Source organism: Dermochelys coriacea, chromosome 6, assembly GCF_009764565.3.
Source record: "Dermochelys coriacea isolate rDerCor1 chromosome 6, rDerCor1.pri.v4, whole genome shotgun sequence".
NCBI lineage: Eukaryota > Metazoa > Chordata > Testudines > Dermochelyidae > Dermochelys > Dermochelys coriacea.
Window position 1 is genome coordinate 112,466,492 of NC_050073.1, and position 144,179 is coordinate 112,610,670.

The window sequence follows — 144,179 nt, forward strand, 5'->3', positions numbered from 1 at the left end:
CTGCTTCCTGCTCATTCTGTTGTAATAAATGAGCAATCATAATAGATATACCTACCTAATAAATGCAACCTGGAAGAGATCCCTGCAACCTTGCAGAGTCTTGTGCAACCCGGATGGGAATGTTCAGCACCAGATGGAATGGTGGCAATGTCTCACTAAAAGAGAGCCAGCCTAGCTCGGTTTCAAAACACTATAAGGTGCACTCACAGGAATTCTCCGCAAGGGGTATAGCCAAATTCTCATTGAAAACCATTCTTGAGCCACAATGTCAGAGACCCCTATAGGGCAGACTCAAGACCCGCTCAGAATTTGCATGTTTCTCACACAGCACCATCTCAACTTGAAGGACACTGCAGAGACTTGAATTTCAGAGGGGCTTGAGTGCCCATGGCTCCCATTCACTTTAATAAGAGGTGTATGTGTTCAGTACCTCTACAGGAAGAGAGGAAATTATATTGGGCCAGTAGGTCTCAAGTATAACCAGCAGTACCTGGGAAAGCATCACCTTATGCCAGTATTTTCTTCTTCAAAAAGTCTCAAAAAAATAATCAACCAGCTGAAAGAAGCAGGATATCACAGATCCCAGTAATAATCAATAAGGTGGGTATTTTATACATGAAGACCTTTAGCCCTTACTGAGATCTGAACATTACCATACTTCAGATCTGAATTTGAAAGTCCTGAACTTATGAACCACTATTTATAATGCAGTAGAACCTACAATCAAAAATTTCAACCCCATCCCCCTCCAAAGTGGCTCCTGAGTATATTCAAAACCTGTCTCATCCAGTTCCAGATACCAAAATCTGACAAGCCATCGTAGAGGCGCTTGGAAGCAACCATCCAACCAAAAACCTTTTGACCTTACTTCTGTGTGATATTTTAAAATTGTTTGAGTAATTGCTGCTGTAGCACCTTACAGCAGCTATCACACCATTTTGTATCAATGAACAGGCTGGCCTTCATCCGGGTCAGTCATACTGGACAGCTTCTGAACTTGACAACTTATCAGAGACGGATATGAAAGGGAATTGATTATGGGAGCTGGGTTTGTTGATCTCTCAACTGCCTAACAGTACAGTCAACCATTGTGGACTCCCTGCCAAGATATTAATGTTAATGAAGAAGCACCACTTCACAAAGCTAATACGGGCCATACTGGAGAACAAAAGATTCTTCGTGAACTTTTGTGGAAAATGAAGCAGAAGACAAAGACAGAAGAATTGCATACCATGAGGAAGTGTCTTAGCACCTACATTATTTAATATTTATACAATGAGCAGCCAAGCTACCCCAGCACAAGGACCTTTATCTGCATAGATGACCTGTCCTTGCACCGGCTGGTGACCCAGTTTGGTATACTACAGAGTACTCTGGTGAATGCACTTAACAGCCTAAACAAGTACTATGCAGCCAACTAACTGCATACTCACCCAGCAAAGATGCAAGTCAGTGCATTCCATCTCAAAAAACAAGAAGCCAAATGCTAACTCAACATCAGCTAGCTTGGGATGAAGTTTACTCACTCCATAAATTTCATATACCTTGATGTTAGTCTCTGCTGGACACTCTTTTCGAGTTCACATAGAAAAAACTAAAGCCAAGGTTAGCATGCAAAGCATTCTCAGCAAGCTGGTTACATCAAAGTGGATAGCAGACCCATTCACTCTGATCAGCAGGACTGGAATGTTGCTACTTCTCTGCTGAATATGTTTGTGCAGTGTGGGCATAATCCCCTCGCACAAAGAATCTGGACCCTGTATTTTACATAGTCTGCTGCTATATTACATGATACCTTAAGCCTAACCATGTCAACAGCCTCTATATCCTTGCAGGTATTACTCCTCCTGATATGCGCCTGGAAGTTGAGTGCATAAGACAATGTGCAGATCCAAGACTTCTTACTCTATGTGAGTCAACAGAAGACACAATAAAGTTTTCTGGCCACTGCTAGTCCCCTCATGTTGAGCCCTTGTCCGTTTGGGTGACAGTTACAGCAAACAAGAGCAGGGAATGATCCTATAGCCGTGTGCTCCAGCTCCCACCAGCCCAGCTCATACCACCCAGTGCAGATCAGCTCTACACTATATGGTATTACCTTAAAATCGATGCCACACTGGAGTTGCCCAGTCTACAGCTGCGATGATCAAGTGGGACGACATCACTGGCCCCACTACCTTTTTCTGTAACAAAGATCTTCAAAATAGGAAACATCTCCCACTACGATAGTTGCTTGAGCACGAATGCAATTCTAGTGGCCTGGCGGCGTGCAATGATCAGGCAATCACAAGTGCACATATGTGGCAGGAAGCAGTATGAGGACATGACAAGAAGCAGCAGCACCTAGAGAGAGCTTGACCAAGTCGGGACTCCATTGTGCTAAGCACTCTACAAACCTGGAGTAAGCAACGGTCCCTGTCCCAACCAGTGTATGATAATGATGGTAAGACATAGCAGGTGGATAATGTAAACGAGCAGGCAAGGGATTGGAGGGAAGTAGGAGAGGGTAACAGAAATAACAGGGCATTTTAGCATAGACCTGATGTGTGCTCTATTTGGAGTCATTCAGTAAACAACAGTCATTTGAACTGGATTCACAAATTCTGGATTAACAAAGAAGTTGAGCTACAGACCCAAACATTTGGGGTTGGGCCGAACTCTCTTATATAAACACATATATACACCACGCATCGGAGATTAATCTGTGGAGGTTAAGTTCATGCAATAAACTAATTTAACATGCATCTTTGAATGCCTCACCTGTTCTGTCCCCTACTGCCTTACCCCAGGATTCATTCCAACATTCCAACTACCAAGCAGCTTCAAACAGCTGCCTATTTTAAAGCTACACAGAGTACATACAATTTGCTCCACATTACAGCTGTCTGAGGCCTGTAAGAGGCAAAATTGAGTCCTAGCTCAGGAATGGCTTTATGTATTGCACCTGTGCTAACTCACAGCCCTGCACAGGCTGTGAAGTAGAGATCATCAACTCCTACATATATGGTATATAAAGAACACCTGATGGTGTGGTGTGATATGAAAGTAAATTTTACTGGCACTTGTAGGAGGGGATCTGCATAACTCCCTTTTGGCTTTAGAATATATGAATAATGTAACCATCCAAAATTCATGCTGACAAAAAGTCCTGCATATCTAAAGCTGTGTGTCCATACCCTCAATTATATCCATTTCCAGACCTGCTAACTAAACCTGACCTAAAACTCCTTTAAAATTGAGTTACGATTGAGAGTGCATATCAATAATTTAGGATAATACATGGAACAGGAATGTTGTAATTATCCCAAAATCAAGCATTACAAACCCATGAAATTCAGAGTTAAGGTTGAAATATAACATGCCTAGATTTCTTTCAGGTATGGAAATCCATAGTTCAGACACTCCAACAATCTTAATTATTTCCTATGGTGACACCAAACAACTAGAAGATCATGCTTGAGGTAGTAGTATTGCACTTATGGTCCCATATTAGAATAAATGGGATTTTAAAAAAATCAAATGTTTTTTCTTTTTTCTCTCTGTAGGGCTTTCAGCTATGAAGAGTCATAGGAAAATTGCCACTAATCCAAAAAACACAAAAACCTTTCTAAACATAGCCTATACAGAAATTTTCAGTGAGTTTTAACTGTAAGGGACGTTTGAAGAGGCTTTGTTATTCTGTTGCTAAAATCATTTGGGAGGAAAACTGTCCAATACTCAGTAGTAAATTTCTTAAAATGACCCAATCTACTTTTACTCAAGCTAACTAAATTGCCTGAAAATTCTGTAAAAACACACAAAAAAACCCCAAAACAAACAAAGTGTTCTTTACTCAAAGTAAGTACTCAAATTTTGTGGAGGATACACTATATTCTTCCTACATAAAGTACTTGAATCCCTGCTTTAGGTGTAAAACTTAACCTTAACTATGGAATGTATCATACAGTTATAGCAGGACTCTTCAGATGTCACTGTTAAATAACTTGCAAAATTATGTAAGTTGAAAAAATGCTGGTTAGTTTTGTAATAGATTGTTTTGGGGGGAGCTGTTGCAAGGGGAGAGTTCTCTGTTTTAATCTGCCTAACTAAAGTCCATTTTTAGAGCAGAGAGTTGATCCTTTAGAGCCAGGCAGTGGTGATTGCTTGCATGTCATTTGTGACTAGCTCTGTTCCAGGACTGGTCTATATATCATTTTATATACAAAGTTACACAAGAAAAGATCCTGAGTCTGTAACACAGATGTCTTTTCCAACAGGAAGCTGAGGTGTAAGGCCTTGATATTTGTTACCATTTAGGAAGACCATACATTGTACTAAATGCCTGTTAGAGTACCCAAGGGAAAGACAAAAGCAGAAGAGCAGATTTAAAAAAGAATTGATAATGACTTATTACATTGAAAGATTTTTTTTTAAATAAAGTTAGGTACTGTATGTGTGGGTGGGTAAGTGAGATAGTTGTAAAAAGTTATGTCAAATTTGTTATAGCCCTTCATACTATGTCTTGGTTTACCCCCTATTAACTATTTTACTATCTGCTACTTTATTCTGAGCCCTACAACAGTAAATAATAATAAAGTTTAACAAGATCCTATGGATGTTTAGAAAGGTCTCTTGTATTTATTCTTAATGCTACTAAGTGATATCCAAAAATAATTCAAATTACACCTCACTTCTGCCAGTTCGCCTTTGAGAAGGGAGGGAAAGTAGAGTACAAGACTCCCTTTCTCCCAAAAAAAAACAAAAACACAAAAAAACCCTCAGAACAAAACAAAAAGGTACATCACAGCCAGCATCTATTTTACTATGAGTTTTAACTGTCTGGGTAGTTTGAAGCAGCTTTGTTACTCTACAGCAGCCACAGGAAAGAGACACACTCTCTCCGTGGTCACCCACTATTTATTAGGATCATTCTATAGACCCTTACTTTGGGCAATTAGCAGTCAAGGTTGTAAATGAGAAAGCTCCCGCTGTTTGCAGAGGTTCTATGCTGCCCCTCCAAGAAGTACATAAATATATAAATAAGTCTGCCTTGGGGCCCAATGCCATGAACTATGCAGTTTAGTTACTGGGAAATACCCTTCCATAAATTCCGTGTAGTTTGTTAATGTAATAAAGGCAACATTAAGTTATTTTTCTACAATCAACTTTTCACTCAAGCACAATTTGAACTCAAGGGGATTAATTAACTGGCCCGTTGAAGAACAAAACAAAAACAGCAGACTGCAAACGGCCAAAAGAACCACAAGCAACAAAACTCAGTAAAAAGAAGAGTACTTGTGGCACCTTAGTGACTAACAAATTAGTGCATAAGCTTTCGTGAGCTACAGCTCACTTCATCGGATGCATCCGATGAAGTGAGCTGTAGCTCACAAAAGCTTATGCACTAATAAATTTGTTAGTCTCTAAGGTGCCACAAGTACTTTTTTTTTTGGCGAATACAGACTAACACAGCTGCTACTCTAAAAAAAAAAAAAAAAAAACAACTCAGTAAGTGTTCCAGGTCAGTAGCACACTGGAGCATAAAAATGAAATTACTTTCAGAAAACCCCAAAAGGGGATGTGTACAAGGTTTCTTTGTGAATATACTTGAAAGGCTACATATTAAAAGTCAAGTAGTACAAAATTCCTTATTACACAGATAGGTCACTGACTAGACTAAAACATGATCACTGAGCGATTTTACCAAACATAATGTGATGTTGGTATAATGTTCAAAAAATATCTATAGTAGCTAGCACACTGGTGGCACATGGCAGAAATTTATGGGAAAGATTAAAATGCAAGGAAACAGTACAGATGACAGACAGGGGTTTAGAAGAAGGGGGGGGGGGGAGATGCAATTAAAAACAAACCTTAAAAGTGACTGAGCCTTTATATTTCTTAAAAATTTTAGTTTATATTTAAAATTTTTGTTTTAGGGTTAATAAAGATTAAAAGCTATCCCTCTCTCCTCTTTAAAGGCAATTCTCAAAAATACCTCCTCTTCCTTCCTTTCTGTCCAGGTGCCTCATTCCAAGTAATTTGTCTTGTCACCACATGCAAGTATCATGGAACAATGCCATTTATGCAGCAGGGAATCCATCCAGTAAAGCATGGAAATCAAGATCACGCAATCTTGTTTTGCTGCATGGATTTCAGAAGTATACCCAAGTGGGAGTGCTCCTTGAACGAGATGGATAGCAACACCAATAGTCTACATCCAACATTTTACTGTGACACCCTAGATATATTGGGGTGGGTGTGTATTGGGTCACATTGGCCCTTTGAAGAAAATACACAGAGAGTGAAGCTTTTTCTGAGTATAGGAAAGGTCAGATACTTCAATTAATATTAAATTGCTATCACCCTTTACAGTCTCATCTATAAACATAACATACAAGATACTAGGTTAATACTTGTTTTGTGGAATATGGGAAGCGATCTTGTAATTCTCCCGCCTCATTGTTTCATTCTTTATAATCATTTGCTTATGCACATAAAATGCACTAGTTTTTTGGCACAGATACGTTTTCACTTTGGAATGTGTAAGGGTAACCCTACCCTTATGAAGCTGTTCAAAAACACTAGCAACTTTTACCTCTGGTAAGCACAATAGCTGTTTGAAGATTTGTATTTCAAATGCACTGTTTTATATTGCTTAGTGATCTCAAACATTGTTTAATTACTTGGTATGTTACATCAATTATTTAAATAAGCAAAATTAGCTTTACAAATACCATTTGTTAAGACTCAACTCCAAGCTCTTTGGTGGATAACAGCCATATAAACTACAACCTGTAATTTCTCATTCTGCTGAAGTCTTTGCAATGGTTTGTGTTTAGACATCAGTCATCCAAAACAGCCAGTAGAAACATCCCATCAATATCAGCACTAACTTCTAATACCAAAGTCTTTCCCCTGCCCTCTGCAGCAGGTAGCCACAAACATCAGTAGGAGTTCCCAAAGGCAATAGGCTGAGTTTCTGCATCTTGAAAAGATATTTTCTTCTGACAGTCATAAGCAGCTAGTGCTGATCCCCTACTGATGTGGAGTGGGGATATCTTTTAGCAGATAGGAAATCCTGGAAAAACCAGGATTGGCTTTAGGAAGTCATAAGGAGAGTGATCTCTTTACTATAGCTTTGGATGATTTTTGTGGAACCAAAATTTGTTGTATGGTTCATGCACTCCCCTGCAGAAATCAGGCTTATCAGCCTAAAGTAAAAGGAGATACTTCAAGAATTCTCAGTCAATGCGGCTTTCCATTTATTTTTTTAGTAGTTTACATTTAACAGTACTGTACTTTTTTTTTTAATTTTGTCTTTGCTGCTGCCAGATTGTGCACTTCCAATTCCAAATGAGGTGTGCAGTTGACTGGTCAGTTCATAACTGAGGTTCTACTGTAGTATGTTTAATGCAAACCTATGATGCCTCTATCAAATAAGTCCTACTATATTTAAGCCATGCAAGTTACTACTATTGGCAAGGATACAGTTGTACCTAAAGCAGACCATATACTAATATGGTGTCATCTAGTACAAGGACTGGACAGCTGCAGACATGGAGGTCTTTTAGGAGAGTAGCTTTTTTCTTCCTTTAAAAAACAGTTTTACATTCACTGCAAGTACTTAAATCACGCTGTAGAATGTTTTAGAGTCTCCCATCTTCAACTGATGAAGCAGGGGAATATAGCAGTAAAAAGGGCTACTGTTTACATTAGCCAACAGTTGAGGTTGGAGTCCCTCCATATGGTGCTCAGTTCTGATAGGTAACATATCAGCTGAAAGCACCCTTAGTGCTCCTGAAATAGAGATGGTGAAGGACAAAGTCTGGAATTTGATCTAAAAGATCAAGGTGGATACAATAGTGCCACCAGGCTCAATTTCTAGAGCTAGCTGTCATGTTGAACAGTAAAGTATTCCATTTTGATGGAGCATCAAGGCAGCCAATCAGATAGCACAAGATACTTCTACCATTTTTCCTTAAGTGTGCGGATGTTCAGAGGAAGCCAGTTACACACAGTGAGAGGAACAACCCACAGCTAAAGCAGCACTTTGGTTCCTTGTTAATCTCACCTCCTGATTGACTCAAATTTGAAAGTGCTGCTGCAAAAGCAAAGTAAAAGACTTCTTGAAATAGCAACTGAACCCACTACTCTGCCCTTCAAAGTATGATGATGTTGTTCAGTAGAATAATAAGTATATAGAATGCATTTTGAAAGCAAACACAGTTTAAAATGCATTACACACAATGAGGGAATCATTTTATTAGATTATGGAAGACAGCAGCATTTACAGTACAAAAAAAAGTTACAAGGGTAGCAGAAAGTATTTTTGGTTTAAATACTTAGGATTATAGTGGGGAACATGTGAAGGATAGTACCCTTTCTAAAGCTACCTCCTAAACCAGGTTATCAAAATAAGTTTTGAATATTTAGCACAAAGTAAAAAAAGTTACAACAAACATTGTTATAAAATGCTTTAATAAATAGTTTTCTTCTGAAAGTTATTTAAGAACATGTCAAACAAAATGTACTAAACAGAAGATCTTGCAAAACAATTCCTGCATTCATGTATAAAATAATTGGTTTCAAAACATTTATGTTTACATTGTTCATTGGCCAGGGTTTATACTTTTAGATAAACATCCGCTCCTCACTGGTAAGATAACTAAGCGTATGCAGGGTTATGTTTTTCCAGTAATTAAAATAAACGTATAGTTTGCCCAGTTATAGCAATAATAAAGCTTTTAAAAAGTCAAACAAAATGCACAAGCCTTCCATTACGAACAACCATTTCTCTTGAGGTACTCCATCTTCTGACTTTGCCAACCTTTTTCTTAGAGCAATAGATGAATAAGCACAACAGAAACAAGAATGAGGAAAATATTGTTCCCTTCATTAGGCCTGTATTTAAATGCAAAAAATATGTAATACCACATGTAATTAACATTCACAAAAGAAAAATGCCTTGCTATGTTATACTGTACAGTATATGCACCCTCTAGTGTTCTTGAGATGGGAAGAACTTGGGTAAAATAAACGTTTCTGGACCTATTTACACGTAAAATGGTTGTGTTCCAACGTAAATACAAATGACCAACAGATTCCTAACATTGATTGTATTAACTAACATCTTATCTGGACATAATACAAAAAAAGTTTTATAAACTGCCATAAAACCTCCCTTTTGGCAACATAAATTAAAAGGAATGACGTAAAAAAAGACCAAAATATTTTAAGTTATTAAATCAAATATACAGAGTGATTCATTTAATATATACATATTTACAAAAAAAGCATTTTCACAATTACAAAATAAACCATGTCAGTTCTCGCAATTTAACTATATCGGTATGGCAGTCTTTGACAGTTGCTATAGAAAAAGTTTAATCTCAAGGCACTTGTCACATGCTTCAATACTGCAATTCTAAAGTAATTAAAACAAAAATAAAAAGGCCACTTTTAAACCACAGTTGAAAGATCTCTATAATTTTTGTTCGTTACAAAGTGTGTAAGGCAAATTTGAAAAAAAAAAAACTTACAGAAGCTACTAACGTAACAAGTGCAGTGAGCTGCCATTAATAGAGATTTGAAGTCAAGAAACAGTTTAAGTTCACACAATTTCCTCAACCAGGAGGTTTTAAAGCCACCATTAAATTAGAGCAAGTAATAAAAAGAAATACATTCTGTAAACAGTGTACAGTCTCTTGTAATAAACTTTACACATATATTGAAAATACAACCTCTCTCCTCTGCCATACAGCGAGTGTATTACAAGTAAACTTTACAAAAATAGCAACTATCAAAGATTACTTCTTTTTTCATCTGACAGTCATTGAATAATTTATACAAGACTAAAGAAACAAAATAAATTTTTTTAAATTTTATTGTTTTTTATTTATTATTATTTTTTTATGCAAAATAAAGAAACTATGAACATTTGACTCCAGATATTTTAGTCCTTGATGCAAAGTGGAGATGTCAATTTCCCCCTCCCCATTAAAGTGTAGGCACAGTACGCCTATGTTCTGAATACAGGTTAGCCTCTACCACCTTCAAAGTTTGATGCATTCACATTTTTTACAGATCTGTTGTCCATTTTGTTTATATGATGGGATTTCTTTACTGGACTGCTCTCCGACGTGTCAGATGCCTTTGCTGACAAAGGCATTGAGAGTTTGTTTGTGAGAAATTTGTCCATTTCTACGACTTCTCTTTCCTCCTCCTCCTCCTCCTCTTCCTCATATTCTACATACTCCTCCACTGCATCACAAGTTCTTTTTCGAGGAGATATAAAATTTTTGCATTCGTAACGAATGTCTTTGTTACTGTAAGGTTTGTCTATAGGATTTCTTATGGGATTTAAAGGTGCCCATTGGTTATTGGTACTCTCCTCTCTAGGTGGACGATTTCTCTCTCGCTCTTTTCTTCTCTTTCGAGTCCACCACACACAGATGATTATACAAGTCAGCCACACAATACTAAAAACTACACAAAGTATTGGAACCAGATAATCTAGGGGACAAACCAAAACAGAAAGCCTGGTTATTGAAACTAGTTAGACAATGCTGAGCATCTGCAATAAGAACTATCCATACATATGCTGTAGGTACATCCTCTCAGAATCGTTTTGGAAAGGATGGAATTGCCACAAAATATTAAATTAATTTTCTGCTTGAAACTCTAGTCCTTTTGACTGGCAAAAATGGTTCCTGAGAAATATGATGGCAGAAAATCAGATTTCTGTTCTACTGGACATTGCTACATGAGTATATACCAGTGGTATGAAACTATTAGAACTACATTGATTAGTTGATATCTGGATTGACTTTCTTCCAGTTACCTTTCAGGAAGTAAAGTTGCATATGAACTATGTATTCATGGTTTCTCTTTATTGCATGGTCTTTATGTGATCTTATGTACTACTGATGATACAACTATTTTCTAGTAAGTGTAGCTATCCAAATACTTCTGCATATAGATAAAGCACTCTCTGTATACCCTCATTTGAGTTAATGGAAACTCTATTCCTTTCAAATGTGTCATATGTTTGTTTTTTTTTAAACTTACTTCGTTTAATACCCTGAACCCTGATCATGTAAATTTAAAAATATTACATCAAGCACTCTTAGAAGTAAAACAAGCAGAAAAAAAGTACAAGTTAGTTATTGACATTTGCTGTGACTGCATTCTGTCAGTGCAAACATATTACTCTTTTTGCATATCACACTACAAGGTAACAGTCAATCAAAGTAGCAGTTTTTCCTCATTCCCTTTCTCCTCTCCCTTCCCAGCAAGTCCCAGTGAGTGCTTCCACAGCTACACGAATACAGAAATATGGCCGATAACAGGCTATTTTCCCTGCAAATTATGTTTTTAAAATCAACCTCAGAGATCATTTGCTTTGGAAATGAATTTTTGCTAGCTACTTTTACATCCAGTGTTTTCTGTTTATTTTTCCAAAGTCAGGAAGGGAAGCAGTATTAGAGGCAAATATAGAAGAGGAAGTTTCAAGAGAATTCAAAAGATGGGATACTTTGTGCTTTTCTTTGAGACCTGGGGTATTGCTAGGGAATGATCAAGAAAGATTCTAGTCATATCCTATGGCCAGCCAACACTGTGCAGTCAGACTGCGTAGCAGGAATACCATGCAGTTGCCTTAGATAAATTTAAGATCAGGAAGAATTAAGTCAACGGCCTATGGGTGAGCATTCTCCAGGATAACTTATATTGCCATGGTACCTAGCTACACCAAGATCTGGAGCACACTTCCTTCTCAAACAAATGCCAAAGAGATAGATTTGCATATTTGTCCTGACTTTTCCAAGAAAGAAAAAAATTTGTTCATAAGTTTTTTTGGACAAGCTATTTTCTTATATAGAAGCCTCAGTTTCAGTTTATTGTGAATGAGGTAGACGATGAGGAGGGTTTGCGAATCTGCCCTGCATATCAGATCAAATGCAGCTTAGCCATCAAGACCAGAGGGTTGAGTCAACTTGGAATGCAGAGGGTCCAAATTATATTTCATCCATTTGGAGAACGACAGACTTCTACAGAGTTTTACTTCTTTTCCCTCTGTGCCAGAGGAACTAAGTCATCACTGCTGTGCTGTCAAATTCAGTTAGATGGTGGCTGAAGGCAGAATACTTCAAGGAGAGAAGGGCCATTCCCACCAACTTCACTGCCAAGAGGATATTAAGCTTGCATTCTCATGGTAACCAGACTTTCTCCCTCCACCAGACCAATGTGGAGTCACCACTTAAGTAGGTTTGTGCCAATGGTCAAAACAAGAGTTCTTGGAAGGAGTCCCCATTCAGGTAGGTGACTCTGTCCCATCACCAACCATGGGATGGTCTGTGCTTAGATCTCAAAGTATGAGAGGTAGATGAAGTGTTTAGCTCAGAATCTCCTATCTCAAAAAGATGTTCCTTATCCTGTATACACCTTACGATTCAGATAGCCATGGGACAGAGATATTGGCCTTCAGAGGCAGTTGAGAGTGAAGAATGGGATACTGTTGCCAAGTTACTTTAAAAGTAGGCCAGCCAAAGACCATGAACAGAAATATTTAATCTGTAGATTCCATGTGTGTTCTTAGGAAGAGATGGAGCAATCAGGAGCCAAGCACACTGCACCAACCATTTTAAGGATGGGAGGGAGTATTTGATGAGCCTCCTATAGTAAGACTGGCTTCATCCTCTAGAGAAGTGGGAGACTAAGTAATCCCATTCCTTAATAATGGCTCTCCTGGTGGCAGGAGATTTGACAGCCTGGGCTGAGAGTCTGGATCCAATTCTATCTCCTCTAGAGAATTCCTGTCCAAGAAAGATGAAGATTTTTTTTTTGCCTCAGAGGACTTGGGGAATGTGAGGAAAAATGTGTCAAATTTCTTGAAGGATGAAACATATCCCCTTCCCCACCCCAACAGTAAAAGCAAGGAGGCCTTTGCTTTTATGACTGACCAAGACTGTTGGTAGGAGGACTCCTTGGATGAGATCTTGGAGAAGTTAGGAAGAGACTGGGTAAATCTCCTGTCACCATAAGGCTCCCATTCTGGGATTCCTGGTTAGAGAAAAAAAGAATCCACTAGGGATTTTCCACAACTGCTTTCTGTATGTCTTTTGTGCTGGGAGGGACTGCTGGTGTGCGACACCTAGCGTATAGATGTTCTGCACCTGCTCTGGCCTCACATACGCTTAGGGCTGTATTGTCAAGTGAAGGCTCCATTCAGGTGTGCCATATCCCTAGAGGCAGAGAACCATGATACAAACCAAATGGATATGGAGAGCAATGAATGATTATATCAGGCCAGATGTTAGGAAGCAATGAGTATCTAACTCCTATGGAAGTGACTAGGCATTGAGGATGCTCAGCACCCTGCAAGGCTGCTCATACCAGGACCTTTTCTGATCCTGGAATAGAGACATAGAAAGTTATACTACATGTTCCACTGGTGTCCTTTTCCCTGTTTTGTTATCTAGAACAAGCTGGGGAGAGGGGGGTGGGAATTCACTATGCCATTAAAATGACATTTGTTATGAGGCAGGAAACTGGGATCCTACTATTAAAAAAAAAGCAGAGAGGATGTCAAAACAGCTTCATGATTGACTGCTACTGCCCTCCTGGCAGGACAGGGGAAGATTTAAGTAGCATCAGAGCACTGAGTATAACACTAATGTATCTTCAACTTACCGGATGATGAATGCCCAACAACTATGGTCTCTACTTTGACTTCAGTAACTGCCAGCATAACAGTGCTATTTTGCCGTTTGGTGATTGCATTTACTATTGTATTAGCAGCGTTCTGTATTAGACTGTTATCTTGCTCATCTTGGTGTGGGATAAAAGACTAAGAGGGAAAAAATGGCAAAAATCATTTTTATAATTCTAGATCTGTACTTCTTTATATCAATGATTAATCTTAATTTAAAATTAGTCGTACAAATTGATAGTTACACTGAAAGCAGTTTAGAACATCCTAATTTACTATTTCCACAGGGTGGCTGGTTCAGTTTGAAGTAGTATGCAAATATTAAGACAATATTATTCTCTAAATCTGTCACATGGCAGAAAAACACTGTCCCTTGCTATATGTCAAGTAGAGGCAGCAGACCTCTACATTGCTTATACCACGGAGCCAAACTTAGTCCTAGTGTAAAGGGTTTCAAGATATTATCTTGGTATGAGCTTGCACTAGTGACCTAATCCATTATATTTAAACTGTGCAGGTCCCCCTGCTTGGATCATAGCTCAGCATGCTCTTTACTGGAGCTGGTAAGCAAAGATAGTCTGAGCTAGGCTGTCTGTCTGATACCACACCGTCCGGCTGGATGTACTGTCCTACTACCTAAAAGCAATTTACAAAAAAGATCCTGCCCAAAACTCCCTTACAAGGAGCCAAATAGTTCAGCAGGATTTGAGTCAACCACTTAGCTGACTCATATCCCTGACAGATCTCTCCCATCCCCATCTCCCTCCACTAATGTTTTCAGTGTTTCCTCTGAGCATCCTGGAAGCTGAAGTTCTCTTTACCCATAGTAAATGTACAGCAGTCATGAAAATTTCTTTACTCAGCAGATGTCCCACCAATAACCTTTTTCCCCTCAAGGTCAGCTCAGTGTCTCTGCTGAAATTGTTAATAATCATACCAGATGATTGTTTTTGTGATTTGGGCCACTGTACACTAGTAATTGTATTGAACTTATTTCAAATAGACAACTTCAAACAATGTGATGGCAATTTTCTGCCACCGTGAGAACAAAAATTTTTCAATACAGATCCAACAGGTAATAAACAATTCTAGTCAAAATTATAGTCAAACTTAATACAGATACTGGTACCTGTGTTGGATGTAAGTGTGTTTCATTTACTCTTCCCAGGTTCAATCTAACTAGACAAACAATTTTCATGTTTAGTTCGGGAGAACAGTCTAGTACTTACAATAGCAACTTCCACGGCATTCTCTGTGGAGTATGCTAGATCACACAATACTATCAAAGTCCTGTCCCTAGAAACAGTCCGAGTGGCTGGTAAATATCGAATTTCAGAGCAAATGTTTTCAATTGTAGTGCCCTATTAGAAGTAAGATAAATCATATTTTAGTGCAAGTTAAAAATTGTATTTAAAAAGACCACTGGTGCATACAGCTTTAACAATTTATTTTACGTAGTTATATGAATTCTGGCAAAAACAAGCGTGAGACAAATTCTCTGGTCTGCTCTAGAAATATCTGGACCAAACCAGAGCAGTTTGAACAGCATATACTGGTAAATACTTACCCAGTTTTGTATATATGTTAAAGGAGAAATATTAAAATAAGCCTTATGTAGCCCTGTAAATTACAGTGGGTTTTTTTATTTTTGCACTGTGGCTGAATGACAACATATTGGAGCAAAGTTCTCATAGTACAGCTACAGACATATGATAAAAAGAAGTTTTGTAAACAGAGGAAAGTAAAAGACATTGATAAAAAGCATGTTTTATATGCACCTACAGAGGGTATACACGAGAATCCAGTGTTTTTATGCTATTGGGCAAGTGTAACAATTTTGTTCTTACCTGAGGTACCTTGTCTCTGTTAAAAATTAAAGTAATTCTGGCACAATTATTGTCTAAATATCCAGAACTAGGCAGACACTTGATATTGACAGGTAGAGGCTCCGATGTGCTGCATTCTCCCCAGTTGGTGCAAGGAGGTTGAAAACATTTGATATACATTATTTCTTGGCATTCTTGACCAATGGGACACCAATTGTTTGCATGATCCTGATGTTTTTGTAATAAACATGGTTTACTCCCACACCACACCTAGAAATTAAAAGGAGATGAAAAATTCAGTTAATTCTCATTGATTCGCTATAATAGTGCATTATAACTAGAATTTACAGTAATTACCAGTAATCCACAGAAAATGGTAATGATCAAACTCGACTTTTATTCTTACTGAAAACAGACACTTATTTCTACATGTCATATGCTGTAGTTTTAACTACTGTAGCTCTCTTTAATAGTGCATTTCAGATTTAGGTACTCATGATAAAAGCTTGGCCACATTTTCCTAGTGTGACAATGATGATCAGCCCATCACCACCACAGTCTTACAAGACTTTTCATACAAAGCACTTAAAGATGCTAAGTATCATTATCCACATTTTAGGGAAAATTAGGCAGGGAGGCCCAAGGTCATCCAGCACACTAGTGGCAGAGCTGCAATTATTTGTATTATCATATTTCCTAGGACAAGAACCCCATTGTGCTCGGCACTGTACAAACACAGAACAAGGGAGAGAGAGTCCAGAGAGCTTACAAACGAACAGATGGAAACAGAACATAAAGAGACGGAAGTGGAAGGAAACAGTGAGACATTTTTGGTCAGCGTGCTGAGCCTACTGCCCAGCACACCAGCAGCCTTTGTGGTGTCGCATCTTTTCTGTGATGGCTACAAAGAGCTTGAAGGAGGAATTTGAAGGATGATAATAGTTAGTCCTGCAGATATTTTGCGGGTCTCCTAATAAGCTTAGGATCACAGGATCATAGAATATTAGGGTTGGAAGAGACCTCAGGAGGTCATCTAGTCCTACCCCCTGCTTGAGCTTGAGGAGTGCTCTATCCACTAGGCCAGGGGTTCTCAACCTTTGTCCTTTTAAACCTCCCCTCCTGCAACATGCTATAAAAATTCCATGGACCACCCATGCCACAACAACTGTTTTCCAGTAGATTAAAAGCCAGGGCTGGCATTAGGGGGTTAACAAGCAGAGCAATTGCCCAGAGCCCTGCGAAGCAAAGTTGCTCAGGCTCCAGCTTCGGATGAAGGGTTCAGGCTCGGCCTTGAACAGTGGGGCTCAGGATTCTGCTTTCAGCCCAGGGGCCCCAGAGTGTCTAATGCTGGCCCTGCTCTCCGATTTATTTTGGAAGACCTCCTGAAACCTGTCCATGGCCCCTCCAGACCCCTCACTGAGAGCCACTGCATTGGGGCATGTTACCTCTTCCTGATAACATCTCAGTCAGTCTTAACTTTGGGGTGGGAAGAGACACTCAGGTGAATAAGCACCATGCTACCTCACTAACACACTTCATTCCTCCTTCCTAGGAATGTGTATTATAGGCACACTGTTACTGGGTGGTATAGATCACCTCAAGTACAGCTACATTTTAACCGTATACACCTGTCAATGGTGAAGCCTAATGTTATACAGATTCTTCTCCTAGGAGCACATATGGTGCCCTTGGAAGTCTAGACTGGATAATAAGGACATAGACAGTGTTGTAGCTATGTCAGTCCCAAGACAGAGGTAATATCTTTCACTGGACCAACTTCTACTAAGAGAGACATGCTTTTGAGCTTACACAGAGCTCTTCTTCGGGTAAAAAAGATATTACCTCACCCGCCTTGTGTCTCTGGATATTAATGGAATAAAATATACTTCCTTATGTATGAAAGAGCCACAAAAACAAGCTGTTTATTTACGGTGATAAATTCCATTTATAGTGCACCTTTGATCATCTCACTCGCCCTATACCCACTAGTCTTCACTAGGACTACTAGCTTCTTGGTGGCTCATTTTGATAATCATCATGTTTTAAAAACAGATCAGATCTCAAATTCACATTATAGCTATCTGAAAATGATCTAGAAAATCATAGTTATAATTGCTTTGCCCTTGAGGCACGTGTAGCTGGACAAAGAATATAAAGGCAGCTAGCTTTACTACTGGACCAATCTGCAAAGTGGTTAGAAATCTAAAAAAAATCTAAAAACAAAAGCTTGGTATTTTTTCCTACAAATTTTGTAGGAGTCTATTCTGTGGTGTAGTATTACAGATATTATTGGCGCTCATCTGAAATTATCTGTATAACTCACAAGCAGCAAACATTGGTACTATTTTTCATAAGCTCTCCAGCTGAAAAGCCAGTGTGTGTTAGCACTATGAGTCCAACTGTGCAGTCCTGAACACAAGCACTGTATTCTAGTGATAGTTTGAAAGCAGCTCAGAAGTTTGGAATGTTCGATATAGCAAAGAAGAGATGAATTAGTGGGCAGATGCACTCAAATTGAATTTATCATGCATCTTTACCACTATTACCTTGCCCAATAGGATACATATATTATAGCATATAATAGGGGTGATGTACATGGGGAAAGAATACAGAAGAAAGGGGACTGAAGACTAATAACTTGCACATGAAGAAATCCAGGTACAGATATGCAGCTAAAAAGAGTATTTCAGAAGAATATTTATAGGTCTCATCACTACCTTGGTGCAGTCAAAATGTCCATCCAAACAGTGGCAGTTGTTGCATTCTTCATCCCATCTGCTACCATGAGGAAATGACATTCCTTTAAGCCAGCAAGATTTTCCAAAACCAATCACTTAAAAAAAATTAAAGTACAATTAGTCTTTTAAAGCACTGAATTGAAAACTAATTAATTTGATCCATCTACAAGAGAAAATAGCATACACAATAAAAAACTTAGTTTTGAAATATTCAGTTGGTTCCTGAGTTAATTTTCTCATAGTTTTAAATTATAAAAAAGAGGAAAGTTACCCTCTTGGCATCTCGGGCCAACTCTTCCAGGAGGACAGGTGCACCTGTATCCATTTATTTCATCTATGCAAGTGGCACCATATGCACAAGGTGAGGACTGGCATTCATCAATGTCTAAACAAAATCAACAAGTAAAATAGTCAGTGGCAAAGATTCAGCATGTTTCATTATATGCCTAATTACAAGCAATCAAAAAGGATAAGATCTGCCATCCATAGCAAAACAGTCCTTACAAGTGAGGGTCTGTGCAAGAGATAGTTTGACTTTTGTGCTACATGCAACAGCTGCTTAGCCTCAGCAGTTTGAACCTTCTTAAAATGTATGCCCATTAATGTAGGCATCTGAATTCAAGCACTAAGTAGTAAATTGGCTTGGCTGTGTTTAAAACAAATAGACTTTGTTAGTATAATCTGGCCCATCAAATGATGAAATGTAACATTTATGAGTCTAGTCTCTTCCCCGTACACCCATGTAACTTCCGTTAATGTCAACAGGAGGGGAAAACAGATCGAGTTAATAGTTTAACAAAAAATGAAGCTAATTATCTTACTTTAAAAAGATTAAGAATCTCTCTCGCAATCGGAGCAAGAATTTTTGAAAAGAAACTCATACGCTTGGCCATAAAAATCCACCCCCTTTTTTTTTTTTTTTTTTTTTTAAAAGGGCAAGGAATCAAATGCATATGTAGATGCACAGGGAAGTGCATTTTTTGTAACACTAAGGAAATTAAACAGATGTCATTTACACAACACATCCTTTAACATCAGAGTATACACAGATACTTAAAGTTGCAAATCCATGAAAACTGAGGGCAGGTCTACACTATAGGTTAAGTCAATCTAATTTAGATCAGTCAGGGGTTTGAACCCCCTCCCTCCCCAAGCGATGGAAGTTGTGTGCTGTTCATACCGGCGCTTTGTCGGTGGGAGAGCATCTCCCACCGACATAGCTGATGTTTCTCACAGAGGTGGAGTAATCATGCCGATAGGAGAGTGCTCTCCCGTCAGCAGAGCGCGTCTGCATCAGATGCGCTACAACAGCGCAGCTGCATCGGTGTAGCTGTGCTGCTGTAGCATAGACTTGCCCTGCGTGTTTTCCTTTCCAATAGCCGTCTTCTCAGCATTTCTCCCTTTCCCAAATCAAACATTTTAAACTCATAAATCAAATTTCTTCCCAAGATTCACCATCATTATATAAGTGAGTGTGGTTTTTAAGTTGTGGTTTGTAACTGGAAGTGAAAGTGGTATGGAACAGCAACATGACAGTTATCAGCAGAGCTAATGGAAAATGACAAGTGATAGTGGAAGTACATGTAGTTCTCCTGGTCTCTGATGCCCTCCTGGAGGGTTAAGGGAGTGGTTTACCATTCTGTGCTAGATTCTTAGCAAAATCCTAGAGTTGGCTGGGGTTTTAGGAGAATACAATAGTACCTACACCAAGCAAGTAGAGCATGTTACCACTCCTTGTTCCTTTCAGAAGGAAGTCTATCATTTCACCATATACATGTTGATCAGCATTCACTTATCAGTACCACCACTGTCAACCTAAAGATTGATTTATGGTTCAATTCTCTCATTTACTACATAGTAAATAAGGAAGACTTCAAATCAGGAATCCTGTAACAGATACAGCTGTAACAATGCTTATAGCTTTATCCCCCACCCCATAACTAGGCCACAAGAGTCTGCTTCAGCCTGTGAGCTAATGGACCTGCTCATGCATTTAGGTACACGTCTCAGGTTCAATATCTGCAGAAAAATCCAACCAAGCATCGTTATAAGTGGGTGACAGTTGCCAAGGTAACACCAGGCTCATCACTTGACACCCCCTGTTGGGTCATCTAGGAGAGATCAAACCCAGGAACTCTGGGCCTAAAAGGCATGAATCTCTATTGCTTGAGCTGAAGGATCAGGTGCACAGGCACAGAGGCAGTCTATATGTGGTCTTGCCACGAAGGGGGAGAAAGAGCCACACTATTAGTGTGGGCTACACAGTATTAAAGATTTCGGGTTTTTATTTAAAATAAACTACGAAGTTAATGTTTCAATGCAAGGCTCACGTTCATTCGATCTTCTATTTCTCCACCTCACAAAACGCAGTTAGTTTTTACCGTTCTCGTGGTCATTATTGAAAGATAGCACTAAACAGTCCTTAAGATAAGCTTGCAAATGTGGTGCTACATGTTCCATGTGTTACTCTTTATGTGACTATACTCTGCCCTGATCTTTCTGTTTCAGATAGATATGAAATTTCCAGCCCATTATGTCAGCACTAAGAATCCAGAGTGAGAAACAATAAGTTATCACTGCGAAGAAGGCATTCGTTATGGTTTAAGCATAAAAATATGTAAAGTGTTCTCTCTCACTACAAAGCTAATGGCAGGAAAGAAAATGCCAAAAAACAAAACACCTACATAAAATCCAGCAATAGATCTTTTGAGTACAATTTAAGCCAAGTATTTTAGTTGCATTTATCAAATGAATAAAGGGATTCTGTCCCAGACAAACAGAGCCCATTATTTACAAGGCGAGGATCAGTGTCCATGAATAATTCAGTTAGCTTCTGCTTCATTATTTGGGGTATAGCTGACCTAAGCTTAATGCATGAAATGTCAAAGGGTCAAGATAACAAAGATTTTGGGTCTTGAAGGCATGACCTCTCAGTCCTTCAGCCATACAGGTACTTACTAATTCTGCAGTCAGGACCAGCAAACCCGGGAGCACATTCACATCGAAACCAATTCACACCATCTACACAGATGCCTCCATTGTAACTGTAAAAATAATAAACCTATCATTACAGTGAATGCTCTCAGGGTAGATTCACAAGCCTAAAGATAAGCAAAAACCCTAGTTCTTTCACATAACAGTCTGTTCAAATGCAAATTTCTAATGCCCCTATTCATGGTATTTTCTCACTGTTCAACAATATGGAATTAAAAAATCCTTCCGAATTCATAATACGAGTCTATTTAATAAGCCATATGCATTGTTTTGTTGGTCTCTGATTAAATCTATGTTAATTAAGTCTTCTGCTGCTGTTTAAAGGGATGATCTGTTCCTAGTAAGAGAAAGGATATCTGGGATATTGTTAGATGAGTTATTAAGCAATATAATTTATCTAATAAAACAACATTATACAAACTGTGGGAAAAAAGTATAATTAGGAACATTTATAAAGATATGAACACAGCTCAGGAAAAAAATGCAATGGCTGTGCACAAGATGTAAAATAGAAATTGAAGGTTTTTCCCCCAGATTGTTTGGAAGTGTACAAAATGCAGAGGTTGGATCAGAAAATGAAAACTTGCAAGATCTACTGGATGTTTGCTTAACCCAGAAGTCTGCATTTTAAAAAATTAGATTTTATATAAAAACAGAAAATTATGGGAGTAGCATTGTTAGTAGCAAAATGTGTTAAGACAATGGACAAAGGAATCTGTATTTGCAGTGTCAGAAGAGAGACTGTATGAATATCCCGCTACTTATCAAATTTCACTAAGACATTTTAGAAGATTCAGAACCAATATTTGATCTTAAATGGGATACAATTTCTTGTATATATTATAGTAAGAGCTAAGCAAATAACTGTCAATGAATAATATGGGTGAACTAAAATGTGTTATGGTTACATTCTTCTTTCAGGGAGTATCTTCACATTTTTCTTTCAAACTTGATAGCAAATATTTTAATTTTGATCTTAGTTGTGATTCACTACATAAAATGCTATTCTATTTTTTGACTGGATGAGCTTTCAAAAGTACTTCTGGCATGAATACTAACACAAAAGACTTTGAAATTAATTCTTATAAATATTTTCACCCAGTGAACTCTAAATTGCTCCATTGTTGCAGAAAGCAAAAACAAAAGAGGGAGCACAAATAAAGCATATTTTGTTAAAAGTGAGCAAGAATGTTTAGAATGTTCTCTTTATAAGCCCAGGTATACTTACGTTTAGAGTGCAATTTTGATTCAGTGAAGGAGTAACATAACAATATGTTCAAGTGCTATGAAAGTAAAAGAATGAACAGAAGGTTTGTAGTACTTACCATGGATGGGGGTTGCAGTCATTGGTATCTATAATAGAAGAGTAAATGAACTATATGAATTTTAATGTATGTAGCATGCCAATCATCATCATCTGTAAAACTAAATCTATACTAAAAACTAAAAACCTAAAGAAACAAGTATAGTAAACCAAAAGAATTTTCATCTGCAATCAAGAAATTGTAATCTGGTAACAATATACTAACTACAAAAAGGGTTGTTTTCAGGTGAAACTCCATAAGGTAACAGTAAAATGGTTTAATATTAGCTTTTACATACAATACAAGTGACAACCGCTAAAGATTGTATCTAGCCATTTAATTCAGTGACCTTTGAACTCGTCTCAGTTGGATAGATCACAACTTCAGAGATTAAAGTGCTGTGGGATAGCAGCTAAACTCAGGAACAGACAGCAAGACTATATTGACAATTACAATGATATTGGCTATTGCTAATTAAACCAGCCTCTACAGTTTCTTAAAGGAGCACTACTCCTTTGACCTTTCATATGCATGTATGCAATTTACGCCGTTATTTTTTAAACTTTATTGTATTTATTTTACAAAACCTTGCAATTATAAACAAATTCAGAGTTTTTAGGGTTAACACCACCAATATAGTCAACTTTGAATAATCTAATAAAGGCATAATTTCAGAGTTGATTTAAGGTGAAAATGTAGTTCAGATGCAATGGTTTCTTCATATGTCTTGAGGCAGCAGAAACATAAGTTTTGCCCCACCTAAACAAATCATCCTGTTGGTATGTCACTAAAATAGTGAAATGTTATACTAAAGGAAAATAAAAGCCAGCCATTTTAGCATTCTTAACAGGATATATAGTTCAGTCTGCTTTTCCACCTGCTACTAGTTTTAGAGACATACTCAGAGAAAAAAAAATCTTTGTAAAATTTTGGGAATAAACTTTCAACTTTTCATTTCTCCATAGGAAATTAAACGTTTATGTTGGCAAAAATTAGGGGCAAAACAAACAAGCTCTCAGTTCATTAGACAAGCTTTGTCCCCTCTAGCTACCTCCCACCCTGAATGATTCATATATGTTGGAACCTGAACATTAAACAGCTTTGTACCAGACACTCCTAGTATCTTAGTGGAAAAAAAAAAGTGAAGTCTTACTCTGTGTGCATGTACGTCCTTCCCATCCTTCTTTACAGATGCAAGAAAAAGAATCGCCACTGCCAACACAGGTTCCCCCATTCATGCAAGGGTTAGGAATACAGCTGCTGTTTTTAGCTTTGATTTAAACAAACAAAACAATTATGTAAAAAACAGTATCAAAATCTAGATTTCAAACTTCAATCCCCATTTCAGTTGGTTCATAGGAATTGCCATACTGGATCAGACTCAAGGTCCTATCTGGCCAGTACCAGACAATACAGGGGAAGGTTTGGGAACCTAGAAGTAGGTAGATATTATAGAATATTATATCTCCTGTCTTTGTCTGATCCTGATCCTTATTAGTCAGAGATTGCCTTAAGCATGAGGTTTAATAGACCTTTCAAATTTGTTATAAACTATAACTCTGGGTATTCTTGTTATCCACATAAGTGTCCAATCCAAAAGTCTTGCTAGTTTCTTGGCTTCATATTCTTCCTGTGTCAACATCTCAGGACACAGTGTGGTAAATATGAATGCGAAGCTATGATTTAAAATTCTATAACCTAGTTAAACATGAGTATTGTATATATGAAATAGAACCAGAGCCAAGTGGAATGACAAACTGTGCTGTCATCTAATTTTTCATCTCACATTTCTAGTGGAAGTTTAGTATTCATGAAAAAAAACAAACAGTTCTTTAGAAATGGAGAGGGACGTCTTCCATTTGTTCACATAACAGGTACCAAAAAAGACAAAAACCCAGCCCCAGCCAACACAGCAATGCAAGCTTCCCCACATTGCTCCCAATGAACTTCTACCATGCTTCTCCATGCCCACTCCTTTTCTTGGAAGCCTTATTAGATAGGAGTCATGGTGCTAATTGTAATGCATATATTTTATTATATGAACATTCTACTGAATACTGGATAGAAGTGACAAAATTCCTGTTCAGGGTCTACATGAAATGAAAGGTATCAAAAATTTATGGTCATTGGCCACTAGGTTGGACTTGAACTAGCCTCTCCCAATTACCACATATTTGAGAGCTATCTAGAATCCTCTCTGCCTCAACCCATTTTGGGCTGTACCACACATCAATGAGTAAAGTTAAAAGCTTACCAATGTTGCAAGTGCTCCCTTTCCACTCTGAAGGACATGAACATCTAAAAGTGTTTCCATCATCATAACATGTTCCTCCATTGCTACAAGTATTGGCATCACACTGATATTCACCTAGGAGCCACAACAAAACAAGAACTAAGCAGCACATCAAGAGTGAATGGAAGTTAACCAAGATATTAACATTTTCTGTGACAGACATTGCAGAGTATGTTTGGATGTAGTTTGATTTCTAATTTTTAGAACAAACTTAATATTTCAATGTAATGCCATTAAGAAAGTGCACCGTTCCATTTGCTCTGCTATTATAATGAAATCAAGCAAATGGCAGTTATTGTCTTTCCTTCACTGTTAATTCAACAGCCTAATATGTTGACAGGAGTTTTTGCTTCTTTGAGCCTTTTAAAACAAACCACCACCACTGTTTTGGACTGGGAAGGAGATGAATATGGACTTGATTCCTCCACAGGTGCTGTCTCAAATCCATTTGAGAAAACTGGTAGTTTCCCCTCCACCCCCTATGGGAGAAAGAATACAAGTATGTGCACAAAAGATGAATATGAACAAAGTAAACACTTACGTGAATGGCAAGTTTTGCCTTTCCAACCATTTTTACATTCACAATAGAAGTCATTCACCAAATCAATACATCGGCCTCCATTGTGACATGGATTAGGGGAACAGTCGTTAAAATCTATTAAAAAAATTCAAAATGCTCAATAAAATGCAGTAGACTAGGATAGAGGAGTTTCTTTTAAAAAAATTAGATATATTGTCTTTTGTAAAGAAATAAAATGTCTCCAGACAGAGACAAGAACTGGTCAGAAGTGCAAAGAAAGCTTCAGACCTTGGCACAAAAACAATGGCAAAAAGACGACATGAGAATCCAGAGTTTAATACTGAAAACCATGAATTAAAAGAAGCCTTAGATGTTTACATTTTCTTTTAAGAATATTTCAGATTCAAAACTATTTTTGGGAAAGGTACTATACTGACCAATCTGGAGACCGAGCTTTTACTATCCATAGAACAGGTACTGCACTGGCACCATTAGAGCAAGCTTCCTCACACAAGGCTTGATCCAAAGCCCATTGGAATCAATGGGAAGATTCCCACAGACTTCATGGGGCTCTGGATCAGGCCCATACTGCCCCACCAATGGGCCTCAACCCAGACCTAGAGGGACCGCCTCTAAGTGGTGTTCAGTATTTGTTAAATTTAAATAATTGGCCCCTCTGATAAATTTTTTGGATGAGATATAAAATCATCAACTGACACCATCAATACTACCTGGGAGTTTTAGGACAGGAAGAGAATAATGCTTTTTTCTGTTGAACTGGGGCAAATTTTTGTAGGCAGAGCAATTATCTAAGATGGAATTTAGCCAAAACACCACATTAAACATCTCTTGCAAAAGGACCAAAGGGTTAAAGGCCCTTGTTTCACATCTCATCTGAAAAATGGCACCTGAAATAGCCATGTAAAACCCTAAAACCAAGATTTAGAAATGCTTTTCTAATTCAGAGGGAAGAGAGATCTCCTTTGCAGTAATCCATCCAAATACTGATAAAATATTACCTTCTTTGCATTCATCAGTCCAAGTTGATAGGAACATAGGCCCTACTCATTCAAGAGGGGAAGTTTTTCCCCACATGGAAAAAGATCCAGATAGTACATTCTAAAGTCTAGTTTATATTTAAGTTAGTTCTTTCATTCCAAACTCAAATTACATCGTTATGGTTATGCTTTAAAATATGAGAACTCCTGCTCCAAGAAATATTTAATCTACAGTAATAGATGACTCAGTGGGTTCTCATTAGTGGGGTGGATGGCATACCTCTGAAGCAGAAGTCCTTGGAAAAAAAAGCTACTCTGGGGCAGTTACCCAGGATACTCCAGTACATCAATTACACATAACTAGCCTAGACAGCCTCTGGCTGGCATATTTTCGTTTTTACTCTAATAGTACTTCTGGAGGTATCACTAGAAGTATTTATAATCCTATCTTAGAGTTTAATTGAAGACAACACGAACATCTCTGCGATGCAGACTGTTTGAGCTATTCCATTCTTCCAACCTCTAGCACTTAAGATTTAGTTGTGGTCCAAATCTGGGCATTAATCTAGATTTCCATCAATACCAACATAAAAGACTGATTCATATCACACGTTTGTTGGGTTTTTAGTACATCTGGACTATCAGATTGCTTTTGGTATGGTGACAACTGTGTAGCAAGAATTTCTAAGGACCAGCATATGATTTCCTCTAACTATTTTGAAAACATATCAGAGGGGTAGCCATGTTAGTCTGGATCTTTAAAAGTGTCTAAGAGTCCCATGGCACCTTATAGACTAACAGACATGTTGGAGCATAAGCTTTCGTGGGTGAATACCCACTTTGTCGGATGCATGTAGTGGAAATTTCCGGAGGCAGAAATCTACAAGTCTCTGCTGCCTTACTTTGAAAACGTTAGTTAACAGGATGAAAAGTAATAATTACTGAAAGCTTTTATCAAAAAGCACACTATTGCAAAATCAGGTTACATTCACATTTAAAGAACTAATCCCCTTAGAAGCTGCATTCTTAAAGCTTCTTAAACAGTCATTTGGCAAGTGGAATAGGAAATGCCATGGTTCTATAGAATGGTCCAAGAAACTCAATTCCACCATTCTTAACTGCAGACTAAATGCCTCAAAAATGTTATCAAAGCTAGAAATTTTTAGTTGTACCCACTTGTGTCACACAATTCTCCTTCCCAGCCACTTAAGCAGAAACACCTAAATGAATCTACTTCATCAATGCAAGTCCCGCCATTCTTGCAAGGTTTTCCAAGACAGTCATTGATATCTAAAGAGAAAGTCAACACAGGGTTATAATTGGGACTATTTTAATCAGTGAATTAAATGCAGAAGACAGTTTCAGATTCGTGTTAAACATTTTTAGAGAGCTAGGTCCTGCAGAGGGTGTGCCAGATTGACAGCTCTGGAACTTATGTGCTCCATTCGTCCATGTACAATGGGTGCACACGCATACACACTTGTTTTCAAAAACTAATCATATTCTAACCATATTCTCACCATTGATACTGGGAATTTCCTTCCATCTGGCATTCTCTAAGTCACTGTACCAAAAGTGTGTGTGCATGGCAGGCTCTCTTACACTGCCTCACCAATATGCCTCAAAACCTGCTCCAAGAAAGTTCAAACTCTACATCTAATGAATCCATAGCTTCCTGTGAAGGGATTGCCCATGAGGGTGCCAGTTGTAATGAAGACACCCATTCCCTAAAATCTGTATTAAAACCACAACTTGTTTTTACAGAGAAAACTGAAATAGTATCATAATGACTAAGTCATTACCAAGATGACCCGGCTTTGAACAAGTGACCTAGAAGCGAAGCACTAACATTAATTGTCCATTTTTAAAAGAAAATTTCAAAGCAACGTTCCTTTAATGATTGAAAAAAATCTCTAAGCCTTCAAGCTCTTTAAAAAGATAGACAGACTTCCACTTACTTTCATGGCAGTACGTTCCAGTAAAACCCCTCTCACAGGCACAAGTAAAATTCCCTCCTGGCTGACTAATGCACCGTCCATGAGGCCCGCAAACATTAGATGAAATGAAACGGATACCTTCCTGTGTAGCATTTGTGAATACTTCTATAGTACAGCTGTCTATTACTAAGAATAAAAAGGTAAATCAGTTACTCTTAACACCATTAGCTATATATAGAAAAGATTGTGCCAACCAAGAACTGTGGCTTTTTTAATCTTAATCTTAGAGTAGTAAACACATTGTTCATATCTTATTGGAAGACATTTTATGCACATTCTAAGATTATAACGTTAAGTGAAAGTTATCTTGCATTACCCTGCAAGTAATACACAAGATTACAAGCATATTTCCCATTCCCCCAGCCATCATGTACTTGACATGGTCTAACTTCTGCTGGTGACAGAAACTTCTGAGCCACACACAACTCTTCTACAGCTCTGTGTGGCTTGAAAGCTTGTCTCTTTCACCAACAGAAGCTGGCCCAATAAAAGATATTATCTCACCAACCTCGTTCTCTCTAATAACCTGGGACTGACATGGCTACAGCTACACTGCAGACGTAGTTTAACTACAGCACTTCGATAAAAGACCCTACTCCCTGCCACCCTATAATCCTCTGCATTTTTCTCCCATTGTGTTCTACATGACTGCCCAAGTAATGAATTCCTGGGGGACAGCACGTACCTTTGCAAGAACTGTTCTTGCAGTGGTCCTTGAGGTGAGAACAATTCTTTCCATCGTAGTCATCAGAGCAAGCACAATAATAATCTCCTCCTAGATCATAGCATTTAGCCCCATTCTGGCAAGGGTTAGGTTCACAGAAATCAACATCCATCTGTAATGTAGAGCATCAGCTATCAGGAACTATTTCCCAGAGCAGTAAGCAGCATTATCAATGTTGCTAGAGACACTGATGAAGTTACTTTTATCAGGAAATTAATATTAAACACAATGTTTATAAATTGTCTCTATTGCATGCCATTCTAGAGCTTGGATACAGGCTGCAAGTCCACTGCAAAATAGTTCTGTTACTACTATAAAGGATCACTTTGAAGATTCAACAAGGCCTTTGTAATAGTTTAGTTTTGTCAGCAAGCTGGGTGTGGGGAAAAAAAGAGGGTAAGAAATGATGCATAAATAAAATACAAAATTTAAACTCAAGAAATGTCATATTGTGATCTCTACCCTTTACTATTTCTCTGTGTATGCCCTCTAATACTATAACTGAATTGGACACTGGTGCATCTGTATAGTTTTCATACAATCCACTCATGCTTGCAATTATTTGGCACAATACTTCCAGAGCATTAAAAATTCCCATAGAGCTACTTAATTCTCCTGCCACCTCCATTGATAGCAAACAGGCTTTTCATTACTAACTCCATGAATGTGCATATGTAAGAAAGGTGGTTTAAAAGATCTCTTAAATCCTGTGTTACTACTATTAGGATGAAAATGCCAAAACTTAGACAAAAAACCTCACAGCATGTAAACCTTTACACAGACACATCCTTTTAAGGAAGTGACTCATCTTAATATACAGTCTTCTTGTGTCTGCTACATTTGCTTAAAACAGTACCTCATACCATGGCACCTTTCCTACCAACTGCTATTCTTAAGAGCCTGTTTTACTTTAGGAAAAGCTTTAAGTACTATCCTGTTTTAGTGATCTCCTGAGAAAAAAAAGGGAGGAGATTTTATTAGCTTCACTGCAGAATTTTCATTATTTGCCTTTAATTCTGACAACTTTATGGACAGTCTTAAATTGTAGCCAAAAAAAAAGTAAACCAAAAAATATAAATATATAGTAAACCAAAAATATAGATGTGCTTCAATTCAATGCAGCATGTGCAACTGAAATATTGGCGTTTTCAGCAAGCTATTTCGCTCTTTTAGAGTTTCATGCAGACTACAAAAAGCATTTAGATTCTGAGAACAAGATCTGAGAATATCTTTCTATCAGAAGTTTCCATTTGTTTCCTTCCATTAGAGTAAATTTCCCTTTCTCAATTCAAGTTCAGTAGCTCTACTTTAGCATCTGGAATCAGCAGCAGAGATTTCCTGCAACACTCATGGCAGCCAGCCAACTCCCTCTATTATTCATCAGGTTTGATAAACTTATACACTGTACTAGAAACCACCCAAAAAGGAAGAGCATTCAAATGATCAGACCCATGTAGAAATAGCATCTAAGCTGTGAGTTAATGGATCAGTTTAAGAACTGGTCCATGGCTATTACTGGCAACTCATTTTTTAAATTTTAAATAAAAAACAGGGTATTGGTATTGTAAAGTAGTTGCATTTCAAACAGAGGAATTAGTTTGCAATATTTTATTAAACTGAACAGAGATCCTCAGCGAAAAAACCTGGCACAACCCCATCCCTAAATTCTAATCTACTCTCACTGGTGGATGTTGCTGTGCTACAGTTTTATCAATGCTTGTGTGACTGCTCAGATATTCACATGACTGAAAATAAAAACTAGACACTAGATGTTAAGGGGAAAAAATTCTAGGTTTTGTTTAGAAAGGGTTGAGTGCCCTCCCCACAAAAACAGATCTTCAGCCTCATGAGCTGTTTTAATTCTTACTCATGCTTTTGTATGCAAGTTCTAAACCCTGCAGCAAGCAACATTTCCACACACTTCTGGTGCGATATCAGGTTTAAGATCCAGATTCTGCACTCTACTCAGGAGTGGTGAGGCCTCAGCTGGAGTAGTGTTCAATTCTGGGTGCCACACCTTAGAAAAGATGTGGACAAATCAGAGTCCAGAGGAGAGCAACGAAAATGATAAAAGGCTTAGAAAACCTGACCTATGAGGAAAGTTTTTATTTTATTTATTTATTTATTTTTAAAGTGGGCATGTTTAGTCTTGAGAAAAGACGACTGAGGTGGGGACCTGATAAGTCTTCAAATACGTTAAGGGCTGTTATAAGAAGAGGATGGTGATCAATTATTCTCCATATTCACTGAAGGTAAGACAAGTAGTAAGGGACTTAATCGGAATCGGGAGATCTAGGTTAGATAGTAGAAAAACTTTCTAACTAGAAGTATAGTTAAACTCTGGAATAGGGCTCCAAGGAATGTTGTGGAACCCCTAGGATTGGTGCTTTTTAAAAACGTGCTGGACAAACACCTGTCAGGGACGATCAAGGTTTACTTGGTCCTGTCTCAGCATAGGGAGCTGGACTTTGACCTCCAGCTCTACATTTCTAGGATTCTATGAAATCAATTTTTATTTATGCTCAAATAAATTTGTTAGTCTCTAAGGTGCCACAAGTACTCCTGTTCTTTTTGCAGCTACAGACTAACAAGGCTGCTACTCTGAAACCTATAAAACACACTTACCCACGTGCTTATTTTTAAGCACATAAATAGTCCCAGTGAAGTCAAAGGGACTACTCACAAGTAAGTTTAAGAACAGGCATAAGTGTTCGCAGGATCAGGCCTAAATACATGTTTGAGTATATCAAAAGAGCAGAGGTCTTCAAAAAGAAATTCAGAGCAAAATCGTTCAGAAATTCTGAATCTTAAAACACTAAGGATACGTCTTCACTACCTGCTGGATTGGCGGATAGCGACTGATTGGTCCCTGAATTGACGCCTGTACTCCACCTTGGCAGGAGGAGTAAGTGGAGCTGACAGGGGAGCCGCTGTGGCTGACTCACCAGCGTGAGGACGGCCAGGTAAGTCGAACTAAGAGAGATACTTTGACTTCAGCTATGCTATTAGCGTACCTGAAGTTGCGTATTTTAGTTTGGACCCCCCGCCCCTGGCGAAGCCCAGGCCTTAGAGAGATTCACTAATATATATGCTTACAATGCTTTACAGTTACACGCATTAGGCTGTAGCTTTAAAATGTTACAGCCTCTATACCACTCACTGTACAACAAGTTTGCTTATTCACAGAGTATCAAGTAACACTGCATTAATCTGTAATGCTCTGGCCTTGGGCTGCTCTAATTTAAACTGGAGATACGTTTCTTTCCAGAACTCAATACATCAGAGCTATTACAGCAATTTCAACATTGCTCTCACCTCACAGAAAGCTCCTGCAAAGCCCTGCTGACATAGACAACGGAATCCATTGACCAGGTCCTCACAGTGTCCTCCATTTTGACATGGATTGCTTGCACATTCATTTATTTCTATCTCACAGTTTTTTCCTAGATAACCATGAAGGCATAAGCAATGGTAACCATTCACTTCATCCTACATGGGGGGGGGGGGAGGAAAGGGTAAGATTGGAAATAAATGTTTTTGTAAAGTATGGTATACCTCACATTTTCAAGATTGATCTTGAATACTGTATTTACAAATAGCATCAGACAGATAGATTTTGGCTCTATTAAAAGAAATAAAATCAAACTCATGAATTAAGCAATACACAAACAGTTTGTGTCTCCCCCCACTTCATCTTCTTATTGAACTAATCTGTAGATACACATATTGCATACAAGCACTGAATATGAATTTTGATTTAAGATTTTAAAGATGAGCACTTTTTCCCTTACAAAAGTTAATGTGATTAATATATATTTTACAAAAAGATTACCTTACAAGTCCCTCCATGTTCACATTGTCCATGACAGTCATTAATATCTATTGAAAAATATACAAAGACATTAAGAATTTACAGGAGAAATTGAATCCCTTGAAGTCTAAGGGTCCAGAATTTAAAAAAACCAAAAAAAAAAACAAAAAACAAACCAGCACTAATTATTTTGAAGGAAGGATTTTGACAGGATACTTGGGGTAAATAGGTTTGATATTTGACTGCCTTAAACTCATTTATGTTTAATATCAGAATACAAGCTAAAGTATCATATCAATTACATTCATTATTTGATACACAAACACCATATACTGAATGATATAGTTTAAAAATACAATCTCTGTTCTACCTTAGAAAAATATTGTATTTTAAGCTATATCATTCAGTATATGGCGTTTGTGTATGTTTACAGTTTTAGTCCAATTCCACAGCAGAAATCAAATGCTTTATATCCAATAAATAAAGCATTTCAACAGACTTCATTATGCACTCACAGTTTACGTTGCTAAAAGTTAGGAAAGCTACAGAGGCATTTTGAAACAGCATAAAAGTTCTTTTCCCTTTAGTCATTTAGAACTATGCTACCATAATCTGTGATAGTTCTTTTTTAAAAGAGAAAGTTATCCTGGGTTGATTACACTTACACACACACACACACACACACACACACACACACACACACTAAAAGAAGAAATACTAACTGATATGACAATTTACTCCTTTCCATCCTGGAATGCAGTCACAGTAATATCCACCAATGAGATTTTTGCAAGAGTAAGCATTAAGACAGGGTTTCCCCTCACACTCATTAGCATCTGTGAAACAAGATAAAAAGAGAATAAAGAACAAACCCAGAAACAGACCCCCTTTGCACCAAGCAAAGCCTCCATGCAATCCAAGCAACAGTAGAATTTTACTTATGTATGCCATGAAAACAGTCTCTATATTGTAGCTTTTCAATGCAAATTCATTTACATTCTTTTACATGCAAGTATAAAACATCTTCCCTTTAGACAGATCTCACAGATAGTGTTAGTTATGAAAGCGAGAGAAGGCTTTTCCCTGAGTAAATTACTGTCACACTAATTATAAATCAGCCACTGCCACCATTAAGAAGGAGCTACCATCACCACTATTGTATTTTGAAACAGAAAAGTAAACAGGCATCCTCCAAGATCAGTTACAATTGTATGTAGGTGTCGACTTAGATGCTTATAAGTACTAGTGTTTGCTTTTCATATCCAGTTTTGTTTCCAAAACTATTAAGCAGGAACCAAGACATCAAGAGTAAGTGACCCATATCTTTTAAGTTCACTGAAATATCTATACTGACATAATAGAGCTGAATACACCAAAAAAAAAAAAGTTAAACCCCCAATGAGTAAATGCAAAGTGTGGAATTGTCTTCAAGAGCCATAAAAAGCAATTACTTACCAAGCTGGCAGGTTGCTCCAATCCACTGTTGTGGACATATACACTCAAAACCATTAACACGATCAACACAGGTCCCTCCACGGGCACAAGGGTTAGACTCACATTCGTCAATATCTGTAAAATGAAAAGGTAGCCATATAGAACATTTTTGGAAAGTATGAATTGAGATTTTTTTCAAAAGGAAGCAGGGGATTTAGTCACACATCTTAAGTGTGGATAAACCCTCTGCACCGCTTAGAAAGTCTCAACCTTTGTTCTTATTTAATTTCAACATGAAAAAAATTTCAGGACTTTGTGTGATCTATGACACCTCAACATTGTGACAGTGGGTTTTTTTTTTGGTTTTGGTAGTATACTGTTCTGTATTTTCCCACTATATTCCAATTAAACTAAAATCTCTTTGGGGACTGAAGCCTGCCACTTAAACAGTTTTCACACTGTACAGTGCTGTCTACACCATTGTTTATAAATTTATGATTCTCAATTTTTTGGAAGATCTGTTCTTGTAAAGTAAGATTCACTGACTCTATTAGCACAAATTAAGAGGTTTAGGTACTCCTTCACAGGTGCCTTCAGTTAAAGCAAAGCAAACCAAACCAAACATTCCCTAAGACATATGAACTAGTGTACACTACCCACAATGAATTGGTTAATAAATCCCACATATTCAAACTAAAAAGGCTTTCAGATCACTAATATGAAGTCAGCAACATGACCGACTTTGCTCTTAAGCTAGTTTAAGTGGTGCTCCTGTGTGGTAATGGAGTTAAAACATCACTAATTAGCAACCCATATAGAATGAAGTACAAAATATTTACACAAATTATAAATTAAGCAGTTTGAAGAGAAACACTTTCATAACATATATTACTATGCAGGAAGATTGATTTATTTAGGTGCAAGGAAACTTGGGGCATAACATACATAGTGTTACATAAAGCAAGTAGTTAGACTTAGGGCTTGTCCACACACACACACACACACACACACACACACACACACAGCAGTGCCACTGTAGCACTTTTGTATGAAGACACTACTATGCTGCTGGGAGAGCTTCTCCTGTTGGCATAGTTAAACCACCTCGGCAAGAGGTCAAAGCCATGTTGATGGGAGAAGCTCTCCTGTTGAATAGCGCTGTCTACACTGGGGAATTAGGCTGGTATAACTCTTGCATACAAACTTTGTGGGTGTGAAAGTCTGATGTATGTTTGTAATGCAAACGGGTCCTTAGTTACACTTGTTAACTTTTAGTCCTATACTGCAAAACTAGCTGCTTCTTTCAATGCCTTCCTGTTTTTCTAAGTAACACAAGAACAAAACCATAGAAATACATGATAAAACAGTTTGAAATTCACAACTACTGAACAAAAAAATCAACTGGCACAGCATGTTACCCACTTTGCCATGTAGCAGACTTATTCAGCAAAGTGTATAACAATCCTTCAAGCCCAATATGCTAAAATCAGCTGAATTGTACCTACCAACAGCACATGTTGGTCCGTTCCACCCTGATGGACAATGGCATTTGAAGCCTGATGAAATTTCATGGCAGCTTCCACCATTAGCACAAGGATTTGATACACAAGCATGCTCAGCTAAAGAAAAAAGAAAGGTTTTCCTAAGTAGAATGATTACACAGTAACACCTCAACCAGGGTCTAAGATTATTTTTATTGGACACCTTCTAGCCAGAACTCACTCACTAGCCAGAGGCAACATTTAAAAAAAAAAAGGGAGGATGCCTGCAAAGATGGGAAGCTCAGGCTCTCCCATCCTTACCTGCTGTGATGGGAATGGTGCTAGATTACTATCAGGGACTGAACCTGGACCCTGCTCAGGGGCATCATCTTTCATATCAGCCTCTCACCTCCTGTAACTGCTAGGAAGCAAAAGGGAAACCGCCTAAATGTCTCAGAACCACCTGACACTTGAAGGTATCTCCACTATCCTACTTCTCCCTGCCATTCCCTCCACAGCCTCTGTGTTTTGACCTTTCACTTCTGAACTGCTCCAGTGCTTTTCTCTACTGATACTCATACTACAACTTCCCCAAAGATAAACAGCAACAGTTCAAGTGAGAAAGGTCTCATTTATAGAGTAATTTCACTCCGCGGCTGTTCCTTGGGAATTATTTTGGGGACTATATTATTAGTCTAATGGCCAGTAATATACAGGAGGTCAGACTAAATGATCCCAGTGCTCTCTTCCGGCCTTGGAACCTATAAAGTAGAGCTGCCTGCAAACTCAGAACAGCAATGCACTGGATTATTTCTGGAAGGTTTTTCACAACTAGAGAAACAGTTATTTTAAAATCAAATTAGACTCTGGATGATTTAGGTGCTTATCATTTATCATGGACTGTTTCCCTTTTTGACCTTAACCCACAAGGAGGTTATCCAGTTCACATATTTAATACAATTCGTTCTGAGCAGCAGTTAGTCATGGGGCAATATAAGTGATTTAACACTACAACAGCTCAATAAACCAATATACTTTATCAACAAGCAGTCTAGCCTTAATCTGTAGTAAATTATAGCTAAAAAGCCATGGCATTAGGAGCCACACATGCATTTTGAGCCAGTCTCCCTTTTTGCCAAGAGAATTAGAAACTTCCGCCATCACACTTTAAACAAAGTGAAGAATATGTTATTGTCCATGTTATCCACATTGGTGCAACAAGGTCGGCTAGCTACAGCTATAGTCAAGATTTACTATTTCCATAGCACCACTAGACCACATAGCTCCATATGAGAATAAATTAAGCCAGGGGTATGTTTTGATAAATGTACAATCTATGTCTGGAGATACCTATTGATCTTGATTCATTGCGTTAAGTGGGAGAGAGGGAAAGAAGGAGGAAAAGTGCTCAGGGGAAACAGTAGGGACACTGTTCCCCTTGCCAACAGTGATTCATAAACAGCAGATTTTGATAATTTGGAAGAGTCACATTAAGAAGTTATCATATTGAGATTAGATGCTGGAGTGGCAATGGGGAGCTCCAGTGATAAACACTGGAGGTTAGCAGCAGAACAGCTGAAGTGAGAGATTTTTGAAGAGTTTGATGGAATGAGGATGTTTGGCAACAAAGAGAAGAAGTCTACAGAGCGGTCTGAAGAGTTCAATGAGCAGAGTCATAGCCCATCATTTAAAATGAGCAGGGATAAATGTTGAGAACAAGAAATGAGATGTATACAGAAGATTCAAGGATAATCTGATCATAGTACAGTACAGTCTTAAACATGAACAGCCAAAAAAAAATAAAGGAAAATATAGCATAGCTATGAAACAGAGAGGAAGTAATTTTCAGAGTGGAATCGGATAGGCTCAGAGCTGCTAGACTGACATCAGGGAGGCTAGAGGGGAGGAGGCTGCAACAGAATTATGCTCCAAAACTTCTTCTGTGCTCTCCTGGACATAGTTTTGTAACTAACATTTTAGTCTCAACTGTTCTTGAGAATACTCAATAGCAGGCCTTGAGCAGAGTTTTCAAACATAGTTTAACTCTGCTGAATGGGGTCCAAACTGTGATATCCCTTCGTGGGAAATGTAGTTTCTTTTCTTCAAAGTGAGGGGGATAACTGGCTCATTTTTGACTTTCTAAAAGTAATTTTTTTTTAAAAAAAATATTTATGTGCCCTTCTCTCTCTCTTTGATCACAGTTAGAATACCTGCCCAGGTAGACTTCTACTTTACTACAGGAGTCAGGGCTAGAAGTGACTTTCACAAAAACCTGTAGCATCCTTAAGATGATCCAGGTATACATGCACGTGTGCACACAGGAAGAAGGGAGGGAGAAAGTACAGCAGAAAAAAGGTGCGCCTGCACCCCTTTCCCAAAATAATATGATACAGTTTAATATTGGGGGGAGGAAGGGGAGGCAGCATAACAAAACAAAAAGTAAGAAAGGAGAGAGAGACACTGGGCCTGATTTAATCTCCACTGCAGCCAGCGGAACACTTTCCATTGTCCTCAGTAGTTTTTGGATCAGGACTTTAAGAAGGAAGATAGCAGGAAGCTGGGTAGCAACAACTTCTGTACTCCTCCCTCCAAGGACCTGAATTTGCAGGTTGGTGGAAAAATCCTCTTCCCGCTTCCCAGAAAGGAAAAAAACCTGGGATTTTGGAAGGGATGTCTTTTGATGACTCCCTTTGAAAGGGAGGGCAGCTTTAAGTATAAAATAATTCCTCCCTCTCTCCATATGTGGCTTAGCTACGGGATGCGTGTCACTGCAGGGAAACCAGCAGGCTGCTTAGAGCACACAGCTTCCATTCCCCTCTTCAACTGCTTAACATAGCTTCAAATTCAAGTAGATGCATGCAACAGTCATCAGTACCAATTTCACAATTCTTTCCTGAGTAACCATCTGGGCAAGCACAGTGATATTCATCTGGTTCCGTGTTCATACAGGTTCCGCCATTCAAGCATGGGTGGTGATTTCCACAGTAGTTTAAATCTGGACACAGAAAAGAAGAGAAAATGGCAGCTGACAGGTGTAACATAAATCCCAAAGTTACTGTTTTAATCCACAGTCAAGAGACTGCAAGCAGACATACAACGCCTTCCTGGCTTGAACAACATTATATCCTCCTCCCGCTTAATCCATTTTGACTTCAAGTCATCAATCAGTAGCAAGTCTGTCATCCCATTGCTCTCCGTGGAATAAGAAAGGATGGACAAGAGAGAACTGTATCAGTAAGAGGGGGAAAAAGTATCATTCCAAGCCCCTTGCCTTAAAATGTTTTTATTTTTATGATGGTTGAGCAGTCATCTGCCACAAAAAGGATTAGTTAAAGATGTGCTCAGATAATTGCACATTGCAAAAACAGTTAAGTTCAGTTAATCAAGCAATTTTATTAATTTTTCCTGTAAATTAACATTAAGTACCTTTGTTACACAGCAGACCACCCCAGTTGGTTTCACAATTACACTGCCACGGTTCTTTACAGCTCCCATGAGCACAGCCTGGGTAGTGAACACACTCATCACAGAACTGTCCTTGCCAACCATAATGACACCTAAGAAGTAAGTGCCCATGTTAAACATGTTAAATTATCTGCAGTACAGGTATTCAGAGTGTTACATGTTGAACAATCCACTTGTTTTAAATAATGAATGATAAAGTGTAAAGTGTTATTTTCTCTTTTAGAACTTGTTCTGCAACTTGCCTAGTTCAAGAGCGGTATGAATCTTTACTATAATTCACTAGGAACAAAGAAAGCAGACCCCCAAAATATCACAATAGCTTATTCTAAAACAGTACGCACATGTACAAACCTGTTCTTTCACAGGAGATCCAGCCTGACACCAGTTAGAAATTGTCATGCCTCACGGTTATGTAAAAAGATGGATTGCATAACCTATTAATTATTTGAAAAGAAGACTACAAATTCTTTTAGTGGACCAAGAGGCATACATTGTATTTTTGTTCTGTGAAGATGGCTGGTGAGAGATTTGTTCTAGAGTACTACACTTATTTCAAGACCTGGGGGTGATCAAAGATGCAGCTGTCTTGTCAATTTTCTCCGAGTTATTTTAAGAACTCTTTCCGCAGATTTAGTCTGTTATGTTCCCACTGTTCTTTAGCAGCTTATTCTAGTGTCCTCCTTACTTGGAGGAGACAAAATAAAGTAGTGAACACTTGCTTTAATTTTTGTGTATTTCTCAAGTAAAAACCACTTGGTAACAAAACTTTAAACTAGGTTTCTTTAAAAAAAAAGACAACCCTTTCCCTTCAGATTGAATTGTTTGTAAAAATGCAGACATATACTACAAGTCCAGAATTCTGTAAGCAAAAATACCTGTGCGCTCTATAGGGAAGTTTTGTCTTGCACTTTAAAAAAAAAACTTAAGTCTCCAACAAGAAGTTATGGCTTTAAGTCAGAAGGAAACTCGCAGTACCCCTTTGGAATGCAGTAAAAGAATGGAACTAACATTTGCAGTCACCTTGTGAGTGGAAGAGAGGAATCAAATAGGTAATCCCCATTCACTAGGGACTAATATATTAGACCGTAATAAGGAGTTGTGGTTCCTGAGACCATACGATAGCAACATGATAATGCTGTCTTCTGTGTTAATACTAACACAAAACTATTCCTTGCTTAAAGCTCTGAATTTCTGCTTTTCTATATTTAGTTACAAAGGTAGCTTTTTTCCATGTACAAACATATGTTTAGTGTCTCACTGATAAACTTCTGGAACTATACCGTGGAAGTGACAGTGCTACAGATTGCTCTGATACTTCCTACTTGCATTGTAATCCCCACAATTTGTAGGTAACTATAAACTCAGTTATCATATTTCAGGAGAAAGTTTATTCAGATAATTAAAAGATTCAGATAAACGGGGGTTGCCAGGAGTCTGCAGAATATACAAGCTCTACAGGAGAGCAGTTCTCTCCTCCTACGTTAATATGTTGCATGGTGAAATGATAAATATTAGAAAGTTAGTTCATACTAGTTCATCCTCTTTCCTCTAGGCAGTACCAATTACATACCCACAGAGTACAGCTGTTTCCAATACTAGGATACCTACTTATGGTAAAGCATGCATGATTTCTTTAAGGTTTTAAAATTTTGGCAATACAATTCTGATATTTAAGTGATTAACACACACACACACACACACTTACTTAAACTTCTGTAACTCGGTTCATTATTGCCAAACACAAAGTGTTTTAATCCAAAGAATAAATACCTACTGACAAATGTTGCATGTCAATGTGACTATGACAGGAAAGTGCGTTTCAGTAACTCCTATTTAAATGGGCTATGAGAAATTGAAAAGCAGAACAACTGGTTAACAAATTTCTCTTTTTAAAATTGTGATGTGCTCTAGGAGCACAGAGAGGGCAATGTAAATTATCTTCTGAAAAATTGAATTACAAAGCGGTTTTAGCCCCTGCTAGAACACACAAAAATGCTTATTTGGTAGGAAAGGGTTACTGTTTGTTCATGACATTAACTGTAAATTTTGTTTCCGGTATAAGTTGAGTTACCATAATAGCCCTAGGGAAATCATTTCTACAAGCTACCAGAAGTCCAACTAAAGGAACACTATGTTTACGAGTCAAAAGGTTACTATGTGGTAAACTGATCAGTCTTCAGTTTACAAGGAAGAGTAAATTAGGATTTCCTCTCAAACAGGAAGTCTGGTCGCATCCTATATTAGCAGGTGCTAGAACAGCTTTAATTCCACTTCCTTCTTGAAAGATAACTTTTATATGGATCTCTGCTCACTCCTAGAGCAAAATGTGATAAAAAGAAAAAAAAAAAACTTGTTCAACAGCTTGTGTATTGAAACCCGAGAGAAAATCACATCAAAGCATTAAGGAAAAGAACTTCAGTTCACCATGATAAAAAACAAAGGTTTAGAGAGGAGTGGAGTTACATTTAGAAAAAAAGAGAATTCATCTATTTCACCCCAGTAAACAAAGTCTAAAGAGAAGCAGTTTATGCAGCCAACAGTGGACTAGATTAAATTTCTGCCATTATGAATGGAAAAGCATACTTGACGTTTCCATAATCCTAGGATTAATTTTGAACCCGATTATGAGTATTTTAAACCATTTTTCCTATTTAAAAGTGGAATTCACCCTGTACAAACACCTAGGCTCAGAAAATCCAAGATTCTTGATTGGGGTTAATTTCTTGTCCCTTTCTCCCTTCCCTTTTCTGCCAATTTTACTAGCACTAACTTTATGACCATGGCTATGCAAAAGCAAATCAAAGCTAGCTTAATCTAAATTTCTGGGTTACTAACACTACAAAGGAAGTTACCATAAATAGATTGTTATAGTTCAGCAATTTCCTGAGGGAAGGTTAAAGCATACGCATCAAGTCTTAGATCAGACAGGTCCTCTACGTCAGGTTTAAGATGAACAAAGGGAGTGCAACAGGCACATGATCTTCAGTAATTTTAATTAAAAGCCCATAAAAATAATGACCAGTTCTACAAACTTAGCTTAGCTGCTTTCAAAAGCAAAATGAAAAGGGCTGCATTTTCTTTATACTACAGAGGGATTGGTAACAATGGAAACCTATGGTTTAGATTAAGGCTGAAGTAGGCTATTTTAAAGAACAGCATTAACAAAACAAGTAGGGACATCAAATTTCACAAACTAAATAAAGGTAACCAAACAGAAATAATTGTGCAGTAGATTACTACATATGCAGTTATTTTAAGATTAGCATGAATTGTACCATCAATATATTTAGGTTTGTATAAAATATTTGTTCACATTACTAGTAAAGCATGGCATGAAGTAAATGAGGATTGACAGCCAATACATTTGTAGAAATGCTAAATCTGAGTGCATTAAGGCAGTGTGGAATAGCTGACACAAGGTCAAGATATTCCACAAGAGTTTAAAAAAATAAATAAATAAAAGTATCTGGATCACACTGCAGCCCCAAATTTTATTCAGAAACAGCAGCAAAAAGCATTGAAAGGCAAGAACGGGTGACAATGTGGCTGCAGTATGTTTCTTTAATTGCAGTTTTGATATTCTACTACAAAGCAATTAGATTTAGAAGTGTGAAGACTATACAAAGTTAAGACCCAATATCTGTCGAACCATCATTTTGTGGAAGAGGAGTATTTATCAAAACAAGAAACAAAGACATTAGTAACCATCATGCAGTTGAAGCGTCTGATCTGGCAAAGTACCGAGATGTGCTCAGAGTCTATTGACCTTTGTAGGGGTTAAGGATTCTTGGCACCTCTCTGTTGCTGCTAGCATCTTGTATGACTGGGCCCTTAGTTTTCAAAAACAGATTCTTGGAGCTGGTCTACATTACCCGCAGGATCGACAGGCAGCAATCGATCCAGTGGGGGTCAATTTATCGCGTCTAATCTAGATGCGATAAATCCACCGCTGAGTGCTCTGTCAACTCCGGTACTCACTGGAGTGAGAGGTGCAGGTGGAGTCGACGGGGGAGCACCACCTGTCAACTCACAGTGAAGATACAGTGGTAACTAGATCTAAGTACGTCAACTTCAGCTACATTATTCATGTAGCTGAAGTTGAGTAACTTAGATTGATCCCCCCCCCCAGTGTAGACCAGATCTAGGTTAAGCACATGGAATTATAAAGATGCCAATGCATGATCCTGTTCACCTTGCTGTTTTGTGGAAGTCTTTGCCATTTATTGCACGTAATTTACTTTATTTTCAGTTTTTCAACTTGTTACATTTTTCCTCTCAAAAGCTTAAAGTGGATCTAGTTCAACACTCAGAAATACCACAAGTGTTTGCAAAGTAGACTCACTGGAGACACTTGGATCTTACTCCTCTCTTATCCACCTACCAAGACAAATCAGGTTATCCCTACCAGTGTTTAAAATAGGCCAATGACTTAGAGGCTATAGAACAGCACATTGTACACTGGACTTAGTTAAATTATCACTTTCTCTCCTAGCCACATAGATCTGTGGAAGTCAGGATTTAGCTGCACAGTTCTTTCTTATGAGAGAAGCAGCTGAGCTTAAGTTTCACTAGACAAAACTCATAACATACGTTACTGTTGAACAAAACTAACATTCGTGACCAGAGAAAAAAAGGTGAGGTAATTTTTATATATATATATATATATATATATATATATATATATATATTTATTTATTTATTTATTTGGACCAACTTCTTTTGGCAAGTTACACAGAGCTCTTCTTCAGGTCTGGGTTACCAGAGCAGCGAAATTGACTTACAAAGAGGGACATCTTAATTTTGAGAGCTCCTCCCTTGCAGAAGTCAGGGGAATGTTTCATATGTCAGACTGCCACATGAATCAGACTCCATGCATAGGGTCCAGGGATAGCACCCTGACAGGAATCTCAACAACTGAAAGCAGCTGGGCTTGAAATTGCATATGGACCTCCCTTGGGGACTCCCATTAATCTTTTGCATTTACTTTTGGCTAGTAGGCTTCATGGTCTGGTTAAACATTTCCAGCCCTGGTGGTAACAAATCTATATTATCAATGTTCAAAACAAAGGTGAGGAAAAAGGTATTTACACTCAAAGCTAAAGCCCACCTTAAAGGCTAATTATCTCTAAAAGAAATTAACTGCAAGTGGGCTGAATCTAGTGATCTTGAGTCCCACCACTTTGCTTTACTGGTCTCTCTAAGAGTAACATGAATTGAATGGCTTAAACACACATGCGCTCCCCCATCAAAAAAATCTTTTTTGGGGCACAGATTTATGCCAATTTGCAGACCATACTTCTATAGACTGATAAAACTCCTCAATACAATATGCAGGATTCTTTCATTATATCTGCACTAACAGGTACTTCACCACTACAGTTGTACTTAAAAAAAAACAAAAAACAAAAAAAAAAAAAAGAATAGGAGTACTTGTGGCACCGTGGAGACTAACAAATTTATTAGAGCATAAGCTTTCGTGGGCTACAGCCCACTTCATGGGATGCATAGAATGGAACATATAGCAAGAAGACTGTGTGATATAACACACACACACACACACACACACAGAGGTGGAAGTCGCCATACAAATTGTAAGAGGCTAATTAAGATGAGCTTCAGTATCCCACTATCATGTATCCTAGTGGGCTGGGGAACATTAGGCTCCTACCACTCTTTTGGTTAAAGCAGTCCAAGGAAGCGGAAGGAACCCATTACACTTCCAAAGGCTGAGCTGAAACATTTCAGCCTAAAATAAAAATCGTACATCCTGCAAGGCAGAAGCAAACATCACAACTGTGTCCTGTTACTCACATGTGTATTTTTTTCCCTATAGAACCTTCCTGACAAATAGTAAAACTCCTCCTGCACTTAGACTTCAATTAGAAATTTTAGCCAAAACATTTATGACAGGAAAACAAAGCAGATCCAGTGATGCTAATGACAGAAGCAAAATGCATCATTCAGTGGGTGGAAAAAAATCCATTAACTCTCCTAATGACATACACAGGATGGTGTTGCACAAGCCAAAACAATAGCCATGTATAGTTATTTACTTAAAATAGGTATAAATAGTCTGCTTAAAATTTAAGAGTTAAATTGTTATATATTAGGAGACAATGCGGTCTAGTTACTAGAAGAGGACACTGAATTGGGGAATCCAGGTTTTAAGACCTGTTATTGTACTAGCTCAATGAGGAGTGCTTAGCAATGTCTGAGGTCTGTTAGAGGCTTTTTCCCTCCAGATCTGAGAAAAGCTTAAATTGGGCCTCCCTAGTCTTCAGATTTCTCCTCAAGAAAGAATGCCAAACTGAACACTTATCAGGAATATGCCCTCTACCAAAACAGAAAAGGCATCTTGAGTCCCAGGCATTCAGCAGGGTAACCACATTAAAAGAGGGGAAAGTTTTGAAGCCTGAGGACTTCGCTTCAGTCAAATTCTAAAGCCCCGTGCGAGAAAAGGCCCTAACGCTTGGGGGGGGGGGGTTACTGTTGTATTTGAATTAGCCAACAGCCTTTAAACAACTAATCCTAAAATTATACTAACTACAACTGTACTATTTACACTAGTATTAATTATACAGACACATATACACAAGAAGAGAGGACTTAAATTGCATAGTGTGCAAAAAGCAGTGGACATTGCCAAGGGTTCCCTCTTGTAAGCACAGGCAGTAAGAAGGAAATGAGGAATGATTGGGCCCAACTGCTCTTTATCCCTTGGAGAGGGAGAGCAAGTGTACCTGGGGCACTGAAACTACCCCAACAAACAATGCTGGCCAAAATCTCATTTCCAGTCCATTTGACAGTCTTAAACATCCACTATAGGACACGTTTCTCTTTATCCTTTAAAAATATTTTTTTTGAAGAACAGATGCATGATATATACCTACCATAGTTCTATGCTGATTAAGTTTTAATTTAACAACATATTGAATACTGAGATTTGGGCCTTTTAAATTGTTTTTGAAGCAAGATTCTCTGTAAAAGCTTTAAAATAAACTAAAGGAAAAGTACAGACTTTATACAGAGCATAACCATCCTGGCAAGGTGGGAACAATGTAGCTCGGATACTAGACATACCTGGAACTTCTCCAAACACATGCCAAAGTGGATCATGAGGAAATGAGATTAAATTATTAAAATGTACTGACAACTTGTTGAGAATGGTACCAAAAGACTCAGATAACCTATCTTTAAGAACTAGCCTTTAGGGTACCCCGTATCTATGGCCATCCAGGATCACTGTGGTGTGCAGGGCCCAGTTACTCTGAATAAGGTTACCTCCACAAATAACTGTTAGACCAAAGTTAACCCATTGCTGTGTAGCAAAAACAATACAATCTAGTATTGAAGATCTGCTGTTGTCCAAACTGTATAAAAAAACAAAACCCCTCCCTCAAACACACACAAAAACAAATCGCCCCCACCACCTGAACTTTTAAGCAATGGTCTGTGATGTGAATCAGCTCAAGGTACTGTGAAGTCACTGATCAACAAGAGCACTTAACCTGCAACTTAAGAAAAACCCAGTTTTTAAGGCAGATTGGTGGTCCCAAATCTAGCTATTTTATCAGACCGTTTTTAACGGCCGATTCCTGTCTACACAAGAAGCAATTGGTTTGATATCAATGTCATTTTGCCTGTCATCTGAACAAGCTTTTCATTGTTGTTTCTTCTGAATAGATTCTGCAGTAAAATCACCACCACATGAGGAAAGCCATTTCTGAAATACAGCCTATTCCTTACCAAGTAGAATTCCTACATATAATGTTATGCCCTGTAAAATACTTTAAAATTACTCAACTACATGTGAAGGAGTACTTGTGGCACCTTAGAGACTAACAAATTTATTTGAGCATAAGCTTTCGTGAGCTACAGCTCACTACATTGGCTGCTACTCTGAAACCTGTCAACTCCATGTTGACACTTATTCTAGAATGAGATACCAGCATAATAAGCACTTTCTCAAGAGAAGAAAATAAAACCGTATGAAAAAAATCTTATTCCTCACCCCCCCCCACCACAGGATACATCAGACCATTAGTTCTCAAGATAACTTTTTACAGGGGCTTGCTATAGGGGTTCCCAAAACAAGTTAAAATGAAGACCTTTATTTTTGTTTTCCTTCCTACAGGGCTAACCAGACAAAAAGATTCATTGATAAATAGCTCAAGCAACACTAACAAAAGGACTTAAAAATCAGAGGCAAGAAAGCTTTCCAGCAGATAAGGATGGACAGTCCTGCTGCTGCCAAAGGCATAACTGAGAATTTAGTTATTTACCAGCCGAATGTCTACATCAGATGGCTAAGGTTCTAAGGTCTACAGAAGCACTTAGTTCAAGGAATCACTCTGAATTACTTGATATCAAGAGTAAGAAAGCAAAAAACTACTTCATTAAAAAGCTATAATTAGGATCCTCACACTAAATCAGATGAAAACAGATTTTGCAATTTTTTCTGTATACAAAAACAATTGTGAAGTTTCAGAACAAGGCAAATCAGTTTATGAGCCAGACTACTGGCACCAGCAGACTTCCACGCCTCTCACACCCATTTGCCTTCCTCCCATTTTTCATTTTCCTTTAGGAATTAGAAAGCAGTCATTGTTTTTACCTGTTAAATGAGGGTGGCAATAGTCCAAAAATCCAAAGAAGGAATTTAGATTATAATTCAATAGCTCCAACACAATTATCCCAAGTACATCTAAACAGTCTTCCTTGCAAGGCTGTAAACAAAAGGTCGTGCCTGCAAGTCTTGTTCACATTTCACTCCACTTTTTTATAGAAAATTTCTACCCTCTAGTCAAAGTGTTCTTTTCTAAAGTACATCGATCTCTACCATGGCATGCAAGAATGAGGTACGCTAAGTACCAACTGTGAGGCTGGCTTGTCCAATCAGTAACAAATCATTTACAGAAATATATTTTAAGACTTGTTGCATTAATAGGAGCTTTAGTATCATTGTATTAACTTCTATAGATCAGTCCAATATCTCTTTGAAGGACAGGCAGATCAAGAGCTCTTTTTTATTTATTTATTTTTTAAACAGCATATAAAACTGTAGTATCGACCTACTAGTAAATCTTTGATACCGTAGCTGATTCTAACAGTCTCTCTACTGGCTAACCGATTTCCATGGATTGGCGACATCATTTGTAGGTATGAGGCAAGTCTCCAAAAACGGCCATATTTTTGGAGTTTAATGAACCCTCCCTACACCTCCCCACCCCCATATACATAAAATAAGCTTTCCAATGGTATGTTCAGAAGAAGAGCTGTCAAGTGATGCTGGAAGATTGTAGGCGAGGTGAAACAATGGTATCCAAAAAGGAGAAAGTGTCATTTTTTGCAGTTCTAGAAATACTCCAACATGACTGACTACAGTTTTTGCTGTTTCAGTTAATTTCAAACACCTTAAGGTGGTGCTTATTGGCCCAAACTATGACATATTACAAGATTTTTTTTTTTGGTTTTGCACAGGCAAGTTTTTCCCCCCAGAAGTGATGAAGCTGTTTAACATGCAGGAAAAATGGCAAATATCTACATTTTGCAATATACTAACATGAAATGTTTTCATATGGCATATTCTTAATTGTTAAAGTATTTTACAAGGGAAAACATTTCCTATATTTCCAATTGAAATTTGCTGACCAGATCAAGCTCACACTGAAGATTGTGCACTAGTAGCAGTAGATTTCATGCCCATAGTTTGTACTACATAGTGGAAGATAAATGTATCTTAATGCCTAATGTAATGCTTCTCCATTTGTAAGCTTTTGTACATACAATGCAACATCTAGTCTGCCTGGAAGAAGGTTTTAGTTTGTATCTAGCTCTGCATGCAGTACTAGCCTTTGAAATATTCTAGAAACTAGGTTTTTAATTCAGTTATGCTTAAGTACAGGTCAGCTACAGTGTTAGAGATGAAAATACACAGCTTTATATTATGAATATGCAAAACCTATGAAAGAAATGGCAAAACAAGTAGCAGCAAACATACATCTACAAAAAAAGCCCTTGACTCTGCACTGAAGAGGGATGAAAAGAATGTTATATCTCTTCCCAACCATGTCATCCACAATATGACAAACCCATTTGACACTGAGTCACAGCCAAAAGGTACTTAACATATTTAATGGGTTGCATGTGACAGACATACAAGAGCCTCTACTAAAACAACAGATGTTGGTGAAGGACAAATGGAGAGATCTGAGAAATGAACATTTGATTCTAATGGGACATATAGCTTCTGTGGACAGTTAAGAAACCTGGCATCACTACATTTGCTGACATGGCCAAAACCACCAAATAGAAGTCGGGCAAGAGAGAGACAATCACAGCAGCAATCAGTCCAAAAATGGTCTTCCCTTCCACAGAACCCTGTCCTTAGCAAGGACCTGTCATCCCTATTTGGTATTGGTGGGGGAAAAAGAAAAAAACAAAACAAAAACCCCAAAAACAAGCCTGTAATGCCCACTGCTTCAGAGATCTTGCCAAACTGGGAGAGGGTGATGGATAAGCTGCAATTTCTGCAGTAAGGAAGTTGGTAGATGACTAGAGCAGGAAAGGAGATCCACAGAAATCTGAATGGTTTGCGCCTCAATCTAGCCATCAACAAGGACAAGTCAGTGGCCAAACATTCACCATGTGAAGACAGTTTTGAAGAGTATATCAAAAGAGCATCTTGGCAAAGACTGGGATATCTTCACATATAGATAAACCATTGCAATATAGATGGAAAAAGTGGGGGTGATGAACTACTTCATGTATTCTTCAAGGGCCCAACAGCATCTGAGTTTCTACAAGACCTTATTTGTGCTTGTACCAGTAGGGATCACCGCACAATCAACTGTATCTGTAGTCAGAACAATATTCCCTTGACAGAAATATGTATGTGCCAAGGCAATGAAGACTTGGTAATCCATGCATGCTCGGCTGAGATCATAGCGATGAACAAAATCACAATAATGATGGTGACTAGAAATATCACCAGTGTTATTACATTTCCAGGATACCTGTTCAAGTTAATTAGATTTTGTTTTACTCTTTTGTTTGTTGTGATGCTTTGAGGTTACAAAGAAATCCAATTTTGTGTCTTGAAATAATAGACCGTCATTAAGCTAACAAACAAATTAAACTGAGCACTGAAATACCTGCCATTGTTTACCTCCATTTCTATGGAAATGGCACCACTTGATAGCTCCACATCATACCACATCTTATAGTAGACATAAGCAGCTTTCAAATGAGGTGCATGTGGGTAGAGCGTACATTAAGACAACCAAATTGGTAGTGTTTGCCACTTTGTTGAGGTCTTAGGTGTATTTTCACATCTGTCAAGAATCTGGCAGGTGGAATACAATCCATCTGGAATATTTTTACACCTAGACTTTCCTCTGCTATCTTCTCTTCCAGCAAAAGAGAGGCTGCTGTTTAAACTTCCTGAATATATTGGAGTAAATCCAACTAGACAGAACAGAATAATGGGAAAAGCCTCTAGTGAAAGCCCTTAAAAGAAACTGGGACTCTACTTTTCTGAAATTTAACTCAACTGGGGTACCTTAGAAGGGCCATATGGATATCAAAGAAAGAAACAGCTCATGTCCTTTAGAAACCAAGGGGATATTGTAACAGGATTCCCTTCTTTAGTTTTAAAGCTACCCCTTTAAAAAGCCCCCTTCAAATGCATCAGGTCTCTTGGGAGCCTCAACCTAATCTTTAGGGTCCTACGTATTCTCCCTTTTGAACCTTTCAAAAGTATTTTCTTGCACTCTTCTACTAGAACACATTCCTATTTACCCTCATCTTGCTGAAACAAATAAAGGCTCTTAACCATGTAGGAGAGGTAGTGTATCTGTCTAGCTTCCCCCCACCTTGGTAAAAAAGGTATTACCTTGCTTTGCCTAAAGCTATGTCCATGCTAGCTCTTTTTTCGGTAAAGCTTTTGTCGGTAAGTGTGTGGGAAAAAAAAAATACACCCCTGACTGACATAAGTTTCACTGACAAAAGTGCCAGTGTGGACAATGCTCTGCCAACCCAGCTACTGCTGCTTGTTGGGGGAGGTAGTTATGCCAACTGAAGAGCTCTCTCCCATCGGCATAGAGCAGTTACATGTGAGACCTAGCCTAAGTTTGTGTTGTCTTTTCATCTCAACTGGTATTCCCTTAGATGCCTTCTTTGGTCCAACAGTGGGATGTGAGATTGTGTGGTACTACCTGGACATCAATAAGGCTTCAAAGATGCCCTGCCTGCCTGAACCATAATTCAGGAAAGTAGCTGCTCAGTTTTTTCCCCTCGTAAGCATTTTCCCATTGGGGAACATTCTCAATCTAAGCTGATGGTCATTTGCCCAAGTCAGAGTCATAGTCTGAACTGGTGGCAGTAAAATCAAATGCATTTTATAACACTGTATGCAATGTTGTAGCTGTGTTGATCCCAGGATATTAGGGATACAAGATAGGTGAGGTAATATCTTTTATTGGACCAACTTCTGATGGCGACAGGCTGACACTTTCGAATTTATACAGAGCTCTTCTTCAGGTCTGGGAAAAAGAACTCCGAGCATCACAGCTAAATACAAAGTGGAACAGATTCTTCAGCATAGATAGTTAAAATATATTGCAAGGGACCCTTCAAGGTAAGTGGCCCATTAACACCCTCTCCAGTCATAGGGGAGAAAAGGAAAAGAAAATTTTTTTGAAAAGGAGGGGTGAGTTTAGTAGGTTATATAACTACCCCCCCGCGGCCCAAGCTTTTTTTCTTTGTATTCCACAAAACAGGAACTAACCTCAATCAGCCAAGACTTTCATGTTGAGAGCTGCAAGATATTTTCTTAACAAATGAAGAATGTGTCTAACAGAGAACTCAGTGTTTTGATAAGTTGGCAAGTAGTACACAATTACAGGAGAACAGACTGATGCTTATGCTTTGGCCACAAACATTGAGTATTTGTGCAAGTGGCAAGATTTGAAGAGTTGGGACAAGTATATTTACAAAGCCAGTTGCAATAAGGTAGCACTGGTTCTCTCTTGACCGACCCGGTTAGCAGATGTTAGAACTCCTGCATTGAAGTGATGACCAATTCATCTTCACTGTGGCAGACACTACCTGTTCACCTTCCCTTTATTTTTAGACTGGAGTTAAGTGGTTCAACCCAGAGGGAACCAGAGCCTGGGACATACCTAGTATCGGCAAAGAAACCCTAAGAACAGGCCTGGCTTGAGGTAGAATGCATATGCAGTGTTTTATTTAGTGTTCTCAATTGAAAAATATCACCTCAAGGAAAGGGTTGAGTTTGGCACTGATCCAGAATTTACCTTCGGTGCTGGAGTTGGGAAAGGATCATCTACCCATATAACCCATTCTTAAATAAATAAATAAACCAATTGAAACAGAAGACTGTTTTTTCGAAAGACCTTGATGAGACCTAGAAATATTCAAAGTTAGTGTAGGTTAATAAATTTTCTGCTATGGCAGGTGATCTTTAAATAGAATAAAGTGCTGGTTCTTGTTTGAAGTGCCTCATCTAATCCAAACTGTATTTTTTGCAAATCCCTTCAGTCACAAACACAGAAGCAGACAACCTCTGAAAGTAACAAGTTCTGTGAAACTCAAAGTCTGAAATAAATGTAACTTAATATTGCATGGACTGAATATAATCCATACCTATACCCAGCCAGATAGTTTATTTTATGTACACGGCCTGATTGCTAAAAATCACTGCTAAAAGCAAAGTACTGGAAAGTGTTCTTCCTTCACACTAAAATAGCCAAGTACATATACTTACTTGCATTCCCCAGGTACACTGCAACCCCCATGGAGTAAATTACATCCTTGTTTACATACAGCTGTGAATAGAAAAAAGGTTTAGACTTCAGTTAGTACGGGCAGTAAGACTTCAGTTAATACAGAAACACTGGCTCCTAGTCCAGTAATTAGAACAATTTCATAATGGAGTAGCTTATTTGTTGCTCATTCCTAAAACAGTTTTCCTTTCAATTAATTCTTATACAGAAAAAAACCCCAAACAAATAAATCACAACTATTTAAAAAACAAACAAATTAAAAAACCCATCTAGCTCTTCAAGCTAGCTATTTCATTAAATCAGCTCACATTTTATAAAACCAATTGAGGCAGCCTCTTGTCTAGCATGGATCTACAAACATGGATTACATATTTAATGCTATACCAATTAATTTGATTTGTTACATGGGTTCAGACACTTAAGTTATTCAACCTTTTAAAATAAGAAATATAGAACTGAAGATCAGTACACCTTCAAAAATTATACAATATTGGCTAAAATGGCTTGAAGTTTGTCATAAGTGAAAAACAAACAATTTTAGTGCTAATTACCAACTGAAAGATAGGAGGAAAATTGCTGTGGGACTAAATTGAACATTCCAGGTATATTTAAGAAGGACTGCACTTAAACATTAACAGACATCAAAAAGCTTTCAGTTTTGTATACATTAAACTTGAAAATGAGGATAAAGCTGTTTTAAAGAAAGTTACAAGGACATTTTTCCAGGACTGGAAAACTTGCACAGTATTACTGAATCTGGTACTGTAAAGTTATTAAAACTATCTTCATTTTAGAAACCTGTTAAAGCTATAATGCATCATTTTTTCTTAAAAAGGTAGCTCCTTGAAGAAAGTTAACCAGTACCTTCAGTTTAAGTTAAAAGGGCATTCAATTCACTGGTTTCAAGACCTCCTGGTTTGATAAGTAGTCAGACAAGTCCTCTCTACAGTAACTGGATCCCTTTTATCAGATTCTGCCAAGAGTCTCACTTCACTCTTACTAGAGCAAGTCAGGCTTTTGTTTTTGCTTTTAAAAAAGCGAAAGAAGCATCCAGCAACAAAATAGTGTTTGCATTCATAGCAGCAATTCATAGTCATTCACAGTGATAGTGAATAGGCACTGGGCCAGGAAAAGAGAATGATCAAGTTAATTATGGTTCAACTCTAAATGTTTTTGGAATTGCCAGCAAACTGAAAAATCCATTATTTGCCCAGTTTTAACAAAGTCTATTTGTATTGTGCTATTGCACATGATAGTACAGTTGGTACAGCATGCTAAAAAAAGATTTCACCTCAACACGACCTTTACTTTCAATAATAATTATGTAAAATAGTAAACAAAATATTACCTTGTTTACATTCTTCTCCCATCCAACCTTCCATGCAGGCTTTGTTTCCATATTGGTCACATGTGTAGTGACCAACAAAGTCATTCCGAGGTCCACAAAATTTATTGCACCGCGTGCTATAGTAATTCTCATCACACTTCACTCTTATTTGCACTTCAAAATGAGCTACATGCCCCTTAAATGGTAGTGTCTTCCACCGATCCTCAGGGTTGATCATACCAGCGTACGACATTCTCTCTATTAACAGCTCTTCATCTTTTATAAAGAGAAAACAAAAACCCTAATATATTGCAAGCCTGGTACAGAAAAAAGTAATTTTGCATTTGTGTGTATTAATTGGTTAAAAAGACCTTCAGTACAACAAACAAAAAAACCTAAAACTTAAGTTGCTAAAGGGCTACTAACCCCAAATTTATTTTTCTCTGCCTTGCAAAGTTATAGGATTTTAAGAAATAGAACATAATTAATAGGAAATGCATCCAACACACCATACCCACACAATGTCAATCAACAAGTTTATCTTTATATGAGACTGTTCTTTTTTTATTCTTAAATTGCAAAATCTGCATAAATCCAGTAAATAAGTTGTTGGAATAGGGGTTCTCTGATGTGAATAATTTAAACAACCAACAACAAACAACCCCACCACAGTATGTTCAGTTAAGTGCTCTAAATAGACACATACAAATGTATCCTTCAATAAATCCTATTTTATGTATGTAAAAAGCTCATCCACCTCACAGAACCTCCCTCCAAAATTTGAAATCCATGACTTTAAAAATGCCAAAGTGAGATGGCATGTGTTATTTGGAAGTAAGACATCTAGAATTAGAGAGAGTAAACTCATGGTAATATATGGAATATTCATGATAACTATCACTTCATTTTTTTCCAGTATAATTAAATGAATAGCATTTCACCATTGTTTAACTTCCATATTATTCTCTAGGAAATGCCAGTCTAAAAAGAAATAAATCATGGCAGGTGGCAATCACAGTGAATTAAAGGACTGAGTGGACATGAAGCCTGAAGTAGTCTCACCCGACAAGAGGGTCATAGAACACAAATTTAAGGAACTGCTACCATTATATATATTTCATAGAAGACTTAATGATTGCCAGCATTAAAAAGTTTTCATGAGCAATACAAAAAAATTAAAGGAGTTTGTTCACCAGAAGAGAGCTTTAGCTAGCATTCAGCGTTTAGAAACAATAGTAAGCATTACTTCCCCTACTGCAGATATTATGTAGATAAAATCCTAAAATGAAAGGTTAATCACATGGTATGACTTATCTAGATTAACTTCAGTACGTAATCTAAAATTGCACATACTTTTTACTCCTGTGAAGAAGTTATAACAACCCCTGAAGTGGTCATGTATGTACTGATTTCATGCATTATAACAAAATGTGCTAAATAAAGAAACTTTAGCATTTGTTTTCTTTGAACACCAAATGTTTCAAATAAATAAAAATAAAGCATAAAAGGAAAGCTTAGATGAGTAGACAGTTTCCACCTGGAAAGATCAAGTCCCATATCTCCAGGTCTATGGTTCACATCTAGTCCAGCCCAGGCTTGTAGCGAATGACACTGTTACTACTGCATGGTTTCAGCACCCTATGCAAAGTAAGTTTGTGTTGTCTATCCAATTACTAATAGACAATCATATAATTAGTGTAACAGTCTTGCTGGCAGTCTTAGAAGATGAACATGAGACCTGTGACCCTGCTTGCCCCATCATGGATAGGCACACTATGACAGTATGGGGCCTCTTGTATGTCAGTTGCCATAGTTATACCTCTTCGGTAAAGGATTTCAGTGGGACTAGAGGTCAAGTGAACATTTTTCATACAAAATGAATTTAAACACAAAAAGGAAAAGAAAAAAGAAAAAAAGACTATAGAAGTATAGCCTCTAGAAATAGAATTCCTGTCCCCTCCCAAAAACAATTTACTAGCATTTCCTCTTAAGTTCTGTCATTAGTGTATGCTATCTATATCTTCCCTTCAAAAATTAAAGAACTCTGATACAAGAATTATGTAAGTTTAGTTGGTGCTCAAGTTTCAGTAGGAAGTGAGCATAACTAGCCCCAAATCCTCCAGCCCAGTAAATATTTTAAAAAAGTTAGAAGTAAATATAAAAAGTCAGAAGATACCAAACAGTAAAAATCCACACAAGAAAGCTATTTTTTAAGTCTGTTAAGACTGGCTCATATTAAAAACTGAATTTACAAGATAGATAAGTTCAAATATCTGCCTATTGCTGTTCTTTAAGGACATATCCATAAGTCCTTTTATGGGGGTTTTCTTCTTCTGCAGCAGCACATGGCTGGTTCAGAATAGGCAAAAATATACACCTTGGACAGGCCACCCTAAAGCTCTCCAAAGAAGAAATTTCAAAGCCAAATAAGGACACAAAAAACTAGCGTGGTGTATTACATGTAACAAAGTTAGTGACAGTGAGATCGAAATATATAAAATCTCCATCCATTTTTTTTAAACTGCTGGAACAGAACCAATGGTTAGAAGGATGTAGAATCCACTCTAACTGTTACATTATTTATCCTTCAGCTCAGTACAATGACACTCTTCCTCAGTTAGGAACCTATATGACTCCAAGAACTCACTATCTTGGTGGCTCAAGTAAACATGCATTTAGAATGGTTTTCCAAGTGTGAGAAATCTACATAGCATCTACAAACTAAGAGCTGCAATGACCACCACCAAATATTCTTGGAAAAACCCGCCGAGGTTTTGCTATCTGCCTGACTTAAGACTTGAACTGAGAGTAGCAGCTTTGGTAACGAAATCTCATTAAACATAAGTGGGCTAATGCACATTCGTTAGATTCAATTAAGGCATTAAAATATTGATTTCTGGAAGAGTTGATGCAAGCATTTCCGTGCAGAACCTTGTTCTCATGAACCTGAAGTGAGGTTCAAATGCCCCAAACTCCCCACTTTGCCTTCTTTCAGAATAAGTTATAACCATTCGGAAAATAATTTTCATTTTTGGGAATTCTTCCTGGAGCTCCTGCCTGACAGATTATTTAGAAGCCTAGATAAGTAAATCAAGGAATTGGCTATGGGCCAAGTAGAGGAGGTAAGGTGGGGAAAGGGAGGAAAAAAGTTGTTAATCAGCTCTCAGAGGTCCAGCATCCAGTGTTATCAGGATCATATTCTACTTCAAGAGTAGAGATGAAGAATGTCCCTAAATCCCATGTGTGTTTTAAAACAGGGACTGCAATATGTAGTCAGGAGCTGGCCTATCCAAAGGAAGAATGGTGGAACAATACTGGCACAGCTCTTCCTCTGCTAAGCAAAAATCTCCTTCTAGTAGATGCTGAGAATCTGACTAAAGGCTCAAAAGGAGGGTCTTGAGTTGAAGGAGTTGCCTTTTAAAGTTTTTTATGTCCTTGTCCAACGATTCTCCAGGCAGCCTACAAAACTTCACTTCTGTGAATTTGGCAAAAGGGGCTTTTCCTAGTTCTTAGCTAGGGTTACTTGCCAGGGTATTTAAGAAACCTATCTTGCTGCAAGTCTTATCGATTAAAGGAAGTGTGCGCTACAGAGACAGACAAGATATACCTTACTCAGTAGCAATTTGACTTTTTTCCATAACCAGAAATCAGTTTTCCCACATGCCTATTTCTCTGGAAATAAAGGTGGCAGAGAGGCTTGCATAACAGCTGATGCTCCTAGAGTTTCTTCTGAGATAACAGACCTCGCAGTCCACCTGGTCTTTGGGAAATGAACCCCTGCAAAAAAATGGCTTAGACAGAGATGCCATAGCTGTATCTGCAATTGGTAGCTGTGCCATAGATTCTACCTACTCAAGAAACAAAAAAAAACCCAGAAGAATGATTACCCAGGTTACCACCAGAACTGCCTTGGACATGGGTCGGGTTTTACATTAACAAAAAGGTAGTTACTGGCTGCTGCATAGGTACCACTAACCAGTCATCTGCAAGCAAACAGATACCCAGAAACCTCCTGTTAATTTCAATACTGTTCTGCCATATCAGAAAGTAGGTTCTGAAGAAATTAGCCTCTGCTGAACCACCCACTTCCACAAGCTCTAGCTGAGACCTTGCAGTCCTTCCAAGGATTTGGAAGACAACAACCAGCATTTTGCCTCTGTGGCCTTCTTATATTTTAGTCTGATCTTATTCTAAGTGGGATAAAGCATATAAGAGAGGAAAGTGCATGCAAGTCTATCCCCTCTTCACAGAGACTTGCAGTAAAGAAGGAGATATGCCAGGACCCATAAGTAGCAGGCTGGCAGATAGTTACATTGCAAGCTACTTTACCAAGCAGACACTAGCCTGCTTTCCTAAGGGTCTACGCTTGGCCAAGACAATCTTCCTTCCCACTCCTAGTAGAAAAGAAAAGGATTCTATCTAAAGGCTTGTCTACTTGAGGCCACTCATTAAATTTAATCCAAATTAACTAATGGTGTTAATTAGAAATAGATTAGTTAAACTGCATTAAATTCCTGTGTGGGACTTTTATGATAACCAGTTTACTGAATTAAGGCCACTTTAATTCTGAATGAGAGGGTGCACACAATTAATGCAGTTTAATCCCTCTGTAGACAAGACTAAATCAAATGACAGCGGGAGCGTGGACAGTAGGGCCTGTTATGTCTGAGAGGAGAGAAGTTAGACCTTTGTATCAGCTTTATATCCATGCTATTTGTCCCTTCCTTCCACCCCAAATACAAACAAAAAAAACCACATCCATTTTCTCCCAATCACAAGTAAAGTAAAGCAGCTCTTTGAAGCATCAATCTTTTTGACAAGATACTGGGCTAGGAAAATTTGAGAGGAGCAGAAGAGAAACAAAGCACCGAAAGGGAAGGGGATGGACGAGAAAAGACAGGAAGTACAAGAAGAAGATCTGGTAGTTTTGGCCTGCTTATAAAATAGGGTCTCTAAGCCTCAGCATTCTTTATTGGATCTTTAAAATCTCCAATGTTAAAGAGTCTTTCCTAGAACCCTAAAATAGCAAGATTAAATCTCAACATGTCAGAAAGAAAGAAGTTATTACATTAAGGGAATGATAAATAGCTTAACTTCACAAATCAGGTATTTTGTTTAATTGGTGCCTGGTCAGGTTATGGGATTGATAAAGGCTTCCCAAATTCAGATTTAAGGTTTTGTTTTTGGGTTTCGGATGCCAGACCAACTAACTATATTAGCATGCACCCAAGAATGAATTACTCCACTCAACTGCACTTGTATGTCTACATATTAGCACTTTCTTTAGAGCTGCAAATTATAATCTGACAATTCTGTGGTCTTCTACAGGTTATGCAAATCCATCACTGACAGACCAAAAAAAATGCTTATGGACCATCACTTAGTCCACAAGTGTTTTTCTAGACTTAGTGAAGTTTATTATAATAAGTCTTCCTGTATATGCTTTTTACAAGATTGTAAAACATTAGCCATTTCCTCAGGCCCAAAATACCAACACTGATTACCATTCCACTAAGCTTCCTTTAAAATTCAAAGCCATATTAAGCTCTGAATGTGCAAGACATTGAAACCTTATAATATGCTTCTCCAACTGCCAAATATTTGTAAGAAGTTATACAAGTGTTACGGAAGCACTGACATTTCATCAGTTCATGTCTGTTGACATGTCAAATGGATACTAGATAGGACACTGCATCTCCCCCTCTGAAAGCAGAGGCCTCCATGCATGCTCAAATGGATAGTTCTTTCCTTCTCCACCTCTAAGGGGATTTTCCAGATAGCACTATGTAATTTGAGTATGCTAGTGTGAAGCTTTACTTCATGGCTGCTACTTCAGTTCCTTCTGGAGATTTAAACGCATCTTTTGAAGTTAAGGAGTAGATGCTGGATTTATATGGCACTTGAAGTCCCCCCTTCCCACAGAGCTATGGTCCAGAGATAGAGGTGAGCTAAACCAATTCAGGCTGCACCTCCTACTCCAGTTGTCATCCCTGGAACCTGGAGGGGACAGGGAGCTTTGACAGACCATAGTGTTAGCACAAACTAGTAGCAAATCCTGGCCTAGTGCTAACAGCACAAAATATAAAGTTTTAAAATCAGCTTGATTTTATTTTTCAATTCTGTAAGCAACATAGTTCTGCCAGAATTAAACCAAGATATTTCTTACAGATGTGTTCTCAAAGCACCTTACAAATATGAACTTATTACAGATGCTAAGGAAGTTAAAAAGTTGAACATTGAATTATGCTCCTAAATGTATTGGTGTGGATGGTTATTAGTGCCACTACCAGCTGGATTCTTAGTGGTTTTCAGTTCACAAGAGCTAATCTAAGAGAACAGAGTAGATTACTTCAGTTTAGCACAAAACAATTTAGCATCCAATCACTCAAAATATATCCAATTTTGAGGACATTCTGAAATGATACCAGTGCAAGACAAAATTCAGTGTCTGACAGCTGAAACGGACAATTGTCTCTTTGGTCAGGTGCACATTGGCAAGCCACCTACCCTATTATAGGTCTCCCAGATATAAAGCTATCAAACCACTGTTTTGATTTGTAACTACATTCTTTAGTGCAGCTGAAGTGTTTTGGTTTTGTTGTATAATATAGTACAGAGTTTTTAAAATCTGTTACTAGAGCAAAAAAGGTTTGTAACAAGCCTTAGAGCGTTTACTCTAAAATCTAACTTCATCATATTACCCAAGCTTAACTAGAACCTATGCTTGAGGTCTCATTTAGGAAGGCATCCATCTATAATACAGTGTCAAGTCTTGACGGTTACACTTTTTACTTGAATAATCATGTTTGTCCTGTTAAATGGGCTGATAAAGTGAGGGTGAGAAGCTAGAGCTAGTCTGAAAAGGGAAATATTTTGCCAAAAGTTTGAGGTTTCCTTCCTCTAAATTTAAATCAGCTTTAACAGTAGCCATCATAGAAGTCGTGAATCTCTAACTACTCTAAACATTCAAAACCCAACACCAATCAAGACAAAGTTACGGGGTATCACATTTATATGTTCTCCTAAGCAGTGTGTTCAAATTAAATTTTTAGGCTATTTGGAGAAATTTACTCAGTCCATTCTAAATTTTACAGTACTGGTACAGCAGGATTTATTTTTCAAGAAACAGCAAGTGGACATCCCTGCCCATGTTGTCTGCACCAGCCAGAGTTAGTAAATACATTGCCACTTTTTTTTTTTTTTTTTTAAAGTAAAGTACTAATGAAATTATAGGGCAAAAACAAACGTAAAGGAATTGTATTACAAAAAAAAAATCACACCACAAAAGTATGGTGAACAGTAGCTACAGACGTCAATCCTATTTAAGTAGGTTTTCTTTTGATGGATGAGGGAGAGAGAAATAGGGGTTCATTTAATGCCCATGAAAACTGGGAACTAACCACACTTGTTAAGTATGAGTTCCAGAGATCAAAGCAGCGTGCGTGTGGGGGGTACAATAGTGTGGGCATAATTCCCCTAGCAACAAGAGCATTCGAGACTTGCTTTTCTTTGAAAGACAATTGAAAACTACAGGTCATCAGGAATAGAATATATTCACTTGCCATCATCCAGTCCCTCAAATAGCTTGACAAAAAATATGAGTCACATTTTCCTTCCATCGGACTTTAACAAGTTTTCCACTTATCACAGAGAACTGCTATTCATAGTGTGTGCTTATGGGAGTCTTCCCCTGATTATTATGCTTTCGGAGGTTTCATTTTACCTCTAACAATGAGCCACATTAGAAATTTTAGTGACTATTAACCTATATTTTTCCCCGTTAAACTTCCAATTTTCAGTGCAATATCCCAGGACACATGCATTCAGAAAAGGCTTCCCAAATCCAAGATTCCAGTTTCAAAACTTGCACAATTTTGCTGTACACTGTGTAAATACACGTTTGGATGAGTGAAATATGGAAGTTCTTCATAAATACTCACCATTTTTTGTTTCGTTATCCCAGTCCCAAGCTTCTATTATTAGTGTGAATGATCTCTGAAAAGAAAAACACCAGTTAGATAAGGGTTAAACAAAACCAATCAACCCACTCACCCACATTTACAAAGCCAGCCACGAACAGTGATTTGGAAACAGCATTTGTTACTGCCAAGATAGATCCAAGATTCAAAGCAAAGCAATCTCAAAAAAAACCTCACCGTATTTGCAGTAATGTGAAATTCTTCAAAAGGTACTACTTAAAAATCTTGCATTAGCAGCATTAGTTTGTGAAGCAGAGCTGGTTTAAGCAATATAAACAGCACTAAAAACTAAACACATATGGAGACCCTCTATTGTTAACTAAGTTTTAGTTCCAATTAGGCAGACCACCACAACTGTATAAAGTACGGTCCTATTTTAAATAACTAAATAAAATAAATAAAAACACTTCACTTCAGATGTATTGAGCTACTAGCTACAAGAAATAGCTAATAAGTGTTTAGGCTAAAAAAAACAAAAAAACAAAAAAAAAAAAAAAAGAGGAAAACCACCATGTGAAATCCAAAAATCCAATAATGTAAACTGATTCCTACTGAAAATTTAGACTGATCTTTTCATAAAAGGGGATATATGAATAATGCACCTGGAAAAGGCTGGGCTCTTCAGCAGAATTAAACAGAGCAAGATATTGGGGGGGGAGGGGAGGAGAATGTACTTTGATGGACAACATGTTCCTTTCAAGGAAGGGGGGAAAAAAAAAAAAAAAAGTGAAAGCAATACTTCCTAGGTTTTGTGATCTAGAATGAAGGCAGCTTGGAGGCAGCACGGGGAAGAAGGAAGCTTTTAACTTTTTAAAGCTTTCAACAGTCTTAATATTGTTTTCACTATAGTATCCAATTAGTCCGATCATAACTATTAGCACATTTAAGTGCTGTACTTATTCAGAGGGAAGCTACAGTTCTATTTGTAGGTCTAAATATTTACTAGATCTTAGTTTCAACTGAGAATAGCTGTTTATCTACTATTTTATCTTAGTCTTGTTTACAACAAACTGAAGTGCTCATATACATTTAACTAAAACAAAGCCAGCTGTGCAACAGTACCCCAGAATTCTTATGAGAAACATACAATATTTATACTAATTTATGCTTAAGTTGATGCATAGAAAGTCTCAAGTTCTCATACACCACGCTTAAGGAATGTTGCACGTACTAAATTTTGTACAACTTAAGTACAGCAAGTTACAGAGTTGAAGTGACCTGGACAAGTTCAGTTTTCAAATAGAAGGCCCCTTGTTAGGAAAAGGAATCTGGGTCAATTTACATAAGTTATTTTTGGAAGGAGGCAGCAAGGAAGGCTATCTAGGGCTACCCTACCTTAATATTAGCAGATGTATACCAGTGTTTTACCATAGTTCTTTAGCAATTAGCCCCTCTCAAAAGAGCTTAAGACTCCAAAGTTTACATGCTTTAAAAGCATAACTTGTGCAGCACCTCTAGAAAGATAAAAATAGAGTATTTTTAAAAAAATGCCAATTGTTTTGATTCCTGTAGGTATACAACGAGAAGTCAGCAGGGCCTATTTAGACATGCATCTTCTAGACCTCGTTTAAGATATAAAAATGCTGAGAGTTGTGAATATTGGGGACATCGGTTACAATGTCTGAATAAATGCGCCTCATGCACTTTCAGCTAAAAATGCAGTTTGCTATGGTTTGAAGGTTCTCTCTAGAACTCTGCAGACTCCTGTATTTTGCAGCTCTTCAACTGATTAATTTGATACTAAAATTACTTTTCATTTACCAAAGTACTAGGAAAGATTTAGCCCAATTTCTGACTGGAGGAGGTAACAAGGGGACAGCAACAGTGTTGGGCAGGGAAATGGATCTTCTCTTTAGTGACAGGTTTCAGAGTAGCAGCCGTGTTAGTCTGTATCCGCAAAAAGAAAAAGGAGCACTTGTAGCACCTTAGAGACGAATAAATTTATTAGAACATGCAAAATAGATACCATTAACTTGGGTTTGAATAGAGACTGGGAGTGGCTGGGTCATTACACATATTGAATCTATTTCCCTATGTTAAGTATCCTCACACCTTCTTGTCAACTGTCTAAATGGGTCATCTTGATTATCACTACAAAAAGTTTTTCTCTGGCTGATAATAGTTCATCTTTATTAGCCTCTTACAGTTTGTTTGGCAACTTCCACCTTCTCTGTATGAATATGCATCTTCTTACTGTATGTTCCATTCTATGGATCCAATGAAGTGGGCTATAGCCCACAAAAGCTTATGCTCCAATAAATTTGTTAGTCTCTAAGGTGCCACAAGTACTCCTATTCTTTTTTCTCTTTACTGAGAGATTGCTTTGGAAAAAGGACAGCTGGCAAGAGCATAGCTAGGAAAAAAAAAAAAAAACAATTCTTTACTCATAAAAAGCCTGACAGCACAGCAGCCTTCACCTTTCCAAAAGATGCCCCCCCTTTTTTATTATTATTAAAGTGGAGGTAAAAGGGATTATTCAACTGTTCCTCAAAGTTTTAAGAGCTGCCTAAATGCACATTTCTTACACAGCTACTATTCATTTAGGGTATAAATGTAAAAATCTCAGAAACTACATACAAACAGAGATTTCCAAATATTCCATGAAAGTTAATATTCTTTAATTGAGAGGTTAAGAGATTCTCAGCATATACTCTGACAGCCCTCTGAGCATTGTTCTAGTAAAGATATTGTAATCTTGGATGTATTACAGTTTCTCTACTGCCCTCTTGCTTTTGAATGCAAGCTCAAATACCAACCCTAGGCCAAATTGCACCACAGGTGAGGAGCATCTTCAGAGCCCCCCCTCCATTTATTACATTTGTGGCCCATTTCACGACTTAAATACATAATTTGCATGTATGATTTATCCCTCACGCAAGACGATAAATTTGCACAGTAGGATCTGTAAATCTGTATTTATTCATGTCATATATAAGCAAATAAAAATGGTTTCCTCTAAGATTATAGAAAAAATTTAATTTTAAGAATAACTGAAATGTACTAACTTCAAGAAATTTAACTGGGCACCAAGATTGGGTGGACCAGTATTAAATAGTGTTACACTAGGTGACAGCCTTAGAACGTTAACCCTAGTACTTTAGTTCAAAAGGTTGCTTTTCTCATCTTTGCCCTCGTGAACTGAGGCACAGCCTCAGAGATCCAAAGACTGGCCAATGGCATTTTAAAGGAATAAAATAGCAGGCTGTCAATCTCTCAGCCACCAAAGATATGTTTTAATGAGCTGGAGCTTTGAAAAGCTGCACCACCACTAGTGACTGTCAAAACATTACTTCTTTTGCCGTGTTTAACATGTAACAGTATTGCTTTTATACTGTTGCATAGACAGGAGTTTGACAGATATCTCTGATGCCCCATTAAACATTATTAGGTGCTTACACTCTTAAAGTTTTAAAAAATACAAGTACACTTTCACAATTACACAATAAAACAAGGTTCACAATATTGCAGCTGGGCTCTCACTTTGTTTTTATAGCTCACTGACTAATTGGCAGCACCCCACCCCCTATATATTCACAAGGGCATGGCTGACAACATTCTAGGACAGAGGGGGGCAAACTACAGCCCGCGGGCCACATCTGGCCCGCCGCACCGTCCTGCCTGGCCCTTGAGCTCCCGGCTGCTCCTGTCGGGCAGCACAGCAGCGTGGCTGGCTCTGGCATGGTAAGGGGCAGGAGCCCTGGGGGGGCAGTCGGGGACAGGGAACGGTTGGATGGGGCAGAGGTTCGGGGTGGTGGGGAGAAGTGGTTAGGGGATGGGGAACAGAGGGGTCAAGGAGCGGGGGGGCTGGATGGGTCAGGGGTTTGAGGGGGCAGGGGGTCCTGAATAGGTCAGGGGTTCTGGAGGGGGGCAGAAAGTGGGAGGAGGTGGATAGGGGCAGGGGCCAGGCTGTTTGGGGGAGGCCCAGCCTTCCCTACCTGGCCCTCCATTCTGTTGTACAACCCCGATGTGGCTCTCGGGCCAAAAAGTTTGCCCACCTCTGTTCTAGGAGGTTCTCAGTCTGGAAGGTTTCACAAGACTCTACATAGGTCCAGAACATTCTAGGAGGCTAGTGAAAATGAATCCATGTATGGAATACCTGAAGCAAACATTTTATTTTCCCTTTTGTCACTAACAAAAACACTCCAAGCCCAGCACCCTCGGTGGTCACCTGGATTGCCTGCCCCTAAATCCAGCCCTGCTTGGTAACATCTATTCCTTCCCCCAAACCTCAACTCAGAATTTTGCTTAGGTTCCTGCTTTTATTAATTTATATTACATTTTTATGCAAGGGATCAGAGTTCTTTCTAGTCTGTAGTTTTACCTCTTAAAGGTCTTCCTACCATTAGTGTGCCATTGCATTAAAACAATGGGCTACATGCTTTAGGGCCTGATTTTTAGACTATCAAGACTAAGGGTTTCAGGTTGTCTCACTTTTTGCACATGCAGTAACACACAGAGATGCCTATACAAGGATCTCTGTTTACACCAATCCCAAAAGGGTTCTGCAAAGTCCATACCCATCTTGAATGCTACTCAAAAATACTCTGCTGTCCAAGAAAGTTCTTTAAACTGCAATCTACTCAGATGGCTATAGTTTATTCTAGATTCTAGGAAAGTTTGAGGTAAAGTTCAGTTTAGTTATTCTACAACTTTTCTGAATCTCTAATTCAAACGTGTGTTCAGCATGACCCACTCCAGGAATCACTGTTCTTACATTAAGTGCACTAATTACTAACCTGTATATGCTAACATCCCCAGTTCCACAACTCAAACTAGCAATATGCGATTTCTCCACATTTCTTAAAATGGAGGGGTTTCAGAGTAGCAGCCGTGTTAGTCTGTATTCGCAAAAAGAAAAAGGAGTACTTGTGGCACCTTAGAGACTAACAAATTTATTAGCGCATAAGCTTTCGTGAGCTACGGCTCACTGAGCCGCAGCTCATGAAAGCTTATGCGCTAATAAATTTGTTAGTCTCTAAGGTGCCACAAGTACTCCTTTTTCTTTTTTCTTAAAATGAGGATATGCAATAGCTTTGTCGAGTCCATTGGAACCCCAAGGTCTCATGATTATTAGGAGTCCAATTCATGCAAGGCAGATACTGAGTGGTAACAATTCTGCCAAAAATTAGGTTTGTATTTCAGATGCAATATAATACCTATTAGCTGTTAGAGTGCAGACACTTTGTCTCTTCAGACAGTTAAAATTCCTCTGAAATAAAACAGAGGAAGGAGATTCAAAGGGAGTCCAATCCTCTATGCAATTCACCAATAAATGTAAACAGTAGGTCCCCAATCCAATCACTATACTTGTGTTGCCGCTTTAAAAAAAAAATAAAAAAATAAAGCCTGAGTGGTCCCATTGATTTCACTGAAACTATTCACTTGCTTAAGACACCCACATAACTGTTTGCAAGATGGGATCCAGGCTTATACTGTGATACAGGTTGTCAAAACCAGAACATTTTGGAAGAGTAGTGACCACACTTGTTAATTGAGGCTGTATAATCCATTTCTACCCTCCATTTAAAGTTCAATTATGTTTTTCAGTTTGAAACTTTCTCCAAAAAGGGAACATAAAAGGCATAAAAGCAGTTCAGTTTTTAAGGAGGGTCATACATTTTTAGCACCCCCTTCTTAAAAAAAAAGGGGCAAGACATCCAATTTAAAAAAAATTTTTTACAGCAGTGGCTGAGGGTTCAAAACTAAAATTTAGCATGTCCAGTGAAACTAAAATTTAGCATGGTATTAACCTTCACTGAAAACAAGACCCCTTAAAGCAAATGTTGGTTTTGGATTTACCACGTTATGACACTTTGAAAGAGGGTGTTTGTCGGAAGTGAGTGTCATTGGACAGTCTGTCCAGTTTATTTTGCCAAGCATATCAAGTGTACAGCTGAAGAGAACTTTACTGAGAATGTGTACATGGCTAATTTAGTTGAATACTGTAGTGTAACAGAGGTGCATGTGTGCTGAGAGAAGGACTTCACAAAAGTGTGAACAGGGTTATGAGGTAATTTATGTACTTTAAATTGTAATAGGGAATCCCACAGCTGAAGGTGCAGTGCCTCCCATCTATACTTACACAGTAGTATACTATTCCTAAAGTAATACAAAACTTATGGATTTTTCAACCACCTTATATCAACTTGCAGCTTCTTGTACTGTATGTATGACACTGTATTTACAAATATTTGGAGCAACAGAAATTTCCTGGCATACACAGGTCACCAAAGTCAGCTTAGGCAATCTGCCTCATTCCCTGAATTGCACCAAGGAAAGGCTTGCATGTTGGCTAAAGAGAAAATTTACAACAGAGGGGGGCCCAAAATGCTAAAATAAGATATGCCAAACCAATATGGAGGAGGAAATTAAAAGTATACAAGAATGAAATTGCAAAATGCTATGCATGTAAGGTGCAGAAAAATTGTGTGGTTTGATTTGACAGTCACAAATTGCATGATCACACATGTGCAGCTTAAGTTTTGGACTCAGATTTAACATTTATATATTTGTTTTAATAATTTAGACTACTAAAAGGTGCAAGACAGTCTTGTAAAACTGAGGAACTACATTAAAAGTACTTTCTCCCTGCCCCAACACCCCAAAATGATATTCTAAAAGCTACATCTCAAAATGTAAGACATAAATAGGGCCAGAAAAATGAAGAACGGACCCATTAAATTCTAAAACTTGCTGATATCCCACACTCACCTGGTCTTTCATATTTTGTATTAGGCAAAAGTAGATATCTGGATTATGAATGTAGTTTTTTTTTAAACCACCACTATACCTATGTGAGTATATGAATATTAAAGGCATTGCCAAGAAGTCTCATATTAAAAATGCTATCAACCCTACACACTTGTCCATCAGTAGTAGATATACCAATTTCTGTTCCATGAAATAAAAGACTATTAGCCTTTTTGCAGCCCCAGTTAAAATAGCAGATATCCATCTGACATACATAGTGCTACTAGACCCTCCAATTACCTCTTTGAAGGATATATGATGCATCTTGAGGTACTTAAGATTATAGCCCAACTATCAAAAGTTATTAAGTAGTCATGTGACTGCATTAATGACATTTTATATATAAATATTGTGTATACTGATCTTCTCATAAGATCAATAATTTAACATTCATTGCCTGCTCACAATAGGGACAGATATGTACCAATACTAGATAAGTTTTATTAAAAAGTCTTAGAGTACAATTTTGATTATAATAGTACTGAAAGATCACATTTTATAAATGTAAGATTGGTCAAATGTAGCAAAGCTCATGCTCTTCCATTAGAAATAGTTACCTAGAAGGTATCTTCAGCCACATGGAAGACAAAATTATTCTCCAATAAAATTGTTTTATAGTAAAACAATGTTCTGTATTCCTAAAGTCAATAATTTGGGGAAGATTTATGGAAGCCAGTAAGAACACTTTTTTAAATAAAAAACTTTTAAAGCACCAGCCAGAAGCTTAGTTCCAAAAAGTCAGAACTAAATCAAGAGATTTAGGGTTAATTTAAATTAGAATATAGGCTACTAGTCTAGACAAGATTTCCCTATTAATGCAACCAGTCATTGTTCTTGCATACAGATTTAGTCACCTATGGTTTTCTAAAATATTTTACTAAATAAGCAACTATAAAAACCTCTCAAAAGCACTATGTCCAGTGAAACTACTTTGAAAAGTCAAAACTACTGCACATGAAGTACGCAAGTTAAAAACTTGTACAAGGTGACATTTTATATTATACGAAGCAATTAATGGAAGCCGTTTGATATCAGATAGCATTTACTGTTCATCATCATGGTAGCAAATGTTACACTAGAAGACTATTTCCCCCCCAACCCTTAATCAACACCTAATGTGAGTTACTGACATATGAAGATGGTATGAACAGCTGATAGCACTGTAATTTTTATTCATTTTTTTATTGACTTTGATGTGCAAGTTTCTCTTTCAAGAAGAAAGTGATTAAACCCAATCAAGTGTTCACATGAATGAAGCAACTATGTGTCAAAGGACACCGGTTATGCAAACGTTCAGTTTCTATTTTCCTCCAAGAAATACTACTCTGAACTAAAGAGCTATCTGATGAAGTTTCACTAGACTACTTGTTCAGCTTTCTGAAGAGATGCATTTAGACACTTATTAAATAAAACTGAATCAGTGTCTTCAGGATGATTTTAAGGCTCCATGTTGACAAAATCCACTTGCTGAATGATTTTCATTAAACAGACCCAAAAACAAAAGTTAGTTTTGTTTGGCAAGGTCTTTTCATGGGTTAAACCTTTAACACTTACGATATATTCTCAAAAAGCAACCACTACACAATGAATCAAATCCTAATTTCAAGGAGATTAACATACCAAGAAAGATTCATCTCAATCATACTTAGCCTGCTGATGTACACACTGCAGATTAGACTGTAACCTCAAGTTGTTAGCTAATTTGTATCCTCTCCCCTCACGTTCAAAATAATTTTTTTTGTACAACTGCAAATTTTAAGTCTGTTAGCTGGAAGTGACGCTAGATGTATTGTTTCCCGTTTCAGATTCCATAACAAGCCACTGTATATTAAAAGGTACGTACCCTTAATTAACGGTATTTCAACTACATTTGGGATTCTGTCACTAAAACAGTGTAATCAATATTTTAATAGGGACAGAAGGTTGGAAGAAGCAAGGAATGCATTATAAAATGGAAAAGATTGGCCATTTTATAGAACCTCTCTATATCCAAATGTTACAAAATGTATATTTTCTGTTCCATGGTTAAATCAGCACTTTTCTGTATGCATTGTCTACTCTAGTTTCACCGTCTGCAGTCTTCAGTGAAGCACGATCCCACCAGTATCGAGTAACATCACTTATCCCTGGCATGCCTCGGGGGGGGGGGGGGAGGGGAAAAAAAGGAAGATGCTTTTATGTTGTAGAAAGAAAAAGGAGGAGTACTTGTGGCACCTTAGAGACTAACTCAATTCTGCATTTTGGTTGTCTCACTTCAGACCTCTTGCACTTCACAGAGCAGTATTATTCTGACTCGAAAGTTACCAAGGGTCAGTGAACTAATAGAAAGAACCTCTCACCATTGCTTCCTGTCCAGATGGACCTATTAATCCAGTGCAGTATGGCCGAATCTCCCAGCTCTTAAGAATGGTGTGGGAGGGGAAGACATCTTAAGAGAACCCTTTAGGCTAGTGAGACAGAACACAATCCAGGCTCCTACTCATTGTCTGATAGCAAGGGGATTGGGTACAAATGCTGCTCTCCAAAATAATCCAGTTAGTGCACTCAACTGCATGGTAGGCAAAGAACAGCTAGTTCAAGATCTTGATAAGATGTGCCCAAGAGAAAGGAAAAGCAAGATGTGAGAATCAGATCTCCTCGCCACCCCCCCCCCAAAAAGGGTGTCAGAATTGAGGCTAGAGAATGCTGCAGTGATCTCTTCAGAGAAACAGAAGTTAGGTAACATTTTCCTTCACTTATACAAAAAAAAAATTTTGTATTCTCACTCCTGGAGAGCAAGAAACTTTAGGAATGTTCTAGATGCGAAGTTAAAATTGCCACAAACCCTATGTGCAAGAATTGGCCAGCTGAAGAAAAGGAACATCCTAATCACCATCATCCCCCTCACCTTGGGAAAAAGTTCTGGGCCTGGGGAGTCCCAAATAGAGATTCCTTTTTGGAAGCCAAAGCCAAGCAATTAAACTTTGTGTATTGAAAGGGGAACAAATAGCTATTTTACAGACATCTGTAACAGATAATGGTAGTAGCCTTGCCTCAATTTTAAACAAGCTTTGTTAAGACCTATTTTCAAACTAGGTCGGAACTACAAAGACAGTTACGTGCCTCTTTCAGATAAGAGAAACAAACCAACAAAACCCAGCCAAAAGGATCTGGCCATGGAGCTAAGTTCCAGAGCAAGTTTTTCAGACTCTGGATTCATCAATCTAAAAAAAAAAAAAAAAAAAAAAAAAAAGTGTTGCAAAATTAAATAAATAAAATCTTCCTCCTCAAATAAGCCTTTTGACCATAAGAAGAATGACATGGACATACCCATGCACCCAAATAAAAATCTTGAAACAAGCAAACAAAAAACCCAAGCAGAATTTTTACTCCTAAAGAGGCGATCCAGAGGCTCCATGAAATCCACCACAGACTTCACTGCTGGCATTAATTGTACGTGGAAGGTGCTCCGATATCAAAATGATGGGCTAGCATATGTAACTTTAAGACAGAGGTAATAATGTGAAATGCTATCCAACATCTATGCAGACATAGCACTTTGTTGGACAATGCTGTTAAATGGGTATTTTAAAACACATACACAAACAAGGAACTGAGCGCTTTAGTCCATTCCAAGTAGCACCCCAAAAGGACCTTTTAACATCAAGTGCACAGCAATGGGCATATATTTGTTGGAAGAACAGTCAGACAAATAGACTCATTAAAGATGGAGAACAATATTCTAGATTTCCCTCCAAGGTGCCAAATCCATAGCACCGCATTATTGGAAGTCTGATATTTAATGGCAATGGTTCAGCAACTAGAGCCTGAGACTCACTATACAAGTCAGTGATCAGGAAGACACACTGTTCAAGTGAGTTTCAAGGAGCAGGGTGGAAGGAAAGGCATTTTTAGCCACTTTGTTAGGACCTCAATCTCTTATGGGACAGGGATTTTTTTAAAAAAAAAAAAAAATTTTAAGCCAGAGACACTAATCTACTTTTAGTAAATTCATGATAGGCCAAAATATCTGCAGAGAGCGGTCCTGTAAAGTTCGGCTCAACAATTAAAGTACTCACTCAGTTTTTGCACAGGGTGAGCAGAGGACTCCATGTTGGTCTGCAAGCTTTTTCCACTGGCAATTGCCCCCCTCTGGCATCCACCAGAAGGGCATTACTCACCTGCTCCGAAATACAATTTCCTCCATCTATACACTCTTTTTTACAAGCCAAGCTATCAACGAAGATTCTGGAGCTGGGATGAAGTAAGGTGCCCCAGTTTTGAGGGATCCAAGGCCACTACTAGATACTTTGCATGGTTATCTGCAACAGAGTTCATAACCACACTTGTCTGCACCAGTACAGGGATATTAGGATCAAATTTTGTCTCTACTGAGTTTTGCCAGTACCTTTGCTGCCAGAGCGATTGGTGCAAAGCATATAGCAGCCTCTTTCTTCAGTGATTGAAGAACTTGTTCCCTTGCTAATGCAGTTCTTTATCTGAGCCATGAGAAGACAGGCATTAGCTTCTTGTTTAGTCCAATGGCAAAGAGATCCCCTCCCAGCACCTCCCTAGAGGAAGGTCTGATCTGTCACTCCCTAATCCAGAGAATACTTAATGATGTAATGAATTTCCTTGGTAATCCTTAAGTATTCTCCTTTCCTGCTAAGTACATGGCACCGAAAAAGATCACATGGGACAGGGTGCACTCCTGAGGGAGGGGTGGGAAGGTAAAGAGAAGAATACTAGGTCTCTAGGCCGTAATCTCCAGCATGTTTACATACAACTCCTGTTCTTGGACAGGCCAAGTTCCAAGTATGTGGGCTCTTGATTCCAGGCAGTCACAACTCTAGTTATTATAATTTAGACATCAGTGTTTGGAAGTCCATTTTTAATTGCATCCTCTCCCCAGACTGACTAAGATAGACAATGCCAGATGTTCTCAATTATCCAGATACAAGGATCTCTGTGATACTTTTTTCCACAGAGGCTGTCTGATAGAGATATAGGACTGACATTCATAATACAGTCCAAGCTGTCAGCTTCCGACTCTTTTCCTTTCTGTTAGGCTGGTAATGTCTATTATGACACTAGCTGGAAAAGTCTTCCTGTGTACTCAGTCCCAATCTGTCCAACAAAGGCAATTCTTTAGTTTATCATGAACCCTATAGACTAGCCTCATAGTGGCAACATGGAATGTTCTTAGAGCCTTCAGTCATGTACTTGATCAGTCATTTAAGTAGATAAACACTTGTGTGAAGTAGCTCATAAATAAAAAGTTTAACAGTATTCTGATTATATGGGCCAGAGAATCAAGAGGTTAGTCTATTTAAAACTTTTCTAGACTGACTTACACAAAGTTAATCCTTCTCATGACTTTTCTACAATTCTGACAGCTGTGTGTGCAATCATTGTACTCCCACTTTGTCATTCAAAATAAGTTTCAATTTAGCCACAATCATACAAAACTCAAGTTTATATGTTTAATTACATTTCTAGGTTGGGTGAGAATACCTCACGTAATCCTGTATTACTTTAGGTATGTCTCCACTTTTAATCTGAAGAAGAGGAAAGAACTTACAGAATTAGGAGTACTTGCCTATCAAAACAAATGCTTGTCTCAAAGTTTGAACATCTAGTTCCATGAACAAACTGCATATTACATTCCGCTAACGCCAGTATCATGGTAAAGCAAGTACTGTTTACAAACTAACTACAAATTCCATGGTTGACCAGGTGGTGTCGGAGATTTGCTTTCCTCCTTATCCAACCAAAGAGACAGAATGTCCTCAGCAACCATAACAGACGAACAAAAGCCATCAGGAAACTATGCCTTCTCTCCTAGCTAGTGGTAAAACATTTGGCAGGTGAAAGAAAGTTGAGTGATCAAAAGAGTGCAAAGCAAGGTTTCTTTCAACTTTTTTGTTGTTTGTTTTATGGTACAATACCTAGATCACATTTACAGTATACTAGTAGTTTATTCCACACCAAGCTAATCAAATCCTTAAATAACTACAGTTTTGAAAATTCTGAGTTGTAGAATTGTATTTATGGCTTTTAAGGAAGGGAACTTTCAGTCTGAGATACTAAAAGATTCTCCACCTCACTCCCACCCTCAAATTCTCAAAGATTGTGGTAATTATGACACAGAACAAAGTCACAAAACAGTTTGATACTTCAGTGATTTCTGAAAGGTTATGTACATGTTCTCACCATTAAAGTTAGTAAAAGCCACCATATGAAACCTGCATAGGTACAGGAGTCCACTAAATGGTAGTTACCTGTAAAAATGACTCTGCAAAAGATGGTGCTGGCTTTGCTACTTAAAGTATATCACAATAAAAGTTGAAAAAACAGACTCTGTAAACACACACAAAAAAAGAAGTTGTGGGACTGATATGGTAAAAAAAAAAAAGGAGGACTTGTGGCACCTTAGAGACTAACAAATTTGAGCATAAGCTTTCGTGGGCTACAGCTCACTTCATCGAATGCATGTGAGCTGTAGCCCACGAAAGCTTATGCTCAAATAAATTTGTTAGTCTCTAAGGTGCCACAAGTCCTTTTCTTTTTGCCGATACAGATTAACATGGCTGTTACTTTTTTGGCCTTATTTAGGGTGTGTACTTGGTCAGTAACTGTACCATATCAGGTTTCAGAGTGTTTAGAACTGTTAATTTGAGGCTCCTTTACTATATGTAGAAGAAAATAAAGAGGAAATGGAAGTTTCATATGCAGATGATTAACTTCTCCACAAAAGAAGTTAATCTCTTCAAGAAACATTGACAATCATCCATTGACAGATAGCCACATAACCAGGAAAGCTATTTTTTGGTTTGTTTGTTTTTAACACCAAGGACAAGTCTAGATTTGGTCAGGATCTACATTACCAAAAGGGGATCCAGCCCAGCACAGTTTGTCATTAAGAGAAGATTTAATTAAAACCAAAACAAGCCCTTATGCTGATTTATCCACCAACAACATACATTTGTGTCGTTAACTGAGACATCTGTTTATGCAGTGCCTTGGGGGCAGGTATCTTTTTTGTTCTCTGTTTATATAGCACCTAGCACAATTGGATTCTGGTCCAGGACTGTGACTCCTAGGTGCTACAAAACAAAAATAGACTAAACTAAACCTACCATGTATTTACTTGCCAGTCTGTTGTACTGTCAACAAAATGCCATTTTTTAGGTCTCAGGAGAAAAACAAGTTTACAGAAAGAGGAAACAAGTACACTGAGAAACTCACTGTATACATGCACCCTTAAACTATCCTATTAGGATAGTCTTGGACAATTTCATGACAAGGATTTCCCCACCCCAGGCCTCATTCTACTCAATTGAACCCACAGTTGTCACGCTGTTCAAAAACCTGGGACCAGCTTGATACCCATCTGTTAATCAGACAGACAGCCATGCTCCTTCACATCACTGTAACCAGTCAAAAACAGGCAGGAAACACAGGCCTGACTGACTTTAACTGGGCCAGGATTTCACCAAAGGATTTTTCTCCTATTTTAAAACGTCTCAGGAAACATATTTTGTTTTCGCAAAAAGAAAAGGAGTACTTGTGGCACCTTAGAGACTAACAAATTTATTAGAGCATAAGCTTTCGTGAGCTACAGCTCACTTCATCGGATGCATTTGGTGGAAAAAAATGCATCCGATGAAGTGAGCTGTAGCTCACGAAAGCTTATGCTCTAATAAATTTGTTAGTCTCTAAGGTGCCACAAGTACTCCTTTTCTTTTTGCGAATACAGACTAACACGGCTGCTACTCTGAAACCTGATATTTTGTTTTCTCCTTTACCAATCTGTCACCCAGATAGTGAGGATAGATACAGAGGCAAAAAGGCATCCTTTAAAAAGTGCAAGTTAAATCCTATTGAGGAAAACAAAGGAGCATAAACTCTGGCAAATGAGGTGTAAAAATATGATTAGGAAGGCCAAAAAAAGAATTTGAGTCTTTGGCTAGCTGTTCTTCAAAAACAGAAATTTTTAAGTACATCAGAAACAGGAAGCCTACTACACAACCAGTGGGGGCACTGGATGATCAAGATGCTAAAGGAGCACTCAAGGAAGATCAGGCCATTGCAGAGAAACTAAATGAATTCTTTATATTGGTGTTCACAGCTGAGGATGTGAGATTCCCAAACCTGAGCCATTCTTTTTAGGTGACAAATCTGAGGAACTGTCCCAGATTGACGTGTATTAAAGGAGGTTTTGGAACAAACTGATAAAATTAAACAGTAATAGGTCACCAAGATCAGATGGCATTCACACAAGAATTATGAAGGAACTCAAATGTGAAATTGCAGAATTATTAACGGTGCTATGTAACCTATCATTTAAATCGGTTTCCATACCAGATGACTGGAAAATAGCTAATACGACACCAAATTTTTTTTTAAAAAGGCTCCAGAGGCAATCCTGGTAATTCCAGGCCAGTAAGCCCAACTTCAGTATCAGGCAAAATAGTTGAAACTATAGTAAAGAACAAAGTCATCCGACACATAGATGAACATGATTTGTTGGGGGAAGAGTCAACATGGCTTTTGTAAAGGGAAATCATGCCTCACCAATCTACTAGAATTCTTTGACGGGGGTCAACAAGCATGTGGACAAGGGAGATCCAGTGGATGTAGTGTACTTAGATTTTCAGAAAGCCTTTGACATGGTCCCTCACCAAAGGCTCCTAAACAAAGTAAGCCGTCATGGGATAAGAGGGAAGATCAGCTCATGGATCAGTAACTGGTTAAAAGATAGGAAACGAAGGGCAGGAATAGATGGTCAGTTTTCAGAATGGGGAGATGTAAACAGTGGTGTCTGCCAGGTCTGTACAGGGAGCAGTACTGTTCAACATATTCAGAAATGATCTGGAAAAAGGGGTAATCAGTGAGATGGCAAAATTTGCCTATGATACAAAACTACAAGATAGTTAAGTCCAAAGGAGAATGCAAAGAGTTACAAAGGGATCTCACAAAACTGGGTGATTCGGCAACAAAATGACAGGTGAAATTCAACATTGATAACTGCAAAGTAATGCACAGTTTTGGCTGGAAAACAAGCCAAATTACACATAAAATGATGAGGTCCAAATTAGCTGTTACCACTCAAAGATCTTCGAGTCATTGTGGATAGTTCTGTGAAACCATCCACTCAATGTGCAGTGGCAGTCTACCCCCCCTCCCCCGGAAAAAAACCTAACCATGTTGGGAATCATTAAGAAAGGGATAGATAAGACAGAAAATGTATTGCCACTATATAAATCAATATTCAAGATGTGGGCGTACCATGGAATGCAGACGTGGTTGCACCATCTCAAAAAAAAAAAAAAAAAGATATAATGGAAATGGAAAAGGTTCAGAAAAGGGCAACAAGAACGATTAGGGGTATGGAATGGCTTCCATATGAGGAGAGAATAATAGACTTTTCAGCTTGGAAAAGAGACAACGTGGGGGGATATGATAGAGGTCTATGAAATCATGACTGATGTGGAGAAAGTAGATACAGAAGTGTTATTTACTCCCTCTCATTACACAAGAGGTAGGGGTCACCAAGTGAAAATAGGCAGCAGGTTAAAAACAAAAAAAAAAAAAAGGAAGTATTTCTTCACACAACACAGTCAGCCTGTGGAACTTTTTTTTTTGCCAGAGAATGTTGTAAAGACCAAGGAACAGGGTTCAAAAGACCTAGATATATTCATGGAGGATAGGTTCAATCAATGGCTATTAGCCAGGATGGGCAGGATCATGTCCCCAACCTGTTTTTGCCAATTCCCAGCTTCTTGCAACCGGGGATAGATCACTTGATGGATTACCTGTTCTGTTCATACCCTCTGAAGAGCCTGACATTGGATACTGTCAGAGGACAGGATACTGGGGCTAGATGGACCTTTTATCTGACCGAGTATGGCTGGCAAGGAACTCATCACCTGAAGGCATGAGGCACTGTGACAATCTGGAAATTCGAGAAATGGAGACAGACTTGATAATACCTTGAAGCTAAATTAGAAACAGCATGTAGGCATCCCAGAGGTTGATGGCAGAGAATTCCCCTAATGAACCACTTCAGTCACAGATTGAAGTGTTGTCATCCATAAATATGAAGTCTCCAGATACTTTAACAAGTGCCTAGAATCAGCCCAAGATACTTCAACCGGGGAATATTTTTCTATCCACTCTCTTCCAGAAGGTGATTACCTGAATTCCTGGAAGTGGCCATTGGATAGGCTGAATTGCTACCTGTTAGACTAAAGAGCCTGCTATCTCATTTCTGTTCCCACATGTAGGCACCTACATAGTGATCAAGCCACTGCTTAACCTTCTCTTTGTTAGGGTGATCTCCTTAAGGCTACTTAACTTATCACTATAAGGATGTTTTTCCATGCTCCAAATCACACTTCAATAAAAATGATTAAAGGTCTAGAACACATGACCCTATGAAGGAAGACTGAAAAACATTGGGTTGGTTTAGTCTGACGAAGAGACAATTGAAGGGGGAAATAACAGTTTTCAAGTACATAAAAGATTATTACAACGAGGAGGGAGAAAAACTGTTCTCCTTAGCCTGAGGATAGGACAAGAAGTAATGGTCTTAAATTGCAGCAAGGTTTACGTTGGACATTAGGAAAAATTTCCTGTCAGGGTGGTTAAGCACTGGAATAAATTGCCTTGGGATGTTGTGGAATCTCAGTCTTTGTCTAACCTGCTCTTTAAAATCTCCAAACATCTGTCAGGGACAGTCTAGGTAATATTTAGTCCTGTCTTGAATGCTGGGAACTGGACTATAAAGACCACTCCTGGTCCCTTCCAGTCCTACGATTCTATAATCTCATGGCTCTTCTCTGTTCTGTATCAGTGACCTGTCCCTCTTCATTATTTACCACTTCCCAGTTTCTTGGGTCATCTGCAAACTTTCAATAATGATTTTATGGTTTATTTTCCAGGTCCCTGAGAAAAAACAAACATAAGGCCAACAACTGAACCCTATGAGACCCTGTTTGAAACACCAGTTACTGATCGTCTACAATTACATTTTGAGATCAGTTAGCCAGTTTTTATTTCATTCAGTACATGCCACATTGTTTTTAAAAAAAGAAAAACAGATATAGATGCATTCCAAACAATAGCCCCAGGAGGGTGCACCTGGCATCAGGTGTCAAACAGGGCCAGGTTGGAGTATAGCTTCAAAATTTGGAGACAGGGAGGGAATAAATGAGTCAAGACCTAAGCCAAACCATTACCGGGGGGGGGGGGGGGGGGGGGGCGAAATAGGAGAATACAGGCATTCTGGATCCAAAACTGCACAGAGGCCTAATGGCAGGTTTTATAGTTATAGTTAATCCAGTCGCTTAACATTTCAGTACTAAATTTCAAGAAGTCATTATTCAGTAAAGCCATAAGCACTACCATGCTGGGAGAGGTTTTGATTAATACACAGGTACTATGAGGAACAGTCTTCTCAGGAGTCCTTTTTAGAAGCTGGAGAAATTTCCAGGAACTCAATATTCATATCTAGTAATGCCATCACTTCTTCCACTAAGGAGAGCAGGATCCCACCACATTTTGCATGTCCTTGGCCTTAGGGGCAATGTTTGACTGACTCTGCCAGAGACATGAGCATGCCTCCAGAGGTGTGCTATGCAGGACCAGTGCTCCCTAGTAGGCTGCATGCATCAGGAGTAAGAGCACCTCTTATAAAAGAGAAGCAAGAGCCTCCCCTGCAAAGCCATTTCTTTCAGATGTCAGAGAAATTGGACACACTGTTCACACACAGATTCTTCCATAAGTGCTGTGATGTCAGGAAGGAGAGGCTAACTCAAGCAAAGTAAGATACAAACTGAAATGTAGCCTTATTTCCTAGGCCTAACACTTATCAGCTTCCAAAACAAAGCCAGGAGACAGCACGAGAATTACTTCCACTTGCTGGAACCAGAACAGGAAACAGAGCTAATGTAGCAAGCAAATATCTATTTGGGAAAGCAACGCTAGAGCCCTTCTCTTCCCCCTCCCCGGATCTTCCTTCAGTTAGCTAATGAAGCAAAGCCACTTGTACCGGTACGGGAGGATAGTGAAGTAGTCGTGTTTCTGTATAATATCCTTAAATATAATCTTTGATAACAGTTTTGAATCCTTAATGTTTTGGCAACACAGTAAATAGCTGACTTAAATCATCTGGGAGTCTCAAACTATACCTTATTATAAACAAAAATGAGGGTATAAGTCAATTCAACGAAGATTTCTTTTTACACCCCGGAAAGGCTGCTGACTAATATTAGAAATGCCACCAAGTTGCTGAAAACAAAACTGATGGTCCCATGAACGGCAAACATTTTAATAGCTGTTGTATGTAGGACTACCAGGCAACATCCTCATTCCCTCAAACTTAACTTGTATTTCCAAATAAAAATTTGTACTTTGAGCTGGGATTCAAGGTCATCAACAGGCTTAAGTCACATGAATCCAATTTTTTTCTATTTTACCAGATTCCTAAGTTAGTGAATCTTATGAATCCTCCCTCAATGTCACTTCATAATATGACAAAGTTCCTCCTCTACCTTGGTGGGTCTTGCACTTATTGGCAGATTTGCTTGCCTTGGAGATTCAAGGTTTGGCCGTTTTCGTGAACCCACAGTCCAGGTCAACTCCTCCTGTGTCTGATCAGGAGTTGGGAAGTTTGGGGGGAACCCGGGCCCGCCCTCTACTCTGGGTTCCAGCCCAGGGCCCTGTGGAATGCAGTGTCTACAGTGCCTCCTGGAACAGCTGTGTGACAGCTGCAACTCCCTGGGCTATTTCCCCATGGCCTCCTTCCAACACCTTCTTTATCCTCACCATAGGAGCTTCCTCTTGGTGTCTGATAATGCTTGTACTCCTCAATCCTCCAACAGTCCGCGTTCTCACTCTCGGCTCCTAGTGCTTCTTGCTCCAAGCTCCTTACACATGCACCAAAAACTGAAGTGAGCTCCTTTTTAAACCCAGGTGCCCTGATTAGCCTGCCTTAATTGATTCTAACAGCTTCTTGATAGGCTGATTAGAACACCTGCAGCCAGTCTGTCTTAATGGTTTCCAGAAGGTTCCTGATAGTTCTGGAACCTTCCCTGTTACCTTATCAAGGGAAAAGGGACCTACTTAACCTGGGGCTAATATATCTGCCTTCTATTACTCTCCTGTAGCCATCTGGCCCAACGCTGTCACAATAAATACTTCTGAACTGGAGAGGAGAGCATGCATGTGCACACAGAAATCTCATTTTTTTTAAAGTTGTCTCAGAAAGTTCATCTTTATGTCCCTCCCTTACTATTCAAAGTAGAAACAATCTTTTTATATATAGTTAATCATGGAAAAGTTAATTTAAGAAATCAAAGTCACCAGTTCAACAGAAAGTGTTTTTAAAATTGTTATGCAAATATCTTTTTAACCGCTTTGAACTTTGGTTTCAGACACAGCCCAAAGATTTCTCCTTCCACTAGTTTTCTGAGGATATTGTCTTCAGAGAAGAGACATGATGAAGACAAGACATGCTCTTTGCATGGTCATAACAGCCTAGAGTAATTTCCTTCTCCACTTCCATCCCAGATGCTTTCATGGACTACACAATTTAGTGCTCTACATACCAGCTGATTGAAGTGAGCTTCAAGCCATTTCCAGGAATTCACATGGAGTGCTCCAATAGCAGAAATATACAATGAAGCATCTATGAAGTTAGAAAACTTGGAATACAAAACAAGTGTGAACGGTCTGCAACGCAGTCTTGTGTGCAGTGCTGTCAACACCATTTATACTCAAATATTTGAATATTCAAAAAACTTCCAGCCTTACTATCATCCTTTTGAGCTGTTTTGGACATACAGGGTCATCTACCGTCTATTCACTTCTCAAAAGCCACCAAGTTTGGATTTGTATGTTCTCCATGACCATAGCTGTTACGGGGAAACATACCTCCTGCATTCTCCTCTTATGCTGGTGAAAATGAAGCTAAATTGTCTCTTTCAAAGTGTATGTAATGACCATGAAGAGCCATTAATTGTTTACATTTTATGCCAATATTTAGAATTCAAAGCTGAACTAGTAATACTGTTCTTTCCCTCCCCCCATGCTCCATGTGGCATGGACATATCAGGTCCTCTGGGTGTTTCAAGCTGTGCATCATTATAATTTCAACTTCAAGTCAAGAGGGAATTAAACTAGCCATGTAATAATGTACTTTAATTACTGGTCTAAACAGAGACCACCTGCACACATTGTATTTTGTATTACAACTGTGTATACTAAAAGGTAAACATATTTTGATTATGCATGTCTTATAGTTTCTCCAATGTATGGCAAACATTTTTGCTAGAGTGAGTTATTTTTAATTCTTAGCAATTTTAATATTCTAAAATAAATGTTGTAGCACTGAGTCTAAAAGCTTGAGTAACTAATATTAAACAAAAAGTTAGATGGATGCTTTTTAACAAAGCCACATACACATCCAGCAAGACAAGAGACCCCTTTTTAAGTAATTAGAACCTCCTGCTAAAAGATGAAACATTTATCCATTTAGACATGCAACACAGGACATGTCCCTATGCAGGCATCTTAAAAATAAAAAGAACTCTGTACCATCAGTATCACCCCTATTTTGAAAGATCAAGTAGTTGAGCGAATTTCCCCCCCAATTCTTGGCTTCTAGTTAGTTCCTCAAAAGGTACCAATTGCTACTGCTTCTGTGATATGGCCAAGTGACCATGAAGAACTGGAATGACGCCACTTATAATCATAAAGATGTTGTTAACAGCTCGTCACTTTTTAAAAATCCCATAACTTAAAAACTATTCCCAAGCACTCCTTGCACAGCATTGTTTACAATTAGCAACAGCAAAACATGCAGCCACTAAGTTAGTTTTTAAGCTGAAGTGTCCAGTTTGTCATGGCTTCCTTATTTATGGTTGCTCAATCCAGTTTCTTGGCATGCTAATAAATAGGGATACTTGATTTTGCAGAATAGCAAGCTTTTGAAGATCTTATTTGTGACCTTTACAATCCATGATACTTTGGCTGGTAGTTCTCATGAGGGGCAGCAGGATCTAGTGGTTAAAGAACAGGGATTTGAGTTCAGAGAGCCAGTTTCTCTTCCAAAAAAAACTTTGCCACCAACTTATGTAGCCTTGGGCAAGTCATTTAGCACCTCATTTTCCTCTCTGTAATAAAAGAATAATATGGCCTTACTTCATATCACATCTGTGCAGTGTGAAGTATAAAGTTTTGAAAGCCTCAAACAAAAGGCACTATATAAATATGGTGATGGTTCTCGGGATATTCAGGACTTTGACTCACCTTGTTACGCCCCTGCCTCCAGTGAGACTAGCCTGTGCTTAACTGGATGCCAGCTCCCTGACACCTCTAGCCTGCTAGTCACCCAAATAATCCCCTCTGGGCGATACCAGCCCTTATTTTGCCTCACAGATTAACAATAGGTGCACCTCAGACCCCAAAATCCTTTGAAGCATTCTCTTGAAGTAGATAGCCCCTTATTCACTGAACACTTACCAGATCTGCTGCCCCCAATGAGACCAGCATGCATGCCTTCTTGATTAATTCAACTTGGGGTGAGCTCCTTGTACAAACACCATAGCATTGAGATATTTATCGTGAGAACTAAGTTTATCATCATCAAAGATCAGAATTCAAGAGACTGAGTGAAGATAATGGAAATGCATGTTTTCCAGAGATGAAACTTAACCTCCTATCCATAGCCTTGGTTGGAAATACTGCAGAAGGCAGATTGAATCTCATTTTGTATATAAACATGCAGTCCATTTACTTCTTAGGTACAGGATAACAGGGTGCTTTACTTGTCCCCCAGTTATAGTCCAATAAACCTTTGAAGTGCAACCTCAGATAAGGCTCTCTTCCCCCTGCCATTCTTTTCTTCCTTTTAAGTCTCAATCATTCATCTGCACTTAGCTCAGACTGATGATTGAGAGTGAGACAATACTCACTTTACATTGCAACAGATGGATAAACATCTCTGCTCTGACAGGAAACCAATTTTTCACCTCTGCTGGGGATTAACACCTTGATGCAAACTAAATTTTATATATATATATATATATATATATATATATATATATATATATATATATATATATATATATATAAAAAAAACACACACACACAATTAAAAAAATCAGATAGAGAGTGACTGTGTTAGTGACAAAGTTCCTCCTCTACCTTGGTGGGTCTTGCACTTATTGGCAGATTTGCTTGCCTTGGAGATTCACGGCAGCCCTCAGTTTGGCTGTTTTCGTGAACCCACAGTCCAGGTCAACTCCTCCTGTGTCTGATCAGGAGTTGGGAGGTTTGGGGGGGAACCCAGGCCCGCCCTCTCCTCAGGGTTTCAGCCCAGGGCCCTGTAGAATGCAGCCGTCTACAGTGCCTCTTGGAACAGCTGTATGACAGCTACAATTCCCTGGGCTATTTCCCCATGGCCTCCTTCCAACACCTTCTTTATCCTCACCATAGGACCTTCCTCCTGGTGTCTGATAATGCTTGTACACCTCAGTCCTCCAACAATCCGCCTTCTCACTCTCAGCTCCTAGTGCCTCTTGCTCCCAGCTCCTCACATGCACACACCACAAACTGAAGTGAGCTCCTTTTTAAACCCAGGTGCCCTGATTAGCCTGCCTTAATTGATTTTAACAGCTTCTTGATTGGCTGCAGGTGTTCTAATCAGCCTGTCTGTCTTAATGGTTTCCAGAAGGTTCCTGATTGTTCTGGAACCTTCCCTGTTACCTTAGCCAGGGAAAAGGAACCTACTTAACCTGACGCTAATATATTTGCCTTCTATCACTCTTGCGCATGAATGTTCTGGCCGATGCCCTCAACAGCATCAACAATGCAGAGAAACATGGAAAACATCAAGTTCTCATTGTACCATGCTCTAAAATAATTATCTGGTTTTTAACTGTGATGATGAAGCATGGTTACATTGATGAATTTGAGATTAACAAGAATTTTCCCAGCTCTGTAATAGTCAATCTCACAGGCAGACTGAACAAGTGTGGTGTGATCAGTCCCAGATTTGATGTTCAGTTGAAGGACCTGGACAAGTGGCAGAACAACCTTTTGCCTTCACGTCAGTTTAGGTACATAGTGCTGACAACTTCTGCTGGCATCATGGACTATGAGGAAGCAAGGCAAAAAACACACAGGAGGCAAAATCCTGGGATTCTTTTTCTAAAACTTGTAAGAACAGGCATACTAATAAATTGTTCAAATGGAAAAAAAAAATCACTCTCCTGTAGCCATCTGGCCCAACCCTGTCACTATATATAATTATAAAATGTACTTCTAGTTTGTGTACACACACCCCTCCTTACATAGGAGTACATAATATTTATGACAATATTCCTAACCAGTGACTCACCCGTTTTCCTTTCAGAGGGGTAGCCATGTTAGTCTATCAGCAAAAACAATGAGGAGTCCTTATGACACCTTAGAGACTAACACTTATTTGGGCATAAGCTTTCATGGGCTAAAACCCACTTCATCAGATGCATGGAGTGGAACATACAGTAGGGAGGTATAAATACACAGCATATTAAAACATACCAGTCTCAGGAAACGCTTGTAAACTCTATGCACCCCCTCTAAAGTTGCCAGTTTTGGTTGGACATATTCCTGGAGGTTTCATCACAACATTAATATATTTAATTCCTGGAGTCTCGGCAACCCTAACCCACTCTGTTCCCCTTTTCCAGCTGGCATTAAGAGGTTCTTAGATTCACAAGTGTAAATTATTCCCCACTCTCCACCCCTGTGGACTTTACAGCCGCACAAGGCTAAAAGATCTCACCTGCCTATTCCGCCCCACCACGACATTTTTCTTAAATGATGGTTTGTAATACAAGCTATTAAAAGACTTTAGCAATAACGTTACTGTACCAAAATTCATTATGTAGCCAGTGTGAATTTCATATTGGAAAAGCTGTTCATTGCTTGTTTGAGAAGGAATACATGTATAGCTTTCTAACTGAAACTGTACTTTTGATCTTTAATATTTGCATCTTCCTTTCAAGTTAAAAAGGTAATGCTGTGGAAGTACTATAGGCTGTCAAAAGGACCTAGAAGTAAGTTAGTTTCTGGAGATTTGAATAACCAAATACAGTAGAACCTCAAAGTTACAAACACCTCAGGAATGGAGGTTGTGTGTAACTCTGAAATGTTCGTAACTGAACAAAACGTTATGGCTGTTCTTTGACTTAATACAGCTTTGAAACTTTAATATGTGGAAGAAAATGCTGCTTGTAACCATCTTAATTTAAATAAAACAAGCACAGAAAGTTTCCCTACCTTGTCAAGTTTTTAAACTTTTTTTTGGTAGTTTATGTTTAATACTGTATTTGTTTCCCTCCCCATCCCGCCCTTCTGCCTGATTACATACTTCCAGTTCCAAATTAGGTGTGTGGTTGACCAGTCAGTTCACACCTCTAATGCAGAGCCATAAAACCTCACTTACATGATTCCTTTACATGTGCAGTGTTCATATACAATAGTTAAAAATCCAAAAGGACTAAGACTATAAGCAAAAACACCATAGATTGAAATCCCAGTAAGACAAAGCTCACCATTCAAATTGCAATTAATTCTCCACACTTGCACTGTACAAAATTTCCAGAATGTGGGGCAGATTTCAATCAGATATTATTTAAAAAATTAAGATAGACTGGTTTGCTCTGCACGAGTAATAGAAGAGAACCTCTCTCAGAAAAAGGCACTAGCAGTCCAATGAAGTACACAAGCAATACTTATCCAGGAAGATTAGTGAAGAGAGGCATCAAAACAAGCAAATACTGAAGGGCAAGAAATACAAGTTTCACATTTATCTAGTTTTAACCCAAGATAGGACTCTGGAACAATTTCCAGTCTCTTAAACGCAAAAAGTATGTTAGAAACTATAGCAGCAGAGATGACTATTCAGGAGGGATAAAAAGGTAAGAGAAAGATTCCCCTTTGTAAAAAAAAAAAAAAAAAAAAAAAAAGTACATGAATGCTAAATACAGTATAGTCTAAAAAAATACAGGTAATAAGATAAAAACACACCAGAGAAGATGTGCAACGGGAATTTTTTAAAAAAATATATATACACACTTTAAAACTTAAGCAGTTCACTTAATACTCCCGTCTTCCCCCAGGTTTAAAAAAAAAAATAAGTTACTTCAGAGAGCAAGGACCTGTGCATCTGTCCAAGGGGCATATAATTGGTTATTCAAGAACTATTAGTCTGTTTCTTAGCAACCTCTGTAAGCTCTAATCAAGTAAGGCCAAGATTGTCATTTATCCTTGAAATGCCATGCCCCTTTCATCTAATAGAAGATTCTAACTGCTATTAGGCAACAAATAATAGTTTTAGCCATGGATAAAACCCATGCTCATTACATATTTCAGCTGAGAATTCTTTCTAATACCAGAGATCAGGAAATCTCTTCACTATATGCCTTTCGCTTTATTTCATTTAGCTAACAACTAAAATGCTGACTGCTGAAATAATCCATTTTCTTCCCCTCAATTTGTTTAGATGAGCTGCCAAGCTAAAACCACTGAAACTAGGGGCTAAGTGTTTGTAGTTGGATCCTTTGGGAAGAAAGGCACTATATAATCAGAGTAATTAGTCATTGGAACAATTTACCAGTGTCATGGTGGATTCTCCATCACTGACAATTTTTAAAATCAAGACTGGATGTTGTTTCTATAAAATATGCTCTACGAATTATTTGGGGGGGGGGGGGAAGTTCTATGGCCTATACTATAGAGGAGGTCGGACTAGATGATCACGTTGGTCCATTCCAGTCAGAATCTATAAAGAGGTAAAAGAGCCTAGTTCCCAAAACAAGATTTTTTGTAACAGTGAGTGTCTTTAGTACGACTTTATATAAGAAAAAGCTTCTTTATACCACAAGCAGCAGTACAGACGTGTTTCCAAGCAAACCATAGGACTTGGAGATGAAATTTCATGAGCCCCCAGAGTATTTAAGCCTCCAAAACTTGTGAGATGGGTAAGAGGATTATTTTATCTACCATAAAATACAGCCTTTTCAATGTAGAACACAGTTGACAGAGCAACGCTATGGCAACAGTTGAGACCAAATAGTATATTGTATCCAATTAAAAAGGGCACAGTTAACTTAAGTAGAAAGAATGAAATTATCCAAGTAGGAATTTGGATATATGCCACTGAGGACTGAACGGACCCACGAACATGGTCTCACTGGATTTCCGATGGCCTCTATTCTAAAATTCACCCAAGAATGTTCCACATGACATTGTTATGAGTTGATAATACTAAATTAAAAGCAACAATCAAAATGATTTAGATACCTCTTAGCCAGAAGTGAATGGTGGTACCAGCAGCAAGGTCCAGGGCAACTCACTAGTAAGAAGCTTTGCACCCTGACACATCCTGCCCCTTTCAGTGGAGGTGGTAGGATTCCTGAAAAGGTGCTCTCTAGCCCCTGTTCAGCAGCTCCATCTTTTGGATGATCCTCTGCTAAGTTTTGATACATCTGAAGCACCACCCTTGCCCCCCCCCCCCATCCCTTTCCTGGAAAAAATATTTCCTCTTTCAACCTGCCCCTTGGAGCTCCCTGGCTGCTGTAAGTAAACTAACAGGGTGGGGAAAGATGAAGAAACAGCAGAAAGTATGTTTTTCTTCAACTACTGTACCACATCTCCAACCACAATTTTTATACCCCCTCCCCCACTACACCCCCCCCGCCATGGAGTAGCACTATTACTTGCTTCTGCCAAGGACTTTTCAATCAGCATCTACACAAAGTAGACATAGAATCATTAGTTTTATTCCACTGACTTGGGGGGATCAGGGGGGAGGGGGAAGAGATGCTTGTGGCAGGGCAGGGGAAAGAGAAATTTATGAGCACAAGAGCATCTACAACTGTCTGCAGACCAAAGGATAGCACTGCATCTAGTCACAATTACTTTAATAAAGTTGGTTGAGGTAAAACTACAACTTGCCCTGTCTCCACTTAATTTTTGTAACCTTATTGTGATCTCCTTGTAAAAATAATTTTCTTGCTGTAGACATAGCCAGAGTGGCTTCACACTTCATAATAGGGCCAAACTGCTCAAGACAGTATTATAAAGTGGAAATGATACAGTTCTACTATAAACTGTGACAGACAAGAACCTCCTTCCCCACCCTTTACCCTTGGTTTATTTTTTGTTTAATATATACATGATTCTTTGATTGAAGATGGACTATATATTAGAATAATGGATTATTGCATACGTCTTGTGTATTGCAACAAGAGAGTGTAATGATCTCATTGATGCACAGCCTGGAGTGCCTTGTGAAAGAAATTCTGATTGCCAGGTATCAGTCCATTTCAGATCTACAATACTAAAGCCTGCACAGTCTGAATTAAGCTTCAGTATCCTTAAAGAACAGAACTTTAGTAAAACATTGGTATGTCAAAGAAGTTTTAAATGTTAGAATTAAATAAACTTTCAGAGGCACACAGATATAGAATCACAGAAATGCAAGACTGGAAGGGACCATCTAGTCCAGCCCCCTACACTAAGGCAGGACTAAGTTTAAACTGTCCTTATATTACTACTATCTTAAGAGTTATTCATATGCCTTTAAGAGTACTTTGAAGGAAAAAAGTTTAAGAAAGTACAACACAACAGGTGGCAGGGCACTAATCTCTCTGCAATGCAAGATAATTTTACAAGAAATTCTAGATTCAGTTAAAACAATGTCTGAAATATGCACAGGACATCAAGGGTTCTCTTTTCACTGAAATTTGGAAGACAAGGACTTTTCTATAGTTACATGAAAAGTATCTCTTCATACTTTCTGCTCTGGGCAAGCTGCAATATTAGTTGTTGGTACACACAGCATGCCCAGAGTGCTCTTTTTTTGGGGGGGGGTGTAAGTGGCACCTGCCACTACCACTGACATCAAGTGGTACTCAGCATACCTGAAAATCAGAGCCTAGATCACAGTTTCTCAAATACAGCCACCATATTTCCCCTGCGGCCACAGCAGTTTCCTGGGCAATGGGGGGGGACGGGGGAGGAGAAAATAGCATCAGCCCCTCTCCTTCCTCCCTGTGACTCCTGCATGCACTGCCTCTCTGGAGGCAGAGGTGGGACACACAATGCTTAAGGAGCAAGGTGAGGAGGTAAGCAGCAAGGTGAGCAGCTGGCGGGGGTGGGGTGAGGAGGCATGTGGCTGTAGGGGTGAGGAGGCAAGGAAAATGGCAGGTGTGGAGGGGGGAGTAAGGAAATGAGCAGCAAGCCAGCAGCAGGGTGAGGAGGCAGTGAGGAGCAAGCGGATGTGCACCAGCTGGAGCCCCTGACTCCACCCCTTCACCCCCACCCTGCCCCCCCAGCAGCCAGAACCCCAAGACTCCCTGTCCTCCCTGTGGCTGAAGCCACAAGCCCCCTTGCCTAGAAAAGCCCCAAGCATCCCCCCTCGGCCAGAGAAGCCTCGGGCTGGCTGAAGCCCCGAGACACCCCCCACGCTGCACACACAGATCTGGCCGAAGTCCAGAGCACACTCCCCCACCCCCCAGCCAGAGGAGTTCTGGACAGACCAAAGCCCCAAGCCACACCCACCCCAGAGGAGCCCTGGGCCATGCCTCCCCTCCCCAGACCTAAGCCACCCAGATATCTTTTTAATTATTATTCGGACTTCTATTATGTCAAAGCATTTTTTAGTTTACTAAAGAGTTATTGTACAGACAACCACTTTCACCAAAAAAGCAAAAGAAATTAAAAAAAAAACAAAGTGCTTTCCACGTTCTTATTTGTGTTTCTATTCTGTTAGGTCCAGTAAAGAATAGAGATAACTGTGCATTATTTTTGTTTTTGCAATAATAAACCCCCCCTCCACCCAAAAAAAAAATCTTACATAAATACATTACAATGATTTGGATTTATATATGTGCATATTACTTTAACAACTTTTGGAAAAAATAAATAATTTTAGGAAAAGTGTCGGTGTGTTGGTGGCCGGACTATGAAGCCACCAAAAATTTGTTGTGAGAACCCCTGGCCTATACCATTACTATATCAACAATGAACATGCAAGATTTAACTCAAAAGCTCTCTGATCTAATATTGAACAGATACTGTTTACATACTGAAATAGTCCCTCACTCTTTCACACACAAAATCCCAAGAAGAGTTAGATCTGTGAAGACAAGCACTAAGCAGCTGGAAATTTATCCAAACTCACTTACCCACTAAACCATAGGGAACAGAGAGCAAGATTTTCTTGTACACCCCAGTCTTCTACGTATTCATAAATGCACAGCAGAGAGTCTGCAGGGGATGATTTCTGGTGCACATCCATACGTTATGATCTGGAAGTGTCATTTTGGGCTATTAGCATTGAGCATGTCCTTTTAGAATCATAAGAGAAAACTGTCCGATAGTTATTACAACACTGCTAGAACGTTCTCAAATTGCCTACCCAAAGGGTCACAAAAGGCACTAATTAAGAGTAAATATTTCATTTGAAAGATGATTAAGCTAGGGGTTTACCTACATAAACACCTATTTTGTGGCAAGTTGGGGGTGCAAATCTACCCCACATTAAGTGTCCATGTGAATGTTGCTGCTGCACACGGATCTATCCTGCTTTGAAACAGTAGATTGATGTGCACTAGGGAACTATTAATGAGGGGCAGTAGCGTCCACATAGACACTATGTGCACGGCAGGCTAGCACAGAGTAGATTTACATCCCAACTTGCCACAAACTGAGTGTTCATATTGGTAAATCCCAAGAGTTTACAGCAGGGGTGGCTAAACCAGGGTGGATTAAAAAAAAAAAAGCTATTAATTTTTTTTTTTATAAAAAAGGTTTTTCCCCTCAAAAAGCAATCTAAAGATACATTATAGCTCAAAGATATCTCATCATGGAATAGGGATTATACATTCTAATTCTACAGCATGAGACAATATATTCATGTAATGCTTAAGAAAAGTTTTGTAAATGAGTTCCAATAGTTCATGGATTAGGGACCCAATTTTATGAGGTTCCAGGGGCTTCTGTATAGATTATTTACGTTAATCTTTCTATCAGTGGGACTCAGTGCTCAGTCTATAAGATACCAGAGATGCTTAGTTTTGCAGTTCTCAAACTGGATTTGTCTCCAAATGTAACATGCTTGTTAACAGCAAAAGTGTTTTTAAATAAATAATCAGAGGTGAGAAATAACAGACCTCAACCCTATTGTCCCTCTGCAAATTTGTGTACACACAGAGTCAATCCCTTGCCTCTCTCTAAAAGTGCAAAGTTTCAAAAAGTTCAATGAATAGAAGATTGTTGGGGCAGAATAGATCTGGACAAGGAGAAGAAATCTGGAGATAAATGTGAGAAGGGAAGGACCGGCTGTAAAAACAAAGGTGAAACTGTTTGAGCAGCATATTCCAGAAATCTTGAGATCTTTCCGAGTGTAGTCTTCATTGATTTGAGATCTACCATACCATTCTCTCACTAGAAGGGAAACCTATAATGGCAGCAGGCCGTAAAAGAGACCCAGTTTGGGACTATTTTAATGAAGTTCCTCTACCTATGGGTAAAACAGGCATACATGCAAAATACAAACAGTGCAACAAAGAAATGCAAGGCCTAGTTGCCCAAATGAAACATCATGAGAAGTGTTCCTTCTCAAGAGGAACCTCCTTTGAAGATGATGAAAGGAACATGTCTGAACATGCAGGATCTTCAGGTTGGTAACAACCAACAAGAATGCACTTTTATGTAGAAATCCATGACTAAATAGAGTCTTCCTAACTAGTAATTTAATTTAAATCAAATCCATCCTGGGCCAAACCGTGGCTTGCAAGCTGCATGTGGCTTTTACAGTTAAAGTGCCGCTTGCAGAGCCCCTCACGCTCCCCCACCCCCAGTACCAGACTGGGCAGGGAAGTTGGGGACCTCTGCCTTGCAGTGGGGTGGTGGTGTAGGAGCTTCCGCCTAGCAGGGAGCAGAGTCTCAGGGCTTTAGTAGGAGTGGGGCTGAAGCCCCAACCCTGGCAGGCACCTCCCGCGAGGCTGAAACCCAGAGCCTCGGCAGATGTGCCCTGGCTCTCGAATTTCTGAAGATTGTCATATGTGGCTTGGAGGATCAGTAATTTTGGACATCCCTGGTTTATAGGGAAACTTCGTATTATCAGCACAGATAAGTTAAGTTGCATAGATATTTTATGTTCATAACTAATGTATAGCTACCATCTACTTCATTTTTCATTATACTGGCCTAATTCATATAATGTGCTTATACTGCACCCATCCCTGAGTTTGTTAGAGCTTATGTTCACTTTGCCTTCCCCTCACCCACTCTATTCTATATCAAGTTTTGTTGTTTTAAAAACTATTTAGTGTCAATGGAGTTAAGGGACAGCTTGATAAAAGTAGGAAGTTTTACATGTCATTCTAAGGCATTCAGTTTGCATCATCAACTTGGGCTGGTCCCATGGAAGACTGAAAAGGACATGACCTTGAATTTGATCCAGTAATCAATGGGAATCCAGTGAAGAAAGCATTGCTGATCAGAGATCCCAAGTGCATTGCATGACAAAAGTGAGTGACAAAAGAATGGATCACTGCAGCCAGACCCAGAGCTGAGAAGATGGGGTGCAGTTTCCTAACCAAGGGGGTGGGGAGGCATTTTCTAACCAAAGCTATTTGGGTGCCCAAAGGCAGCGAGCAGTCAAGACCACAGGCCTTCCAATATCTAATGCTGCCCTTGCTACAACCATGCAGTTCTCAGATTTTGAGTTAGGGGAGTCTACATGAGTTAGCTGTGGGTGCAGGATTATGCTGAAGTAAACAACATCTAAAGAACAGGTTTAAATTATATTTTAAAGGCATAGTGTCAAGTGAATCTTAGATGTACTTGTGCAGCCAAGTTATTATTTCAACAGCTTCGCTTAGGATATATTCTACACTCTAGCTTATGCTTCAGATCAAGTTTGAACAATTCCAGACATCTGGATGAGACCGATCACTCTAGTATTGGTGTACAGCATACAAGACTTACAGTTTTAAAAAACCCACTTTCATACGTAAGATCCAATACCTGAAAGTTCCCCTCAGTCCTACAAAACTTCAGCTGAGAAGAATACTTGCAGGCTAGATAAGAACTGAAACATTTATGGAAATCCTGGACACATTCCAAAAGCGTAGGGCACACTAATCTTCTGGCAAGTTCCTGGCAGTAACAAAATTACTAGAAAAAAGCCTAACCACTCAGGACTCATTCTTGGTTAGTTACCTTGAGTATTCCAGATAAACAGGTTGTGTGACACAAGAAGGAAGGTGGTAGCAAAATCTTTTAGGATTTTGGAGACAGAGTCACTTTAAATTTTACCAAGAGAATTTGACAGCATATGTAGAACACTGGTTTAACATGCTCTTACCTGACCATCACATTCAAGGGTGTGAAAAAAAATGGGGGTGCAAACTACTCTTGTTCCATTCTCTCTGCTCAAAACTTTCAACTTCAAGACCTGTCAGTACAATACACCTGCATGTTTAACTCAACTGTATGGCTAGATAAGAGTACCAATATTTTTGGTGCCTGGTGCAGAAAAATTAAACATTTTTGCCATGGAATTCACCATTTCATGGCATGATGGAGAGGTGCCAGAATGCATGGCTACAGAAGACCAGAGGCAATGGAACCTTGAATGCAACCGTTCACACCTTTTAGGGCTATTGTTTCAGCCAGGAATCACTCCGGTGGTTTACACTTTCAGAGGTTCTCTGCTACCACAGGGGCTAAAGTACTATTTCATGAAAGGAGGACAGAGGAATGGTGGTAGCAATCCCAAAACCATTTTGTTGCAAACCACAGGTGGAGAAGCCCTGGTCAACATTCTAGGATATCACTTAGCCCTCTGATAGGTCAAGATGTGATTTAGTATGTTACGGTATAGCATATTTTTTTTTTGCGTAATAGCCAACAAGATATTTGCAAAACATTGGCATTCATGCCCATATTCTTGGCAGAGAACTTACAGTTACAGCTTGACTCACAGAGGGCCTGACCTCTTATAGAGCAGACAAGCCCCCAACAGGTGGAGGGAGGCAGAGAGAAGACAGACCCTCTTTTTCAGTTGGCAAAGCAAGAACCTAGCCTTGGATAATTAGATACTAGGTATTTTGATAATGATTATGTGCATCTTCCAACTAAGATTCTTAGGAGCTCCTTACAAACAATAAGCCATACAGATGCAATGGAGAGTCAGTATTAAGTGACCCAACTCCTAATCTTTTGCTCTAACAATCAGTCAACACTCCACCATTTAAACAGGCTATGCTGGGATAGCCCCATTTTATGTAAAATACATCTTTCAATGTTTCTCTCCTGATCAAGGTACAGAACCAATTTTTAAAGTTAATGGAAGCCCAAGCATTTTGTGGAAATGCAGGACTGATTATTATAGTCCTGCATCTCCACAAAATGTTTGATAGCCCAAGCTAAAGAGATACTATTGCAGAAAGTTTGAAAACTACCTTATCACTTATTTCTTACATGTCACTTATCAATTGCCATGGCAAACTTATTCCAGAATCAATCCATCAATTTAGGAAGAGCCTGTTCTGAAGCAAAAGATTAGACTCTACTATAAATGTGAAGTGTCTCATGATCTCTTGATGCAGACAGTTTGCAGTAATGCAAGTTAATGCAATGCATTGGGCAAAGAACCTACCACTTTAAAAGTTTGTGGAATGTGAGTTTTTAATATAAAAATCTGGTAGATCTGAAATTCTGCATACAGAAGCATCCCAATTGCATTCAATATGCAACATTTTTGATTGTCAACAAGCCTTGCAATGAAGTCAGTTTTCAGTAGTATTTTAGTCAGATGTTGAAGCTTCTATGCTTAGAACACAAAGTAAGAGGACAGTGGTTTAGAAGAAGCAATTATTACCATCTATGCAGTTTATATTTATGAATCTTTAATATTTCAGTTATAACATTTTATGTAGTTCTCAACTTGAGAAGTACTTTAATTTTAATTAAGTTAAATTTGTTTATTGATAATCTTACACGTTAAGCTTCTCAAATTTTAGAGTGGGAGGGAGGGGAGAGTTGAGGTAGGTGGGTGGGTGAAGACAGCTGTATTGTTCTAGCTGTTCCTCAACTCCAACTGCCAAAATTTCTGCAGAAAACATCCCAAAATAGCAATTTTAAGAACTTTTTGGCAATATCCCAACCTCCTCTTGAAAATAGGGTTTTTTTTTTTTTTTAAATTAAACCTTTCTAGTCTGATCTAACAGGATACAGGGAATGAGCAACAACTGACACTTTCACCTTGAAGGCATCACTGAACTCAGGTGTTTCAGCTTTATAGAACAGAGTTGTCATAGAATCATAGAAGGTTAGGGTTGGAAGGGACCTCAGGAGGTCATCTAGTCCAACCCCCTGCTCAAAGCAGGACCAATCCCCAATTTTTGCCCCAGAGCCTGAAATGGCCCCCCTCAAGGATTGAACTCACAACCCTGGGTTAAGCAGGCTAATGCTCAAACCACTGAGTTATCCCTCCCCCCCCCACCTCAGACTACTCTAAAGAAGACTCTCTTTTTAAAAGACTTGAAATATGCAAGTCTAATTGAAGAGTAGTATGTTCTATTGTAATAAAGCATCTTAACAGCTGAAAAGGGTGTATCTATTAACACGGTTATAAACAGTTCATTTACAGCCATTGTTAATTTGTGATATTAAGAGATTACACAGAGGGAAGAATACTGGAGACAAGTTTTCCTCCATATTCAATTGGTTCTAGTCAATACTAATAAGTTAAAAACAGTCTCCTTAAGTAGGCAATCAAGCCTTCAATTAGTGGCGAGTAAGAAGTCCACATATAACAATTTTTGTTTTTACTAAGTGACATTTTATCCACAAAGATTTTTATATTTTTTCCCTGGTTTATACAATAAGTTTTAGACTTAAGTCCCTTGGTGACCGTAGATACCAAACCAAATGCATTTTATGTAAGTTAAGGATATGCTTTCTTGCCCTCTTTAGTGGCATCTCCTCCAACTTGATCAGTAAGTGACATTACTCATTACTGGTATGCTTATGTGCACACTGATGTGCACAAAACTAGCCTCATGACAAGAGCACAGCAAGCGAGTGGTATGCCAATATGGAGAGTTTACACAAAGTGATCTGTTTTGAAAATGGCAGTTTTAAGGGTTTGATATTTGAGTCATTCAAGAAGTTGACTTTAGGACTATTCACCAATGAACACAATTCAGCTCCAAAAACATTTGTTAAGCTACTTTTTCTAGTATTTATGTTACAATAAAAAGTCTTACATGAACTGGGAAGTGTTTCAATTTACTCTTGTTCATCATACGTCTTACTATATAATTTATCACGGAAGTCTGGAATTCCCAAGATCTTCCTCTTAAAGCTTGACCCTCATGATGAGGCTACAACATGCCAGTTTAAATGCAGCATATAAAGCAGCCTGGGTAATTTTTAAAAGCTGTAGTGCAGCTAGTCTAACGTTATTTTTAGAGTTATGGGTGGGCAGGGAGAGGACTTTATTGCTTCCAAACTCAAAATGCAAGCCACCCACCAAATTGCATTTTGTAACTGGGTTGCACTGTTTAAATAAATTACAGGTTGCTTTGCAACAGCTGCAAAGCCACACTGGAAACGAAACACCAAGTGTTTCAGCTTCAGTGCTTCCATAAAGTGGTGTGTGTAGTGGTGTAAAGGATTTGAGGGTTGACAGATATTACTTGGGTGCTGGAAGTACTGTAAGTTTGCCTGAAGTAGAAAGGCCTGTTAAACTTTAGAACTTATTCAGTATACAGGAACATAATAGATAGCAGCTGCAAGATAGGAATGTGTTTATTCAGACAAAAAACGTTAGAGGGTCAACTGAGCTCAGGAACCTCTATTGGAGGACTACCCAATTCTCTGCCAATTTCAAGAAGCAGTGCTAGAAACTGGCACAATAAAATAATGACCTCACTTACCTCTACTTCCTCATGCACATCTATTATAAATTGTTTTCAGATGCTAATGTTGCTCACTTAGCTGACTCCAAGTCTATAATTTCACCTCACCTGTATATTACAGATGACTTTTTAAGAGAGAAAAATCTTTATTTAATCCTGGATCACATTTCAGCTAGCTGTTCAGTTGTCCCAAGTATCACATTTATATAGTATTCACCATATTCCATCAGCAGGGAGCTTTATAATGCAACAGAAGACTAGGAAAGAGTTAAGTGTTGTCTTGGACATTAGAAGCTAAGCCACTTTGTACACAGAGATCAACATGCAAGAGCTTGTATCCATTCCAAAGTTCTTCATATGGATTTAAACGGCAAAAAGGGAAAGCATCCCCTCTCCCTCCTATGCTACAAAAAGCCTGTTTTAAAACTGACCAGCTCCCTCATTAGCGGGAGCTGTTCGGAGGAAGAGTCTTCAGTAATGCTGAGGATTTAAATGTTGTGGGATTTATTTCTTTAGCATGGCCAGTCTTTAACCTGAGCTTCACCATTTAACCTTTCCAAGAACTGCTGATTTCCAGAAGTAAGAGGAAGATCTTCGCACAGCCCAAGGCAAGCGGGATCCAGTCATGTGTTGTTCACAAGGTGCTCGGCCCCAGAACGGCCACAGCCGGGGTTCACCCTCCATCGTCAGGCTCCTGTCCCAACGCGGACACTCTGCCATGACGAGTCCCCACTCCTCCGGGCTACAGCCACTAGCCAAGCCCCCCACCCCGCCGGCCGCCGCAGAGCGGGCCCCGCAGGATCACCCCGGCCCGGCCCGGCCCGGCCCGGCCCGGCGCGGGGGCAAGGGAGGCTGGAGTTGGCTCCCCGGCTCGCAGCCTCTCCCGCGCTCACCCCGCTACGTGCCACGTGACACCGGCCCCGCCCCCACACCGGGGAGGCGGCTCTCCGGCTGCTGCCGGGGGCGGGCAGTCACACGGGCCTCCTTGGATTTTGCGCCCCCTCCGCCAGTCAGCGTCACGCTTGGCTGCTGCAGCCCCACACCCCTGGGGAGGGCGCCAGCAGGAGCCCCGAGACCGGAGGGCAGCCCCCAGGCCCGGGGAGCGAGATCGGCCCCAACTCACCCCCCTCCCCCCATCCTCAGGCCAGGGCGATGGGGCCCGCCCCCAGGGGACGGTTCCCAGCCTCCGCTGGGTGGGGCAGGGCTCCTGGCGTCTGGGCGCCCCACACGCCTACCAAGCCAGCGGCTTCGCCTCCCAGCCTCGGCCCCTCCCACCTCCTCCAACGGCCGCCCGCCCGCCCGCCGCTTCCTCCCGCCCCCGGGGCCGGTCTAGTTCCAGAAGCCGAGCAGCTCGCGCCCTTCGCGAGCCGCCGCACGCGCTCTCCACTCACTCCCCATAGCCTGGGGCCAGTGCAGCGGCCGCCGCCCCCTCGCCTCCCCACGCCCCAGGCTCACCGTGCTGCAGGCGCCCCCTGCCGGGAGGCTCCTTTCAATGCATGCCCCATTTAGCTGCAAGCAGGCAGCACCTTGCGCCACAAACAGGGGAGGCTCCAAGTCTGTGCAAAGCTGCAGGACCTGGAGCCAAACACAACGTATCTCCTTCCATGCAGAGGCAAATGCGTTTTGCACAGGCTTAGTGCCCACACCTGGAACCTGGTAAAGCCGGAGCTGCCACGCAACTGATTCCCCTGCTGCTTCTGCAGGACTGAAACGCCCTTATGTAGATACTTCTGGGATTGGTCTTCGTTGTATGTTTAATTTATTATTACACTGCAGCCGGTACGGTGCTTTATATCTATTACTGCCACAAATATTCCGAGTCACTAGGCTGCAGCCTGTTGCAAGCGTTTATTGAATGCCTCTCTATCACACAAGGGAGTTAATAGATCTCCCCTAGCCCTAGAGATACCGATCTGCAAGACAAATGAAATAGGTGCTGGTAAAAAGGGGAAAACCACAGCTTTGCAAACGTACATTCAAACAGCAAGCGTTAATATTAACCTGGTAACCATCATCACCTTCCATACCGTCTCTAACCTCCACAAGCAAAGAGCACACACTACCTTCAGTAGTCCACTAGAAGGATTACAGCGCGAGGTGCAAGGAAAAAGGCAACTCAAATTAGAAAGTGGAGCAACGAGCAAAGGGAGGTCATAACTATTAAGCCATCCATTTGCAACCATCGGGGGGGGGGGAACCCCTATTTCTTAGTTTATTCCTTCCAGCCTATTCAATGCACAAAGAAAAAGGATTTTGCTTTGAGGAAATTAAAAGGTTATAGAAAAAGGGATGAGAGTCAACCTACCGGCCATGCAAACTGAAAAGGTATAACAATCCTGCCCACGTCATGATTTTTGCCCTGATAATATTTGTTGCTGTTCAAATAAAAAGTATTTCCACCGAGAACTGGGGTAGATCCGGATCCGTAGTTGCAAGGTCCAATGGGAGTGATCTTGGCCTGATATTCCTTTAAACAAACTTTCACATAAGTATCACATTCATCCCGGGTACAGTTCAGGTTCTGGGGACTTTTCATGCCATCACAACATTCCCCATTCAACAATTCTCCGTTTACATTCTTCACCGAGTTAAGCTGCAGCTCGAAATAGCCAGTGGATTGGGACACCTAAAAATAAAAATCAAAGGGGAGTCAACCTCATTACTATAGCGTCTTGGGAAAGTGCATGGAAGTTTGCAATCAGCCAATACAAGGTTTCCTCCCAAGCCTTCCAGTAAAGCGTTTTGCTATTAAAATTCCATTTACTATAAATTAATACAACTAGAATAGTAGAGATGTTAGTACAGCAATAAAAAGCTGCACTAGGTAACTGCACTGCAAAAGTACTGTACATAAATATGCCACTGCAAGTGATATACACACATTTTAAAATCCCTCAAGGCTGAATAAATTATCGATAAAGGTATGAGGAGACGTAGTATACAGAAGTGAGCACCCAACTCTTGAAATAGAACAATAATTATGATCTCTGCAAATGCAACCTTCTTTTTCATACAGAACCGCTTAAAATAAATGGGCGTGAAGAAAACGTAGCTGCAAATTCTATGTTCTTCTAACACGGCATATTGATTCCCCCCCCCCCCTTTAAACCCACTGATCTTATGCCATGAACAGGAGACTGATTGAAAGGCTACAGAGACAGAAAGAAGCCATGGCAACCCCCACAATGAGATCAGGGCTTTAGGTCTAGGAGCCATGCCCCAAAAGGGGCAATGCGAAAAAGACAGTTACCCCTGGCTACTATATAATTAAATGCATTCCCCCCTCCTCCACCGCACCCCGTTTGGTGGGAGATGTGTATCCCTTTCAGGGAGGAAAGCCTTCTGCTCCAGCCTCCCCAGGACATTTCCCCAGCACCCTGCAACCGCCCATCGTCTTACCTGCACCCACAGAGTTAGGAGCAGCACCAGGCTCAGTGCTGCTGCGCGGGGAGCCCAGTGCCGCCTGCTAGAACCCAGCATGCCTGCTGCTCCGAGCCGAGTGGTGCCTGATCAGAGACGGGCGAGGAAACCAGCCATGGACCGGCCGCAACTCGGAGCATCGACGGCGAAGCTCTTTACATGCACAAGGCGGAGGCTCCTCTGCTGCCCGGGAAGCTTTTCCCCAACGCCCCGAAAGGTGCAGGGCATGGGCTGTCAGCGCGGACCGCCTAGAGCGCTCCCGCAGTAGCAGCGTTGGTTCGCAGGCAGCTCGGCTCGCTCTCTGCGCGCCCGCACTGCACGAACACCCAACAAGTAGGTGCCAGAGTGACAGCTTCATTACCCATTAGTCACCGGCGCCTCAGCCTTCATATTAATGAGGGGGACGGGCCCAACCCAGGAGCGGGCGGGTGTGGCCACACGGCGCTGCTGCAGCTCTTAAAGGGCTGGGGACAGGGAGACGCAGGGGCACGGCCCCGGGGGTGTGCGCGCTAAGCATAGCCCGGGGTGCTATGCCGACTGGCCGCAGGGATCGGGAGTGCGGGCCCCAGTACTTCTCGTGCGTCCACACGCAGCCACCTGCGCGCGGGGGGTGCCCTATCCATTGCGGCGTGGGCAGAGCTGCGTGTCCCGTGGATGGTGAGAGGCGCGCCATCAATCGTTCAGCGGGGTGTCTCTGGGGGTGGAAAACTTTACCAGACCTTAGCAAGCCCAGAGCAAACTGGGACGGGAGTGATAAGACAGCAGCTAGGGCGAATGCACCGGTTAGAAGCCCAGTCCTCTTCCCTTCCCTGGGCCCACCTGCTGCTGGAAAGGAGAAGGCTGGAGGAAGTTGGGGGGGGGGTCCCTTCTTTTCTGTCCACCTTTGTGTAATGAGACATGTGACGTTACCCTCTGGCTGATGAGAAGGAAAATGGATTTTCCCTGTCTTACCACCCAACGGTCCCTGGCCGGGGAGAAGATGTTGATACTACTCCACTTCTGCCAAGTTTCCTGTTCGCTGGGAGAAGGCCGGCTGCTCTGCCCCCCTCCCCGCCCCCATCTACCAGCCTCCTAGCTGCTGAAAGGGGCGACTCCAATTTCTGCTCCTCCACAGCCTCCATTTTTGTGGTCGTCTCCTTTCTGAATGGCTACAGTCCCGACTTCTGCTGTTGCCCCAGCTTTTCCAAGCAGCCGCCTCCGCAGAGTGAAATTGACATGAATCTTGCCATTTTACTGCCCTCTACATGGTTCTGAACAGTACCGACCAAACTGAGCAGAGTTTTGTTAATTTCACTCTGCTTGAGAAATCTCAGAACAGCAGAGGCAGTAGAGTTGCCTGTGCAACCTTAATTTGCCCCCCTTTTCGCCATACATTATGACACAGTCCTTAATTGCAGGATCACTTTTTCTTCAGGACCCCTGCTTTATTCTGCACATGTTACAGACCTATTCTGCGGATGAATCAGGGTATTGGAGAGAAGAAGACTGTTGTCTGTAAGATCCCTACTTCATTTGTTGCAGAAGTTGGAAGGTGTTTAGTGAATGAGTCAGAGGTTTGTAGGAAGAGAAAGGAGGGTCTCATTGTTAAAGCACTTGAATGCTGCCTTGGAGAACTGGATTCTGTTCCTGCCTGCACCACAGATTTCCTGTGCAATGCTAAGCAAGTCACTTCAACCATATTTCTCACAGGTAGTCACTAATTGTGTGTTCCTCATTTCCTGGGTACCTGCCTTGAAATGCTGGGGCCTGATTTGCAGAAGTGCTGAATACTCACAGCTGCACTGAAGTCAATAGGAGTTGTGCTTTAAACATATGAAATGTTATCAAATGCTATGTACTCTGAAAAATCAGGGCCTAGGCATCTCAAATTGGGCACCCAAAATGAGTGGCAACTTTTGATTTTTATATCTATGCCTCAACTCCCAATCTGTAAAATACTTTCTGTCCCAGTCCTGTCTCTTCCCTACTGCTAGCTCCTTATCCTAGTCCTATTCTCCCTGCCTACGCAATCGCACACTCCATGAGTCAGGACTCTCATCCCAGTTCCAGTTCCCTTACACCAGCCAGTCCCAGTTCCCACACTCTCATCCCAATTCCTTGTCACCAGTCTCCTTGCCCACCCAGTCCTAGTTCTCCTGCTGGGCTCCCCATCCAATCTCAACCTCCCTGACTCCTTGTCCCAGTCTCTTTGACCAGCCAGGCCCAATATGCCCCTCCCACAGCTCCTTCTCTGATTTCAGTGTTGTGCCCCTCTCACGCCAACTGGCTTCCACTTCTTCCAGTTTCCCTCACTGACTCCCAGCCTCCCCACCCCCACTAGGTCCCACCCCCAGCCTCTCATTTCAATCTCCTTGCTTACCAGTCCCAGTCTCCCTCCCCTTCAGCTCCTCGTCACAGTTTCTCTCCCTCCAGTCCCTGACTCCTTTTCCCAATCTGCTGCTTCCCCTCCAGTCTGGCTTTTGTCCCCTCTGTATCTAATCAGAAAACTTCCTTCTCCACAACACCTGGTTTTCAGCAGGGGTGTCATTGAGAGCACTGGCTCCCTGCTCCAAGTTCCAGTGCCTGGCCCCACTCCACCTCAGAGCAGCAATTATAGAAAAATCTGGCTTCACCACTGTAGCCATAGGCAACATGATCAGTTGCTCTGTTGGAATGGTGCAGGCACAGTCTGGTCAGCACTAACAGCTATGAGGGGATGGAGCAAGGAACCTTCAGAGATTTAACTGCTAGAATGAAAGAAGTCTCTAGTGAGTATTAGTGAACTGTGATTACTCATTGTTTTATAACCTGGCCAAATTTGGTCAGATTTTCATGAGGATAGCAAAAAGCACATCCCTGACACAAAGGCCACCCTCCCTAACACAAATGGTGCTTGATTAGAAAGCCCAGGGGGAGCACTGTTCAAAGCCATTCAAAGAAAATGTCTCAATTTTTTTTAACATGGGCAAAACAATGCATTTTTCCCTAGCCTCATTCTTAGGGCAGGTCAGTGTGGACAGCACTTAGGTCGCTGTAACTTGCATCACTCAGAGATGTGTCTTTTTCACACCCTTGAGTGACATAAATTAGATTGACTTAAGCGGTAGTGTAGACCTGCCCTTAAAAGCAGCTGAACCACTTTGGCTGAAATTTTCCAGAACAATTCAGCCTGAAGCAGATACCCAGCATGGAAAACGTCATCCAAAATGGTTTAAGTTACAAGCAACTGAAAACAGGGTCTTATAATAGGAAGGGCTGGGCAACCTTAATAAAAGGGGGATGCTACTAGCCCAGCTTGTAATAAACAGAACAGATGACTAAGTGGTGTGATCCTGTCCTCTAGAGCCTGGCTCAAGGAAGTGTAAGAGCCTGCTATAAGAATAGCACAGTAGAGGATTTCTTCTTTAGCTCCAGGGGTAAAGGTTTTGGTGCTAAAAATAGCAGGTTTGATTTCTTCTGACCACACAGCTCTAGTGTGGTACCGATACGTTATAGAGGACTGGCTCAACCTTTAGGCCCTAACATTTTCTGCCACTCCTTCTCACATTAACCTTCTATTACTGATGATCCAGTAAAGTGGACCATTGGGAACAAACAGCTCAGAAATCAAAGGGCTGTAGCACTCCCACTGTGCTGAAAACCTAACAGAGCCAGCCCTCCTCCTTTCTTTGCAGAGACCCAGCCTGATTCTTCATTCCCTGCAGCAGCCAGCCGGTGTACCACTTCTCCACTATTCATGGCCAGCACGCAGCTGCAGCTACTCTCCTAGGCTGACACAACAGCAGCTGCGATATGTGTGCCAGCTGGTCAGCCACTCACCAAAGTCCTCCTGCCCTCCCCATCTTCCTTTGCTGCTGTGCTTTGCTGCTTACCCACCGATAGGCCTGCTTCTCCTCTGCCACCCCTTTTCCCACTAACCACAGTCTGCTACAGGTACCCATTGCCCTGCTGTCCTGGACCCACCCAGCCACCCCCACAAGCTATCATTACTCACCTGACTTGACTTCAGAAAGCATCCTTCAATCCCCCAGTTACTCCTGATTTTCTACTTTCCCCTCTAAATTAAAATAGCTCAGGCCTAAAGAGATGAATATTCATTTTCATTTATTCTCTCTGATACCGCCCCCCTAGTAGATGGCCCCAATCATAGCTGCATCCATGTCTATTGGTTAAGATAGCCTTGGCACTTTCATCTATGGTGTGTACACAAATCTTCCTCCTCAAGACATATCACCATCTTTAGAAAGAGGCATAGGATAATTTTCAGCAAAGGGGAGGTAGAGGAGGAACTGGCATGATATTTTAAGGTTACTACATCTAATTGCCATGCAAAAACCTTCACTAACTCCCATCCGCCCACCTCTTTCCCTTCCCAAGTTCCAAAGGGAAGGGGAAAATGCTATTTAGCTTTAACCTCTTCTCTCTGGCTGCTGGGGAGAGGTACTAAGTACTGCTCTCTGGCTAGTGATGAGAGCATGGTAGCTAAGTATTGGTTATATTGAAGTGGTGAGCAGCAAAAAAAATTTTTTTAGAATTTAGCTAGCAGGCCAGGCACAAAATGCTAAGGCCATTCTATTTTTATATATCATCATTACAAGTATCACAGGTCTACTTCAGCATTCTAAAGCCAGCATGCGTGTGGAAAAAGAATACAAAAAAATATAGCACAAAGTGGAAAGATGGTGCAGTAGTTACAGCACTGTCCTGGGACTCTGGAGATCCAACCTCACTTCCTTGCTCTGTCACCCACTGCCTTGGGTAATTTGCTTCATCTTTCCACTTTGTGTGCCTCCATTTGCCATGGGTAACTATTATCAGTGATCAGATAGTCTGGCAAAAGGGCACATAACTATCTATGACACATCTAGAGGAGAAGATGTGCAATGATATGACCCCATTTAAAAATTTCTTTCTCAACTATAACCATACTTCAGAAAGAACAGACAGAGATGAGCTTCCATTTGTGTTCTTTTCTGGTTATGCGTTTCTCCACAGTTTTAACTATTCCCTATTGCATCACAGCCTGAATCACGTTTTCCTGATGGCTATTTTACTGTAGCTATTGAGCGTGAACTTGCTTCAAGCTTTATTTCCTCAGAGTGCCATAGGTTTTTACTTCCTTCTTCTACATGGAGGCATTTGTGTGTATAATGCTAGTTATTTGAGAAGGTGAAGGTAATGTTAGCGTGCCATAGAGGTGCTGATGAAAATGTTTTTCATTTGTGAATTTAGTTCCTTAGAAATGTTCTGTGTTACCACCCTTGGGCTCTGATGGTCACTATTCACAGAACAAGTATAGCACAAGCAGAATCAGAGGAAGCTTCCTTCATGGCTCAAACAGTGTGTGTTAGACCTGGCCCAGAGAGACCACCTCTAAAGGTAGTGAAGGTTTCTGTGATGTGGACTAGTGTCCCCTGAGAACTGAACTGAGATCACAAAATCCATGTAACAAAGGGTATCAGACAGCCCTGCATAACAGCAGGGTCTACCCTCAAATGGTGACAGTTTTCAATCACTTTTGACCAGAGCCCTGATCCTGCAGACTGCTTGAGCAGGCACATGGAGCAGTGTTTGCAGTTCCAGACTAGATTTGAACCCAGAACTCAAAGGTGAAAGGGTGCACAGCTCTGCCAAGTGTAACACACCTCACATTATACATACCCCTACAACCCAGCCTCACTGTCACCCAATCCCACCTCCTACCCTGACTGTCATGCATCTGGCTAGGCTGCAGAGAAGCAGCAGCAGGTGTTTTGCTCACAGTTGCTCCAGGTGGTCAGGGACTGCTGTGGTGCCTGCTGAGCAGGTGGCCCCTTCTGTCTCCCAGCTTGTTACTCCCCCTGCTGGATCCCAGTGGGGAAACAACAGGGGCTTCCTTTGGGGGCCTAGGCTACCCCCATCACCAACTTCTGCTCCTCCAAGTACTTACCCCAGCGTGAGTAATTCTCTGACTACCCTCCACAGACTATTTACCCCAGCAGCTACTCCTCATAGCTCCCTCACCACTCACAAACTGGCCTTGACACCAACACCCTAGATTCATTAGACTGCCTCCCTCCAGTTCCTCCCTCACCTTAACAGGCCATGCACCTGGCTGGTAGGCAGTACGCTGTCTGCTCAGTGCCTGAAGCACGGTGATCTGTGCCAAGAGACACCTACGCTCTGCCTAGAGGAGGGGGCTCTGGGACTCCCCTTCCCTCCCGCACCCTCTTCTGTTTCTCCCTCCTGGGAAAGGCAGGCTCCCAGAGGCCCCTTCTTTTCCCTCTCTTTGTGGAATGAGTGGCTGCTGAGCTGAAGTTTAACATCTAAAGGCACAGTCTCTTCCCCTCCCTCAGCCCTGTTCCATTGGCTCATTCCTATTCCACCTACAATCCATACTGGTAAGTGTGAGCTATGGACAGTATAAGGAAGCAGCACAATCCCTGTGGAAATGGGACTGGGAGAGACTGTGCTTTCTTTAAACATGTTTTAAACTTAAATTTGGCATCTATGCATTGTACACACCAAAGGAAACCAGAAAATATTGGTCCCTGTGGCAGAGGAGGGGCTCAGCTACCAACTCCTTCAAGACAGGGTGGGGTTTCACTCCTACTTGATCCTAATGTTCCTGGGCAGGATTTGTGCCTCTCATACTTTTTTAAAATGATTATATGCAAGAAACTTCCAAATGTGCACATTGGATCATTAAATCATTTGTATAAGCTGTGACATGGAGCTGCAGAAAACTTGGCAGCTATAAAGACACAGGAGACAGTATTCACCATATTCACTTGCCTTGTTGTCTTCAGTAATACATAGAAATGGACACTCAGTATGTGTGCAAAATGGGAACCCTTATAGGATTAACCTCGGCACAAAAAGTGGGAGTGTGCTAATAAAGTTTGTGGATGATACAAAGCTGGGAGGTATTGCCAATTTAGAGAAGGATCGGGATATCATACAGGAGGATCTGGATGACCTTGTAAACTGGACTAATAGTAATAGGATGAAATTTAATAGTGAGAAGTGTAAGGTCATGCATTTAAGGATTAATAACAAGAATTTTAGTTATATGTTGGGGACGCATCAATTAGAAGTAACAGAGGAGGAGAAAGACCTTGGAGTATTGGTTGATCATAGGATGACTATGAGCCGCCAATGTGATATGGCCATGAAAAAAGCTAATGCGGTCTTGGGATAAATCAGGCGAGGTATTTCCAGTAGAGATAAGGAGCTTTTAGTACCGTTATACAAGGCACTGGTAGGACCTCACCTGGAATACTGTGTGCAGTTCTGGTCTCCCATGTTTAAGAAGGATGAATTCACACTGGAACAGGTACAGAGAAGGGCTACTAGGATGATCCGAGGAATGGAAAACTTGTCTTATGAAGGAAACTCAAGGAGCTTGGCTTGTTTAGCCTAACTAAAAGAAGGTTGAGGAGAGATATGATTGCTCTCTATAAATATATCAGAGGGATAAATACCGGAGAGGGAGAGGAATTATTTAAGCTCAGTACCAATGTGGACACAAGAACAAATGGATATAAACTGGTCATTGGGAAGTTTAGACTTGAAATTAGACGAAGGTTTCTAACTATCAGAGGAGTGAAGTTTTGGAATAGCCTTCCAAGGGAAGCAGTGGGGGCAAAAGACCTATCTGGCTTTAAGATTAAACTCGATAAGTTTATGGAGGAGATGGTATGATGGGATAACATGATTTTGGTAATTAATTGATCTTTAAATATTCATGGTAAATAGGCCTAATGGCCTGTGATGGGATGTTAGATGGGGTGGGATCTGAGTTACTACAGAGAATTCTTTCCTGGGTATCTGGCTAGTGAATCTTGCCCATATGCTCAGGGTTTAGCTGATCGCCATATTTGGGGTCAGGAAGGAATTTTCCTCCAGGGCAGATTGGAAAAAGTCCTGGAGGTTTTTCGCCTTCCTCTGTAGCATGGGTCACTTGCTGGAGGATTCTCTGCTCCTTGAAGTCTTTGAACCACGATTTGAGGACTTCAATAGCTCAGACATAGGTGAGAGGTTTTTCGCAGGAGTGGGTGGGTGAGATTCTGTGGCCTGCGTTGTGCAGGAGGTCGGACTAAATGATCATAATGGTCCCTTCTGACCTTAGTATCTATGAATCTATAACCCAAGCCAGAATTTATCCACTGGGAAGGTTAAGGGCAGGAGGAGCATGTTGGAAGTTGTGGTGATGTATATAGATTCCATTAAAAGCTTAGCAGGGAAGGGGTTAACCTTCTCCTTCAGGGTACAAGGAGGACCACAGTTTCTTGTCCTAAGTGCAGCAAATTGCAGGATAGAACCGGCTTGAAAAATTCCTTCCTTCATCATCCAGCACACTCCCAGAGGAAAGTGTGGTGGGCTGAGTCTCCTAATAAGAGTGGGGAAGACTCTTCAAGAAGAGAGTTGGCATTAAAAGGTAATTGGAGGAGAGAGATTTCTTTTCCTGTCAGGAACCTGGCTGAATTGAGACATTTTTGAGCTTTGCTGTGGACATGACTGAATCTAACTATGTCTTATCCCTGGACTTTGTCTCTGGCCCATTTAGTGTTTTTACAAGCATCTTTCTCCATGGAAACAAAGCAGCCTGAATGTGAAGGCTATTGTTTTATTGGAGTTACTAACACAAGACAAGGGACCAGATTCACCCAAGTGGGACTAGGGAGGTATAAATTGCTAATCCCCTGGACCTCAAAGAGGACAACTGGTGCTACTAGCAACAAGATGGACAAGAGAAGCTCATGGATGAAGAACAGCTGCTTGAAGCTGAACCCTAGCAAGATGGAGGTTATGCTGGTGAGCATAGCAAAGCACTTTGAGGCACTCACAGCTACAGTGCCACCTTCTTAGGTTGAAGGCAAACACTCACAATTGGTCAATTCAGTCCAAAGTTTAGAAATGTTCCTGGATTCCTTATTGACACGAATAGCAGACAGCAGCATCCTCAAGTAATACTCGTCTTAGCTAGGACACTCTGTCCTAGCCTGGCAGATGATGACATGGCTGTGGTTACACACATCTTTGTCACTGTCTGGACTATAGCTGTGCAATATACTTGGACATGAAGCCATCCACCTGCAGGAAATTTCAACTAGTACAGAACACTGCAGTGTGTCTCCTCAAATGCACAGGTACAAGTAACACCTCAAACCTGTCCCTCATTCCCTACATTGGTTTCCCATTGAAAATCAAATCAAGTTCAAGATCTTGCTCCTTATCGTCAAGATGCTCAATAGCCCAAGTTTAGGATATCTAAAAATTTTCCACAGTTGACAGCTCTGCTCCTCAGGCACAAAGAACTTTCTCCCATAAGAGTAAAGCTTGTTTGTGCAGAAGACAGAACTGTCCTGCTGACTTATCCCGGACTGTGGAACAAACTCACATCACAAACTTCACCATCTTCTTCTTCTTTTGCTTCAACCTGCCTTTGTGTACAGTTAAATTTTTTTAAATATAGCCTCCCAAAACGAAACAGGATTCTGCAACCATGATTCTCCCTCTGGGGAGAGAATGAGAGCAAGAGAATAAGTCACACGTGACAGAAGTTAGCGATGTCACATAATGCACTACTGGAAGGGCTCTCAGATGCTATTAAGGGTGTATAATAGAACACCCCACCCTCACCCACACGTAATGCCAGACATTTTTTTAGGTTGTCCCCCATCGGACCTGTTGTTACAACATATATTTATTTGAAGCTGGTGTCCAGCATATACTTTTATTTAATGTGCACCTTTATGTGACCTTTCTGCTATCCCTTCTGCACATCCTTCCCTTTTATTTTGGTTATAAAACTGATATCATGGTCTTCCATGTTTATTGTGTCTAGGTGATTTCTATGTAAAATATGCTCAATTTACAGTTAAAATGTCTTTCTATCTAAACTGCCAGCCCTTCAAAGTCCACGTGGGATCTGCAAGTCAAGTTGGGTTCTGTCTTCTCATAGATCATCACCAGCAATAAAGGTGCTGCAGGCCACCACCTTATCAATGGTCAGTTGAGGTTCTCAGTTACATCTGTGCCATCCTGTTACTATCAAAGGGCTTGAAACTGACTAGAATTTAGTAAGCAATTCTGTTCCTAAAGCACAAGAAAGAACAGAAACCAGCTGGTTCAGATCTGTGGGGAGAACATGAGTAAAAACTTATTTGTCACCAAAGTCAGCAGAACGGACTCTGAATACACCCAAAATCAGATCTGGGCTTCAATCCTACATTGATTTTTTCAGTAGCACAGGGGAGCTCACTGCAGAATCGGGGCCCTGACGGATAAGACAGTTCATTTTTACACAGTCACTTTTATGGGAAAGTGATACTTAAAATCACACACAGTAATGGTAGCAGATAGATTAGAATACCTCTGTGTTTATTTGGGGCCATTGTGTGCCTAAGAGAAGTGACTATCCACACAAGAATTCTTGGATTCAATTGCTTATACCCATTGCCTCCATGAGCACTTATTTTCATCAGGATTCGATTCAGCCTTTGCCCTTTCTTTTGGTCAGTGGCTGACATTGCTTTTTGTAAGAAGTTTTGTGGGGTGGAAGGAAGGAGCAAATGCAAATATGGGCTCCCTATTCCAGCTGAGGTCTCTTGCCCCAAAATAGAATTCCATTCTCTTCCTTGAGCCAGGTGAACTAAGCCCTAGGGGTGTCAGATGATTTAGCCATCGGCATCTGCCTGTCACAAACCATAACTAAAACAAGATTACCCCAGAGAAGAGTGCTATTAAAGGAAGAAACTACTGCTGTAATTTTGTTAAGGGACAGGATATTATTTAAAAGCCTTTTAAAAGCCTTCTTTATACTACTCGCTTTCCTATAAAGCTTGAAGTTGATTTGTCTTAGCCAGCTTAGATAGTGATGTCAAGACATATCATAGGTTTCATTACATTAGTCCCAACAAATATTTGCCACCTTGGCTTATCAGAGGCTGCTAGCATACAGTGAAAACTGAATCCATTGCCATGGTGGATTCATACTGCACATGATTGTAGTTTAGGATTTTTTCCCCATCCTCATTTTTCTGGCAATAACCACTCCCTGCCCTGCTTTTCTATACTATAACAATTTTACATTGTTCAAAATGCTGTACAACTATTAAAGCCTCAATCTTGCAAATACTTAAGCACATGCATAACTTTACCTATGTGAGTAGAAACATCAGGACCTCACTGCTTAATGTACACAGCACCACTGTGAAGCAGGTAGTTGGATATTATCAGCAGTGATTTGACAGGAGATCCAATGTATGCTCATTTAGTCATTCATATAGACTCTCCATGGATGTATTCACTATCCCCAAGAGTGCTGAAAAAAAGTTAAATAAATTGCAGGGCAAATATTTGCTTCGCTAACACTGTGGCTATGGGGGATTGTGAAAAACCAGCCTGTATGTAATGCTGTAGAGATCCGTGGGTGCAGAATCACAGATGGTTACATGTTGGCACATCCACAGAACAACAGAAAATTTTGGTAAAATCTGTCACAAAATTATCTCGCACTTGCTGCAGAAATAAGCCCTGGAATGCTGTAGAATTCCATCTACCCCAACGATAACAGAGTCCCTGCTGAGCTGAGCTGGCCCAGCTGTTCCTTTAGATCAATGGCAGATCATTCACTCGGAAAGTTAGAGATCCTATTCTCCTTCTCATAGTGACTTCTTCACATACCATCTGTACACACTGTATGTATATTGAGACAGATGAAGAAGATTTGTGGTGGCCTCCAGACAGATTACTGGCCTAGAGGAACGTATAGCACCTTCTAATGTGATTTTTTGGTGAAAACAGGAAAATAGCATAGCAGAAGCCCAGGGTTAGTATGTAGGATAAAACTAAGGGACTAAAGCAATCCATTAAATAAGATGCTTTAATCAAAAGAAAAACATTTTTGTACCATGTCAGCCCGCAGGTAGAACTATCAGTTTTCAGATTCACAGATTTTAAGGCCACAAGGAGCCATAAGGCTGATCAATCTAACCTCAGCTTTTTCCAGGCTTTCCTTTGCTTCGGTATTTAAAAAGAAGAATAGACTAAGTATCAGGTGTTGATTATGCGAATAGATTTCCCCATGACAAAGAATATTTTAGAATTAAATGAAGATATTTTTGTCAATGTAACATTAAAGTTGTGCTTTACTATTCATAATAAGTAGGGTGACCAGATGTCCCGTTTTTTTCTTATATAGGCACCTATTACCCCCCACCCCCGTCCCATTTTTTCACAGTTGCTATCTGGTAACCTCAATAGTAAGTAATTGATTTCCTATTTTAAATGCAAACCTCCAAAGCATCATAAAACACAGGCTTTGAAATGACAATGAGTTAATATTGCTGTGGGACCTTTGGCCCTTTCTGCCTTTTTTTTATTTTAACTGCACAACTTTAACAAAAGATCCTGAACTCCACTCAGATAAGAGTCATCCTGAAGTCAAAAATACCAAATAAAAAGCCTGAATAAAATTTGAATATGAAGTTCAAGATTTGGTCCATGATTTCTTTGCATTTAATTTCCTCTTTATTGTTAAGAATACAGGAGAAAAAGTTGTGTCTGTGCTTAACAACAAGATGGTGAACTCTGTCAAATTCAGGAAAAATTCCCATTTTTTCCCTCCAGGTTTCCACTAATCCCACTTGATCTATCTTGCAATAGGAAAGATGTGAATTAACATTTTTGAAAGCTAAATCTAATATTGAGTATCTTGACTGTCTTTATGTTACAAACATTCAAAGTAAAACATAATAGGGGTGCCACACAAAAAGCCTTCATGTTTGCACACAAACGTGTAGTTAGACCAGTATGCACATGTTGCAATTTCAGGATTTTGTGGGAAAAACAGGTACAAGTGCAGTTACACCTGGCTTTGAAAGACAAACCTTTCCAATTAAAAAAGAATGATAATAGACCAAGGACTAGCCATTCCTTCCATTCCCTATGTTTGGAAAGGATATTGCAAATCTGTTCTGAATGGAATCGGACTAAAAATGCTAAATGTGTTGATGCAAGTACTGAGTTAGTTGTCTGTTAAATTAGAATGAATGTTGCTCATTTCCCATCTGCTCCTCTTTGACATTACTTCCAGAATGCATTCACAGCTCTTATTGTACAGTACAAGTGTCTGGCTATAATAACAAGTTTACCTTTTATAAGCTGCTAAAATACCTCTGTGCCAAATCACAAAATAATGCTCTATTTCTACCAATGAAAGGTAAACATCCGCAGCCATTATGAACTCCAGCCACCTTTACTTATTAACCTCCTACTTTCTTTACATTTAACATAATATATTAAATGGATTTCCTGCATTTGAAAATTGGTGACTTGACAGTCCTGGAGACTGGACCCTTCCTTGCAGAGAAAAGACAGCACATCCAGAGGCAGATCAAGCAACCCAACATCACCCCCACACAACTCTGCTCTGCACAGACTACCACTGGGGCTGAAAGAGCAGTTAATTCTCCATCTCTGTTCACGCCTTGCCCTCTCTGCTGGGACGGCCAAGGAGAATGCCAACTAATGACAGTTGTGCTAGTGAATTTTTGACGTGAAGCCCTATCTACTTGGCACTGTGCTGGAAATGCCAGCTAATTTCACAAACAGCCATGAGACAGTAACAACTTCATTATTACTGGATTTGAACAGCTGATACCTCAATTTCATATTGTCTTACCTAAATCACTGAGTCACTCTCCTATCGTCACTTTCACAAGTATTTGGTTTTGATTGTTTCATTGCTAGATTTTTTGAGTATTTTGATTATTTTAGCTTATTTCCTCTGATGCATTTCAAATATAGTTCTGTGAATATTGTGTTATAAATCTGAAATTCTGTATGGAGCACTGCCCCCCAAAATGCCCCCCTTTTGTGGCCCCTCATGGCCCTGTCAGTGGCCCCTTCGGTTCTTTAAATCAAAGTACCCCCTTTGTTGGGTCTTCCTGCAAAGTGTAACTCACTCTATTAGTCAACCTAGTTTATACCCACTCTGGGTGCTGGCTTCTTGCTCCTGTCCAGGAGGTTTCCTAGCCCTCAGGTTGTCAATTGTGGTTGAATGTATTTCTGGAGGTTTCATCACATGACAATTTTTAATTAAAGATTAATCTTTAATTCCTGGAGACTCCAGGAAAATTCTGGAGAGTTGGCAACCCTACCTGGAGTTGAGTTTCTACTTTATTCTCTGTCCCTCCTTAAGCCAGCAGTCCCCAGCTGTCCTTCTTGGAGCTGGGATGTAATTTAGGTCAGCTGTAGGACCTCAGCAAGGTTCTGCTCCACCTGGCCCTTTTCCTAAAATTAGTCCTTCACTCCCATAGTAGGAGGGTTCAGCAGGCAGACCATCCCTTGGTGGTGTCCTGTCTGGTCTGGTCTGCCCTGTCCTGCTATAAGGGAGGAGGCAGCATATATGCCAGTCCCCTTCTCCGGCTCATCCCCAATTGGTCAGGTGAAGGTAACCTTGCCCTGCCCATTCTGCAAGGCTCCTGGTCCCTTAACTTTTTCCAGAACATTACTTATGCTTAAGACTGCTTCCTTTCTACCAATACCTCTTATTTCCTAGGATTATGCATACATCAAAACCTCCCCAAATTTTAAAGGGCCATGCCACGTGATGAGGTGTGGGGGTTGATCCCTAGGCACCACTGTGTTTAAATGGGCAGATTATTTTGTCACAAACGCCTATGTTTTTGTCTGTTTATAGTGACCAAATAGTACAGCACAGCACAGAATTCCCTCCATAGCAACTACCGGTATTGACAGAATTTCACTGCTTATTAAATAGGCTGTCTGTTTACATGTTAGGCATGAAAGAGTAGATTGAAATGGCAGTGAAATTTTGTAAACTGAACAATGCCATCCTGCCTTTAATATCTCCACATATAAAACATACAATTATAGCATTTGGCAAATGAAGTATGGTTAGAAAGTCTATGTGGGATATGAACGTTGATGGTAGATTGTGACACACTGTCATTACCATCAAACCAACAAGGGAGTGCTTCTGAAGCTGAGGGTATAATGGATGTTCTTGACATATATCCAGCAAAGTGACAGGAGTTATACTGGTCACATCTCCTGGAAGGAGGATAACAATTTAAGTGAAGGTGTTTACCAGCTAGCAGAGAAAGTGTCAGCAGCTGGTTAGAAAAAACCCAACCATGAATGGTACACCACCAGAGAGGTAGCAGGCGGTCACTTCCTTGTAAATGCCACAATGTAAATGGCTTTTCAAATGTTTGTCAAAGATCCAAAACAAGGAACAAACAACACAGGACAAACCCTGTAATGGTACTAGATTAATTTCCAGGACACAAGGTTTTCTAAAATTTGCAGCTCTCAAACTGTGGTCCATAAAGCTCCTCCATTAATCTATGGAATTGCTTCTGTCACTGTGATAAGGCACATCAGTTTCATAGCTCGTGGTATCCAAGGGAGTGATGTGGCTAGCATCATGTTGGACTGCCTTTGATTGCCCTAACCACATGGATCAGCTACCCATTTTGCAGCTGAGTGAACTGTAGGGGTATGTAGTAAGGTGGTGTGGCTCCCTGCCACCCTGGAGAGGGACAAGCCCATCCAGGTGCCGGAGTGGGCAGAGCTAGGGAGCTCTGAGCCCGCCCTTCAGATGGTCAGGCGGCGACCTGGAAGTATAAAAGCTCGCCCTCAGAGCTCACTGGGGGCCCAGCCACCGGGGAGGCCAGCCACCTCCAGTTTGTCCTGTGACTGGGAAGCCCCTGTGGCCCAAGGTGCATGCCAGGATTGGCCCGACCTGCCCTGCGCCCGTTACCCGGAGGAGTTACCGGACCTGCCCTGCGCCCGCTACCCGGAGGATTTGCCGGACGTGCCCTGCGCCCGCTACCCGGAGGAGTTGACGGACTTGCCGCTTGCCCACTACTCTGAGGAACCCATGGTGCTGGACGCCCCAGAGGACACCGCCTGGACCAGGTACCCCACGAGGGGGAATCAGGAAGTAGCCCGGAGACAGCCTACCGTTGTCTGGCTGAGGCACTGCCAGAGCCTATGACAGTGTGTTGCAGTCAGGAGCCCCACTGACCCAGCAGCGGGTCGTTTGCTGCTGCTAGGGCCCCGGGCTGGTATGCAGTGGAGTGGGAGGGCCTGCGTCCCCCCTGCCACCCAACTCATGGGTGGCCGTCTCCCCCTCTTCCAGGTCCCTTAGAGGCCTAGGCCTGCTAACATTAAACTGTTTGCTCAGCCCCTGCCTGAGGGCCGGAGCTACTCACTTGGTTGCCCCACCCTGACCTTACCGGGCTTACGGTGCTTGTTTCAGTTACCGCAAGGGCTGCAGAGGGAGACTCCCGCAGCCGGATTAATTTCCCCAAACATTATCTGTGTGTTGTGAGCCGGTGTGGCTCCCCGCCGCCCCGGAGAGGGTCGAGCCCAGGCTAGCCGCTTTACAGGGTAACTGACTTACCTTAAACGCATCAGCCTGATGAGCAATTGGCTTGAGGAAACTGACAATGATCAGGTATCTCAGTCTTTAAGTAGGTTTCAGAGTAGCAGCCATGTTAGTCTGTATTCGCAAAAAGAAAAGGAGGACTTGTGGCACCTTAGAGACTAACAAATTTATTTGAGCATAAGCTTTCGTGAGCTACAGCTCACTTCATCGGATGCACCTTTAGCCTTTAAGTAATGATGCTTCCAGTAAGTTAGCTCAATCCAGGACTCTCTTGGGCTTCCCAGAGGCTTTTTATCTTGCTGTTATAGCACAGGAGAAGTCAGGAAATCTGGGTTCTACTCTTGACTCACTTCAGTCCAAATTTTCAAAAATGGGGTGAAATCCTGGCCCCGTTGAAGTCAATGGCAAACCCCCCACTGACTTTTAAGGTGGCCATGATATCACCCATATCCTTTACTTTTGGGTGCCGGAATTTAGATGCCAAGGGCTTGATTTTCAGAGGTGCTGAACACCCACAGTTCTTACTGAAATCAAGAGAAGGCACTATGGAAGTGCAAATGTATAGTACTCACTCGTATTGGCTAGAGACATTTTTGAAATGCATGAAATGGAGAGAAAGAGGAGTCACATTATCTTCTTGCTACTGCTGATGCAGTCTTTATAAGGGTAAAACTCCTTTTGAAGTAAGGACTGTACGATCAGCCCTGGGGAGAACTTTTTGAGCTGATGCATAGCTCCAGAACACAGGAACACAAAGTTAAGCCAACAAGGGTCTGGGAACAGAGGAAATTTAGGAGAAATATCTTGACTCAACCAGTAATCAATCTGTGGAATCAACTATGTAGAACAAAGAAGCAATTAGAGGGAGTTAAAAATATGTCAAAATTAGCAAGGTAGGAGGGGTGAGATGATTGTTTGATGCCAAAACTTCCTTCTGTCCCTTTGCTTTGATGACAGCAGTCTCATAGCAGTACTCTCGACCCATTTACATGTGGCTATTTCTGAGCTATCTTTCAAAGCATTAAGAAAAATAGTTATAGAAAGTGAGTAGTACTGTTGGTAAAACCAGCCAATAAACCCCATTATTTTCCGTTCTTTCACTGGTCACCTTTCATTACATCTTTCACATTGAACAAGTCCAACTAACAGTTAGCAAAATCACTTCTGTGAAAGAGCTAGCCTGCTGTAAGATACACCCATCTGTATCCATTTTCATTAGCATCCCTGTCAATAGAAATTAAATTACATGAATACAGCACCATCACTGCCAACATCACTATAGGAAATCATTAATTAATCCTCATTTACATTACTCAGTGCTACCATCAAATAGACTCTTCTGTTGCTGCAAAGACATTTTCACAAATGATTGTTGCTACATGATAAATCGATTTAAAGCACCTCACTAACTATTTTATTGGTTGCTTGCCACCAAATGTACCAGAGGGTTCTTTTCATGGCCCGGATTGATCACTGGGCCTCTGAACTATATTCAAACCTGACACAGACATTGAATGGGCTTTTTGTTATAAAGAAAATAACTAAACTCTCCAGTCTAATTTACTAGTCAGATCTAATTTACTTTTACAGTATTTTTAATGTGCCTATCACCATTGTGTCTAGACACCACAAGGCCTAAGCTTAATGACATTTCATAAGGTACTATAACAACAAGAGGACTGATCTGGCCCTTGGCTTGCATATGGAGGAAAGGTTAAGAACTAAACTCTTTCCAGACCAAATGACATGAGATGTGCCCTAAACAAAGCTAATCGCAGAACTTTGAGATTTTTCAGTCTGGACCTAAATCTGGTTTTGAAAACAGCTCCTATCTTTATAATGGGCCAACCCCCTAGGTCCAAACACTCCTGACCTTTGAGGTATTTAAAATCCCAGTGCAAATTCTACAGTGTGATTAATTCACATCAGGACCTGATTCTGCATTGTTTTGTGCCTTGTGTAATCATTCACAGCTGTGCAAAGTGGATCAGAAATGCTACCAAATCAGGGCAGGAATGTTTTGCACTCAATTTTCACAGATGCAAAGGACTACACAAGATGCCAAGAAGTGGAAGAGCAACCCCAGGAATCCATTCAAAGTTAAATGTCATGGAACATTTCAGGATAGTTTATTCTTAGTTATCATCAGCTTTTCGTTTAGAGCAGGGGTGGGCAAACTTTTTGTCCTGAGGGCTGCATCTGGGTATGGGAATTGTATGGCAGCCCATGAATGCCCGGGTGGGGGGGAGAAGGGGTGGGAAGGGGACTCTGGGGGGGTAGCATGGGGGGTGCTCTATAAGGGATGTTACCGAGGTGGGGGGAGGGGGGACTCATGAGGTGTAGCGCGGGGCAGAAGGGCTCTACAGGGTCTGAACTGGGGACTCCTAGGGGCCCTGCCAGCAGTGACACCAAGGCAGCTGTACCAGGCACTGCCCCGGACGGAGGCACCCTAGCTGGGATGGGTGCAGCCCTTGGGCAGTTTTGAGGCTCTTGAGGGTGGGGCTGTAGGAGACCGGGAGGGGATTGGGTATGCTTCTGCATAGGGAGTTGGGGGGGGGTTTCCGATCCCAGAAACAGCATGGTGAAGTCGCACCTGCTCATCAAGATGGAAGATGGTGCTCATCAAGGAAATTGAGAGTCGGGGGCTGAGGAGTACTGGGTGGGCGGAGTGGGGCAACCCCCTGACCCTGCTCCCCGGCGGTAGCTCGAGGGCCAGATAAAAACGTCTAATGGGCCAGAAGCAGCCCATGGGCCGTAGTTTGCCCACCCCTAGTTTAGAGGGACTGTCCCCAAAACAAACCTGAAGTTAAGGGCTATACACAGCACAATACCCATTTCTGTTTCCTGGTGCAGATCCTGGATGAGAATTTACACTAGGGGAAGATCTGCTCCCCTATGTTTAGATCACAGGAAGGGAACACACTTCATTATTCATTTTCTAAAAACAAGCATCCAGTGGTGTCAGTTCAATTGCTATTTAGGCACCTTGTCCAAAAGAACATGGACTCCATTATAAATTTGCACAGACTCCAAAATTTCAACACCGCAGAGGCAAGATCTCTGCAAGCGGAGGGGATTTCATACCTGTACACTTCCAGCAACTCATGGTGTTCCACTACTTTTCATATGGGAATCATTCCAGATCTGAAGTACATACAGGATCAAGAGCTGTACAGTTACATTTACAAAATCTGATTTTACTTTCTCCTGATGTAATGTGCTAGAGTAGAGGTGGGCAAACTATGGCCCACGGGCCACATCCGGCCCGGTCCTTGAGCTCACGGCTGGGGAGGCTAACCCCAGCCCCTCCGCTGCTGTTCCCCCTTCCCCCAGCCTCAGCTTGCTGTGCCCCCTGCACTCTGGCCCACCACTGCTGCCGGGCAGCGCAGCGGCATGGCTGGCTCCAGCAGGACGGCGAGCTCCTGCTGCTCTGAGCGGCATGGTAAGGGGGCGGGGAGCGGGGGCAGTTGGATAAGCGTGGGAGTCCTGGGGGGCCTGTCAGGGGCCGGGGGTGTGGATAGGGTCAGGGCAGTCAGAGGATGGGGGGTTGGATCGGGAGTGGGGTCCCAGGGGTCCTGGGAGGGGGCGGTCAGGGGATAAGGAGCATGGGGGGGTTGGATGGGTCGAGAGTTCTGGGGGGCGGGCGGTCAGGAGACTGGAAACAGGGGGGGTTGGACAGGTGTGGGAGTCCTGGGGCGGGGGGGTGGATAGGGGTCAGAGCAGTCAAGGGACGGGGGGTTGGATAGGTGGTGGGGTCCTGGGAGGGGGCGGTCAGGGGACAAGGAGCAGGGGGGTTGGATGGGTCAGGAGTTCTGAGGGGGGCAGTCAGGAGGCAAGAAGTGGGAGGGGGCAGATAAGGGGCAGGGGCCAGGCTCTTTGGGGAGGCATAGCCTTCCCCACCCGGCCCTCCATACAGTTTTGCAACCCGATGTGGCCCTCAGACCAAAAAGTTTGCCCACCCCTGGGCTAGAGGGATGCTTATGTAACACTGATAGTGGACAGCATTGAACCAGCATCTCTGGTTGTCAGCGGACAGCATCGAAGCTGGGACCTCAGTGCATAGGTGCCGACTCCATGGGTGCTCCGGGAAAAAAGAACCCACAGGGAAAAATTGGCAGCCAAGTCCCCTCCCCCGCTGCCCCACCTCCTCCCCCGCCCAAGCGCGCCGCATCCCCACTCCTCCGCCTACCTCCCAGCGCTTCCCGCCTGGCCACCACCAAACAGCTGTTTGGAAGTGTTAGCATGCTCTGGGGTCAGGGCGGGGGAAGAGGGAAAATGTGGCATGCTCAGGGGACGAGATAGGGAAGAGGCAGGGCCGGAGCGGGGATTTGGGGAAGGAGTTGGAATAGGGGCAGCGACGGGGCTGAGTTGGCGCAGGGATTTTGGGGGAGGGGTTGGAATGGGGACGGGGCAGAGGAGGGAAGAGGCGGGGCAGGTGCAGGGCCTCATGGAAGGGGTGCAGTGAGGGCGGGGGGAGTAGAGCAGCCATCGGAAAGCGGGGAAGTCAGTGGCTATGCTTCAGTTTATGAGCCTCTCCTGCATGAGCTAAAAGCCATGTAGCCCTAGCTAAAGCTGTAGCAGACTCATTAATCACTACATAGTCTTGGTACCACTAGATGGGACAAAACACCACACCCAGGATGTGTGTGGGATACACTTACAATTCCCATTTTCCTGCATCTCAGCTTACCTCTCTGCAGAAGTATAGGCCACAGTTGTGTCTTTTTCAGGATTTTTCAAAAAAAGTATTATACAGCGTTAGGCTTCAGAGCTGTACTTTGCAGAACCCTGCAGGTGGGTGTTAATAACAGCTGCCAGCCAGCCAGCCTCAGAAAGAGTACCATACAATTTCTTAGTGAACATTTAATACATATACAAACATTTGCAAACAGCATTTGGAATATTTTTCAGTAGCAATAAAACTAGTAGCAGCAAGTCTATAGTTGTTCCTTATACAGACTTCCCCACTTTGTTGCTATTGTGACAAAGCTCTGTCTTTGCCTCCATGGGTGCCACGTTTCCTGGTGGATTTCACTAGCCTCAGAGGCTCACTGTGACCCTCCACGTAACCCTTCTTTCTCTAGAGGCAAGGGTCACAGTCTACTGAGCCATTTTCATCATAAGCCAGCAAGGGAGGTGAGGAGAAGTTATCCTTCCTTGCACAGTCTCTGTTGTCTCCCAGTCTCAGTGATTAATCAGGGGGCAAAGGTGGGGGGGGGAGCCTGGGCCCACCCTCTGCTCTGCCCAGGGACCCTAATAGTATCAGCTATGGTAGCTGACCTTTTAGAAACATGACATGTACAATTCCCTGGCTTACTTCCCCAACAGCAGCCCTCACTTCCTCAAGCTCCACTTCACTCTTCCTTGTGCCTGATATGGTGTGTACTACTCAGCCTCTCCAACAGCACAACTTCCTCCCACAGCTCCTGACATGCACACCTACCTGACTGGCTGGGAGGCTTTTAACTAGTTTCAGCCAGCCCCTGATTGACTTCAGGTGTCCCCATCAACCTAGCCTTCTCCCTGCCTTCTGGAAAGTTCTTAATTGGCCCCAGGTGTCTTAATTGACTTGGAGCAGCTGCCATTTCACTTAACCTGGTACCAGGGATTTGTTTAGCCTGGAGCTAATATATCTATCTCCCACTACTTTTCTATAGCCATCTGGCCTTGCCCCGTCACAATATACATATATCTCACTGTTTGAACATGTAGTCTTGTATACTTCAGTATACCCATGCAAACACATCCCCACCCCTGATCTTCTCACACCAATAATTTCTCAGTCTCAATCACGTGGCCTCCACATTTGTGTGTCACCTGGATGCTCCAGAACCTGAGGAAAATGGCAGCCTCTCAGCTCCCCTCCAAACACTTCAGAATCTCCTCAGCAAAACAGCCCAAAGTCCTTACAACCAGCAACAATTCCAGACCCTGAGCTAGTACCTGACTGTGTCGCCTTAGTTTCTAGCAAGACAGAATCTGTAGTCACAATCCAAAGTGGTTGACAGCGCTTGGCCACAACCAACACATCTTAAGCCTTCATCAGTCAACTGTTGAATGCGATGGACTGCCTCCAACTCCTGTATTTATAACCTGTCCCCCCTAAGCTCCAATTGGCTCAGCTCTCAGATGGTAAATACGTAGACGATTTACCCTTAATGAAAACATTTGGTGCAGCTTCAGAAACAGCTACTGAGAACATCTGGTACTATAACTACCACACCCTGCCTCTTGATGTCTCATTTAAAGTGCCCCCCCTCCCCAAATCACCCTGCTCTGTAGTGTTGCCAGTTTAGCAGATTTGCCATTAAATCTAGTGACGTTTTAGGTCTCCAAAAGATTTGCCAAGCTTTGCTATGACAAGTCAGTAAACTGATTTTTTTTACTAAATCTGTTGATAGTCTAGCAATGTCTGCTTTGCCCAGGCTTAGGGATAGGGCTTCATTTCCAGTCAAGCACAGGCAGCCTTGCTTGGAATTGGCGGCATCTACGCATGAGCACTGCATCCCAGGATCTGGGGGGAGGAGGAGGAGCTGAGGAGGTGCCAGTTAGGATATAGATATTCAGGCCTGTCTGTAAAGGCCTATACGCTAAGAATTTAGGTGTATTCTCATCACTTGGCTAGTTCTAGAGGTATAAAAGGTGGGATGGGATAATGGGATTTTGGTAAGTAATTGATCTTTAAATATTCAGGGTAAATAGGCCAAATCCCCTGAGATGGGATATTAGATGGATGGGATCTGAGTTACCCAGGAAAGAATTTTCTGTAGTATCTGGCTGGTGAATCTTGCCCATATGCTCAGGGTTTAGCTGATCGCCATATTTGGGGTCAGGAAGGAATTTTCCTCCAGGGCAGATTGGAGAGGCCCTGGAGGTTTTTCACCTTCCTCTGTAGCATGGGGCATGGTTGACTTGAGGGAGGCTTCTCTGCTCCTTGTAGTCTTTAAACCATGATTTAAGGACTTCAATAGCTCAGACATGGGTGAGGTTTTTAATAGGAGTGGGTGGGTGAGATTCTGTGGCCTGCGTTGTGCAGGAGGTCAGACTAGATGATCAGAATGGTCCCTTCTGACCTTAGTATCTATGAATCTAAAAGAAAGAATCAAAATCACTGTCTGCCAGCGTAAGGGCCTTCTCTTACTGTGACAGTCTGAGGCCCTGTTCTTAGGCTAAGGCCTTTGGCTAAGCAGCAGAGGCAGCCATAAGCTGGGAAGCGACCGGTCACCTCCTCAAATTCCAACCTAGTCACGTTGAAATAAGGTGCTATTGGGCCGTTAGGATACAATCCTGTCCTGATAATGCTGATCACCTCCAGAGAAAGGGAAGTGCCTGGAAGATGTAAAAGGAAACTTAGTTTGAGAGCATCCTGTCTGGCAAGAACTCATTTATCAATAGCTGGGATGTGAAATCCTCACTTCTGTATTGTTTTGTCATTATAGTTCCCACTTTGCTATTGTTTGTCTGTATAATCTCTGTCTGGTTTTGAGATTGTTCCTGTCTGCTGTATAATTAATTTTGCTGGGTGTAAACTAATTAAGGTGGTGGGATATAATTGGTTACATAATCATGTTACCATATGTTAGGATTGGTTGGTTAAATTTCAGGAAAATGATTGGTTAAGGTATAGCTAAGCAGAAATCTATATAGTAAAACTTGTCTGCAGTCAATCAGGAAGTGGGTGGGAAATGGGAACAGGGAATGGGGGTGCGGAAATTGGAATCATGTTTGGCTAAGGGCAGGAATGGGAACAGGGACACAGGTGTAAGGCTCTGTGGTGTCAGAGCTGGGAAGGGGGACACTAAGGAAGGAAACTGGAATCATGCGTGCTGGAAGTTCACCCCAATAAATATCGAATTCTTTGCACCTTTGGACTTCGGGTATTGTTGCTCTCTGTTCATGCGAGAAGGTGCAGGGAAGTAAGTGGGTGAAGGAATAATCCCCCTACCACCAGTCACTTCTCGTGTAGCTGTTGGCAGCAGCACATGGCAGCCACGGCTGAGTTGGTTGCTGTTGACTCTCGAGAAACAGCAGCATCGAAGACAGAGCCTCTGTCTACCAATAGTCTCATTGGGCTTGGCAGGTAAGAGTCAGGGGCAGCTGAGCACTCTGGGGGGAGCCCCCCACCCCCGACCTTAGCCTGGGAGGGAGAAGTTTCCTACTGGTTCATGTCTCTACAGTGGGACATGGCGGAGGGGAGGAGAGGTCCCGATCTCTCTGGCGACAGAGGAGGGGGAGAGGGAGGTTGCTGCAATGTGAAGGGGGGAAATCCCATTCACACACACGCACACCTGCTTCTCGCCCAGGAAAATTCTAGTTTTGTCCCTATGGCTGGGTACCTGCTCCTGACAAGGGGAGGCACCCCTGCTTTCCTCTGACACCAACACCCTGTCTCCTACATAATCCTTCCTGCCTCCCTCAGACACCAAGTACCCACATACCCCCTAGATACCCAGCATCCATCATCCCCCCCAAGCCCTTGCATCCATCTAGATGCCCAGCACTGAGCCCTCTGCATCCCTTACCTCTTTCAGGCATCCACAACCCAGTTCCCTGCATTCTCCTAGACACTGAGCACCCACAAGCTCTTTGCATCCCCCTAGACACACACCTCACAGCCCCCTGCATCCCTCACCTCTCTCAGGTACCCACCACTCAGTGCCCTTCACCCCCAGACTGCCAGCACCCCTCTCACCTTAGTACCCTGCATCGCCCAGATACCCAGCACCTCCCCTCAGGCACTGGTCACTCTCACCACTTTACAGAGCCCTTGACACCACCCCCTGAGACCCATCATCCTGGGTCCTACACAGAGCCTTTTGCCCAGCTCTCAGCCATCCAGCATCCATAATGCTTCCACAGAGCTCTCTCCACCCCCAAGCACTTAACCCAGATCAGTTACGTCTTGTTACAGTATATTTAAAAGGGGAAGCATTTGCAGCAGAATCATCAGATTTGTCTTTTCAGCAAAAGAACCAATCTTTTGTATCCATGCAGAAAAAAAGTAGTTGGTAGTCCTGAAGCTCGTATTCACTTTATTTAAAATTTACTGTTAATGATTTTAAAACTCCAATTAATTGTTTCTATAGCTGTCCTAATGTTTGAAAGAAGCAACTTTTCTTTTTAGCTTTTATATTTTTGGATTTTTATTGCAAATTGCATGCTACAACAACATTCAAAAGTGTGACATTTAAAACTGATTCCACCACCATTTGAGTAAAACCCATATAGAATAGTTCAAGGTTATACTGATGTAGTTCATATGTTAACTATGTTTTTCAAAAAATAAGAAAAAGAAACAGAGAGAGGGAATTGTTCATTAAAATGTACCCCTGCAAACAATTCTATAAAAGCGTTACAAAGTATTCTATAAAGCTTTACCAAATATCAAAACATTGCAATCATATGCACTCTGGTTTTGTTGTTGGTTACAACACTCCTACTGTTTAGGCTGCTCCAAGTCAGTTACTTTAATAGCAGTAGAATCAGGCATAAAATCTAGAAAGTAATGTGGAGTTGGGACATCTTTGTACCATGCAATGACAGAGACCAATAGAAAACAATCAGGCAGTTGGCCAGACTCTAACACAGGCTCTCTGGAGTTTATAGATATTTTGCACTGTCTAGAGACTTTTCAAGGTCCATCTGGTTCATTAAGTGGCAGTTGGTAACACTGCCAGTGCTCTCCGCACATGCACAGACACACTGAAGACTCGGCTGAAATCCATGACTCCTCCTCATTGCTTCTCTCCTTTCCTTTGGACTTAAAAAACAAAACAATAAAATGCTGCTTATACTGTATGTCTTGTCTGATCTTAGGGCTTTGTACTGTCACCCATCACCATAGGATCTTAGTGCCTTTCACATAAAATCAATTAAACAGTATATATATTCCAGTATCTGTTGAAGTATTGGCTAAGGGTGTAGGAAGAGGCCCTTCAAAGTTGGCATGTGGGTGAGAATTCTCCAGTGTGCCAGTACCTGAGTTATGGTTCTGCTAAAAGGAAGTTTGAAATGAAAACAGCAATCTCAGCTCAAAGAAAATTAAATGACAAGGAGGTGAGTAAAAATCAAGAATGTTTCTAAACTGTAAAGCCAACTTCCTAAGAGTTCTCTTCACAACCCATCTGCAGAGTTGCACTTTGTAAATTATGTTGTGCCGCTGGCTTCTCAGAGCCATACATACAACTGTGAATATCAGACAGATAAATGTTTTGTCTCGTATTTTCTCTGCAGGAGCCATACCAGTCTCTTTATACTGATGGGAGTTAAGAATGGGTAGAAGGGGAAATCGTGATCACCAATGGCTTTTGCAGATAGAGAGATAAGATAGGTTTCAGAGTAGCAGCCGTATTAGTCTGTATTCGCAAAAAGAAAAGGAGTACTTGTGGCTCCTTAGAGACTAACAAATTTATTAGAGCATAAGCTTTCGTGAGCTACAGCTCACTTCATCGGATGCATTCCAATGAAGTGAGCTGTAGCTCACGAAAGCTTATGCTCTAATAAATTTGTTAGTCTCTAAGGTGCCACAATTACTCCTTTTCTGTTTAGAGATAAGATAGTCTATTAGCAGTTCTCCACAGACTGTTCTTGTGTCACATTCACTACCTTTCCTCCACCACACAGGGGTTTGTTTTGGCTGGAACCGGATGAGCATTGTACCATAATGCTAACTACTTTGACTTACACAGCAGCAAGTTCTTATAGCTACTAGAGATCCTGATTGGTCTACTGGAGGATATAGTACACTGGGTCTTGGTTTTTTTAGGAATCAGCATTGACACCAGGCAGTGCGTTAAGAAGTGTTTTTGAATCTCGGTTTGCCAGTAACACTGGGTAAAGCAGCAGCAGAAATATCAGCCTTGGATTTCTGCTTTTTCAATATGTTTTGAAGATCAGCTGAGCTTTGTCTAAGGCCACTAGGATATGGAAATGTATTGGAGAGCTGAGAATGTCCTGAGGTATGACATTTTAAAAAAGAAGGTTACACTGGAAGCGGATGTAACACAACAGCATCGCTTTCCCTCTCTCTGCTGTTTTAGATATAGAAATTCATATACAAAGTTGCCAAAGAGCTATGTGTGGGTGACATTAAACAATGAGCAGCAATTTCCCAGCTAAACAGCTTAATTTAGCTAGAGTTAAAGCTGTAAATATATATCAGTAAATGCAAGGGTAAAGGGCAGAACATCAGATAGTTCAGAAAAGCAAAGTTAAAAAATTACACGTTACAAAATTTCTAGTGAGGAAATGCACATTTAAATAACTTTAATTACCCACCCTTATCCTGCCCCAGGATGAACCATCCTTGTAATATAGATACTGGGGGGACGATTTGGGCCCCTGATAAGTCGGACTTAGAGCAGCCCTTGAAAGATCCCCCCAAGTGTAGCCAGCTCCTAACCTTCCCTTCCTGGCTCTGCCCTGGTATAGAGGCATGGTATGGCTGGAGCATAATGGCCCATGGAGGAGCCATTCAAACAGGAAACATTTACATCAGCCTTGAGGCTACTTTATCTTGTGCCCCAGGATCAGAGAGTGGAAAGGTCTCCCAGTAATTAGTGTCATCAAGGTTCTTCTATATGTTCCCATGTCTCTAGGAATGAATGTATATAGATAATTTCAATACACATTCTGCTGCAGCGAATGCCATGGAAAGCCCTCTTTAGGACAGCGGTTCTCAAACTTTAGCAACCTGAGGACCTCCATTTTGATTTTAAAATTTTCAGGGATCCCCAAGCCCCTCCACTCAACCCTTGCCCTGCCCCGTTTCCTGAAACCATGCCCTTCCCCACTCCTTCTCTAAGGCCCCACCCCCTCTCACTGCATCCCCCCTCCCGCGGTCGCTCGCTCTCCCCGACCCTCACTCATTTTCACCAGGCTGGGGCAAGAGGTTGGGGTGTGGGAGGGAGTGAGAGATGGGGGCTCTCGGAGGGAGTTTGGGTGCGGGCTCTGGGCTGGGACAAGGGTTTGGGGTGCAGGAGGGGATGAGAGGTGCAGGCTCCGGCCGGGCGGTGCTTACCTTGGGCAGCTCCTGAAAGTGACCAGCGCATCCCTCTGGCAACTGCTCCTAGGCGCAGGGGTGAGGGGTCTCCGCACGCTGCTCCTGCCCACAGGCAGTGCCCCGCAGCTCCCATTGGCCACAGTTCCCAGCCAATGGGAGCTGCAGAGTCAGTGCTCAGGGTGGGGGCAGCGTGCGGAGACCTCCACCTCTCTCCAGGGGCCACAGAGAGGTGCTGGCCACTTCTGGGAGCAGCGTGGGGCCAGGGCAGGTAGGAAGCCTGCCTTAGCCCTTCTGCGCTGTTGAACTTTTAACGTGCAGGAGGTGCTGGGAGGGAGGGGGAGGAGTGATCAGCGGGGCCCTAAGGACCCCAGTTTGAGAAATGCTGCTCTAGGAGACAATGGTGTACAACTCTCAATGAAAATGTAAGCGAATTCTTGATTCATAGTAAATCATTTGAAATGCGTGACTCAGTATTCTGCCATATTGTACTATATGCCAACATTAAATTAATGAGCCACAGATTATTCAATTAATAACTACAGTGTGTCTGAAAAAACATGGCCTCCTACAAATTCTAAATTTGCCTATATTTCATAGACCTGTTTGTGACCTCACACCACTTTGAAACCATAGTAATTCCTCTGAATTCAGTGGAGTTACTCCTGATTTGTAAATGCAACCAAAATCAGGCCCCAAATGTTATGTTAAATCAAGGTGAATTACTTGTGACTGGAAGCTTGAGCTTTATGAGTTAAAAAGGCAGATATTTGAGTTTTTCAATCATTTGCAACTAGCTTCCTCTGCAGGAACTATATTAGTCTTCTTATAAAATAACACCAGTCACTTTGTTAGACTACGAAGCCTTTGTTCTCCAAAGCAAAGTAGGAATATATGTGTGCTCTTATTTGGTGGAATACTGACAAGATTGTGTCAAGTAACATTAAATAGCAATCAGACAAAAATAATGTGGCATTATTAAATAGTAACAGTGCTGCCAGTGCAACAAAAATTGATGACGTTATTGTTCTATTCTTGTTAGATCAGGGTTTTTGCAAAAATAAATTCAGTAAACAAGTTTTCAAATGCACACAATCTAAGCACTCTAGAAAGGAAATCACTGGGCATTTTCCTAACATGATCACTTAACTGAAAACAATCTCCTTCACTAAACCCAATAATTAATTTCAATAATGCCATCTGGCTGAGGTTTTAGTCAGGGTGCAGCTGGGATATCCCCTCTGGAGCAGGATATATCACTGTACAATCCTGACCATTTTACCTTCTTTCCTCCCTTGGACTGGCCAGGTTTCTAGAATGCCTTCAATAATGAGCAGAGATGGCTGGAAACAAAGGCCATGACAGCTTGCTAGCCTTGCTTGCCCCAAAGAACTTACTATGTTAGGCTTTGATCCTGCAAAGATTTATGAATGCGCACAACTTTACTCATCTGAGCAGTCAGTGGACTATTGATGCATATAATCAAGAATGCGCATAAGTCTTTGCCCACTTGAGGCCTAACTTGAATACCATCAGTTCAGGGAAAGGGATTCACTCCTCCCCCACTCCCTATATACCTCTCTGGCCTCCAGGGGCTGGGGGAGAATTTCCCTGGCTCAAGAGCAGTATAGCACTGGTATAATTGACTGTAAGAACAAAGCAAGCCCTGATATTGGGAGTGTGTTGGAGGCATGCTGGGGAAGGAGGAGCCATCTCCATAGTGCATGGTCCGTTGGAGATTCTGGGCTGTGGTAGTTGGAGCTGCTCTGATTTATTCTGTAGGCTGCACTGAACCCCAGAATCCAAGCAACACAAAAGTGGCTTAAAGCAATAATTTCAATGGGAGGAAAAAGGAAAGAGGAGTTAAGTATGACACCAAGACTGCAGATACCAGGAACAAGAGGATAGTGGAGTTATCTAGCATGAGGACTTGAGTGGAAAACGCACAGTTCTGCTTTTAGCATAAAAATTTTGGGCTGAGTTGCCAAGAAAGATGGCTGCAGATGAAAATGGAAAATATGGGGAGAGGTCAGAGGTGACAAGATAGCTTTGGGAATCATCAGAATAAAAGTCATTGAAGCCATGAGAGAATATGAAGTCACCTAGAAATATGGTATAGAAGGGCAAAAGGATGGTGGCCAAAGATGCAGCCCTGTGGATGCCAACAGGGAGCAGGAAGTGTGTGCAACCACCAAGGGAGATGTTGAAGAAGTGGCTGGAGAGGTAGGAGAAGAACTGGTCCAGCATGGAGTCATTACTGTCCAGGGAAAAGAGAGAACTAAGGAGGATGGAGTGGTCAGCAGTGTCAAAAACAGCAGGTATGTCAAGGATGATGAGGATGGAGAAAAGTACCATGTGTTTGACTGGGAAGATGACATGTAAATTCAATGTCATAGGCAATGTTATAGGTTGTGTCACCTATTATTAAGGTTGCCTGAAGCTTTCCATTTTAAGATCCTGTTTTCAGTGCTTATATCTTATCTTGAATGGTTTGTGCTTGGAAGAAGTTTTCTATGCCAGGTGTCTGTCTGAGGCTGAATTTTTTTGTGGAAAGGTCCAGCTGCTTCTCAGAATGAGTTTAAGGGAAAATACATTGTTTTACCCATGTTAAAAAACAAAAAATCTTAACCATTTATTTGAGAAACTCTAGCATCTGCTCTGTGCTTTCGAGCAGGGTCTTGAAATTTAGCAAGGGGTAGGGGTCACCCTAATGTCAGGACTGTGCCTTTTGCCATTCATGTGAAAATGTGCCCAAACTTGCCCAAGTTATAAGCCTCTGAAAAATCTCAGTTTGCACATGCTCAGTAGAGGTTTGTTAGTTTGGCAGCTACATTTTTAGAAGATTCTGTCAGTACTGAGCATGTTCCAGACTCTCACAGCTCCTGCATGCCAACCGGACAGCACATGCGCCATTCTCAGTTGCTCCATTCTTCAGCACTTCTCCCTCATTTTGTACATACAACACACTGTGCACTGAGAATGAATCAGGATTGTGTGGTACAGGGGGTTGTTGTCTGTAGGATCCCAGCCTCCTTTGTTACAGAAATTGGGAAGTGTTTAGTGATTGAAGTACCTGTACTGGAAAGAGGAAAGATTGTCTCATGGGTAAGGCAGTTTGAATACTGCCCCGGAGAATTGGATTTCATCCCTGTCTCTGCCACAGAGTTCTTCTGTGATGCTAGGCAAGCCATTTAGACCTAAATTTTCACAGTTGAACACTATTTGTGTGTTACTCATTTTCTGGATGCCCAGCATGAAACATTTATCTTCTGTCTGTCTATATAACTTGTGCTTTTATACTGCTGGCCATCAATATAGCATCTGAGTGTTTTTCATGTAAAATCCATAGCAGTAGCAAAGTAGCTAATGGACTTCATGAAGTCTCTGGCACTTCTTTCGGTTCAGGATAAAAACTCTGCTTAGGGTAGGCGTTTTTTTTTGTTTTGGTTGTTTATTTGGGTTTTTGAAAGATTTTAATAATTTCTTTTGCTTTGGTTGGTGAGGGTTTAGGCATGGAAGACAGTTTCAGTGTTACACTTGGTTTCAGATTTGCAGAAGTGCTGAGTACTCACAACTGCAGCTAAAGTCAGAGGCTGTGCTTTGGACATATAAAGTGTTATCAAATGCTAAGAACGCTGAAAAATCAGTCCAAGTGTCCCAAATTGGACATCCAAAATTAGTGGACATATTTGGCTTTAATCTCTCTGTGCCTCCATTCCCCAGCTGGATAATAATACCCCCCAATCTCACAGGGTATTGTAAAGACAAATTCATTACTGTTTATGAAGCACTCAAATACCATGATGAGAGTACCATAGAAATGCTCATGACGAAATTAAGAATTTTGTATTCAGTGTAGGGTTTGGATGTTGGGTGGTAAGTAAGAGCTCTAGCCACACATTGAATGAGAAAGATAAAAATAAATACTGAATAACTACCCATTCTCTAAATGAGTCCTGTGGAAAAAATAGTATGTGAGCATATAATTTAAGACTATATCATAATACATACAGTCAAGGGGGCTGAATTAAGGTTACACAGGCAACCTTAATTCTGGCATTTCCTAACTTTTGAGTGCTTGACTTTGCAATCTGAATGTTTTTTTTAACATAAAGGGGAGGGGGCTGTTTGTTTGTATGTTTTGAGGGATTTTTTGATGTAATTATTTATGTAGTGCCAAATTTATGACTGGTGCTTTAACACCTGTACAAAAGACAGATCTGTGCCTCATAACTGATCCTAAGACTTGTTTATCATGCACAACCTCCACTGTCTTTAAATATCTTTAGATAAGTCATTCACTTTAATGGCAATTGCAGTTGGTCAAACCCAAATCAGATATAACAGCATGGCAAATTGTTAATGAACAAGGGGTGGTGGTGGGCTTAGGAGGAAGAATAATCATAACAGTAAGATATCAAGATAAGCTTTATTATGCAACTTATTAATTCATTAATTATTATTATTGCTATTTGTACTACCTAGGAGCTATAGTCATGGGCCAGGACCTCACTGTGTCAGGTTCTTTTTTGTTCCTTTTCTCTTGTTTTATTTTAAATGTATTTTAAGTGAATGGGTTATTAGTTGAGGAAATAAAATTGGAAAGAGACCAGAAGTACAGGTTCATGCTCAAAGGCTCTCCAGAAGAAATAAGCCTTACATATTTTGTAAGAATACATAAAGCCTATATCAATAGGACAAGATTTAATCATAATTGACAATGGTGGACCTTAAAAACTGGCCAATTGCCTCAGATGACTAAGAAATATCTAGATAATGTCTGTATTGGCAACATTCAGGGCGTTTCCTCTAGCAGCAAGTGTAGGACACTAGACACTAGAAGGACTGGGCCAATTGGGTACTTGTTTTGAGCTGGAGCTGTGATGAACTTGTGAGTACAAAACAATTTCCTTGGCTGGGGTGTTGAAGGCCTGCTCCCACCAGAGCTCACGTGAATGGTGGTGTTAACTCTGGTGAGCTTATTAGCACATGTAGGTTCTTTTATTCTTTTTAATATGTTTTTTCTTTATAATGCTTTATACCGAAAAAGCAGGTTTGCATAGGAAGTGCTGTATGGTACCTAATAACTGCAGCAATTACACCTGTAAACCATCTCTGAAGAGAAAGCAAGCAGGGGTCCTGGGCTACCTGGCTGTGCTGGGAAATACACATTGCTGAGAATGTGTTCAGCCTGGCAATACCCCGTTTGGAAGGGAGAAAGGCACGAATCTCCACCCAGAAAGGCAACAGCTGGGGAGCCAGAAGCCTGAGGGTGGGTGCCCTTACTGGCCCCCCGAGAGGAAATACAGGTACAGTTGCCCTGAATTGTGACAAAAAACTATTTAGATAGGTACAGGGTAACTCATGTACAAACAGGCACCATGCATGGAATAATGAGTTCCTGCATTCTCCTATTTCATGATCATTCCAATGAGAAATGAATCAAAGGCCAGAGCATAGGTAACTGGTACAGGTAGGGAATATCCAGGTTTCAATGGCACCCCCTGTGTCAGACTAACATTGTCCAGCTGCGGTCACAGGCTAGCACAACTGCTGTAACCCTGCCTAACCCCAGGCTCAAGTTAAGCTGATTGGGGTATCCATTAATCCTAGGTTCCCATAGAGAGATTTAGCAGGGCTGGGGGATTTTCCCCAATTTTATCAATATATTTTTTCTCCTGTCAGCCAACGTCCTGCCTAGTCGTACATGTGCTCAGGCACCCTACCGCCTTGCTGTCAAGCCCTGCTATCTGAGATCTGCCTCCCCGTTAGGGGCAGAGATAAAGCTGGTTAGAAAATGGCTTGTTTTCTCCTCACAGAATGTGTTGACCTTTCAGATGAAAAAAATCAGCTTTTTTGTTGGAAAACTGAATATTGCGACAAAGTGAAATATTTCCAGCCGAAATTTTAGAATTATTTTTTAAATCAGGTTTTGAGTTGTCGGATGAATAATCAAAACATTTTGAGGGATGCAAACACGATCCACAACAATGTTCACTGCCTCAAAAGCCCAATTTTCTCTCACAAAATGTTTCATTGAAAAAAATCGTTGACCAGCCCTAGTTGGAAGCTCCAGGACTTCACATCCTTCCATAGCCACCACTGCTTCTCCTGACCAGCAGAGAGGCTCCTGTGATTGCCACTGATCATCCAGGATCTTATCTTGGCTCTCCCCACCCAATCTTTGGGGGAATAAAGATCCTATTACCTTCTCTTACTCCCCAGACAGAAGGCCTTCTGGCACCCAAGAGACAGCAGGTATGGGTTGTCCTAAGATCAGGTGCTGTAACAATTTGTATAGTGGGGGTGCTAAGAGCCACTGAACTGAACTGTAAACCCTGAATATAAAGGAAACCACTTCAAGCCACAGGGTGCAGCAGCACCCCTTGTTCTAGCACTTCTGCCTAAGATAGGAGAAGGAGAGGAGCAATTGATGCTGGAGGGATAGGTAAGAAAGAGGTGAGAGATGGGATAAGGAAGAGGGAAACAGAATGGGGAAAAGACTGGGGAAGTGAGTGAGACAGCATGACTGTGGGGGAAATAATGAATGAAGTGAGGGTGAGTGGAGTGAATGAGTGCAGGGAAGAGAGTGAATGAGAATAGCTGGATTGAATTCAGAGGTGACTGAGAATGCGAAGCGGGAATAGATAGCAGGCATGTGAATGTGAAAGGAGAAGGCGCTGTTCTCCTAATGTCTAAATTGGTGCTCTATTAGCCTGGCATTAGAGGAACCTTGCTCTCAACTATACTGTAACGCAAGAGATTGAACCAACTGAGTATATTCTACATAAACTAAGAAAAAGTGCCCAGTGGGTGGGAGGAGGAGAAAGAGAGAGATCAAGAGAGCCACTTACACCAGAATCTAGGCAAAGCATGTTCCTCACAGGGCGATGTTTCTGTGAAAGGACCAGCATAGATTGTAACTTTTTCTAGCTACTTAAATATATACACACACACACATCTTTATGACAAATCCCCAAGCCCAGGCAGTGCTCTGGTATGCTGGCCACTTGGCTGAATCTGTGCAGAACATTATACAGATCTACAGACCCTGGAATGACAGGGATTTTACAAGGGACATATACACATAAGACCCTGAAGCCTAATAAGGCAACCTTTTCCCTTTTGTTTAAAGACCTCGTAATTTATGTTTTTCATCATCTTACCAGGCAGAGAAGGGTGTTTACTTTTATTTGTTGATGCAGCAATTTGTAATGTATGTTGGAATCTGAGAAGTGACACACCTTATTGACTAGAGAGCAACCTCAAACACCTAGCAAATAAGGAAGTAAACTGGATGGGTAAAGGACAGACAACTTAAAATATTGGCGTTATCTTACACACACACACCCATTTTATTTAACGTTCATGATCACAGAATATTTTGTAAGGAGGATCAATGACAGACAGAAACAAGGAAGGTAATGTTACTGCACAATTCAAAGTGGGGTGGGGAGCATCTGAGTTGCTTCGAGGGAGGGAAAAAAGTGTGCTTGACAGACAGGATGGTACAAGATAAAGAACCCCCAAATGCAGTGGGTTATGGGCTGGGAATTAAGAGGTGTGAATGAGCCGAGCAGGTAGATACAGAACATAGCCACGAAGTCAGGGAGCAAGTGAAGTGAAGCAAGCCCACTGAGAATCTAACACGATAAACTGTTTGTTCTTAATATAAGCACATTCATAAACCAATCTGATCCCCCAAGCTTGAGGGAGAACAGATACAGAAAGCATGCTTTCCACTATGTGGATGATGGAAATCATACCTGGAGATACTGATCCAGGTATAGTATTGTATCATATATCGTAAAATCTCTCTTACTAAAACTCTTCTCGCTAGGATACCCCAGCGTTGTCATTTATAAGGAGTCTCACAGTTCCTTCTGCAGGTTGAGTTGGTTTTATTTTATAAGTACATATAACATGTCCCGTCTCGGATGAGCCTAGACTGGCTGAGGGCACTTCAAGAGCTCAGCACAACGGCTGCTACCCAATTGTCTACAATATTTATTGTGCTTCCAAGAAAAATTATATCAGCCATGAGATTAGAAATACCCTCGTGTAATAGAAACCCACAGGAAGTTTTTAAATGATGGGACTTTTTGGAACTTACCCTGTCTAGCCCCAATAGGAAAAATTCTTTGTGTTTGTTTCTAATCCTTATTGGCATAGGCGAGGAATATTTGTCCTGTGGCCTGTACTCCAGAGGCCTGGGCTCAACTCTCAGCTCTGCCACAGACTTACAAGTCACTTATTCTCTCTGCACCTTAGTTCCCATCTATTAAATGGGTATAACAATAGTTCTTTACTCCCACTCTGTGTGTGTGTCTTGTCTATTTCTGCCGCAAGGCACAGGAACTCTCGTTGTATTTGTACAGTGCCTAGCACAATGGGACTTGATCTTGCATGAGGCCTCTGCATGCTACCAGAGCATAAGTAACAAAAAATAATAAGAGCTAGGAATGATCATTAATAAACTAAAACGTAATTGTATTTTTAAAATAAAATCTTATGAACAAGTGGCCATTCAGACACATGTTGAAATAAATCATCTCACCCTCACAGGTCCTGGGTGCTGAGAGTGCTAAAAAAGCAGCTCCTGCATTTCAGAACAAAAATCCAGGGCATATGTTCTCAGCAGACGTGTTATTTCATTTTGTGTGTGTGTACATTTTGTCGCCTGGTGATTTACAGCATGCAGGTCTTGGCCCTAACAGTGAAGAATTTAAAGTTCATGCTTTTGCTCCAGTGTCCTGGCATCTCCTCTTGTTTTCATTCAAGATATACAAGTGCACTGATGATTATAAGTGGGGGGGCAGCAGATCCACAATTCTTCAAACTTTTTACAAGAAAAGAGTGCACTTTGCCTAATATGGGCTGCCTGAGGGGCTCTTTGCTTACAATTGTAATTTTAAACAGAAGGCTCATGGTTTTTACCCCCTGCTTGATCTCATTTATTTCACGACAGAGAAAATGTGGCAAAGTAGTTTTACTTCATAGTTGAAAGGGATGGACTTCCACAAACTGATGAGATGCAATGGTTCAAGTTTGAAAGTGCATTTGCCTACATCCCATCTATACCTAGAAAAGGCCAGATTCTGCTTTCAGTCACACCAGTGTAAATGTGACATAAAAGGGCTGGCTGAGAGCAGAATTTGGCAATGGTTAAGTTGCTGGTATACTGAGATCACAGCCTATCATGATAACCAATATTATCTCATTGTTTTCTTGGTCTGTCTGTGTTCAGCTGTTGTCTCTTGTTAGACTGTAAGCACCTTGGGACAGAGACTGTTCTTTGCTGTGCGTTTGTACGGTGCCTAGCACAATGGGGTACTGGTCCATAACTAGGGTTCCTAGGTCCTGCTGCAATACAAATAATAAATTATGATAATAGCACCAGAGCATAGTTTTACACTTATGGACCAGATCCTGCAATGAGCGCCACGTGGGTGAACCTATGAGCCTGCACAGAACTCATTATAGGAGCAAAGCCTTGGGATGTATAAACCAAGGGTGAGATTTTCAAAGCCTATGCTGATGACTCTGACTATAATGTGTAGAAGGACGACCTAGTGGCCAGATTCAATAAAGGCACCCAAGGTGGCCCAATGGCCGGAGTCAATGGAGCAGCCCTCCTTTATAAGACTGTGTGGCCTATTAGCTCATTGGGGAAGTGAGGCGCCACCTAGGGATGCATGGTGCCCAGGGTAGGGGGACTCAGACTCTCCCTGCTCCTCCAAGTCCCAGCCCAGGGCCCTGACAAGGGTGCTCGACACTGAGTCTGTGGGAATCCCCCCGAAATATACTGACCTGTTCCCCAGTTCCCCAAGCGGAGCAAAGTCTAAGTCCTCTGGGCTGCTTCCTACCCTGTTTTCCTAAGTGGTGGTTCACAGTTCCCCTGGGTCCTCAGCTGATGCAGCTCCTGATGGCTTGGTTCATTCTCTGGGTTCTGCAGGCAGCTTGGAATCTGTCTGTGGCTCGACCCACCTTGGCTCTAGCTCTAACCCTAACCATGTAGCAGCTCCCGGGAGTGAGCCTGCAGTCTGCATCCTTCCCCTTCAACAGCCCGCCCAGACTGAGTGAGGCTGCTTCCTTTTATATCCTGTCTCCAGGCTGAGCATGCCCAGCAGAGTGGACATGGGAAGTTTTTTGTTATGATTTGATATGTGTGTGTGTGTGTATATACACATCAGAAAAAATTTGCAATAGAAACTTTTCCACTAGCTTTACGAAGGGTTGTTAACATGATTTGATTCTGGTAGGTATTTTAAAATAAATAGACAACTACTTATACAAGTCTGTTTCAGGCTCAGATTTTTTTATGCTCAGCTCATTCAATGTCAATCTTCTCCCATAATGGAAGAATTCTTTTCCATCTTGAAAGATATATTTTCTTTACCTTCAATTCCCATCTTTTCCATTGAAGACAAGACCTTACTGGTCTCAAAATGTGTATTGTTTAAATAAGAAAATATTTTGCTATATTCTACCTACATATTCCACTGATCCTTAGTGTATCAATAAATAAACACACCCTCATTGTAAGGTTATATATACTCTAGTGTGGCTCAACCCAGTACTAAACAAACAGCAATAGCTTAGGGAGAGATTCAGGAAGGCTTTCTACATAGAAGATTTTAGAACATACTTAATTTTTTTCTTAGATTCATAGGCCAGAAGGGACACTGTGATAATCTCGCCTGACCTCCTATATCACACAGGCTATAAAGCTTCCCCAAAATAATTTAGAAAAACATCCAGTCTTGATTTAAAAATTGTCAGTGATGGAGAATCCACCACAATCCTTGGAAAATTGTTCAAATGGATAATTACATTTATTGTAGAAAATTTATGCCTTAATTCCAGTCTGAATTTGTCTAGCTCCAACTTCCAGCCAGTTCATGTGATACTTTCCTCTGCTATACTGAAAAGCTCATTATTAAATATTTGTTCTCCATGTAAGTGCTTACAGACTCTAATTAAGTCACTCCTTAACCTTCTCTTTTTTAAGCTAAATAGACTGAGTTCCTTGAGTCTATTACTATAAGGCAGGTTTTCTAATCCCTTAATCATTCTCGTGGCTCTTCTCTGAACCCTCTCCAATCTTACATCATCTTTCTCGAATTGTGGGCACCTGAACTGGACACAGTATTCCATCAGCAATCACACCAGTTCCAAATAAAGAGGTAAAATAACCTTTCTATACTGTTAGCAAACATATATATATATATATATATATATATATATATATTAGATGATGTATACACCACAGTAACAGGTATTATTCACACAGCATTAATAATATAATGTACATTACATAGATAAGTGTTGAGAAGTTATGTTAACTGAATGTATTATGATTAAGGCAAAGATTTTGTCATGGATATTTTTAGTAAAAGTCAGGGACAGGTCACGGTCAATAATGAAAAATTCACAGAAGCCTGTGACCTGTCCCTGACTTTTACTAAAAATATCCGTGACAAAATGTGGAGCCTGGGCAACTGCCCGTGAGCTGGGAGCTCCAGAAGCCCCTTCCATCCGCGGGTGCTCGGCACTCCAGGTCCCCCTCCACAGCTGGCTCTGAGCTCCGGGAGTCCCCCCCCGCTGCAGGGGTGGCGGGGAGCTCTAAGGGATCCCCCTGCCACTGCTGGTGGCCGGGAGTGGCGGGATTCCCCTTGCCGCCCGGGTTGGCCAGGAGCTGTGGGGGTCCTCCCCCTGCTGCCTGCCATGACTGGGAGCGGCAGGGGTTCCCTGTGCTGCCCACGGCAGCCGGGAGCTGCGGGGAGCTGCCTGCCTCCTGCGGCTGCAGCTCTCATCCAGCACTGGCTGAAGTCACGGCCTAAATTATGATATACCCACAATTCCATTCACCAATGTCAAGTATCCCACAACACTTTGCAAAGCTGAAGTTAGCTTTGGCATGAGAAAATAGGAAGCCTCACCAAAACGTGATACAAAGAAAGGGACAGAACAGCTAGTTACGAATTGGTGGGTTATGTCCTAGTTAATCTACAAAATACTTTCTGGCTTGTATATTGGTCTTCTGTAAATACATGGTCTTAAATGTATATTTCAGGGCACACCTTCTGTGTAAATTAACATGCTGTGAGATAAGAATTGCTTCCTAGAAGGAGAATGTGCATGTCTTCTTTTCATATTGTACTGTTTTGTCTTTAGACAATCAATTTGGCTAAGTTTGGTTATTTGGGCTTTTGAAAATGTTTAATAACAAACTGTGACTATAATCAAAACAATTGGCTATACAATTAATCAGAGACTCCTACTTTAAAGTCCCTTGTCTGTGCATCCAAGGATCGCATTAGCTCCTTTGACCCACAGCGTTGCACTGGGCGCTCATGTTCAGCTGCTTATCCCCCATGACCCCCAAATCTTTTTCAGTCACTGCTTCCCAGGATAGAATCTCCCATATTGTAAGTATGGCCTATACTCTATGTTCCTAGATGTAGACATTTACATTTGGACATGATAAAATGCATACTGCTTGCTTTCACCTAGTTTACCAACCAGTTCAGATCACCTTGTGTCAATTACCTGTCCTGTTCATTGTTTATCACTCCCCCAATTTTTGTGTCAGCTGCAAACTTTATCCGTTTACTCATCACTCTTTCAACGTGCTGTGTTCAGCAGAAATCCTGCACTCCAGTGGATATCACAGTACTCACTGATATGATGTACAGGACCAAGTGATGTGTTACCCGCAATGCAATTAGCTGGCAAAATTGGGGTCAGTGAGAGAGGAGCAATGGTCTTATGGCTAAGGCACTGAGTTGGAATTTGGAAGTACAGCTGGTCAAAAATCTTCCCATCAGAAATGTTTTTGATGGAAAATTGGGTATTCAACAATTTTTTTTTTGCAGTGTATGCTTGCCAAGGAATATACAGAGTGAACAGAAATATGTCAATTCCCAATGGCTCTGCATTGCCTCATGGGACTTGTAGGTTAGCTATCTTACAGTCCCATTTTCCTCTATGGGCCAGACTCTCTGGCTGGACTACATTTCTCATAATGCATGACTACCAGGAACTCATGTGATGGATCCCTCCACCTCACCAAGAGGGAAGAAAGGAGGGCATCATGGGAGATGTACTCCAGCCAGAGAACCTGGCTCATAGGGGAGAATAGGAGCATAAAGCATTCAAACTTTAAATTCCAGAAAGCACAATGGCACCATTTTGAATTAAAATATTTTGGTTTTAAGCCTAACATTTTGGTTTTCAATAAAAATGAAAAAAAAACCCCACCAA

At 40.7% G+C, this 144,179-nt stretch overlaps 1 protein-coding gene across 2 annotated transcripts; it reads right to left on the minus strand.

Moving 5' to 3' along the window:
- Window positions 1-9,895: 9,895 nt before the first annotated feature.
- On the minus strand, window positions 9,896-103,098 carry JAG2 (jagged canonical Notch ligand 2). 2 transcript variants are annotated; one of them, XM_038406810.2, is made up of 26 exons: window positions 102,511-103,098; window positions 101,417-101,737; window positions 62,348-62,402; window positions 54,429-54,683; window positions 53,062-53,122; window positions 39,237-39,367; window positions 38,686-38,805; window positions 35,835-35,948; window positions 34,351-34,464; window positions 33,618-33,731; window positions 32,917-32,963; window positions 32,400-32,573; window positions 29,046-29,196; window positions 28,322-28,486; window positions 27,540-27,653; window positions 25,387-25,500; window positions 24,807-24,920; window positions 23,706-23,822; window positions 22,574-22,601; window positions 21,213-21,298; window positions 18,526-18,639; window positions 18,234-18,349; window positions 15,538-15,786; window positions 14,920-15,051; window positions 13,672-13,828; window positions 9,896-10,494 (listed from the first exon to the last, which is right to left on the minus strand). In XM_038406810.2, exons 1-26 carry the CDS (start codon window positions 102,589-102,591, stop codon window positions 10,019-10,021), a joined length of 3,720 nt encoding a protein of 1,239 aa, XP_038262738.1. In that variant the 5' UTR covers window positions 102,592-103,098; the 3' UTR covers window positions 9,896-10,018. The 2 variants fall into 2 exon arrangements, with proteins under 2 accessions (XP_038262738.1, XP_043373700.1); XM_043517765.1 differs by lacking the exon at window positions 33,618-33,731 and having other exon boundaries at window positions 102,511-102,938.
- Between the last annotated feature and the right edge of the window lie 41,081 nt (window positions 103,099-144,179).

What these genes read in the sequence shown, in the direction of transcription:
- JAG2 (XM_038406810.2), bottom strand. Translation starts at nt 102,591, where the DNA reads ATGCTGGGTTCTAGCAGGCGGCACTGGGCTCCCCGCGCAGCAGCACTG. An exon ending in AGGAAAGAATTGTGAAATTG is followed by an intron (nt 35,949 to 38,685) that starts GTACTGATGACT and finishes TTTTTTCTTTAG; the next exon opens with CTGAGCATGCTTGTGTATCA. An exon ending in TGTTGGGCATTCATCATCCG is followed by an intron (nt 10,495 to 13,671) that starts GTAAGTTGAAGA and finishes TTTGTCCCCTAG; the next exon opens with ATTATCTGGTTCCAATACTT.